The sequence below is a fragment of the Oryza brachyantha genome, chromosome 8 (genome assembly GCF_000231095.2).
Source record: "Oryza brachyantha chromosome 8, ObraRS2, whole genome shotgun sequence".
NCBI lineage: Eukaryota > Viridiplantae > Streptophyta > Magnoliopsida > Poales > Poaceae > Oryza > Oryza brachyantha.
The window spans coordinates 7,376,398-7,490,078 of record NC_023170.2 but is presented as its reverse complement, the minus strand read 5'-3'; the positions used below and the strand labels follow the sequence as shown (position 1 = coordinate 7,490,078).

The following is a 113,681-nucleotide window of genomic DNA, read 5'->3' as shown; positions in this document are numbered from 1 at the left end:
TGTGACATGCAAAAATTTTCATTTCACCAACTAAATACCCCCATAGTTTATGTCGAAAACGGATTGGAATTTTTTCACAGTACGGATCTGTTTTTAAAAAGGAAATCAATCGGTCCGAATTTTTTTCGGAAATATTCAGAAACGGTATCGGAATCAAATTTTTTTTTGAAAGCGGTAACGAATACAATAAGAGTATTATCCACCGAAATAAGGAATCAGTCTGAAACTTTCCGAAAAATTTTTTGGAACTCCAACAACAGCTTCATATCAAATTTGGCTCAATGGCCCAACCGACCTAAACTAAAGTCCCTCCAGCTAATCCTAGCACCGTATCACTCGTGACTTAGCCTGCACTGTATCACTCGTGACTCAGCCTTAGTGTGGCACCCTAGGCTACGTGGGTTCACAAGGAAACCCGCATAGACTAAGGGTAACATTATTACCCTTAATCATAGTACCATGGAATAATACCCCACAGAATAATAGTGGAAAATAGATGATACAAAGCTTTATTGCAACATTGATGATGGTCTCATACATCCTACCATCATGAACAAGCCCCAAACTAGTAGTCTCATAGAATACATATGTCTAAAGCAGAAGCAAGGTATCAGCGGTGACAAGCGAGAAGCACATGCCATAAATGACAGGACAACTAATATAAACCCACGCATCATGCTTGGGAACTAGGCCTGAAACCATGTGAAGTCGGACTCCAACTGCTCCTCACAGTAGTCTACAACCGAGGGGTCGAGGTACTCATCCTCTAACTCTATACAGATAAATAAGCAAGGGTGAGTACTAATGTACTTAGTAAGCCGATAACAAATTATGACATACAGGCTAAAATTCAAGGTAGGGACATGGTCATTTTCGCAAAGAGTTGTTGAAACAGTTTATTTAATAAATACTAGTGAGTTGGGTTTGAAAAACAAGTAATAACCCATAGCAGTATATAGATGAAGTATAACTTTCGTGCCATCTTAGCACACCACATTCTTAATCCACCACTATTCCACACTTGGCCATCTCAGCCAAAACCTCCATTTATACCAACACCTCAAGTCACACGGACTCATACATCATCCCCAAGAATAATTAAACCAAAGATTTTCCTTAAAAATCAAAATAGGGTTTTATAAAAACTACGCTATGAGAAACACCTCACATCCGCCCATAACTGTGGGCACGGATGTTTAAACAGTTTGTCACTCTGTAGAGGTTGCACGCTTTACCCACGCGCCATGAACATCACCCTTTACCCACACATGTGGATCAGACACGGTGGACAAAAGAAACATCCACTACAAGGTCTTTCCATAACTAAACCATAGGCATCCTTGGTCACACAACTAGACCAATCTCTGAAATCAAGTATCCGACAAGTCTTATGCCCTCGTCTACGCAGGCCATGCCGTATAGCGCTGACCGTATCCCAACGGCCCAGGCCAGATTCCCATCTCAGGAGAATGCCTTAGTCTCCCTATGCCAGCGTGCCTCAACTACCAACCTGCTAGACACCTATGTTTTAGCTACTTACTCAACCAGGGGCATCCCATACTACCCGTGTGGTTGCACTGTTTTATGTTTGGATGAATTTCCCAAAGAAATCGGTCTGTAGGATTATGCGTAGTCAAGCCACTCTGGCACTAACTCCCATATTTTCAATTTAAAAAGAAAATAAACAACACCTTCTCTTTATTTTAAAACCACCACAACATATTCCTTCGTTTGAACATAAATACAATAAATATTTAAACCATAAATGATTAATCATAAAACAATATAATCACGACTTATAGGATGTCTACATGGTGATATGGGCACCGAACAATTATAAGTGGGTTCAGGGACGATGGCCTAAATATATAAATAAGTGCAAGTGTGCAACTAATAGGAAGGTCCAACGTTTCAGCACGGACCATGGCCAAACAATTAAAAAACACGGTGTAACCTTTTTTTTTGAGAGAATACAGTACAACGCAGATGCTCACAACGCACGCACACTCTCCCCTAAGAACGCACGCACGCAAACCCTACCCCTATGAGCATCTCCGAAGCCTGATCAGCGGGGATGGTGCCTACCCCTGAAAGCACAAAGTCGTTAGAAAATCCTGGAAAATTCACTCCAAAGCATGCAACTTTGCAAGCAAAATAATTAATTCAAAAATATAGGAGAAAATATGATCAAAAGAGGCTTGCCTAGTTCGGGAGCAGCAGTCAAAGCGTCGAACCCTAGCTAAAGTCCTCTGTCGGTCTCAGACTCTACACGTGGGAAAACAAAATAATACATAAACTTCAGATGAAGGGAAGATAAATCATGAAATGAGAAATAAATAGGTTGAGGAGAATGTTAGAAAGTTTTTGGAACTGGAACAGAGTGAATCGTAATTATGATTTGGGAGATATGTATTTTTAAAGTTTGGATGTATTTTGGGTGGCGGCTAGATTTATTCAAAATTGAGAACATGATATTCCAGGAAATATTCCTGATGAGTGGGGCCGGACTATTGACTGGAAAGAGGGGAAACAACGTGGGTTCCACATGGGCCCACCTCCTTTACTATTGCCTTTTTCTCTTCTCTTTTTTTCTCTTTCCTTCCCGATGCTCTCTCGTCTTCCTCTCTACTCTTTCTCTCTTCTTTGTCCTTTATTTTTCGAGAGGGAGGCCGTGAGGAGGGGTGGCGGGCGCCATGCATGCATGCACTCACGGTGACAGCGCCTCGGCTAGGAGCGACGCCGGCGACGGTTCCACTATGGAGGAGAGGAGACCAAGGCCGAGGAGGAGGCTTACCATTCGTGACCGGTCGGCACCACGACCATGTCAGCTCGGAGTGACGAAAGAGATGGAACCACGCCGCCAGAGTGGTGATGGCAACTATGAGTTTCGGGGCCGTTGCGGCCACCGTCGCTCTCTGCTCGCCGCCTCCTCAGCTCAACTTTTGGCTTTTCAGACGAAGTGATGGCCCAGGCAGCGTTTGCAACAAGCGTGCATCGACGAAAAATGTGGGACACAGCGAAGGCACTGACTTTGCGTCCCCAGCAATGCAATCTCGGGTTGCAGCGATGCAGCGCAATGCTGCTGCTACTGATGGTCAACGCAGAACGAGTAAAATGTTTGGAAAGGAAGCACGGGGGTAATAGGATGAGAGAAAAACTCAGTCATGCGGGGTGATGTAGGCTACTATGAAGTTAGGAGGGTGTGAGCTTAATTCAATGAAGGAGATGAACGTTGGATGAATGAAGCCAACGGTTAAAGACAAAGGTTAAGACACAAGGAATAAAAATGATGATTCTAAATGGCTTGGATGCTAAGATTGTTATCAGATTTTTGGGGTGATGATTTGGACAGAGAGAACGAGAATAAACGTGAAACACCTAATTAAACAACAAAAAAGAAATTCTCCTAAAATAAAATAGGAACCTAATAAATAAATAAAAACGTGGGTGTTACACTTAGGCCGGACTGGAGATGGAGGCGGCTGCCGCCCGTGCTTGCATGCGGAGGTGTTGCTAGCACCTGCTGCCACCGCTGTCCAGAGCGCTTGTCGGCGTCGCCACGCCCTTCCAACCCTGTCGCCCCGTCCCATCCCCGCCTCCCCCTGCCAGCTTAGACGTAGGGTAGATCATGTGCCTCACTGCCTGACGTTGTCTCCAACCACCAACGCCGAGAGCCCCGGCGTTGTCTCCAGCTCCCTCTAGCCGCCGGTCCCTAACACCATCTGCTCTGCCTCGCCGGCTCATCACCAGTCGTGCCTTGCCGCCCCTAGGCTGGCCCTGCCTTGTTACTAGCGCCCATGACACCGGTCGCCATCCTCTACTACTTCATCTTCATCACAGTAAAGCAGTAATACTCAATATTTATTTGTTTCTGTTATGGAGCTCTAATTAATTTCATTTTTATGTTGTGGAATGTGAAGCTCGAACATTGAATTGTTTTTTATTATGTTGTAGATGGATTCATCACATGCAAGCAGTAGTAGTGCAAGTGTGTGCAGTGCGATTGCTTTGGCTATCGGAGCATCACTAGCAACTCTTCAACTGGATGGACCTGCTGCAGGACATGTTGTAATGGCACCAAGAGTTGATGTCAATCTGACACAAGATACTAGTGCCGATCCATATATCCCTCCTGTAAAGAAAGCAAAGAAGTGCAGTTCTCAAGTTTGGAACCACTTTGACAAGTACGAGAAAAAGACAGTGAAAGATGATGGAATGGAGAGTATAGAGCTTTGGGCTAAGTGTAAGAAGTGCAGCTATAAATCTCGCCGTGAGGACAATTGGGGCAATAGATCAAGCAGGGTGCCTCCCCACTTTTTCACACCTGCCTAAGGAATGACATATGTCTTTCTCGCCTCTTGTAATGTCATACAAGAAATGTATGGTTTTTTGACGTATTTAGTATGACAACAGGATATAATGTCACTATATCATTCATTTTATGACATTATGTAATAAGCATTTCAATTTAATGACAATAAAAAATCATATCACAACAAATATCATATAGGTATTGCAATGTCGGCCTGTGACGATATTTGCTTATGTCATAAAGCCTATTTTGTAATGTTTGACAAAGGTTGTGTGCCACAAAATACTTAATGAATTATTGTTATTTTTTATCCATGTTGGCATCACTATTGCAACGTCAGAAGTTGTTTTTTTTCTTTTATTTATTTTAGGCCCACTTCGTTAACACCTACAATGTTCAATCACATGAGAAATCAATGGGACGACATCCACCACAAAGTGGATCAAAAAATTAGTTAGAACAAAAAATATGATATTTTCTGGATCAAAAAATTAAATGATAATTTAAATCTAGAATTTATACGAAAGGTTAAAAGAATTAATAGGTGAAGTAAATATGAAAAAAATATTTTTCGAAAGTCAATTATGGTTGGATTTATTTTTTGTAAATAACCAGAAATTTATAAAATGATAATATGATATAATATTTATAAAATTCATATGCCACGATCCAGAAAAATATTAATTAACAATTATTTTGTTTAGAATAAGTTTAAAATACAAAAGCAATGATAGGTTTAAATTTATGGAAAATTTTCAACATGAAAATAGTCAATATAAAATTTTATTAAATACTTTGTGTGCTCTTTTTCTAGGAATTATTTGAGCATGTGAAGTATTCTTAATAAATAAAACATCATTCTAGTGTTTAAATTAAATCTAAAATGTTTAAAAACTCTCCCATTTCTTTGGGCCATTTTCAGCCCAACATTTCTCTCCCTCTCCCCTCTTTCGGCCTGGTCAATAGAGCCCAACTCCCCTCCATTCTCCTTGGTTTCAGCCCAAAGGAAGTCCATTTCTACTCCCTCTCTTGTTTTCCTTTTTAGTTATTGCACTATTATATGAATAACACATAAAAATTATTATCTTATATATATCATTTTATTTTTCATATATAATAGACTACGTATAAGTTGTTTATTATAAGTTTCAATAATTTTGGAGTTGATTTACTATTTTGTATATGTTAATTGAATTTCTACAAGATTATGGAAATTATTCAAAATTGAACTACAAGTGCATCTAATAGAATACCAAAAATTACAGAAAAATAATATTTAGGCTCATATGTGTCACGCCTAGAAATTCCTCACACGAATTTCTGAACTTAATTGTGTATTAAATCCCTGTTCAGGACCAGCCAGGGTACACAAGAAGACAATGTTGATTACATAACCATCGTTCTTAGAAACAACTGAAAATTACACTTATTCTAGCGGAAATGCAGCGGAAAAAAAAGGTAGGCTAGCTCCAGCGGGTACGGCTCCAGTCCACAGGCAAAGCTTCGACGGCGAATCAGCTCACTCCTGAGAGGCACCTCCATCGGACTCAACTTCTAGCTCTGGGGTGGGAAAGTTAAGCAAGGCTAAGTACAAACCACCGTACTCAACAAGTAACACAGACAAGGGGGAGATAAATGATTCATAGGGATTAACAAGGACAGACTAAGGTTAGTTGCAATAAAGCGGTAGTTAAACGAATAACAGAGATTAAAAAGAAAAAAAGGGAATTAAATACAGTAAAGCATAAGTAAATAACAGTTGTAAAATACCACAACACTGTCCAACGTCACACCACGTTGCAACAGGCCCAACCACTACTCAACGTTACGTCACGTTGCAGTAGTCCCGAGTGAAAACCAGTTTACTCAAGTTATTAAAGGTTCACTAATCACAGTGAAGCTGGGAGTTCCCGTAACCATGGACACGGCTATTCAAATAGTTTATACTCTGATCAGAGGTGTACTACTGTACCCACAAGACACGACTCCACTACACTTGAACGTGCGCCGACATACCACCATGGTATACCGGAAAGGAGACCGGAAAGGAGACCGTGATAGGACCCGTCACTAACCCTCCCTATTTAATTACACCACACTTCAGGTTTCACCCCCTCCTTTACACCAAGTTGGGCAGTCCCCTCTTGTGCGTTGGTAGATCCGGAAGCAGCAGAGGCTTTCGTTACACCACGATTGTCCGTCCATACTCTATCACGCCTACCCTTGCCTTGGTATGTCAAATAGTTCGGAGCCATGCTTCAAATCCCACCTTACCCATTTCGGCATGTGGTTAGCACTTAATTACTTTCAGGGTTTCCCGTGAACCGGTCCTTAACTGCCATGGGTGCGACTCTCAAAACCATGCACCCACGGCCCACCATTATCAATATTTTAGTTGACATTAACCCGAACCGGGTAATCGGGTAATGAATCATTATTACAACTATTCAGAGCTAAGCATGATTACATGTGATCCCATGAGCTACTTGTTCTAAGCACGGCTAAGCATTAACCTAGGCCTAACTCTAATCAATTTACCCCTGGTCCAGCAGTGAATAAAGTCGGATAAACAACGGCATAATAATAAGGTTTACCCGAAGAAAATAAATACAGTAAATACTTTAATTAAAACAATACATACTTGAATTAATAAAGCGGGGAATTTGCAATAATGGATTCAATATGATCAAGGATGAGTATCACTTGCCTTGCTCTGGCCCCTGGGGAACTTCGGCGACGATCTCGAAGTAAACCGGCTCTTCGGCGGGGTCCGAATCTAAGCGACAAAGCACAAAAATAAATAAAACAGGCACAAACTCTACTGAAACAGCAAAAGAAACTATTTTTAATGGATTCTTGACAATTTTATGAATTTAATGAAATTTGAATGGACCTAAACGGAGACTAGATGAATTACTTATGAATTTTAGAAGTTTTCTGGGTTTTTTTTAGCTAAACAGAAAAGTCCTAAATCAATTATTGAGCAATTAATGGGGCTGCTGACGTCAGCGAGGAGAGAGGAGGCTGACGGCTGATAGGTGGGGACCACCTGTCGGTGAGAGAGAGGGGGAGGGAGTGACTGACACGCGGGTCCGGGGAGGAGAGAGAGGGGAGGTGAGCGCGGTGGCGACTGACGAGTGGGACCCGCTCGTCAGCGAGAGGGGGGGGGGCAGAGAGGGAAGCGGGGAACGGCTCGGGCGGACGGCGACAGCCAGCGGCAGGAGCTGCGGGCGGCGCGGCGACGGCGCGACGGCGACGACCGTCGTCCGGTGACAGCGCGTGGCGCGGGACCGAGCGTGGCGCACGGCGACGACGGCACGGCGGCACGGCGACGGCGGGCGGGCGCGGGAAGCGGCCACGCACGGGCGCAGGTGGCGGCGGCTAGACGACGGCGTCGCGAAGGCGACGACGACCGCAGCGGCCGGTGGCGAGGACGAGCTCTGCACCCGTCCGGCGACGGCGTGCGGCTCGGCGACGGTCGGCCGGGAAGGGGGAGAGAGAGCGGAGGATGATGGAGACGCTCACCGGCGGCGGCGAACGCGTGGGCGGGTCGGCGAGAGCGTGGCGACGCGGGTAGGAGCGGAAGATCGGCGGTGGCGACGGAGATCGGCGAACGATGGCAAAGAGACGAGGCGCTGCGGCGACCGGGCGGAGAGGGAACGCGTGGCGCTGGGGATGTCCAACGGCGACGACGGGGGCGGCAATCCGACGGCGACAGCGGCGCGGAGGCGGTGACGCAGCTGGACGACGACGACCGGCGGCTGGCGGCGAGATTGAACGGTGGCGGCGAACGGCGACAGCGCGGCGGCGACTCGGGCGGAGACGGAAAGTGGGCGACGGCGCGCGGCAGCTCAGGATTTAAAGGGCGGCGGCGCTGGCTAGGGCGGGCGGAGGTTGGAGGCCGAGTCGGGCACGACGCAGTCTCAGCGGCGGCGGTTGCGGCGGCGGCGCGGAGTCGAACTCGGCGCGGCGCAGTGCGGGCGCGGGCGCGGGCGCTGGCGGGGAGACGGTCATTGACAGGTGGGCCCCACCTGTCAATGGCGCGAGGGAGGAGGGAGGCGGCGCGGACTCGCGGGCGCGGGCGAGGCAGCGAGCTGGGCCGAGCGGCGGCCCAGGCGGGGCGCGTGCGGGGCGGGGGAGAGCGGCCGGTCGGCTGGGCCGGCCGAGGGGGAGTGGGCCGGCTCGGCTGGGCCGGCCCGGGGAGGGAGAGAAAGAAGAAGAAAAAGGGAAAAAGAAAAGGGAGGGAGGAAAATTGGACTTCGGCCCAATTTGAGAAGGAAGGGAAAAAGAAAGGAAAAAGGAGAGAAAAAGAAAAACCCCACTTTTGCCGAGTTTTAAATTAATTTGTTTGGTCAAATTTTATACTTCTGTAATTTGAATTTAAATCCAGTTAGGCGATTTACGAGCCTCGATTTAAATAAATTAATTCCTTTTAGAGGGATTCTTCATGAGTTAATTAAGCCAATTGTTAATTACAAATTTCTTTTTACGATTTTAGGCTTAGGACGAAACTCCGGGTGTGACAATATGTTACATTATAGCCCATGTCCTTGAGATAGATGAAAAAATGATTTGTCTTGGAAGTACAATTCAATTTTTTATCCCCTAATAAACACATAATAATTGTAATACTATGTATATTTGGTCAGAAAATTATGCAAAATAACATGACAACATATTTTTGGTTATAAGCTTACCATAAAAAATTTAAATGCTTTTAATAAAGTGGAACCATACATTATTCATAAATAGATACATTTGTCTTCACTAATAAGAAGCAACATGAGAGATGTATCAATTTGTGAACAATGTATGATCCGATTTCATTAAAACCATTTATGTTTTTTGTGGCAAGCTCGTGGACCAAAAATATGGTGTCATGCCAGTTTGCATAATTTTCTGACCAAAAATAGATATTACTGTAATTACTATATGGTAATTTAGGGACCAAATTTTGAATTGTCCTTATAAGACAATTTAATTTTTCAGCTATCTCTAGGATGTAGGCTAGAATGGAACACATAAGCCTAAATATATTTTTTTGCAATTTTTTTATCTTATAAGATGCACACGTAGTTCAATTTTAAATTAATTTGGATAATCATATAGAAATTCATTTAATGTACAGAAATTCATATGATGTATAGAAAATTGCATAAAAATAATATGTATGATCACATGTTCCATTATAGCCCATGTCCTAGAGAAAGATGGAAAATAAAATTATATTATATGGACAATTTAATTTTCTATCCCCAAATTACCACATAACAATTACAATGACACATAAATTTGGTCTGAAAATTCTACAAACCGATATGACAACAAATTTTTGGTCAATAAGTTTTCCATAAAAAACTTAGTTGGTTTAATAAAGTGGGACCATATCTTGTTCACAAATTGATACATCTTTATAGTTTTTTGTAACTCAAAACAAATATACATTTTGTGAACAATGTTACAAACCGCTTTGTCGGATGAAGAAATAACCGAAATAAAAGTTATAAATCTTGATGAGTTATACAACTTTGATGTTGATGACCTTTTCAGTTGAAATCATTTAGTATTTGAAAATGTTGTTTGAAATTGTTATAATTTGAAATTCAAATTCAAATTATTGAAACAGAGTCATATAGCAAAATGACCAAAACAAAAGTTGTAGATATTGATGATTTATACAACTTTGTTGTCGATGACTTTTTCAGTTGAAATCATTTAGTATTTAAAAATGCTTTTTAAACTTGTCATAATTTGAAATTCAAATTTTATATAGTTCAGTCAAACTCGGATGGAGAAATGACCAAAAGAAAAATGGTAGATCTAAATGAGTTCTACAACTTTGTTTTTTAAAACATTTTCATACAAGTTGATTTAGCTCCATAAAAATCGATTCAAAATTTTCAATAAAAATTTTCCCTACTCACCACTTCAAAATTTTTATCTTTTCTCTCCTCTCAGACTAACCCCAGATATTCCCCCCTTCTCCTCACTCTCTGTTCCTCTCTCACTCTTTCTCTCCTCTCCCTCTTTTTCTCTTCCTCTCTCGGTGCAGGGGCGGGTCACGGCGTCCGGCAGCGCAGGCGCCGGGTCACGGCATCCAGTGGCGCCTCCGTCCCTGTTCGCTGTCGCCTCCCTCATCGTTGTCACGGACCTATGGCGCTGACACTGAGCAGGAGCCTGGGGGCATCGTCGGTGGCGGCGCTGCAACCGAGCCCGTCACAGGTGCTCCTTAGAAGCCTGGAATGTGGAACGTGGCCATGTTCCGCGTTCCGGGAATTCCGTTCCGGAACCGGGAACAGGAACGGCCGCGAACGACATCCCGAGAACATATGGAACGTGATCCGACGCTGTCGGGAACATGGAGATGGTTCGAAGAAGATTCAAGATCAGTTCGTAGACATCGGACGGATTTTAGTGGTTTGTATCTAAGGGACCAAATAAAATTCATATGGCTTAAAAAACAACAACAAAAAAGCGCGAGCAGGATTCAAACACACAACCAAGCAGTACTATAGTCTAAAGATGACACCGTAATACCGCAAGGGAACATCGTTCCGAAACAACGTTTCGAAAAATCGTTCCGGTCACACTTGGAACGTGTTCCATCTGTGTTAGGAACATACGGAATAGGTATACCTCGTACCATGATTTCAGAAAATGATGTTCCACGTTCTCGTTCCGCGTTCTCAATGTTCCAGGAACATGGCTTCTAAGAGGTGCTCCCGCTGCGGGGCGCGGTCACGGCCGCGGCGCGGGGAAAGGGAGCGGCAGCCGCGAGAGGGGTGAGATGGGAGGCCAGGAGGGGCAGCGGGAAGGGGAAGGGGAGGATGGTCAGGGTCAGGTGCGACGCTGCCATCACTGAGAAGCCCATCGGGGAGGAGGAAGCGGCCGACGAGCAGTTTGAGTACTAGGCTGAGGTGGGCTGACGAACTAATATCGAAATATGGATTGGGATAACCGTGTGAGGGGTCTTCTTCTGTGAAATACCAGTTTTTGATTGAGTTTGTTTTTAGGGGGAATTTGTGTTTAGATAACTGAAGCTGACATAGACATGAGCTTCTATTGCAATCTGATTGCTGTTTGAGGAATTTGTAGCTCGAGGATTGTATTGGATGTTCATGCAATGTGTCTCCTTGTCTTGCAGGTCAGCCGATTGCTGGATTTGATTGTCACAGCCTGTACAGCCACAAGGACGTTTTTCTCCGTGAACTTGTGAGGTGAGTTTCTACTCAAGAAAGTCACTGTGGGAATGGCGGATTCTGTTCTATTTATAAGTCGATGAATTGGTTTCTAGGTTTGGGTTGTCTCATATCATGGAGGTTGTTGATGCGTACCTGTTCCTGTTAGTTGCTCTGTATGAGTTAGTGTCTCAGTAATTATGAAATTACTATTACCTGTTGTCAGTATTATGTAGTTTTCACTGCATTAGGTCTAGCTCTTCCTGTGGACAATGCTTTTTATGTCTTGTTATTTTGCTACATTACCATGTCATTTGTTTATGGTTTCTATTCTACATACTATTAAAATGGCAATAATGTAGAGATTTTTCTTTTGCAACTTATAGAAGCCCGTTGTCCATATTGATGGCATTTCTTGTGTATGTGAATGGTGAAATCTACTTCCTGTTTGCTGATCCAAAATTTTGTTTGCCTGCCCATATATGGCTGTGGTAAATTCTCTAAGATCATCTAATAAATATTTTTGGGGAAATAACTCTGCTTCAGGAAGAAGCTAAATCAGTTGGACAGCTCCGGAGCAAAAGGTTAGCAAATTTGCCTGGCTGTTGCTGTGAAGGTGATGAGAGATTGCTTGTTGCAGAGTACATGTCCAATGACACACTAGCGAAGCATCTTTTTCATTGTAAGTAGCATTTCCTGTTGCATGCCTTATAACTTTTATGCTGATGTTATCACATTTATAATTTTTCTGTTCATGGTTGCATTTTCTGCATCATATATAGATAGGATATCTAGAGCAGAAACTGAGAGTAAATTGTGTAGGCGGAAGACCACTACTGCAAAGACTCAATGCACTCTGTATTTGAGCTTTCTCTTTGGGCCTCTAAGTTCACCAATGCATCTGAACTGGGGAGATTCATTCACATTATTTTTTCCAAAATTGAAACTGCATCTCCTGCCATATATTTCTCTGTCTTACAAAATTAATGATTTAATACCAGCAGTCCTAAGATTGATGTAATATTTTCGAACTTATTATTTTATGGTTTCACAGGGGAGTCGCAAGCAATGAAATGGCCCATTTAAGCATGCTTTGTACCATGATCTTAATGCCTACAGAGTTCTCTTTGATGACGTGAGTATCATATAGATTGTTCTTGCCTACAGAGTTCATCTTTGTGTTTTGAAACATTTGTACCTTGTTTGCACGACGCAGGACTGCCCTAGGCTTTCATGTTTTGGCCTCATGAAGCCATGCTTCGGGCCGCCTACTGTAATTAGGTTGAATCTAAGATGAACTATTGTTTGAATTCTTTGTATTCTAATTGCATCTATTATTAGTTGAATCTAAGATGGTATCTGTTATTAGGTTTGAATTGGTGTATGAGAAATTGGATTGAATTCTGTGGGCTCAAATTTAATTTGCCTGTTTAGTGGGCTTTTGTCACGCCCAGAAATTCCTCACACGAATTTCTGAACTTAATTGTATATTAAACTCCCTGTCCAGGACCAGCCAGGGTACACAAAAAGACAATGTTGATTACATAACCATCGTTCTTAGAAACAACTGAAAATAACACTTATTCTAACGAAAATGCAGCGGAAAGAAAAGTAGGCTAGCTCCAGCGGGTACGGCTCCAGTCCACAGGCAAAGCTTCGACGGCAGACCAGCTCACTCCTGAGAGTCACCTCCATCGGACTCAACTTCTAGCTCTGGAAGGGGAAAAAGTTGGGCAAGGCTAAGTACAAACCATCGTACTCAACAAGTAACACGGAAAAGAGGGCAATAAATGATGCATAGGGATCATCAAGGACAGGCTAGGGTTAATTGCAATAAAGCAGCAGTTAAACAAATAACAGAGACTAAAATGAATAAAGCTAATTGAATCAATTAAAGGATAAGTAAATAACAGTTGTAAAATACCACAACACTGTCCAACGTTACAACATGTTGCAACAGGCCCAACCACTACTCAACGTTACGTCACGTTGCAGTAGTCCCGAGTGAAAACCAGTTTACTCAAGTTATTAAAGGTTCACTAATCACAGTGAAGCTGGGAGTTCGCCCGTAACCGTGGGCACGGCTATTCAAATAGTTTATACTCTGATCAGAGGTGTACTACTGTACCTACAAGACACGACTCCACTACACTTGAACGTGCGCCGACATACCACCATGGTATACCGGAAAGGAGACCGTGATAGGACCCGTCACTAACCCTCCCTATTTAATTGCACCGCACTTCAGGTTTCACCCCCTCCTTTACACCAAGTCGGGCAGTCCCCTCTTGTGCCTTGGTAGATTCGGAAGCAGCAGAGGCTTTCGTTACACCACGATTGCCCGTCCATACTCCATCACGCCTACCCTTGCCTTGGTACGTCAAATAGTTCGGAGCCATGCTTCAAATCCCACCTTACCCATTTCGGTATGTGGTTAGCACTTAATTACTTCCAGGGTTTCCCGTGAACCGGTCCTTAACTGCCATGGGTGCGACTCTCAAAACCATGCACCCACGGCCCACCATTATCAATATTTTAGTTGACATTAACCCGAACCGGGTAATAAATCATTATTACAACTATTCAGAGCTAAGCATGATTACATGTAATCCCATGAGCTACTTGTTCTAAGCACGGCTAAGCATTAACCTAGGCCTAACTCTAATCAAGTTACCGTTGGTCTAGCAATGAATAAAGTTGGATAATCAACAGCATAATAATAAGGATTACCTGAAGAAAATAAATATAGTAAATACTTTAATTAAAACAATGCGTATTTGAATAAAGAAAGCGGGGAATTTGCAATAATGGGTTCAATATGAACAAAGATGAGTGCCACTTGCCTTGCTCTGGCCACTGGGGAACTTCGGCGACGATCTCGAAGTAAACCGGCTCTTCGGCGAGGTCCGAATCTAAGCGACAAAGCAAAAAATAAATAAAACAGGCACAAACTCTACTGAAACAGCAAAAGAAAGTATTTTTAATGGATTCTTGACAATTTTATGAATTTAATGAAATTTGAATGGACCTAAACGGAGACTAGATGAATTACTTATGAATTTTAGAAGTTTTCTGGGTTTTTTAACTAAACAGAAAAGTCCTAAATTAATTATTGCGCAATTAATGGGGTTGCTGACGTCAGCGGAGGAGAGAGAGGCTGACAGCTGACAGGTGGGGTCCACCTGTCGGTGGGAGTGGAGGAGAAAGGGACACTGGCGGGTGGGCCCGAGATGGAGAGAGAGGAGAGAGGGAGGGGCGGTCGGCTGACGAGTGGGGCCCGCTCGTCAGCGGCCTAGCACATAGGAGCGGGGAGGGAGTTCGGCCGGGAGAGAGAGAGGGGCGGCAGCGCTCGGGCGCGGCGGACAGCATCCGGCGACGAGCGGCGCGAACCGGCGGGCGGCGGCGAACGGCGACCACCCGACGGGCGGCGACACGGGGGTCGGCGGCGACGCTAGGAGCGCGACGTCGAAGAGGGAGGAAAGTGGCGGATCGGGGAGGACGACGTCGACGGCGCGACAGTAGGGCGGCGGCGCTCCGGCGACGACGGGTTTGCGTCGGTGACAGCGAGGCAGGGGCAACGGCGAGCGGAGGGGTGGCGGCGAAGTCCAAGGCGCGCAGGCGCGTGGTGGTGATGGCGTCCCTGGCGACGGCCCACGGATAGGAAAAAGAGAGAGAGGGAGTAGGGGAGAGCTTACCGACGACGACGGAAGGCGGCCGCAAGTCAGCGAGGACCCGGGGCAGGTGATGACGGCCGGTGGCGCGGTCGATCGGCGATGGCGGCGGAGATTGCTCGGCGGCGGTGAGAAGGTCGGGCGCGGTGACGGGAAGGAGGGAGAGGCGCGAGGGCGCTCGGGTGCCCACAGGCGGTGACGGAAGCTGGCGGAAGGTCGGCGAGGTCGAGACGACGGTGGCGACGCGGATACGCGGCAACGTCTGACGGCCGACGGCGAGATCGGCGGCGGACGGCGACGCGGCGGCGGCGGGAGCTTCGGGCGGAGAGGGAAAAGTGGGCGACGGCGTGGCGGCAGCGGGGATTTATAGCGCGGGGAGGCCGGCTAGGGCGGGGCGGCAGGTGGAGACCGAGTCGGGCGCGGCAAGGACTCGGTGATGGCGGTTACGGCGCGGCGGTTGCGACGCGGCAGCGGCGTGGCGCGGGCTCGGACTCGGCCGGCACGGGCGCGGTCGCTGACAGGTGGGCCCCGCCTGTCAGCGGCGCAAGGGCGCAGGGAGGTGGCGGCGGACTTCGCGGGCGAGCGTGAGCGCGCTGGGCCGAGCTGCGGCCCAGGGGGGAAAAGGAGGCGCGCGCGGGCGAGGCTGGCTCGGCTGGGCCGGCCTGGAGGAAGAGATGGGTCGGCTCGGCTGGGCCGTCCCGGGAAGGGGGAGAGGAAAAAGAAAAAGGAAAAAGAAAAGGAAGGGGAGGAAAATTGGACTTCGGCCCAATTTGAGAAAGAAGGAAAAAAGAAAGGAAAAAGGAGGGAAAAAAAGGAAAACCCCACTTTTACCGAATTGTAAATTAATTTGTTTGGCCAAATTTTATACTTCTACAATTTGAGTTTAAATCCAGTTAGTCGATTTGCGAACCTTGATTTAATTAAATTAATTCCTTTTAGAGGGATTCTTCCTGAGTTAATTAAGCCAATTGTTATTTACGGATTTCTTTTACAAACTTAGGCTTGGGACAAAACTCCGGGTGTGATAGCTTTGACCTGATAGTTGGTTGACAAAATGAGTCTGTTTTGAATAGGCCTAGTTCTAAAATGGGCCTAGTTCCGAAATGGGCCAATTCTAAAAAAATAATGGGCCGCTATTAAATAATTAATGGGCCATCAAAGAAATAATGGACTGTTAAAAAATGGGCCGTATAAAAAATTGCTGACATTAGCTGCCACATCATCACACATGTGTCAATGACCACGTCACCTGCCTTGGCCGTCATGTCAGCTTTCCATCCTATGTGGCATTTGTCCATGTGGCAAGGTCTAGGATTTTATGACAAGAAATCAATGTCACAAATCTCTTTGACATTCAAATTTATTATCATACACTTGTGGCACAAAACCATATAGATGTCACATAACGAATTTGTGACAGTGGTTTTTTGATGTTATGATTTTCGTCAACTAGATGTCACAAAGTTTATATTGTGACATAAATTCTATGTATTATGACATAAGTATAACGTCAGAAAACCACACATCTCTTATAGTGTGTAGTTGCGTGAAACAGAGCATGTCAAACACCATGTGTTCCTTGCACGATGCATGTGTGAAATTAAATGTACTAGGTAGGGGACTTTAGGAGCCTTGGCTCAACTCTCCATGGCCCCTTTTACCATAACTCAAGGGTGCACCATGTTGGCGGGTGTCGGGCATCGGGATACCTTGACGGTCACTTGCTCCTCAAGGGAAGGAGTCGGGCAGGCCGACCTCCCCAAAGGGGCACACGCCTAGGTCCTGAGAAGGCCTGCTTGCTCCTTCATGAAGGGGTCGGGGAGGGCTGACCCCTCCCAAGGAGGTGAGCCTATAACCTAAGGTGCCACGAGACACTAGTGAGGGATCCTTAGTTCCCATCGCATCAACAATATTAGTCCCAAATCAATTATACCTTTTCATTGACCAATTCCTCACATCCTTTTGATCTTCAACATCACATCTTGCACTCTTCAAATGATTGATGCGGATCATCCATAACTTCATATGTCCTTGCATGGTTCATCGATACAATGCCTTTTCTCGCCTATCACCACTAGATTGATCTATGGGTACGAAGCTCTTTGATTGCGCTTCGCCATCGCATAGTCCATCGTAGCTGAGCATTACTTGCCCTTCAATGTCTTGCCATATAAGCCATTTCATTTTGTCGGTGATATAGGCCCGAGGGTAATTGTCACGCCTTGAAATTTACACTAATTTCTGAACAATATTATGCATTAAATCTCGGTCCAGGAATCAGCCCGAGTACACACTATGACAAATAGAATACACGGTTCCATGTCTTAAAAACATATAAAAGCTAATAGTCTAACGAATATGCAGCGGAAAAGAAATAGACTCCAACTATCTAATCTTGATCACGCGAAGACAGCTCCACACCACAGGCATTCTTGACGGCAGACGAACCTCACCCCTATGAGTTACCTCCTTCTAACTCATACCCTGGCTTTGGTGGGGAAAATTAAGAAGAGCTGAGTACCAACCATGGTACTCAACAAGTAGCACCCAAGAGGGAAAAAATAAATGAATGCAATTGATAACAAGGAGAGGCTAGGGTTACTTTGCATAAAGCGACATATATTTAGCAAAAAAAGTAATTTAATATTGACTGAAAGAAACGTAAAGTAAATATTTGAATCATCCACCGTTCAACATTACACCACGTTGCGATAGATCCAAACCATCAACTGAACCACACCAGTTCCAAATTAATCAAGTTACTAAAGGTGAGACTAATCCCACTGAGTCTAACAGTTCACCCCATAATCGTGGGCACGGCTATTCGAATAATTTTATTCCGATAAGAGGTGTATAATTTTACCCACAAGACATGGCTTCACACACGTTACTGTGCACCGACATATCACCACAATACCTCGGAATGGAAACCATGATAGAACCTTTCACCTAATCCTCTCTATCCAATCGTATCACACTACAAGTTTCACCCCCACCTTTATAGTAAGGCAGGCAACCCCCCGTGCCTAAGTAAATCTGGAAGCAGTATAGGCCGTCGCAGGACCCATCCATACTCCATCACGCTCACCCTTGCATGGATACATCGGATTGAGACAAGCTAAGCTACGAGTCCCACCGTTGCCCACTCTGGCCTGTGGTTAGTATGTGTAATACTACCAGGGATTCTCGAGAACCACTTATTAATTGCCATGGGTGTGACTCTCAAAACAATGCACCCACAACCCACCATTAAGCAATATTTTAGTTGCCATTAACCTTCACTGGGCAATTAATCATGGTCATCAACTATTATTGTCTAATATTAATTAAATGAAGACCCATGAGCTAGCTGAACTAAGCATGACTAAGCATTTCCTAGGCCTAATTCTAAATAAGTTACCCTTGGTATAACAAGAATAATTAAGGGTAATCGATGGATAACAACAAGTAATTGCCTAGTAAATAAAGTAAAATATGCATGTTTGAATATAAAACAGGGTATTAAAAATGTAGGATCAATATGTTTAAGGTCGGGGTGCCACTTGCCTTGTTCTAAACCTTGCGGGATCTCTGCAACGACTTTGAAGTACATTGGCGCATCAACAGGTTCGGAATCTCTGCGACAAACAAAGAAAACAAGCAAAATAGGCTATAACACTACTGAAACAGAGAAAGGAACTATTTTTAATGGATTCCTAGTGTTTTTTTTTGGATTTAATGAAATTTGAATGGACTAAAACGGAGACTAGATGAATTTTAGAAGTTTTCTAGGATTTTTTTTAACTAAACAGAAATTTCCTAAATGATTTATTATGCAATTAATAGAGATGATGACGTCAAAGGAGGGAGGGGCGCCGACAGGTGGGCCCCCATTGTCAATGGGGAAACACGCTGATAGGCGAGCCCCTTCAGTGGCCCCCAATCTCAAGGAAAGCATAGAGATGGGGAGGCCGGCTCGGTTCGGCCGAACCGACCGGCGCAACGGTGACAATCGGTGAGTAGCAGCGGCAATGACATGACCCTAACGGTGATGGCGAACGCGCATGGCAGGTGGCTATGATGCGAGTGCACTGGCTGCAGCCACGGTGGCGGCCCAACACGGCATGGAGCACGATGATGCACGACAGGCAGCAACGCTAGGCGACGGCCCTATGCGATGACGCGGCGACGATTGGTGAGAGGCGGTGGCTCTAGAGCGGCGCCACGGCGCGACACGGAGTGAGGCGACGGTGGCGCAACTACGGAGTTGCAGAAGAGGAAGGGGAGCGTGGCTCACTGGCGGCGACAGCGACGGTTTGGTGCGGGAGAGAGCGAGAGGAAGAGCGAAGGGGAGGGACAACGGTGGTGGTGAGGTATAAATAGTGGATGGGAGGCCACGGTCGGCGTGGACGCAGAGGAGGCAGTGCTCGGCGATTGCAGCAGCCGTTGGCGTGGGTGGCGCGAGCGCGGAGGAGACGGGGCAGTGGTGGCACGGACGCGGCGGCGACGCGGTCCGGCAGGGAATGCAGAGGCAACCATTGTGGTGCGACCAGAGAAGGCGGGCGGAGGTTGAAGACGGGGCTGGCAGGTGGGCCCTACCTGGCGGCCTCACCGGGAAGGAGAGAAAGGCGGCCTGGACTCTGGGGCTAGTGGGCCTCGCCACGGGCCGACCTAACAAGGAGAGAAAGGGAGGAAGTAGTGGCGGTTGGGCCGCGGCGGGCGACGGCCCACACGGGAGGGGAGAGGGAGAGGTGGGTCGGCGCGTGAGGGAGAGGAAGGAGAGAGTGGGCTGTCGGTCCAATGGTGAAAGAAGGAAAAGGAAAGAAATAGAGAGAGGAAAAAGGAAAAGAAGAAAAAGAGTTACCTCCATTATTTGTTAATTTTTAATAATTTATTTAGGCACCTTTATACACTAAAATTCCACTTTAAATCCTGTTAATAATTTGGATGGCTTTTTGGGATATTTTAAAATATTCTGATAAGCTTTAATTTAATTAAATTAATTCGGGGTTTTGCTCTTGAATTAATTAGAAAAAAATGTTTTTGGTGATTTATTTAATTGATTTGGTTAGGGTAAAACTCAGGATGTGACATTAAAGTTGTATGAAGGGAACATGATACATTTCAAGCCTTGACCTACAATCCTTGCTGCATGGAAGGAGCTGCCCTTGGCCACGTGGAGCGCCCCAAGGGGTGTCAGGCCTGGGACCAAAGAGGCAGCCACCTTCTCGTACCACGGTCGGGCTGCCAGACCCCTCATGCACTAGAGGACACATGGCGCGGGAGTCACCCAGTGCGTGACGCCCTGCCACCACATTGAATGAGGCATGTCTAAGGCATGGTAAGTCATTCGATGGGACCGACGAATGTGACGGCAGACCGGAGGCTGTCAAAGCACGTAGGCACCTGCCCCTGGATGGTGGTCCGTGTCAGCCCTGTCTCGTCGACCATTAATGGGAGGCTTTTTTTGCTCCATCTTCGAGGCTCATCACATCATCGTCGCCGCTCCATGGAGGCGACGTAACCAAGAGTCTTCGACATTAAATGACAAAGTGACGTGGACCTCTTCGCCCATGTTGCAATGGGACGTGGCCCACTCCGCAAAAGGGCGTGTGCTGTTGCCGCACGTACATAGATTTGATGGATATTAAATGCCCGTAAAAGATTGTTTTTTCCTTAAAAGATGGGTCTAGGTGCCTGTAGAAGCCCCTTACAGTATAAAAGGAGGCTCTTGCCTAAGGAAAGAGAGGGAGCTCTCTCTGAGAGACAACCAACAGACAATGTGCTTAGCCACTAAGCCTAGCTAGGGTGTAATTTCTTGTGCCCCAAGCAAGCACACATAGGAGTAGGGTATTACGCTTCTCAGCGGCCCAAACCTGTATACTTTGTTTGTGTCTTTGTTGCACCCGAGGGGCCCAACCCCCTCCATCTCCTGACTCTCAAGCTCTCACCCACACCCTCAGTCCAAACCAACAAACAGGGGCCCTGTGGCTTCCCGCTAGTGGAGTTTACCCTCCGACACATTCTTCCATCTTTGGTAGCTTTGCTCAGCCATCATCAATGATTTTGATCTTATAGCTTCTCTTCTTCATCAACATGTCCATCAATATATTTATCTTATTGCCGGAACTCGACCTAGTCAGTCCAACTCATGAAAATAGCTAGTCCCAACATATGTTATCATTAATAACCAGAACCTCACATAACACAAGGTTGAGGGATTTGATCTTTCGGTTCTTTGTGTGCCAGAACATTATGTACTCTGTTGGATTTTACTTTTGCAGGAACTTGATAATTTTTCGATCTTTTCGGAGTGTGTGCTCGAGGACACACATCATCCATGCACGGGAATTCGATCAGCATCACTCGCAAGCAAAGTTTCCTGGGTAGCTGCTCATGAACCATAGTTGCTGAGTACATTTTGTGTGTTCTCGAACTTCTGGTGTGTTTTACTAGTAGCTACTCTGAGTGGCAACTCATCATTTACCACTCTTATATTTGGTCTTACACATTTGCCAAGAGAGAGAAGATTTCCTAACTATATGCCACTTTTGCACATCTGGCATGACAACTACGATTGATACTGTGAAACATGATCATGAAATGTCCTTTTTGCCCTGCCTTGCACTCAACTCTCAGCCATTCCTCTCCTGATATACTTGTTGGTTGCTGTTGAAGGCGAAGCAACTCCCTCAATGCCTCTATTTTTCTTTGTGAACTTAACAAGTTAATTAAGTGCTTATTTTGTTTTGGGTTTGGAACTAACTAGTTCATATAGCTCAATGTGTCCAGATGTATATGTCCTGAGTATAATAGTTCATCAGTTTGTTCCCGATTCGTGAGCTCATATATGTTTTGTTGTTCTTGATTCAATTGTTTTCTCTTTTTACTTCCATTGGCGAATGGGCATTTTCATCAATCATACTCAATTACTATGAATTGATGTTCTAATCTTCATTGCTTAATCACCATTTGATCTCCAGCGAATCAAGAAAGGATGGAGCAGCCATGGAATCATGCTGCAAAAAAGACATCTGGTGACATTGTTTCAAGTAGGCTAGCTTAGTTGGCATGCCACATTGGCAAGAGTGGCAAATAGTTAGAAAATCCCCTCTTTCCCATGGTAAATATATAGGAGCAAATATAAGAGTGGCAAATGAAGAGTAGCCACTTATAAGAGTGGCAAATAGTTAAATAGTCCCTCTCCAGTACTGCCTCCTAATCACTGCTAACAATCATTGTTGATTGTCGACCAACCTTCAAACGCTAAAATTGAACTTCCTGTTGGAAGTCTTCAGATTTCATCGATTTTTTAGACGAAGAAAACTTTATTGACCTTAATCAATTACATCAGGGTGATACAACTAAATTGAGAGCACTCCTATGCAAATATCTCTAAATGTAATTGACATCAATGACATTTGGGTGACCAAATTTTGTCGATGGTCACCTATTTAAGATCGACCCCGAGGTTGAACGCATGCGGAATATCTTTGAAGGTAAGAAACTTCATAAAATTTTGTCACATATATGGCAAACTCATCGATGGCTCCATAGTAATATGTACTAATCACTTGCCAGTGGTTAAGAATTCATGCACAAAACTATTAATTGCACACAATATTATTTCTGGCAATCAAACCCATCAGTTAAATTAATTATTTCATCACTTGCAGGGTACAATATAGGGGCACATCAGATAGAGTTGGTTACCCAAAGAAACTAAACAAATATCTAGACAATAAAGCACAGCTCGCTAATTTAGCTAAAACGACACATGACATGACTAACATATACTCCTATATATATACTACGTACGTACATACATATCTCAGCTAGTTCACCACCCGGCAGTTGCGGCGGACCTCGCCGGTGGTGCCGGCTCCCGGCGCCAGCCTCCCCATCCGTAGCATGGACGACGCGAAGTCGTCGAAGAAGAGCGACGCGTCGAATGCGTAGGCGGCGACGAGGCCGGCCACGTCCTCATCCGCCCTGGCCGCCGCGGATGGTCCGGCCGAGGCCAGCGCCTGGTCGGACGGCAGCAGGCCCTCGCCGGAGAGCAGGTTGACGTAGTACTGGTTGTCGAATGTGGCCGGCGTAGCCAGGTCCAGGTGCGCCAGCGCCGACCCGGCGGACACCGCGCACAGCTGCTGCAGCGACTGGAGGAACGCCATGTCGCCCTGAGGAGTGCCGCCGCCGGCCGAGACGCCGACGCCGGCGAGGCGAGCGCTGAACGTCGTGCATCGTGCCTTCCCGATGGTGTGCGCGCCTTCATTGTGCATGGGATATATGCATGAATGCGAGCTATCGGACCAGGTGCGAAATTTAACAACTTATTCCCTCCATTTTTTTTATTTTACGCATTTAATTTTATGTTTTATTTGACCATTCATTTTATTTAAAAAATTAATAATAATTAATTATTTTATTCTAATACGATTTATTGTAAACGATCTTTAAAAATAATTTATAATTTTATATATTTAAATAAAATTTAAAAGTCAATGGTGTCAAATAAAAAACATACTAACGCATCCATGATTACCGGATAGAGCGACCATGTCTTTGGTGGAGAGGCCAACGTTCCTGAACTTCTGCACGAGGGTGGCGACGCCGGACGTTGGCGCCGGGAGGTTGGTGTTGGCGCCCTGCAGGCTCGCCGTGCGGCTGTCCTTCCGGCCGACCTCCACCTGCCACCTCGGCCCGCCGGACTGCTCATCGATCGAGGACAAGCAACACCATCACCATGCAGTTACGATTTTCTTTTGGTTTACTTACGTTCACGTGTGCAATTAATGATGCCATTCTATAAGAGCTGGCCAGAGTACTAGCTTACTGCCACGACGGAGTCGCGGGCGGCGATCGCGAGGACGTCGGCGCAGGAGACGGTCTCAGGGCACGCCTTCTCCAGCTCGGCTTTGATGTCGTCGATGACCTCGAATCCCCTAAGCGAGTTGGCGTTCGGCCCCGCCGTCTTCTCGCCGACAAAGAACGGGTTGTCGTCCAGGAGCACGGAGCCGTCACAACCCTACCAAAATATACGCACACCAGCCGCTACATCAATCGCGCCGCGCCATGACGATACCTTCACACACGTACGTAGAAAGCGAGCATTACATTGACGAAGCAGTCGTGGAAGTGGAGGCGGAGGAGCGACGCCGCCATGCGGGGGTCAGCGGCGACGGCACGCTCGACGGCGGCGCGGACGATCTCCTCGGCGAGGGGGCAGGCCGACCGGTACGCGTCGCCGCCAAGCGACACGCCGGCGCCTGCACTAGCACCGGCACCGGCTCCGCCGTATCCGATGCTGACGGCGGCGCCGGCGGCGCCGGTGACGCAGGACTTGTTGACCTGCGCCGCGGCGGAGGCAGCAGCTGCGCCGCAGGCAAGAGCAAGCTGCAGGGCGGAGTACAGGGCCACTACAGTGGCGAGCTTGTCCATGGCTGGGAGGACAGAGGTCAAGAGCTAGCCTGATTGGGAGAGATGCATTGCCGGTGGGTGATGCTTATATAGGCCGGGCATCAGGAGGGTGGTTCGATGTATCGGTACAGTGGGTACCGAAATTTTGAAATTATTTTGGACGAAATTTTTAAACAAAATTTAATTTTAAATTAAAAAACAATCGAATTTTTTGAAAATGGGAGATGACAAAATCCAGATTTAACATTCCATCAACAGCCTAAATCAGTGGTAACCACAAATAAAATTTTGATTCATAAAGTCCATTAACAAATAAGAAAATATAGACAACAATAAGGATTTTTTATCATCCTTGAGAAATACATCAGATACTGAAAATTTTAGCATAAGTTTTGATACCTTAAGGTACTAAACTTTTACACTAAAAAGTGTCATACTTGAGGTATTTTTCAAAAATAATAAAAAAAACTTTAACAATAATATATACCGGAATTTTTTGGCCAAGGACCCTGGCTATCGGGATTCCTGACAAACCCGAAATTTCCAAAATTTTAGAAATTTCGGTCAACACTGTCTACTACTCCGTCCCAAGAAAATGATTTCTGAGTTTTCTAGGTCGAACGTTTGACTATTCGTCTTATTTAAAAAATTTATTAAAAAATTAAAAAAAATTAGTCACGCGTAAAGTACTATTCATGTTTTATCATATAATAATAAAAAAATATTAATCATAAAAAAATCAAATAAGACGAATAGTTAAAAATTCTATCAAATACTCAAAAATTCGTTTATTTGGGACGGAGGTCGCGGAAGATGGAGATCGAGAGACCGAGTCGGCGATGCTCGCTCGCTCATGGCTGATGGCCGCGAGTAGGTATTGTACGTACCTGGGGAAGGTGTGCAGGCTTCCGGCGTGACTGTCAGAGAGAGTACGTTTTGCGTGAACCGTTCCATGCATAGCAGCACATTCCAGTACACTCTGCGTTGGACGTATATATGGAAGACTTGTTCTAATTGGTTGGACCGGACAGAATTAATCGAAATTGTTCTGAAATGATTCTTCAGAAAAATATATACTGCACGAGAAAATTAAATGTGATAAGCATCAAACTCTTTTTGCAAAATATCATATCGAAAATCTGTTTACACAATGAAAGGAAATAGAAAAAAAATAGGTTATGACTAGCACTAATATATATATTTGTCACAGGGGATTTTGTGTGTTTTGATTCCTCCTAGACTGTAAAATTTGAATCAAGATACATCCCATAAGTTTCTAAAATGTGAATCAGATTGTTACAAATAGTAATTTGTAAAATTAAATAATTCTAGTAAGAAGCTTTTCAATTTTTTTGAATATCCTTTTACATGCAATTTGAGCGGTGAGAAATGTATCATGTATGATAATTAAGTTAGCCACACTTTCACAATCAACTAGCCTATAATGTCGTGCATTCGTGCAACTCTAACCTTCCTATAATATAAAATGTGCAATGTGATATGTAAACGTGGCAGTCCATCTCTTCTCACTTCTTGTGAAAACATTGGCCAGAAAAAAAAAATGTATGAGTGACCTTGTGCTACTAACAATAAATGGCTTAAGATTTATCTCAGGCTATACATCTGTATAAGCAGCTATCTTAAACTGTGCTTGTTGTTAAATGAGCATGTTATCTTTCCCATATTTTGCATTGGCCTACGCATATATATTTTGTTGGTTTTTAAGGAATTATTTTATTCTATTTTAAATTAATGTAGGAAACATTGAGCTTATCAAAAAGTGTTTAGTTAACTATCTTCAAAATTCATGCGACAAACACCCTCAAAGGAAGGAATATTCTAATTATATGGTTTTTGACATTTCAATAGTTCTAGATCATAGGCTAGATGAAAGGGTGGCGGTCGGTAATTAAGATTAGTGTTTGATCTTCCTCCCTCCAAGATTGCACGTGCCGTTGCACTCCTATTCTTCGATATCACATGACCACCAATGTCTATCTCGTTGTTGTCCTAATATATTATATATAAACTAACTCATTCTCACATAAGCACACCGCCAGTGTAAATATTTATTTTGAATGTTTTGAAGATTTCCATAAATCTTTAATAAAGTCTAAGGACTTATTTGCAAAATAGTTTTATTAAAGGGGCAGGTCATAAAATTATATGCACACACAACCTTATTTATTTGTTTCTAGAAACCTCTTTTTTTTACCTTTATCTTTTTTTCCTTTCATCCTTCTTACAGTACCTTCATCTCTCGATATCTCATGAAAGATTTTACCAACCATATGATCCAATGGTCAAGATTAATTCAACCTTTTTTTATCTCCTAATGTATCTAACAAAATTTATCAGATAACGTGGCACATTGTCGTTAGATTTTGGAAAGAGCTTTCACTTACGTGGATATGCCATGAGGGTAACTTTAGTGTTTAGTTCTCTAGATTTGCTAGGGATGATAAGTCAGCCACTAACACCGTAACTCAATATTGCTCTAATGTATACAATCTTATAGTTCATACTAAGATAGGTCCTACAGATTATAAAAATATTTGATAGATAGACTTTAGTATAGCAGTAACATTAACTCTCTAAAAAAGTACTTAGCACCATATACTTTCAAATTCTAAGCTAGCACCTTTGGTCCAATGTATAGCATCTCTCATGTTTCTTTCTCTCTCTTCTTGGCACCCTCTTAGCATGCACATTAAATATGCCCTAAAGGTGCAAAAGTTTATATGGAGCGAAGTGGATGGATGTGACAGTGGTTTTATAAAACTACTGCCACATGTTGCCCAGAACTTACTACTGCCTCCGTCCAAAAATATAAATATTTCTAATTTGTTTAGCAATTAAGGTTAAAAAAAGCCTATAGTGCTCCTTATAAATAAGGAGTGAATGAGTGTGGAAAGATAGCACGAGATAAAATAAGAATAATTAAGAATGTGAAGTGATTGATGCGACAAGTACCATAAATAGTGTTAGAAATGTTTATATTATACAAGATTTAAATATTAGAAATATTTATATTTTATAATGGAGGGAGTACATATTATAGAGAAAGATACAACATTTTGTCAGAGGGCCAACATAACTAAAAATTATAGATTTAATAACCAGATAAAAAAATGGAGATCGAAGAACTTCCTTCATCCTACACATAAGTAGAATTTTTTTGATTTTTTTTTTAATTTTGAAAGCAAAGATCTCTGCTCGGTAAGATGCTTTAAAAATCTTTCTATTTCTTTGCATTCAAATTTGACAGCAAGCAATAAATATAATCTCTAAGAAACCTCTGCTTTTAAACCGTAGTCTTGTGAGAACTTTGAAAAAAAAGAAACGGCTTCTAGCCAACAAGAACTGTTCGATCAAAAGGATAGCTAGGACTCTTCGTGGTACACAATGGATGCCGACTCTGTCAACCCCAAACCCTAACCCTCATTCTACTCCGTTTCCTTCGTTCTCTCTGGTGAAACATATAACGGCGACAACGCAAAGCGAAACCCCATGATATCGTCCCCATGCGCGGCGAGCTAAAGTTACGTTTCCAAGCTCTAGTTCTCTTCCATGAACCATAGTGGAGCGACAAGCCAAGACAAGCCTCGGCCCCGCTTGGTAACTTGATGTTGAATGGAGCCGTCAAAAAAAAAACTTGATGTTGAATAGGACCAGCCATTTTGAAGCCACATCAATATCCATCATCTGATCAACCATTTTACCTCGATACACTTATCCAACAACTTTATGGAATATTACTTCTCTGACCATCCTATCCAACTTTACCCACAAACCACTGGTAGGCTTGGACGTTCAGTCTTTGGTTCGGTCTCGGTCTTCGGTCTCTAAAGAGAAAATTCTGTCTTCTAAAACTCGAGCCCAATTGGTCTTGAAGAAAACGCAAGACCGAGAAATTCGGTCTCGGGCCTGACCGAAGTGCCCGAAATTTCGGTTACCCGGAGGCCGGCGAAAGGAGGGGAGGCGGCGGAATTCGGTCTGTTCGGGCATTTCAATTACCCGAGACCTGTACCCGAAAACCGGACCGATTTTTTCAGTCTTTCACCTCCACCCGAGATCAAGACCGAATTTCTCAATCTCGGCCTTGATCTATTCCGTTTGATCTCTCGGTCTCGGTCTTTTTGTGCCCAGGCCTAACCACTGGCCATCCTACCATCTTCACCCACAAACCAAAAACATAAATAAAAAAAAAAACCCAAGTGGCCATCTCCAATCCATGAATGTGCAATCAACCAAACACATCCTAAATTATTGCATTGACCCTCCACAACTTTACCACAAACATGATATAAAAAAACATCTGACGTCAACGATGAGATTTCTTTCCTACGGGCTTCTCTGACATAACTTCATGTACAGTTTTACCACAAACTTGTCACTCAACTGCACATGCATGCAGTTAAGCGAGAGGATGTGTTTCATAGTGGCAGGTACTGCTTGGTTTTATATCAGTAAACATTTGTCGAAAATAACATCTAACAAGCTAGAGAACTGAGACAAATTAACCAACCATAATTGTGAACCCTCAAACGGGTGAGCATATCCGGACCCAAGCAATAGTGCAAAACATTATAATTACAATCGAGCGTCAAAACGATGTTATGCACAGTGTCTTCTGTAAGCACCGGCCTTATTGAGATATGTACAGTTAGAGCACAACTCATCACATGAGTTTTACATTGGATAAACAGAACCAAGTTGCCGTATTCTGGTTGCAGAAAGGGCCATAGAATGATAGCTACCAGGGTCCAAAGTTTATTGGTGCCGTGTGAGATGCTGTAGAACGCAGAGGGGGAGCCCAACTGCTCGTCTTCTCAATCTCGATCAGAATAAATGCTACTTGAAACTGCAAGAATTTAGAGGGAGTCAAAATAATATAAGCAACCGTTCTAGAGTTGTGACTTGCCATTTTTGTTTCGAAAGGCAGAAATACTAAAGACCAAATTAGGTACAGTTGGATGAAAGGACTGGCTTTGGAATTTTATAGTTCCGCAGCTTAAGACCCAACTCAGTTTGTAGTTCAAGTTATTCTTGGATGAAAGGACTGGCTTTGGAATTTTATAGTTCCGCAGCTTAAGAGCCAACTCAGTTTGTAGTTCAAGTTATTCTTGTAAGATTAAGTTACTAAAAAGATGAAGGTATGGTCCAAAACATCTAGGAATAACTCAGAAATGCATCACTTGGTTAACATCTGTGTTCAAAATCATGAATAGCGTCCTCTGCAGTTGGACTATTTGTCTATCAAAACAAGTGTAGCACAACATGCGCATGTATTAGCTAAGAATTGCATGGAATCCTCCATGCAATACTAACTAGGTAAACAAAATAAAATGAAAAAAATTCAGTCGATTAACGCTAGCAAGTTATATTTCCAATTTTCAATGCATTGATAGCTTTATTTTTAAAATTGATAATTTATTTAGTCTTAACTCTTAAGATTAATACCCCCTCTGTTCCTTTTTGCCTGTCGCTGAGGATTCAAAAAGATACATTTGATCATCGCCTTCTCTAATCATATCTTCACAAAAAAATATTAAGAATATAAGCTCATGGGAGTATTCCTTTTATGATAAATCTATTATTGATATATTGACATATCAAATCCTACTGATATTTTAGCATATATTAGTGAGTCAAGATTCCAACGTCTGCCTGCTTGCATTCTAGGGTATTTGAGAACAGCAGGAGCAGGAGTAAATCTTACTACAACAAAACAATAAGGTGCTTTGGCCCTACCCAATATGGATAAATAAATATGTTTTTTTGTTCAGCTACCTTTTAATATGAAACAGAGGTAATACTGACAAATTGCCCCCACTTTCTTTACTAACTTAGTTTTTTAGTTCAGCTAATTGGTGTGCGGAAGCAAATGTATAATGATGCAATAACAATAAAAAATTGGTGGCCCATTCTAGATAATATCCCAGTCTCAGGGAATTTGTCCCTTCCTAACAGTAAAGTAAACTGGTTGGTAAACTTAATACCCCTAGAAAATTAATAGATATATTTAATGTACTATTCTAGCTGGTGACGAAGTACTTTGATAGGGTACAAGGTACTGTAAAGTTTATGTGGACACAATAATTAGTTTGATGGACAATGCAAATCTAACAACTTTAGAGTGGAAAAGGTTCAAGCAACAGTAATTTAGATCAACTACTTCAGTTGTAATCAAAATAATGAAATCCCTAGTGAGACAGATCAAGATTAGAATAGTGTGTACATACCTACTTGATTCCCCTGAATTGAATTTTAAACATTATCTTTCAGTAAACCAAATTGTTGTAGAGCTGGCTTAACGTTGTCAGGACCATATCCCTCAACTGAAGTGATTCCTGGTTTATCGAAGGATACAACATCCTGTAATGAATAACTTCTGGCAGCATGAACTTGGTTAGGAACAGCATTGAATGAGCCTTTGAGTATAATGGTCTTGTGCATGCCCCCTAGTAGTCCATCATAATCACTATCACCACTTTCACCAACAACCACTGTCATATTTGACAGCTCTACCCCCCATCTTATATATAAGTACCTAAAAAGGAGCAAGCATACATTCGGAAAGGCTTTAGATTGTTATGTCTAAAGATATATGGAAGCTGAAATAAAGTTGATATATGATACTGCACAAAACATTAAGCTGAAACCTCTAAAAAGGAAAAGGATATACATACAAAAAAAAATCTTACAAACTCTTTAAAAACCTGATGGCGCAAACTATGGTTGAATCTTGATTTTCAATAACTTCAATTGACTACTCTCTATATTTCATATTATAAGTCACTTTGGGTTTATCCTAAGTCAAACATAATCAAGTTTGATCAAGTTTATAAAAAATATATTAACATCCACAACAACAAATTAGTTTTATTAAATCTACAATTGGATATATTAATATCCACTACAACAAATTAGTTTCATTAAATCTACAATTGGATATATTTTTATATTATATTTATGTGTCAAAAATGTTGATATCTTTTTCTATAAACTTAGTCAAACTTGAAGCGGTTTGACTTAGAGCAAACCCAAAATGACTTAAAGTGACTTCTAATATGAATGGGAGGGAGTAGATTTTGTTTATAAGAGTTTAGCAAGAACTTCATTAGTACGAATAGCATTATTCCTCTAAAAAAAGTGATGAAATATGAAAAAGGTCAATTGCTCTAAAAAATAGACACTGACTTAATGGTGAGTGGTGACAGTACAAAACGATTATTTTTTTGCCTTTGTGCCTTCTGTTTTGTTTATGTGGATCCCACACTTGTTCTTTCTACTGACAGTCTCACTGTGTCCCAAAATGTATTATCACCCTGGAAACTATCCAGTCGAGATTCTTAAATTTGCACCAGTCATGTATGTCAACTATTAAATTGACTACATGAAAACAGATGCTTTTGGAAATGTCTAGTAAAATAACTTTCTTACATGTTTTTCTATTATTTTTAGTTTTTTACAGAACTGTAGTCAAAGTCTCTAATTGGGGAACATGAAAATCGATAATGACTTACATGTTGGGACGGAGTACAAAAAATATGGTCTTACAAGAGCAAACTAAAAAATCAAAATGTGACAGACTACCACCAAGTTTTTTTCGATAATCTTTAGACTACGGATAATATAAAAGATTATTTACAACGTAGTAGAGCAATTATTTTTAGAAGCTGGTCATGATGAAACAGTATCATTTATTTTTATTTCATTTTCATACCTATATATAGGTCATTTTAAACAATGCCAGGTTGCCAAAGTATTACCATGCCTTCTAATCTCTATTTTCTCCATTCTAAAATAGATGTAATTTTAGAATGCATGCAGTCAAACCTCAAAAATCTTTATTCGCTACTATACTCAGAAACATTAAATTCGATTTTGAAAACATAATTAGTACTCCATTCTAAAATGTAAGCATTTTTAGAAAAAGAATCTAATCAATTCAAAATTCAAAAAATGACCACTAAAGTGACTAAAAGAGAATGTTTTAACATCTCCTTAGTCTATGGTAAACAACCTAGAAATGCTTATATTTTGGAATGGAGATAGTAGATATGTCGTGCAAAAACATTCATGTAGTTATGCATTTAAGTTGTAGGAATTTATGATCAGAAAAGAAAATGATCAAACTTGTGCACCAGAAACTGAGGAAGTACATGATGTTAAGAGTCATAAAAAATACATGAAAATATATGTTATCAAAAGTTTATACTATTTGTTACCTTGCGAAAAGAAAATTAATACCACCTATGAATGCGGATAAGTACCAATAAATCCAGATAAGCACCAAAAACTTTATATTATTTTTTTGACTGCTTATTATAGGATAACTTTCGTTTGGTGGATAACTGAGTATAATATTTTCCTCGAATGAGGAACATGGCAACATGCGCATGAAAGGGAAAAACAAAGAGCAGTTGTACATAGAAAGTTGACCTTAGAGCCTGTGATCGTGATGATAAAACAGGAATAACATTCAACTTGCTACCATCATGACTGTACAAGACATGACAGCGCAGTGCTTGAATTCTCATTGTCTTCCTAAGATCTTTCATAGGAGGTACCTGAAACAGATAAAAATAAGAAAACAGCAGGTGTTGTAGAGAATATCCCAGTAAATCAGAGAACTTGGTGAGTGCCTAACAGGACTAAAAGAAACATACAGCCTCAGTATTCTTCACTCTAAATGAGACACAGTAAGTGGATGAACATTCTTCATCTTCCACAAGCACCACTTGTCCACTCTCATTGTTCTTTTCTGCTGCCCAACGAATTAGTGTTTTTCTTAAACCTTCTCCACCCCAACGGTACTCAATTTGAGAGTGATAATCAAGATCAATCATAAATGGAAGCTCTGCAGGGCTAAGCATGTCTTCTGAACTTGAGGATGGGTAGCAAAGATCGCTACCACTGTTGCATATGAAGGCATCAAAATCAGTAGCCTGTATGCCCCCAGATGTTAACAGCGAATGTATCTCTGATATTGCTCGAGATGTTGACAAAACAAAACCAACAGCACCAGATAATTTCTCGTTGCTCAAAGCCTCAAAAATATTTTTGATAATCTCAACCAGGTTAGCATCTTGCACAGAATCTACAGAGATAACTACAATGTGTTTCCTTCTCCGCAATGATGGCCATTTATTGCCTGTGGTAGCCTCAATGTTCTCAACAGACTCTGTCTTTCTGCTGCCACTAACACCCCTTGACAACTTTTGTACAGCATCCTCAAGGTTTCGTCTTACACTATTTTCCTTTGTGCTTGATTTGTCACTGTCCAAGGAAAGCTTCAAGTTAAGTGATATATCATGAACATCCCTCAGGGAATCTTCAGGTGAGTAAGCTTCGGAAACTTCAGTGGCATCATCACTCTTTTGCCAACGGGGATGTCTTGGCTTGAGTGCACCAACCCGTGACAAATAGTTTTTGCAATGTTCAGGCCAAGAAAATTGATGAATATTTTTCAGACCATTCTGGCGGCACTGTGCCCACATCTGCTTATCAGAAACAAGCTTATAGAGTGCCTCAGCTATTTCATTTTGATTGTGGGGATCAACAAGGATACCATTGTCAAGAACCTGAACAAAAAACCAAAGCCAGAATAAGAGAAATATGTTTTGACACCAACAACTGGAGTAACTAGTTTCAGCAAAAAAGTAAAATAAGTATTCAGCCGAAGTACCCGATGTATATCAACAGGCCCACCATTCTGAGTAGCCACCATTGGTAGACCATAAGCAGCAGCCTGCCAACCAATAATGTATGCAAAGATTGCATAAGCATGTCAATCCAGATATAAAGTTGAGGAACCAAAGGAATCGTTGCAGCAGTAAATAACCTCAATCAAGGTGAGTCCAAATGGTTCGATAAAAGCACAATTGATAAACACCCCCTGAAATTGATAATATTGAAATAACAATTAGTTAAAACATGAAGTTGTGATTAAGCCAGGCATAATAAAGAAGTTTAGAAACAAAACAATCAGTTCAATTTGAACTACAAAGGAGGGTATATTAGGGACAGAGGGAGTAACTATCAATGCTGGTATGGTTCGTCATACATCCTATTGTCACAAATACAGCTTACCTCAAGAATAATGTCAGAATCCACCAGAATACTTGTTGCATAAATCATACGAAACATTTCAACATGTGAAGATATAAGATTTGACTACCTTTGTTCTTGCTGCTAAACGATAAATATCTGGAACCTCAGATTGTTTATGGTGCTTGGGGTATGCCACTTGGCCATATAGATCATACTTGTCAATTAACTTGAGTATGGATGTTAGAACAGCTGAATTTGTGCTTGACATCTCATCAATAACATCACGATTACCCATGATAAGTGTCTGCATAAAAAAGATTACTATCAACGATGAAAACAGGAATCACCTAGAGAGGAGGATATAAAATACTATAGTGAGTGGATATCACCTAGAAAGGATATAAAAGCTTTGTTACTAACTAGGCCATTGGATAACAGAAAAAAACAAGAATCAGGCAACTAGGAAAACCACATTGGACCAGCTCACGCACAAGGTTTGCTAAATTTCTCAATTCACGATGTTCCCCAAATGCTTTGACCAGTGTAGTGATATTTTTCTTGGGATCTGGTCGAGCGAGAGCGAGAATCATGGGCTTGCGAGGGTTGGAGAAGAAGCGCATTATCTGAAATTATTTCAAACAGAATAGTAAGAAAATATAGCAAGGGATCTCAGTGGCACATCAGAGAAATTATTCCTAGCTATCCTATTAGAGGGTATGAAGGAACCACGCACATCAGCCCAAATAGGTGGATCTGGTGAACCTGAGCCATCTTCATTAGCTTCCTCGCCATCCAGATCAACATCATGAGGCACTATATGGCTAAACTCCATACCAGGAGGAATTGCCTAACAATTTAATAAAACAGTAAACATCAAATATGTTGTTGACAAAATGTAGTGCACTCTAACTGAAACGAGTTGATGCAGATCCACTTACAGCCATACGAGGCATATAGCGACCATAGCAGCTCACACCACGTTTTATCCTTGCTCTAAGTTTCCTTGCCATAGTTAAATCAAAACCATCATATAATCCCCATTGTTGTTCTATCTCTTGTCTAGTGCTTGTAATTATGATTTCAGACGCATCAAGACAGAGTTCCTCAGCCTCAATTCGACGTGTTATCTTGTATATTGTATTTATTTCATCCCTGGTTTGACGCCCTTGCTTTAATAGTTGCTCCAACTTGTCTCTGCCAAGAGAATGACCTGTGAATACCATTGGAACATTCAGTGCCCCAGATAACAAAGCAGCAGAGTCGCCTGCATCGGCATAGTGTCCATGGATAACAACAGGCCATACTGGCTGACCACTGCCAACTTGTTCTCCAAGAACTTTGGACATCTGCATGATATGGACCAGTGCGCCGTCAACAAATTCCTGAATGTGGGGCCAGAGATGTTCTTTAGGGATATATTTATCTCTTGGTCCAAAAGGTATCCTGACAATATAAGCACCACTGCTTTCGCCCATATCATGCCCAAAGTTCTCTGAATTTCTTGGACTCAACATCTCTGTAGGTTCCCCATAACTCCAATCAACATCAGGTGCAGAAATTTGCCTTGTCAGAAGATCCACTCTATATACTCCAGGCGTTGAACCTAATGCCCTAGCAAGTTCTACAACATATTTGACCTACAGAATATGGGAACAAATTAGTAAAACTCGAGCAGTGTTGGAATATACTCCAACCTGAAGGTAGCAATCAGACAAAACAATAATCATATCAAGCAGATGAAAATAAAATCAGGCACAAACATCAAGATGACATGAAGGTATAGATATCAAAAAACAGGAGGCTTGTTTAAACACCTGGCCACCTGTATCTGAATCACGACCAAGCTCCATATTTTCACCACGTATAAGACCATGAATGCTGCAAAAAAATGCAATGGTCAAATGAAAGGGAAAAAAGCTTTTCTATCCAAATAATGACTGTGTAAGAAGAGAACATAAAAAATCAACTGGTTTGTAAGCTATAGCTATAAAATCTAGCAACATCACAAAATAATACTACCTTGTTCTACAGATCCAAAATGTTAACTCCCACAATAGAACCATTTTTACCTTACCTTTTCTAATCATATTGTTAAAAATATTGATGTAACAATTTTATTTCCATGTGAAGAACTGAAAGGCTTTTACATACACTAGTAAAAATTTTACAATATTGACTGCACAATGAGTTCTAGGATAACAGGCAGCAGAGAACTAGATTATCATTGATCTTCCTCAGACTACCATGCAATATAACCGCTAGCAACGGCATCTCAAATGACAAAACCATATGTTGCTACTGATCTCAAATAAATATACAACAAATACTTGACATAGAGAGGTGGCGCGGGGGACCAAAAATGTGATGCCTTCAGAACTCATAATCCAAACCAGGTCAACCACAAATGGTATATACCAGCGTATATCCATTACGAAAAAATGATTTCAAAGATGTGTATATCTCACAATCACCATCCACCAACCAACTCCACTTTTCAAGTAGTAGAGCTAATCAAGCATTTATTCAAACCATAACTCCCACCGAAGATACTAAAATAAAGCTATGTATCTCATGATAATAGTGTACTCAAGTTTGGAATATGCAACTGTCTAAAAATACCGATATAAGAGGGAATAAAAGCAAGGATGATTGGAGTAGTTGTGAGGGCACATGAAATGCATAAACCAAAAAAAGAGGCAAGCAAAGCAAACCGGAACAGAAGTACAATTTTCAAACTTCATGAGGCCTAACGAGTTTCATGTATTTTGCATGCATAAGTACAGGGCATTCTTTAAATCCTCATTCACAAAACCTATTCAAAAGAAATGGTATATGTATCTGCATACTAGTTTTTTTTTACTAGTTTCTTACAGAAAAGTGTGAAAGAAGCATTAATTCACCTAAAAAGGCATTTATCCTGCAATTAAATACATGTAAGCCTTAGATCGCTCCACTCATAATGGACCAGTATCTACCATGCATGGGTATACCTGTGCTCTGCAAATATGAAAAAAAACTGCATACAAATGTGTATTGACGATCAGTGTGGTCCATAATTCATATGGCTTTAGGTCAGGCACAACCTCGTTCTGTTACTCATATGTTTGGTAATTGGTTATGTGGTTTTAGAAGGATATAAAGTCACTTATCTTGCTAGGGGCTGCGTCAACCTGTTGGTCATTATGGTTATGCAGGAATGAGATAGTGTTTGATAAAAAGATAATTTTCTCTCCTTTACAGGTTATTTTCAGGATTATTCATTGGCTCCGTACATGGGCTATCCTCCAGAAGCCTGTCACGGAATATAGTGTTTATGGTGTCTCAGCAATTGGAGCTGATGGTCACAGAGTTTTTTACCCAGGACTATGGGTGGCAATCTAGATTGAGGATTTCTTCTTAGCTAGAAGTTGCTCTTTTTTATTACTTGGTTACGCTTATGTCTAGTTTTGGCTGTGTGCATCTTACTTATGCAGAGGTCAGAAGTGGTCTTCGAGTAATTGTATTACCTTGATATAATCATCTGAGGTCAATAAAAGCTTCCTTTATCTAAAAAATAATGTACTGCCAAGTACTAAAACTTTTTAGAAGGGGCTGAGAGGAATGCTAGAGCACAATTTGGCCAAGTTGGATTTTGGACACACTAGGCTGTATGATACAACATTGTTATTTTAAAGTCAGATGTTGTTATCGTTTTCAGTACAGACAAAACTCTATGCATGCATACATTGCAACTAAATTCTAAGAGGAATCTGGGTCTATGACATTATATGTACAGGGTGCAGGAAGGCATTCTGCCAAAATTATTATCATACTATTTAAGACTATCGTAATTGGTAAAAGGAATTTTCTCGTCATAAAATTGATTGCTAACGTGGCAAATACAAGAGGGGCGACGAACTAAATGGATTAACACAGTTTTGCAGTTAAGCTGCTCCATATGTTTCATATTATAAGTCACTTTTGTTTTTTTTTTCTCCTAAGTCAAACTTCTTCAAGTTTGACAAAATTTATAGAAAAATGCACTAACATATACAACACCAAATTAGTTTCATTAAATCCACAATTGAATATATTTTGTTAGTATATTCACTTCGTGTTACAAATGCTGATATATTTTTGTACAAACTTCGCATCAAGCTTGAAGAGGTTTGACTTGGACTTAAGTATGAAACGGAGAGAGTATTATCTATGAAATGACGAACAAAAACAAAGCTTGGCAAAAGAACAACTATAACACTAAATAATCCATGGTTACACATAATAGAATATATGAACACTACAGCCAATTGACTGATAGGCAGATTCTATGTTCATTCCAAGCAAAGTATGACACATCCTTGAATATGGAAGAGAACAAGTAGACAGAGATCAAAATATCATCTCCATAGCAGAACATTTAGCAGCATACCTTATCAGAACAATGTACAGCTTTTTATCCTTGTGCTGACTTGCCCATGCCTCAATAGCATCTGTTGAACCTATCCTAGGCATTCTCCCCCTTGTGCTCTCATCATGAATAGATGATGATTCATTGATGTTTTCTCCCTTTTCACCCTCAGATAGGTCTTCAGACATATCAGCAGCAGCATATCTACGCGCCTTCTCACGCTCAAGTCGCTGTTTAGCTAAACGGGAAGCTTCTTCACCTTCAATCTGTATTAAACAAATTAAAAATCAGGATTAATAAAATAGATGCTAAAATTTTGTCATGTCTTAATGTAACAGAAAAATTAAACACTTACACCTGGGGAATAAAGAATCAAGTATAATAATAACGTTTTTGCAATTATCTTCTTTGCTCACAACTCAAGTACATCATCGGGTCTAGTTGCTTTAAACTTGTCCAGAAATTTGATAAAATATGGATTCAGACACAGGTCTAGACAGTTTAGTGTGGAACCACAATTGGAGATAGCAACGTTATCAGTAACATATCTGACAGAGTGATTTAGATGGGTCATGGACCCATTTTTTGAACAATGAAAGTAACAAATAGTCCCATCCTTTACAAAGAAAGGTCACTTTCCCATGTGTCCTGGTGAACTTCAACCATCTTAATATTGTCGGTGTCAAAACTGCACAAAAGTTAATTTAACATTTTTCATTGAAATTTTGTTGATAATATTATTCCACGAAGTATCAACAGTTCCAAATGTTCACTAAAAAATTCCTATAACCTTGAGGGAGTATTACAGCTCCAGACATATAACATAACATTCTTACACAATACTGACTGGTTTAAGCATCAAGAGTTACATTAGAAGACCCAGTAATTAGATCATTAATTAACTAGGAGTACTTGACAATTGCAATTCTAGTCAGCAGGTAGTACTCTAGTATGAGCAGGACATGAAACCATCTATTTGGATGAGAACCACTATGTATAAATTAGAGAAAGGCAATCACATGAATATACTGTCATTCACAACTAATATATTTTTATTATTTGATGTATACAATATACAAACAATTGATGCAGCTAAAACTACTTCCTTCAACATGAAAGTCTAAGAACTCAAGATACACAATGGAGTTCAACTTCTGTACATGTGCAGTGTACCTGACTGATCCTTCAAATAGGCAAATGAGTTTTATGGCACAAGAGAATACCTCCAAATACACCAAAAGTTAGACTTCCTAGCCAACTACTAAAGGAATCAGCAAAAAGAGCACAGAGCAGGCACTTGAGACAAAATGTGGATTATAAGTATATGGTAATCCACAACACCACCAGAAAAGAAAAGTCAAATGCAGCACAAGTAGCATTAAGTATTCTCCGCATGCAACAAATGCAAGCATGGTAACAACCCACCACCAGGCCAACATAGCAAATGAGCAACTAGCACTATATTTTACCCCATGTCACGAGGGCCTGAGAGCTGACACTCCCCAGTCCTCACCAGTCAAACCAAAGTCACTATAAAATATAAACTGTCAAAACGTTTACTATCTACAAATGCACAGTTTTATAAAGGGGAAGTGACGACCAAATCAAAGCTATCATCAACTTTGGGTTCAACGGGAACACGCAAATACCTGCTTCTTCTTCCTGGCAAGGTTCCAGATCCTCCACGACATATTCTCCAGCCGCGTGTTCCGCTCCTGCGGGCTCCTCATGGCCGCCGTCTAAGCAGACAAAAGTACAGAAACACATCACCAGAGGTCACTCCCGAAAGCTCCGGGACAGATTAGCGGAAACCACGGAGCGGCGATGGGCTCCGCGCGGAGACTAGTGAGGGACGCGAACGCGCTTACGCGGACCCAGGTCTTGTAGAGGTCGGTCTCGTCGAATCCGGAGATGACCTCCTCGACGAAGTAGCGCGCGGGGCTGAACCGGCCCCGTTCCCGGAGCATCAGCGACGACTTGTCCCGCTTCTCCGCGGCGGCCGCCCCATCTCCACCGGCCCCTGCCCCGGCCCCCGCCGCAGCGGAGATTTCCTGTGCAGCGCCGCCCGCGTCGAGGATCGCCTCCAGGTAGCTGTTGATCCAGTCGTTCCCCGCCATCGCCCCCGCCCGACCGAGGGCGCGCCGGTGCTCGTGAGGGGCGGCGAGGCGACTACGCGAGGAGGAGGAGGAAGAGGGGGAGGGGAAATGGGTGGGGGATTTGGATGGGGAGAGGGTTCCCGGAGCTACGCCTCGCTGCTCTCTGGTGATGGTGGTGGTGGTGGTACTGACGAGACGAGACGATGTTGTAGGTGACGGTTCATTCGTGGCTGTACTTTTATCGGTTTAAGGAAGGAAAGGAAACGGGATTGCGCGTACAGTAGCGTAGCGCCACTGTGACGGAGGGAGGGGGTAAAAGCGTCCCCGTTTTCACGCACTTTGGCCGTGCTTTCGCCACGTTGCGGTGGGGGGGCATCAGAGTCTCGGAGGCTCGGAGTAGCTGTTTCAACTTTCAACCAGCTCCGGGGTGGCATCTGGTGTCAACGTCGCGTGTCGTGGGTAGAGACGACGACCGGTACATACCCAACGGGTTTTGATACTATACCTGTACCCGTTTGAACTAAATTCATTGGCTAAAATACCTATATCCGCTTGTGGGTAGAAAATTATCTCATAACCACGCTCGCACGGGTGATGGTATTCATACCTGTTTCATGTATTATAATTGTGCACAGCAATAAGATATGTGTCGTAGTTAATGCGTTCATTACAATTTAGAAATTTAGAATTCAAAAACATATAAAGCTACGAGATAAAATCACTTGGCCGTACATTCAGCCATATGGTAAAATTAGCGAACAAGCAATATGGCCCCATTGCAAAATCAATAAGTATAAGATGATCATTTAAATAGTGCAAAACCCATTAAGGCATTACCGAGCTCCAGGCAATAACAATGCAGGTATTTTGAACCCACTGGTTAACAGGTTCGAGTATCAAGAGAACGTATCCGCACCCGTCATACCTGCTAGAGAAGGTTTTGTCCGTTACCATACCCGTGGGTACGACATTTGGAACATACCCGCCTCCTAATAGAGTATAAAACCCAACGTGTTTCACGTCACGGGGCTCGTTGCCATCTTTAGCCGTGGATGACTGCGTGGCTTGATTTTTTATTATTATTCCTCCGTTTGATTTTTTCCTAGAAAAGTAAACCGTGTTTAAGTTTAGCCATATTTGTAGTAAAACATATCAGCATCTATAATTACAACATCCCAAATTAGTTTCACTAAATATTTAATAAAATTATTTATATAGTACATATTTTGTGCTAAAATATTGTTATCTCATTAAATATTAGATAAACTTTATTTTCAATATTGCTATATTATTTTTCTATAAATTTTGTCAAACGTAAATTAGTTTAACATTTACCAACATCAAACATCATAGAATATAAAACAAAGAATGTTTGGATGTTTAGTGTGATGGTGGGAACAACAAATAAGGCTAATGGCTTTTGTGTGACCTTATACAGCATTCAACGATTCAATTATGAATTGCGAGGTAAGAGCAAATCCAGCAGCTAATGCATATGTGATCCTCTATATGGTCATTTGGATGACCATTTAAAAAATATTCCTCATACATATCACCTTGTACTCCAAGAGATCATTTATAATACATCGTATTTTACAACCACCTACTCTCTTGTTGATATTGCTCTCTCCTCTTGTGATTAGATGTTGAAATATGCTCTCTCATCTTGTGATTAGATGTTGAAATATGGATGGAGGAGAGAACTTCCGAATTTTGATGACCTCACTCCAATTTTCATGACCATCTATTTTTGTATGATGGGATGCATGATCTATTAGGGTCTATTTTTCTCTTCATATCATCTATTTTCAATATAGATGATAGGATGCATGAGCTATTGGGTTTGCTCTGAGAACAAAGGCAGACATCCTCTTCTGATGGCAAGGTATTGGATGATTTCAACCAGCGATCATGGCTTGTGGGAATAGGGGACATGTGACATGTATGTCGACGATTGGGGAATGAAAGGGGAACTATAGGAGACAACTACCCTATGATAATGAGTGTCGATGACAAAGTCGTGCATGAGTGACGGTTGCGGAATGCGGAATGAGGGAGAAAAAAAGCGTGGGATATGATGATAGGGATAGGGGTGTGCTACGAGATGGGCCATGGGGGAGCCGATGAATCAAGCGATGGGAGACCGACGTACTGTGCGACACATCATTCTAGAGTAGCACCTTCTATTTTGTCTATTGGTGTTATAAAACTAGCTCTGAAATCATCATCAAACGTGGAAGCACAAATAGAAGTTTCAAAAACTAACGATGATATCGAGACATGATATTTATTAACGAGGTTCAGACATAGCCTAATCTCCCGTAGCATTGATTACGAGAGCATGTCCGTAGTCTACCATATTTATGTTGTATTAAGGTATTCATGACGATGTGATATTTATTAACGAGGTTCGGAGGTAGCCTAATTTATGAGAGCTTGTCTCTGGTCTACCATATTTACGTTGTATTAAGGTATTCATGACCATAGACCAGCTAGGTCGGCCAGCCATACCCACATTGCAGTTACAAGAGAGGTATCTCTCTATCTAAGACAGTAGGATAGAGTTCGACTTTTATACGATCTTAATGTCTATTACAACTCCAACTCCTAATGTATCAAATTTGTACACATATTCGACACAAATTCTAACATCAAATGGCCAAAAAGAGATGTATAGAAAGATATTTTTAAATCTGATCAAGTTTATAGGAAAAATATATCAATATTTTTAACACAAAATAAACATACTATAAAATATATTTGATTTTGTATTTAATTAAACTAATTTGGTGTCATAAATATGAATACATTTTTAATTGATCAAATTGGAATAAATTTAACTCAGGACGTACCGAAAATAATGATACGAATCACAGGGAGTAATAGAGTAATAGTCATAGTTGATTTTCTATTTGTGTAACCTCTATTTCAGTGTTTGATGTCACCGTGCAATTATAGTGACGGAGTAATGCATTTTTATCGATTATCACCTCCGTCCTCAAGAGATGCATGCATTTGTAGTTCTGTCAAAGTATTATATCTTTAAACTAAATTTATAAAAAAAAAGATATTTAATTTATTTATTGAGCAACATTAGATTCGTTGAGAAATTTATCTTTATAGTCTAATCATTTGATGTGGCATTCCCTCCGTTTCACAATGTAAGACTTTTAGTCCTACTCAGTGGCGAAACCAGGCCTGGGAGAATTAGAGCTTAAGCCCTAGGCCTACGTCCAAAACATCATTAGAATTATATAAAATTATCATTTAAACTTTAAAAATTACTAAGACCATATTAGTTCAGCTCTAGGTTTCAGTATTTTTTGGTTCCGTCTTTGATCTTACATAGATTTATATATAGAATGCTAATGAATCTAAACATATATACAAATTATATACATTTAGCAATGGATTAATCTAGACAAGACTAGAAAGTCGTACAATATGAAACGGAGGTAGTACTACTTTTCTCTATAAATTTGTTTAAATATAAAATAATTTAAATTAGGATAAAACAAGGAACATTTATATTTGTAGACGATGAAGGTGCTCTGCAATCTTGGACACTTTAAAGTACCATTATTATCCTTTTTTAAGGGACAATGGACTGTCACTCTTGCTTTAACGTGTGGCAAGTGCCTCGTTAGTCAAGCAAGAAAGATTCCTAGGATTATGCTCTTTGGATGCTAAAATATGACGTTTGCTAGGACTATTGTCTAAAATATGACGTTTCACGAATGAAGTACTCACCCCAAGAGCAATTAATTGCACAAAATTCTCTCCAAAGTTACCCCTATTTAGCTTTATCTTCTTTCAAACATAACCTCTTCGCAGCGTTTTAATTTAGGATCATGATTTGTTAAACTCCGGCCAAATCCTACAGAACCAATCATGTTCTGCTATATCACCGTCTACCTTATGCGAAACAAGATGGTTATTAGTACTGTATAAATAGGTAAGTATTACATTATTACTTAAAATAAATTTATTAATAAATTTCCTAAAGAACCTTTTTATTTACGAAATACTGTAAACACATGCCATGACAAATGGGAATTAGCAAGCCAAAAATGTCTGCCGGTGCATGGAGACGTGACGTTCGTAGGTATCGTGGAACAGATACGTTTAATTTAGGGTGAATAGCTAAATTGACTAAAGATTTAATTTGGTCCTTTATATTCGATCTATCCATTTTACTCTATCAAGGCTTTATTTTAGTCCAAATTCAACCGTAGAACCACTTATAAAACACATGGTTGAACTTAATGGGGTGATTTGTGAATAAAACTTTTATAAATGTATTTTGGCGATCTGAAAGTCAAGACTGAAAAATAAACTTTAGTGAACAAAGCTCAAAATTAACTTAAAATTTAAAGTTAGAAATTCAAATTTTGGCTTATAAGCATAAGCAAAACTGAAAAGATGGGTGAATAATATCTTTCATGATAACTGACTCTTATATCCCTCATTCACGTATGAAAGAAAAGTGAAAAATAATAATATGCCTCACTATTTCTGCAATGAAACAACCCCATATATACCTAACTTCTTATCCAACATACATCCAATAACTATACGATGACTTTTTTGGCTAAAATTTATGTATAATGGTTATTTGTACCGGTAATGCTTAGTAATTTATATAAAACTGAAAAATAACCATTTCCTTCTAAGGCATGCAGTAAAACTCAAACCCTCATGTCATCATGTGCACTTGTTGAAATAATGGGAAGGACATATACAGTTCTATTTATTTATCTTTTCCTCTCCTATTAATGTATGAAATTGCAAGCTAAGGGTAAAAGAGATATTTTCTAATACAAATATTGAGTGTGAATAAGTCGTATGACATGCCATGTAGGTCCAAGGACGATTTTAAGCCAAAGCAAATATTTAGTGGAACATACCAAATTGAGCATTTGGTGAAACTTAAACGACTAGTTGGGTATTCACCCTTTAATTTACTATATATCCTCTAATTTTAAGTGATCAATATGTAAACCTCATATGGTAGGGATTGTTTGGTTACCATACTCAATTTATCTAAGGTTATTATAATATTATAGCTAACCTATGTAAGGTTTGGGTAACTAAGTAAAACTATACTAGATATAACATGAGGTAAGTTTATCCCACTTTATTGTGTCCTATTGAAATACATATAAAAGATAATCTTTTCGTAAGTACGACACAAACCAAACACATATCTAACTGGATTAAATTTGGCCAACATTTAGTTTGGGCAAATTATAAGTGCCAACCAAACAACTTGTTAGGCCATGAACAATGCTCCACTATGACGAGTGGTCTAAAGCAACCTCATATTAGATTTGAGCCAAGGTGGAAGAGAGAGGGAGGAAAAGGCGTGTCTTGTACAAAGCTCTGCATACCTTCCGCATGGCACGATGGTCTCGGTTCATCTCGGCTGATAACAGGGGATGATGCAAGCTTGAAGTCGTGTGTTGGTGATGTCGTCTCTCCACAATGGACCCTGCCCACCCTACCCTTCTCCTTCCCCATAGTCGGATCTGCCTCCATCTTATCATGCTCTATCTTGAAGCCATGTGTTTGCTAGAGAGCTCACGGCGGTGCCCTTCTACATCTTGAAGCCATGTGTTGATTAGATATGCACATCCCATCACCGGAGCTACCTTGATTTATCGGGGAAAGAGAAGAATCATGGCTCGTGCTGGTGAGTGGAGCTCATCCCGCACACGTGGCAACCTTCGTGATGATGACGAGGGAGCCGCGGATCCCATCGGCGAGGTGGAGGAGGTGGACCGATGACTGCCGCTATGTTGATCCATGTGGACACAAGCTCCACTGACACCCGTAACGTCGATTCGCACCGCCTGAGCCTCATCAACCACTGCAAAGTCGATCAGCGCAGACCAACCACTGCAAAGTCGATCAGCGCAGACCGAGCCATGCCGACCGCCACAGCGTCGATCCGCCCTCCTGACCACCGCATTTATGCTGTTGATTTGTGTGAATGGAGAACCGGAGGAAGGAGAAGAGTTGCGGCTCCTATTGGCTCCGATCTGTTCCGACTGTTTGGTTGGGTGTGTGTACTATGTAGATTTTAATGTAAAAATTAAGCTTGTATAAAGATAAAATTAATATGAGGGTTAAAATAAAAGAAAAATAACTGACCTGAAAAGCCATGGGCAGTACTCATGAGATCACCCTACGTAATGGCAGATTCTTTCTACACAAATGGTCTAAAGCTTATGTGGCAGCTATTGATACTTCAAACCACTTAACGAGACCATTTGTATTTTTTATGGCCTTTAACCGGAGGCTCTGTTCTTTTAACATGAATTTTTCTCATATTTTTTCTTGACTTTTATGCTTATATTTTTTTAACTATTCAACGGTGTATTATTTTTAAAAAAGTTTATATAGAAATTTATCATCTTATCTTTTCAAAATAAATTTTTAACTTAACAGTAGCTAGTTTCATCATTTACACCATTAAATAACTATCAAACAATTAAATAATCTTTGAACTTTCATCTGAAAGCTAAAAAATAATGCATGGGTAACATGTTTCACCAATGTAACGACATCCGCAACCGTCCTAGCTAGTTGCTAGCTTGGAGATGCCCATGTCAGGAATAAAACCACCAAGAGTCCAAATAGCTATTTCTATACATAGAGAGAAATCGCTAGAAAAATAACTAGAAAAAGATAGGAAGACCAACGGTTAGCGTATCGTCGAGTGTGCGAGATGAGTGAGGAGAGAGTCACGGGCTTCATTTTTTTTCTCTTTTCTCAGCCTAGGATATCTAGCTATTCAGACATTATTCGTGTTGATTCCTTGGGAGCTGGAATGTTCTAGACGAGCTGATCGATCGACAGGTGTTAGCGTTTGCTGGCCAGAAGCAATCATTTTATTCTCCTAAAGGAATCTTGCCGCTGCAAACTTGCAACGTGTCATCTCAACCATTACGAGAATCTTGATAAAGAAATTTGTACTCCGTGCTCGTTGAATTGTTCCCGCGGTTGCACCAGTACCGTATTATGGAGCATGGCTACATGGGTACCTGACGTGTCCTTCTGTATTGCGTGATCTTTTCATTTTTAATTGGTGCCAGCTTAAGCATAGGTATGGGCGATTGTTTAGTTTGTTTAACAAAAAAAAAAAGTTAAATGGTGCATTTTATTTATGAACATATTTTTTATATACGTGTTATTAACGATCTAAAAGCTAATGCTGAACAATAAACTACAATAAAAAACACTAAAATTAACTTTAAATTTAAAGTTACAGAAATTAATTTTAGCTTATAAGCATAAACAAAACTAAATATGGGGCTGGTAATCATTTTATCAAACTTGAATTAAAAAATACATAAAAGCCGCCATTCGAAGTAATTATATAAATGTTACTTGTATACTCTTTTGAAATACTTACACTCATTTAGTTAAGTTATACTCCGAAGACAGTAAAATCTAAAGAAAACATCAAATATATAAAAAAGAACAGAATTAGCGTGCCCCAAGAGCATGACGTCTAAAGGTCCTCAATTATATTACTCTGATACTCTCTGTCCTTCAATTGGTTTGCTGATAAGTGTGGCCTAATCCGTCTGTGAGTGCCTTAATAGTGAAACGCGATCCATGTAGAGATAGAAGAGCACCACCCGCCGCTTGCGTCTCAATCGACAACGGTGTAGAGATGATAGCAGTCAGCAGATCATCCAACGTACTAAACGCCTAATCTATTCAGGTTTTGAATAAATTCATGTGTGACGACAAAATGTCCTCGAAACTCCTCTCGTCGCCTTCACCACACAAGCATACAATACAAACAATACAAGTATAAATACAAAGGTGGATCATCGATATATTACAAACAGAAAATAATTTATTAATATAATTTTGACATACATGGCTTTACAAAGGCCAAAATAAAAACAATCTACGGTAAAACAAATCCAAAAATCAAATCTAAATTTAAAATTAGAACAAAAAATAAAATTTCAGCTTATATTTATAAATGTAAGGTGAAGTGAAACCATGACAAGCGCCTAAGCTGCTAGTCCCCATAAGAGTACAAATAACCAATAAAAATATATAAAAATAATTAATAAACGTAACTGAAGTGACAATAAGTGAACCTCACCTCGCTTTGTGTGGGCCCATACATGAGAACTTTGGCACCAAAAGATTTGTCCCTGTCATCATCGTGACAAAACTGCCACGCTGACGTGTCGACGTGTTATCGAATGGGTTTGCCTTCCAAGATGTTGCCCACCGGCTGGTGAATTGAGATGGAGCCGGTGATGGTCTCTATGGACTTGTGTGCACGAGTTCTGGACTTGTCTCTCTTTGTTTGGTTTTGTTTTGTATCTTATCAAGGGAGTTCCAAAGGTTAAACCAGTTTTGGTAGTACTAAATTTCGATACCGTATAAATTTAAACTTGCCCTTGCCACATTTTGCGGGATCGCATTACATTGCTCAGCAATGACAAAGAAGCACACTAGCATATGGCGAGTGGCAATGGCAAATCTCTAATCATTGTTTCCACTGCAACATACTATATTATAGCATGGTATCTAGAGTCATCCATCTTAAAATTATTTAAATTAATAATTGATGTTCATCCACACCCCTATCTTTTGGCTTTTTAAGCCAAAATTAGATTTTTAATCTTAAATTTAGAGTTAGATATTGAAGTTTTTTTTATTGTATTTTATTTTCAAGGATTGACTTTTAGATCGCTATGAACACATATATAAACTTTTATTCATAAATTATTTTTCATTTGCAAATATGTCATTTGACATTTTCTTTTAAAAGCAAAAAAAATGTCACAACACTATTCACCCCATGAATTATTACTGCATGATTGCGGAGGATACAAATCATTTAGTCATTAGTACGGTTCAGTGAGTTTTTAAAGTGCTATTTCTGTAGAAATTTTAAATATTAATTTATAGAACCCCTTTTTCTAAATCCATTATCAACTTTATAATAATTAATTTATTCATTTGTACTGATTAGAGGAAAATTAGAATGAAAGATAAACTACAATAAAGAGAATTGCAATAGTATAATAATGTAATTTAATTGATTATATATACAAATTTACATTTCAATGAACTTTGAAGTCTTTTCTAAGAAATGAAACCATTCTAGTCATTAGTACAGTTCAGTGAGTTTTTAAAAGGTGCTATTTATGTAGAAATTTTTAAATATTAATTTTTAGAATGCTTTTTCTAAATCCATTATCAACTTTATGATAATTAACTTATTCATTTGTAGTACATAGAGACATGAAATTGAAAGTTGATTTCGGCTGAAAAATTAGAAGGAAAGATAAACTACAATAAAGAAAAACTACAATAGTATAATATTGTGATGTAATTGATGATATATATAAATTTACATTTTTTAGTGAACTTTGAGGTAGCCTTTTACCTTTTCTATCCTGAAATAGAACAAAGAATGTCTTGGGGGAAAATAGACCGAAGATTATTGGTTTCTTAAGGGATATGTCCGTGTGTGTAATTACGAAGACTTAGGACTCGAACCTTGATGGCCACAATTACCAAAAGTGCTTTCCAAATAGAATAAAATTACGATACAATTGCTCTATTGATCCTACTATAAAGTCTAACTAATACAATGGCCCTATATTTTCACTTTGTTCATGGGACCCTCGTTTTCAAAAACGAACAAGCCGTATGACCTTATTTTGTTAACTTTTGTTGACAGTGTTAATATAGCTAAAAATGACACTTTTCCCTAGCTTATTTGACCCTACTTTATTATGTTAATTGAGGCATGATTTGTTCATTTGTTACGTACACAAAATTAAAATGTCTGAAATATATGTGATACCTTACAGAAAAAAATGAATTATTTAAAATATATTTGATAGGTTATACACAAATTTGAATTATTAAAATACAACCCAAAATTTGAGCACATGAAATATATCTCAAATATAATTCAAATTTCTCTATAACGTATCACATATATTTCAAATAATTCAATTTTATGCACATATTTACGAATGAACCAATTCTACCCAAATTCACGTAATAAACTAGGGTCAAATGAGCAAGGGCATTAGTGGCATTTTTTTTTGCTATGTTAACACTGTGAGCAAGGATTAAAGGAATATGGTCAAACAACTTGTTTATTTTTAAGAACGGGGTCAAATAACTAAACTGAAAAAAAGTAGGACCATTTTATTTGCTACGCTTCAAGACATGGTCAATGAAGCAATTGCTCCTAAAATTATAGGTAAATTGTACTTTGGATCAGTAAAATGGACCATATTTTGCTTTATAGCGAAGTGGAGTAATATGTTCAGCACATACTTTAGTATTACACTAGAGTGATTAAAATAAATTTTACTTTCACAGTTATATATCATAGAATTTTCTGGTACTGTCTAAATTTATATGGAATCTGAACACATGTACCAACATACACACAATAATATATGGATAAATTTACATAATGTTAGAAAGTCTTATAATATAAAACATATAGAGTAGTTCACACTAGAAAACATCATCAAACAGCTATAAATTTCATTAAAAAAATCCACACAATCAGAATAAGATGCTGTGAAATATATTCACGAAGTCCAATAAGAAATTTCGAACTTCTCAATTGACCTAGTCAAATGAACATGAATAATGAGGGGCAGACCCCTAACGCTTCGAAAGGCCAAGCCGTCTGACGGACATAAAACGCACATGGCTGTCTGTGGGAGTTGCCTACGGCTACTTCGTCTTTTTCATATTATAATATATTTTTTAGATTCATCTATATTGTTTATATATATATATATATTCATTAATATATATATGAATCTAACAAATGCTAAAATAAGACTTGTATTATCAAACCGAGTTAGCAGTTAAGGGCTATAAAAGCCAATAAAAATCTATAAAAGGTAGATTTTATGACTTATACGTACACTACCTCTCTCCCAAAGTATAATAAACCTTGAATATTTAAAATCCATCTTAAAATATAACAATTTCTACGCATAACGAGGGTGATTGTTTTGCTTTTTCATGAAAAAGTCAAACGACATATTTATAAATAAAAAATAATGTGTATAAAACTTTTATATATGTATTTTTATCGATCTAAAAGTCAATGCTGTAAAATAAACCACGATGAAAAACCTCTAAAATCAAACCCTAAATTTAATATTGTAAATTTAAATTTTATCTTATAAACACAGGTAGAAGTGAAAAGGCGAGGATAGCATTCTCTTATCAATATATCGCAAGATTCCATCATTAAAGATTTCTACCAAATTCCCTTCTTCCTAAGTTCTAATTCCATCAACTTTCTTAATGCATGCATCCATGTTTAAAAATTCTTATATTCTAGATAGAGGGAGTAGTACATTTATTTTAGTATTCTCTAGCTACATATAAAATATTATTATATCACGCATTTTCAAAATGATATTTTTCAGATTATTCATACTGGTATGATCCACTATCTGGATTTCTTTCTGGCCAGAAAACAACTGATTGAATCTCTATATAAATTGTCAAAGAATTAGTGCATGTGCCGGTAAAAAATAGTTTACATGCGTCCTATTAACACAAGAATTTTGAATGCTATGAGTATCATCAATAACATAAAATTAACTAGTTGTTTATCAGAGTTCATATATTATAAATCTTTTAAGCCTAATTAATCCATGATTAGCCATACGTGCTACAATAACTTACATGTGTTAATGATAAATTAATTAGGCTCAAAAAATTCGTCTCGTGGTTTTCCTTCCAACGTCCGGTCAAACATGACGCCCAAAAATTTTCTTTTCCCAACTAAACACCTCCTAGATATACTACTACCCATCGCCACAATGACACTGGTGACTATTCATTAGTGTGGCATCAAGAGTGGTTGTTGATATGATTGGACTCCAATACCACTGGTGTACATCAGTACATTACCATGGCATGTGCGAGAGTCGGGAAACCAGTAGCTTGAGGCCTTGTGCGGTAGTTGGGGATTCAATCCCCATGAGGAATGTCCAGCATTTATGAATTTACACAATGAAATCCTTTGGCACATTTCAGCTCAAAACATCAGAATGTTACTAATAATTAACCATTACTAATTTCATCTTGGCAGTATTACAAGTGGGCATAAAACATGAAATACTAATAAAAGTATCCAGCATTGTCTCAGGAAATTATTACAAGATCTGAACAGTCATCCAATTGAGCTAGGATCTGTTACCGCGAGTATGAGGCAGCTACTACGTACAGCCAGCCATCGACGATGGGGGTAGATGAGAAAACATCAACATCGGCCCAGCCTCAGCAGTCTCCCCTGTGCCTTAACCAAACGAGACAGATTAACATAAGTTAAACAGCCTAGTCCTGAGGCAAAAAGATTGCACGAGAGTGCCTGTTCTATCATATTATCAGCATATATACATTTGTGTATATGACGAAATCCCGATGAACATGATATTTAATGACGACATACATAAATAGATAGCTTAACTATTCTATTGTTTGAACGGTATTTCAGTGTAATCATACTCTTTTAACTTAATGGTGTTATTTAAGCTAACCCAATATATACTAAGTATTCTGTCAAACTCAACTGCTTTCTCTAAGCTGATGGTTGTGGTAGTAACTGTCAAACTCAACTGCTTCCTCTAAGCTGATTTCAGTAAAGACCACAGCCTGTATATGCACATCAAAATGATTACCGTAAAAATAAGAAAAATATGCAATAGAAAGAAGGATTGCATGAAAATATGCAAGACACCGCCATCTGCTCCAAACAGGAAGACAGCTCTGAAATATTACCCTGAACAAACGACAGGTTTTTTTTTTGCATGCCATGATAGTATGAAGGATCACAGTGGTGTTCGAGATAGCTGAGATAGAAGGATTGCAGGATTATCTGATTTTTGGGATAGCTATTTGAGCATATAAAGGAATGATTTAACTACTGCAAAGTTGAAAGTTTGCTCTAAAAATACCAGATGAGGAACTTTTATATAGAAAACTTTTGCACAAACTGCAGTTTTTAGGAGCTACATGCCAGAAATCATGATGGCCTCCATGGTCTACTGAGATGCTGCGAGACTGTTCTGCAGCTTTACCTTAAGTTTTCTTATCAGTAGTTAGCACAAATTTAATGAATCTATATATGGATTGTGTAAACAGGTAATAAGGATAGCACTAACTAATAAGGCCAGATCCACTAAGTTCAACTTGTATGTGTTATTGTGAATATTAAATTCAGAGTTCAACAATAAACATAAGACAGTAAGAGGTGTTCCTTTGACAAAAATCAAACAATTAAAGGAAGAAGGCAATAATACTATAGCATCCTGAGGGCCAACGGCCTAATAGTAGCAAACAAATTAATGGTATTGCAAATATCAGGCAGAAGATGTATATGGGGAAGCTAGTAGCGATAGATATGTATAGTTCATCCTACACATCAAGAAATTTGAAACTAAATACTTTGATAGCAAACTTTCTATAAAGAATAGCAGAAAAATTCTATTCTCACATGGAAGCATTGTGAAGATACCGTTCTTTAGGACCATGATAAGTTAACAATACTAACCAGTAGAGGATCTGCTATTTACTTAGTACATATACTGTAGGTCGTAAGTTAAGCTTCTCATGGACTGGACCACCAGAATAGATACCGTTTTCAGTTTTTTTTTACAAAGCGACAAAATCATGATACTTTGGACCACAAAGTTACAGAGCTATGTTTCAACCAGTGTATGCTTCCTACAAGCAAAACCTTATTGAGATTCCTTATCTAGTTGGAATGCAACAACCTCTTTGTTAAAACTACAACAAGTAAAGACAGGGCTTAATTACACGAGCTTCAAAGAAAATGGAATCGATGGTTCTGATACATGGAGAGGAAGATGATGATAATGAGCATCACTGTGGATGCATGTATACATGTATAGCTGCTGGAAGAAAAATAAAGGTGATGCCCTCTGCCCAGATGGATGCATGCATGCCCTTTTCTGAACTGCATCTTCACGAGACATCCTTGAGCATATTTGCAACTTTAATCTTTCTAGCTTATCTCTAGAGTCAACAACTAACAGCAAGCATCGTCGTCGTCGTTTCAGTTTGCTTCTCAACACTACCAAAGAAGAGGAGGGAGGAGGAAGAAGAAGCATCCTCGCCGCCGCCCCCACACCACGCGTTTCAGCCGCCCCCTCGCCGACGAGCCCGGCATGGCGTGGAGATGCATGGAACCCTAACCCTAGAACACTGGAGATGGGAGAGGAGAGAACTTACCGTCGAGGAGGGGAGAGCCGCCGTCTAGCTCCCATCGCCTCTCCTCTTCTCTCGCGTCGCCTCTCCCCTTCTCACGTCGTAACTCGCAATACAGGATTTTTTCCACGTCTCTGGTGGGGATGATTTCTTCCCGGGCCGAGACAGTGGAAAAGTGCCGGGATGGGCCAGGGTATTCCCACTAGGCTTAACCGACATAGTTTTTAAGGTGTCACCTTGTCGTCACCATGGCGTCTAAGCGAGATCCGGGGCTGGGTGTCTCGTGCGCCTTGCTAGGATGCGGTAAGGCGTCCGCTTTAGCTGATTTGGCGTCGCCATGGCCTGGTGTGGTGTCGTTGGACGCCTAGGCGCGCGAAACAGATGCCATAACGGGCGTGGGTCAGTGATTGGCGGGAAATCGCAGCTCCCAGCGCACGCGCGAAGCAAAATGGAGGGATGGCGGGAAGGAGAAGAAAGAGCGGGCTGGACTAGCACGGGCTATCAGAAACAGAGAGCAGGAGAGCAGCGCACCACGCACCTGCATCGTCGGCACACCAGCGGCGGCGGTGGTGGCCCACCGCGCACCTGCAGAGGCGGCGGCACACCTCCATCTAGCCTCTCCGCCCCTTCTTCCCCGGTGGATATTAAGGCTAGGAAGTGGACCATTGAGTGAGGAGAGAGTTCAGATTTACTCTTTTGCTAATTATGATGTGCACTAGCACAACTTATTCATCTTTTAGGGTCTAACCTTAATCATGGACTGTATTTTGTTATGGACTATCTTCATTCATGTCACTAGGACCTTAACTTTAGGGACTGCTGTGATATAATGAATTTTATATAAGCTTCTTGTGTGCTGAAAGCTGAATATGCTTGAATTGATTGTCTAACAGCTTATTGTTTCATGCATGTATAGCTTGCTTCAGAGAAAAGAAAAGATATCAGATTTTGCACAAGGTATTGTCATATATCTCATGTTTAGAATTAAGTTGATTGTGTTTCTATACATTTATTATGGTACTTAAAGCAAGTATTTTTTTATGCAAGGGAATTGCTTGTTACATGGGGCAGGAGCATTCGGAAAGGAGAGGAACACTCAAGAATCGACAACACAAAGGTACCTATAAGTCTATAACTATAAATCTCTCTATAACTGTCTATATCTACATATTTTGCTGCCAATTCAGCCATAGGATGTGTGGTAAGGCGTCGCCTCGCCGCGCGCCATAAGCGCCTAGGCAGCTGGAGGGTGGTTAAACGCCACGCCTCGCCTTACCGCCTTAAAAACTATGTTAACCGAACACACATTTTCTTGTGGGCTGGTATTAATCCGCGGGGGTGGAAACCACGGGGATTTCGGCCCGACCCTGGCCATTCCTAGCCCAACCGAACAAGGCCTGAATGGGAGATAAGTTGGAGGACTCTCCCCTGTGCCTAGGGCACAATTCTCTTCTTGTGTCAAAGTGCCCAAGCCAAGGGACTACTTTTGCATTACATTGAAGGTACCTCTTTTAAGGAAAAAAAAGTCTAGATTTTCAACCTACATACAACATTAGTATTATTTATCGGGAATAGATTCGGAAACAGCAAGCCAGTAATGAAAACAGTACCAGAAATAACGGTATATCAGAAATGGAATCATTCAATCGAAAACATGCCAGTAATGGTTGGATGACTCCAAAACAGTAATTCCTTTAGGAAAATGAACTACATGCATATTAAATTGACGTAAGTTAGAGAATTCAATGATATTTAAGCGATAGGTCCATAAACCACGATAAAACGAGATATGCAAATAGAATAGTACGCAATATAGGACAGTACATAAGAGACACTAGACAATACTAGTTAATTGCATTGTATGGTAGACGGTTCATAGCCACATATGGCCAGCCATTCAGTCCCTCAATTCTCATCATTCCATCAATCATAGTTGACCAGTTGAGTTTTAGGGTTAAGCATGAGCCTTGCAAAAAACAATATTTTTTCATATTCGTAAACGGTAATTACAGGAATAATACCATTTACCGACAAAACGGTCGGTAAATAGCAAAAACATTTCCAATACAATTTCCGTATTATTTACCATTTCTGTTTATCGTTTTCGTTTATTTTGGTCAGTAAATTTGGGAAACAATAGACGGTAGATCAGAAATTTCCGTGACCACTTTCACTCCTATCTTCTGGGATTAGTAACCCTAGCCTTTGCTAGGTGGACAGAGAAGAAACTCCTGTTGACTAATCCTAATATGATTAGGATTCGGTCCATCTCAACCCCGATAGATAAATGCCTTATTTTGCCACTGCATACTTGCAATCTCTCGTTTCACTTACAAGACAGTTACACCTACATGTCTGTTAAACGAGTGGCAGAATGGATGAGCACACATTGGCCAATTTTATGAACACTAAAATAAACCAAAACAAATAACTACAAAATTAAAATTTTAACTAGTTAATTTCATAGAAACCATCTCAACCGACCACTGAAGGATCTGCACCTATTTTTCAATCTACCAGGTGCCTGCCATTGGCAACATTGTATGATAAACTATTGCTGAAAGGTTTTTTTCCCCTTAGTATATATAGATTTACACAAAAAAATGGATTATTTTGAGAACTTAAAAGACCAGGAAATGACTTAGTTTTCCAACCTGACTCATGTGCATCTCATCAAGAGAAATCAATACTCACAGAGTAGTGTACAACGCTGTTCTGCAGCATGACAGCACCCCTATTTCCCAAGGAAGGTCTTAGGTCTTTTATTAATGGATTGTTAAGTACCCTACCTATTAATTAGGATTGTTCTTATTTCGTGTTTTTGTCTAATCTTATATAGAACTGTTAGGAAAACCCTTCTTGTATGAGACGTGGACATCAACAAGGCCTTTTAGTATTTTCATTTTTTAAGTATACTAATTGTTATCCAAGGTTCCAAAACTAGGATAATATTCATAGACACAATACCCAACCATAATAACCCAGATATGAATGATTATAAATGTACAGTCCAAAACTTTGATCGTAATATTGGACCCTGAAGCCTAAACACCATTATTTAAAGTATTAATAGAATAATCAACATTCTATTTAGTATTTAAGTTAATGCCCAGCCTACCTTGAAAACAAATGAAGCTGGTCAGTGCATGAGTATGAACAGTATCTGCAGCATCTTTGAGGAGTTCATCACCTCATCTATCTGCTGAATGAAAAAAATAACTAAAAGAATTTCAACTGAAATAAATAAACAAAAAGAAGGGCCGGTCTGTTAAGAAAGAAAATCAGCAAATTGAACTTACATCCAGGTATTTATGGAGTAAACTATTCAGCCATCATTCTATATTCATTTTCTTCATCATAACATCAGACCTTATAATTTCATCATGTTCCAGACTTCCAGTCACCTGCAAACAATTTTCACAAGCAATTCCACTTCAACTTCTGGATGTATAACATATATGAGAACTTGGACCTGGAAATGCATCCTGAAACTAAAGATATGGGGGAAAAGAAAAAGGAAGAAATAAACAATTCACTACACAAGCCATACACAATGTCATTCTGTCAGCGGCTTCGTCTTTTGGGATCAGAGGAGCGGAGGAAGTAGTTGTGGAATGTGGAAGGTCAAGGGTGAGAGCACTTTAGCCCTGGTGCTGTGATGCACAGAGGGAACAAGAGGTATTGGGCTTTCTGCTTTTTCTCTTACTAGCTGAATGCCCATGCTTTGCAATGGATAAAAGAAAATATTAATATTGCCTAAAATAAACAAAAATATATTTTCCATTAAATGTGTTATACATCTTTTTTATAGGGAATATTCACCTTAATTTGATTTTATATCTAGCTACCTATTTATATTTGATTGTTTCTTAATATTAATAAGTTTAATGGAAAATTTGTAACTTTATAATGGGGGTAGGTGGGGTGGCAGATTCACTGCCACCACCACAGCATTCTTTTAAAGGAGTATAGATTAAGTCCATATATATTTGCCATATCCTTTATATAAGAGAGGCCCTAACATATAGCTAACATCTCCTAAGATAACTCTAGGTACCTTCTAATATCTCCTAATAAATCTCAACTAACAAAAAGAGTATAACCAGAAATTCTAGCAAATACTAGCAGATACTAATCTGATGGTGCCAGTGGCTATAGTGCTAGCCACACATGACAATATCAGCCTACTAGTAAATTACATGTGGCTGATGTTAAACAAGAAGACATGGGCGGTAAGATGATCAGACAAAACATGCATCACAGATGTAACATGACCAGTCAGCAATTTGGAAATTAAGCATAACATAAAAAGTATTATAATTTGAATATACCTTGTTAGTCCTGTCATGACAGCTACTATGGCATGTGCAAACAGACTGAAAATTGCTCTATGCTTCCTCCACCAAATTTAGACGAAGTTGAGTTCTCAATAGCATCAAATATTTACCAATCATCAGTTGGCCAGTCATAGCAATTTAAGTAGAATGCTAGCTTCGGGATCAGATCGTTCATAATGATGCTTAATTTCATGTATCCAAGTTTAGAAGTTTCTGAAGAAACTGAAGGTATAGCTATCTTATCTTCTCAAAAGGCTTGCTTGCTTCAGTGGAATGGCACATAACCAACTGCAAGAGAAAGTTTCAGTTCTAGTTAGGATCAAAAGGCATTTGTTGTCATGTGGGGAAATATCCCATATGGGCGCAGGGTACAGCCGCAGGCACCCAGGAAGGATTAGTTGTTAGGAATATTTATTTTATCTTTTATCTAGATTGAGTTATCTATTCAGGAGATTAGTTTGTTAGGGGTTGTTAGGAAGGAGAGTTTGCAGTAGGATAGATCTATTTAATGGGCTGTAATACGATCAGGAAAGATTAAGGAAATAATTAATAAAATCTCTCTTCTTCAACGTCTGTCCTTTCTCAGTTTCTTCCTCCCTCCTGCGTGTCCTCTTACTCTCTCGCATGTTCTTCTCTTTCGTCTGATCAATCTACCACCATACCACGTCAACGATGACAACGGAGGCTGCGGCCTCCGCCCTTCCACCCATACAATCTACGGTCATTGCCAGGCCGTGGCATTTGTCCAACTGTCTGTAGCACTACTGGAATAATGATTGCCCTTTCTTGGGCATAGAATGAAGCACAATGACTATATGTTAATCAGATTAGAAATAAAAAAACAAAGAACTAATTTTCAATGACTGGTAAGCCCAGTACTAATTATATATTAATTTTCAACCAAAAAATAAAGGACATGTAAAAATATGTACTTTAACTTTGAATAATTGATTTTTTTTGGGAAAAAGGAGCTGATCCTGAGTTGATTTTACTCTCATATTAGTAAGTAACTATATGATCACCATCGATATAGTCCTTACATTATATATTATCACAGAAGGCCATATGCTTATGTGGACTGCACTTTACCACAGTATAACTGAACATAATTAACAAAAATAAAACTGGACAGAAAATAAAATTAAGATGCATACCTTCTGCAGTTCTGCTGTAGACCATCAACACAAGAGTTGGTTAGTTGGTCTAAATTTATCTAGCAATTTCCTGAACTTCATTTTTAACTGTTATTTCACCTGTAAGCATTGCACTAATTGTGTCATTAGGTTGGTAACCATGTGCCTTCATGACAGAGAGCAGACTCAAGCACTCAGCAACACTGCCCTTCTGTAACAAACCATCAATCAGAATTTTCCAAACAATTTCATCATGATTGTATTCCTTCAGTAATAAATCACCAAAAACTTCCTTAGCAGCTTGAAAATTTCCTCCTTCACAAAGAGAAGAAATAATAACTCTATAAGATTCTAAATGTGGGAATTGACCACCTTTCTTCATTGAATCAAGCAATGTCAAAGCTTCTGTTAGCATTTTTAATCTGCAGCAGCAGTCTATTATTGACGTATATACATCCTCACTAGGGATCAAGTTAGCACCCTGCATCCCCATAAACAAATATTTTGCTTCCTCCAGTCTGTCAACTCGGCATAGACATCTAATGAAGCAGCTGTAAATATTGACATCTAGGGGCAAATGACGCTGAGTGATCTCCTCCAAAAGTCCCTGGAGATCTTTCAAACCAGCTATTTTCCATAAATCAACAGAGTTCTCAGAGATGTTATCACAGGAATTTTTCTTTACCACAAGTTTAAGAAGAACTGTGTAGGACTCCTCATTTGGTTTGCACCCTTTACCAACCATTTGTTCAAAAGTTGAAAATGCTTGACTGATTAATCCTAGATTTGCATACCCTCTAATCAAAGTGTTATACGTGATTATGTTAGGGAAAATACCACGATCAACCATTTGAACCATGATGGATTCAGCATCTGCCATTCTCCCTTCTTCACAATAGGTGCGAATAAATACTGTGTAGGTTACAACGTCAGGATTGATACCTTTTTCAATCATCTTGTCAAATAATTTCTTTGGACCTTCTGATCCTAACTCCCTGACTAATTTGTCAATTATAATGGTATACGGCACAGCAGTTGCCTCTACTCCTTTCTCGATCATATCTTCCAACAACAGCATTGCTTGAGATAAATTCTTTTGCCTACATAATCCATCAATAAGTGAACTGTATGTGTGGTCATCTGGCACAAACCCTTCCGAGATCATTTTCTGCATCAATTCATCAGCAGCATCAATCTTTCCTGCCTTGCACAATCCCTTTATCAAGCTAGTGTAAACAACCTCATTCACCTGAACCCCTTTCTGGACAAGAGACCCAAAAAACAACTGGGCCTCCTCAACCTTCTCACGCTTGCAGAGAGCATCAATTAACACCGAGCAAGTCCAGTTGTTGGGAATCAGCCCACTTGTCTCCAACAAATGAAGAAGCCTAAAAGCGCATTGCAGGTGACCCTCATTACACTGCCCCTGAATTAAAGCTGTGTATGTTACAACATTGGGCTCCAAACCAGCCTCAACCATCCGACTAAACAGCACCATGGCCCTTTCCACCTTCCCTGATTTGCAGAACCCATGTATCAGCTCAGTGTATGTCCGCACGTTTGGAGAACACCTGTCGCTATCCATGCCCTCAAAGACCTTGAGTGCATGCTCCACGTCTCCAGCATTGCAGTAGCCATCAATCAGCGCATTGTAGACAGCAATATTAGGTTCAAAACCGTCAGCCATTGCCTTTTCTAGAAGCACCTCTGCCTCCCCGGTTCTTCCAGCCTCACACAGCCCGTGCACCATCGTGGCGTACACATGTGTGTCCGGAGCACAGCCGTCCGCCTGCATTCCTACAAACACTGCCATAGCCTCACGAACCATCCTGGCGCCAAACAGCCCATGGAGCAGTGCCGTGTACGTGAACGCTGTCCGCGCACATCCCCGGAGCGGCATTAGCACGAACACCCGGCAGGCGTGCGTGAGCAGGCCAGCGCGGCAATACCCAAGAACGAAAGAGGTATACGCGTACGAGTCCGGCGCGAGGCCCGCCTGGAGGAGTGATGCGAGATGGCGCTTCGCGGCGGGGATGTCGCCGGCGAGGCAGTAGGCGTTGACGAGGGTGGTGTACGTGCGGAGGTCGCGGGTGGGCATGCGGGACGCGAGGGACTCCATGTCCGGGAGCATGCTGTGGCGCGCGAGCGCGACGAGGAGGGCGTTGAGGCCGCGGAGCGGGGGGAGAGGCGCGGAGGGGGACAGGATGCTGTGGGAGAGGCGGCGCAGGTCGGCGGGCGAGGAAGCGGCGGCAGAGATGGCCGCGAGGAGGCGGGCCAGCGGCAGCCGGATGGGAGGGGGCATGGCGCGCCACGAGCTACCATGCGGTGGGATTGCGGGTGGCGGCCCCGCGCCGTCGCCGCCTTGCTACGCCGTCGCCGGATCTAGCCCCTGCCGCGCCGTCGCCGCCTTGCTACTCCGTCGCCGGCCTACCGCGCGACCCGCGCCGCCGCGCCCCCCGCCTGCCGGCACGCCGCCCGCCCGCCGCGGCGCCGCCTGGCCCGCCTCCCCGGCTCCCCGCAGTCCAGCACCTACGCCGCCGCCGCACGGAGTGAAGAGTGAGACCAGAGAGAGAGAGGGGCAGAGACCGTGAGGGGGCGAGGAAAAATATGTTAGGGTTTTAGCTTTTTTTTTTTCATTTATATACGAGGGGTGAGATGGGCTGGGCTTCTTAAAAGTTACTCCCCTAAGTCTAATTTGCCTCACTGCGCCTGCGGGTAATATGCTTTCCCCGCCCCCCCTCGTCCGGAACCAAGGCCCGGCGCCGACTCCCCGCAGGGTACAAAACCAGCCCCGTCCCCGTCCCCGTAGCAGTGGGTCCCTGACAGGTCCTCGGTCCCACGAGGAAAATTGCCAGATGGGAGATGGAAAGAAATGGGTCGGTGCTAGGGCAGCTTTGCCAGATCCGTCCGATTCTGTGGGCTGATAAAATTTCATTATTGAATAAACATATCATACTGGAACAATAATCCCTTCCCAATCTAATTAATGTTAATTCTCTCTGGTCTCATGAAGCCATATCACATTAATTATTTTTAGCCTTAGGATAATACATCAAGGGTGTAAATTGCATCTCTTCACATCACTAATGCTAATTCTCTCTTCTTTCATGAAGCCACCTCACCTCAATTGTTTTTAGCCTTAGAATGATACATCAAGGGTGAAAAATTGCATCTCTTCACATCACTCAATTGGTTTTTAGCCTTTGGATAATTCGTCAAGAGTGTAAATTGTATCTTTTCACTCAAAAGTCACACCATACAACCCAATCGATCATTTATAACTTAAGCATAATTGAACAACATATGAAAAAAATCTTATAGTAGGTAAGAAAAAAAATTTAGAACTTATATCTACCATATTATCACATAGTTCTTGTCACGCCCAGAAATTTACACCAAATTTCTGAACAATAGCATATATTAAATCTCGGTACAGGAATCAGCCCGAGTACACACCATGACAAATTAATACACAGTTCCACGACTTAAAAACAAATGAAAACAATTATCTATCGAAATGCAGCGGAAAAAGAAAAACAAGACTAGACCATCTAATCTTCAGCTTCAGCTGGCGATGACGGCTCCACACCACAGGCATTCTTGACGGCGGACTGAACCTCACTTCAACCTTTGGAACAACCTTCTGACTCAGGCTCTAGCACTTGCTCTGGTGGGGGAAAAATTAAGCAAGGCTGAGTACAAACCACCGTACTCAACAAGTAACACCCAAGAGAGGGAGAATAATGAATGCAATAGGGTATCAAAGATAGGCTAAGGTTAAATTGCGCAAAGCTGCAGTAATTTAGCAAAATAGTAAATAGAATAGACTGAAATAAAAGTAAAGTAAATATTTAAAATAATCATCCACTGTTCAACGTTACACCACATTGCAACAGGCCCAAACCGCTGTCGAACGTTACACCACGTAGCGACAGGGTCAACCCTCTATCCAACGTTAAACCACGTTGCGACAGACCCAAACCACTGCCAACGTTACACCACGTTACGCAGGGTCAAACCAGTTCCAAGATTAATCAGGTTATTAATGGTTCAACTAATCCCAGTGAATCTGTCAGTTCGCCCAATAACCGCGGGCACGGCTATTCGAATAGTTTTACTGTGCAGAGGTGTACAACTTTACCCACAAGACATGGCTCCTAAGCATGTTACCATGCCCCAACGTATCACCACGATACCTCAGTACGGAAACCATGATAAGACCTTTGACCTAACCCTCCCTAGACAATCGCACCGCATTTCAGGTTTCACCCCCTCCTTTACACCAAGTCGGGCAGTCTCCTCTTGTGCCTTGGTGAATCCGGAAGCAGCAGAGGCTTTCGTTACACCACGATTGCCCGTCCATACTCCATCACGCTCACCCTTGCATTGGTACGTCGAATAGGGACAAGCTAGATTACGAGTCTCACCGTTGCCCATTCTGGCTTGTGGTTAGTATGTGTAAGACTTTCAGGGTTTCTTGAGAACCGTTCTTAATTGCCATGGGCACGACTCTCAAAACCATGCACCCACAGCCCACCATAAGCAATATTTTAGTTGTATTAATCCTCAATGGGATATTAATAATGATTACAACCATTAAAGGTCTATTAAAGTGTAACGGTAATTAAATAATAATTGGTGAGCTAGTTGAACTAAGCATGGCTAAGCATTGCCTAACCCTAAGTCTAGTCAAATTAACCCTGGGATGACAATAATAATAAATGGGGATCAACGGGTATAAAGGTAAATGCCCAATAGATAAATAAAGTAAATACATTTGAATCCAATGCATGTTTGAATGTAAAAGCGGGGGATTTTATAATCATAGGTTCAATATGATCAAAGATGGGTGCCACTTGCCTTGCTTAAACCCACGAGGAACTTCGGCGACGACTTCGAGAACGAACGGCGCTGCGACGGGGTCAAAACCTACGACGAACAAGGCAAAACAAGAAAAACAGGCTATAAACTACTGAAACAGAGAAAGAAACTGTTTTTAATGGATTCTTGGTATTTTTCTGGATTTAATGAAACTTGAATGGACCTAAACGGAGACTAGATGAATTACTTATAAATTTTAGAAGTTTTCTGGGTTTTTAACTAAACAGAAAAGTCCTAAATCAATTATTGCGCAATTAATAGGGCTGCTGACGTCAGCGGAGGAGAGAGGGGCTGACGGCTGACAGGTGGGGGCCACCTGTCGGTGGGAGAAGGAGAGGATGAGGGGCTGACAGGTGGGCCCGAGAGGGGGAGAGAGAGGAGAGAGGGGACCAGCCGGCTGACGGGTGGGCCCCGGCTGGCAGAGAGAGAAAACAGAGAGGGAAAGGGGACGACGCACTCGGCTTCGGCTGGAGCGGAGGAGGGAGAGGGCGGTCGGGTGGCGGCGGACGGAGGGCGGCGACAAGCGGGCGGCGCGGCGGACGGCGACTGGTAGGCGGCGAAGGAGATCGACGGCGGCGACGGAGAAGGTGGTGCGGGCGAAGGGACGGCGACGAGAACGGCGACGATGAGTCGGCGTGGAGGAGGCGGAGACGGCGACGGGGTTGCGCGGCTCGGAGCGGCGACGAGCGGCGGGGCGCACTCGCGGTGGCACGAAGAAACAGAGGAAGGGAGGAGAGCGGGCTCACCGGGGTGGCGCGGCGCCGACGGCCGATGCGACGAGATCGATCGGCGCCGGCGACGGTGGCGCGGCGGCGCTGCGGAGCGGCGTCGGCGGCGCGAGGGAGAGGGGGATTTATAGGTGGCGGCTACCGCGCGTAGGGCGGGTAGGCGGCGACGGCGCATCGCGGTGACGGCGGCAACGGCCGGGCGGCGCGCGCACGGAGGAAGAGGAGGGGGATGCAGCGGGGCGGCGGTGCGGGAAAGCGGGGGCGGTAAAACGACGGCGTGACGGCGACGACGTCGGGTGGCGACCCGGCGGCGGCGGTGCGTGGCTCCTGGCGCTTGCCGACGGCACGGGGAGGTCGGCAGCGGCAGCGAAGAGGAAAGAAAGAGGGAGAGAGGAGAGGAGAGCTCACCAGCGGCGATGGAAGGCGGCAGCACGTCGGCGAGGAGGAGGAACGGGCGATGGCGAACGGAGCGGGGCGGCGACGTCGCGAGCGTGGACGGTGACGCGCGGACGACGAAGTCGGGCACGACAGCGAAAAGGGCGACGGAGGAAGCTTCGAGCGGAGAGGGGGAAAGTGGCGGCGGGGCAGAGGCACGGGGATTTTATAGAGTGGCGGCGCCGGCTAGGGCGGGATGGCTGGTGGAGACCGAGTCGGACACGCGGGTGCGGTGGCGAGGCCGTTACGGCGGCGGCGGCTAGGGCGGGATGGCCGGTGGAGACCGAGTCGGACACGCGGGCGCGGTGGCGAGGCCGTTGCGGCGGCGGCGGCGGTTGCGACATGGCGGCGGCACGACGCGGGCTCGGATTCGGCCGACGCGGCGCGGCCCGGGTGCAGTCACTGACAGGTGGGCCCCACCTATCAGTGGCGCGAGGGAGGAGGCGGCAGACTTCGGCGGCGCGGCGCGGGCGAGCTGGCAAGTTGGGCCGACGGCCCAGGTGGAGGGGAGGCGCGCGCGGGAAGAGGAGGTCGGTCGGCTGGGCCGGCCGAGCGGGAAGATGGGCCGGCTCGGCTGGGCCGGCCCTGGAAGGAGGAGAGGAAAAAGGAAAAGGAAAAAGAAAAGGAAGGGGAGGAAAATTGGACTTCGGCCCAATTTGAGAAGGAAGGGAAAAAGAAAGGAAAAAGGAGGGAAAAAGGAAAGCCCCACTTTTGCCGAATTTTAAATTAATTTGTTTGGCCAAATTTTATACTTCTGCAATTTGAGTTTAAATCCAGTTAATCGATTTGCGAACCTCGATTTAATTAAATTCATTCCTTTAGAGGGATTTTTCCTGAGTTAATTAAGCCAATTGTTATTTACGAATTTCTTTTACATATTTAGGCTTGGGATAAACTCAGGGCGTGACAGTTCTCGCGCAGGAACGCGCGGGCGCGGGGTATCCATCTAGTTATAATAAAGTTAGTGCCACATGGACTGACAGAAAATACTATCGTGTATTTTGTAGAATTATAGAACTATTTATTTAACACTAATTTTATCAGAACTATAAGTTTGAAGACTAGTACAACAAAACTATAAATTTTATATTAGAGTTATTATAAAAATAGAGGTTTTAGACTTTAAATTTCTAGCATTACTTTTATATGGCCGCTATAAATTTTGCAGTTCTGTGATTGGATTGGTCTGAACACGTAGTCTTGTGATATTATAACTTAAATATATAGTTTCATGATAATTTTGGTGATAATTCTATAGTTTTGTTGTATAGTGGCCTAAATCAACGATTATACTTTGGTTTAGTTTTGCAAAATTCATTAGAAAAATAGCCCCGCATAACACAAAGCGATGGCATAGCAGAAAGGCGAGAAGTCATGAAAGCTACCTATCCGTGAAGAAAATATACATCGTGGTTTCCAAACTAACTCATAGATTGAAATAAATCACTTGTATATATACCTACGGTCACTATTGTGAAACACAAATCTAGCTGCACAACTTTCAAAAGTTAAATCAATGTACTTAAAAAGATACTTAAAAAGGTGTCTTGTGGTGGTCGTCAGTACATCATGCCTAGCTCTGGTGACCACGATGTTAGTTGTGCCAACTCCTCGTCACTCCATTGTGCTCTGTTAGAAAAACTATCACTCATATTAGTAATTAGTAATGTATCCGTGCTAACGCTATGGTGTCAACTATATCAATTGTTAAATTTTATTTCATATAAAAACAATCAGGTTTAAAATCGATCCAAGTTACATATTAAATATTATAATCATAAAGTGTAAATAGTATGATATACATGTTGAACCTTGTACCATCAAATACAACATTTTTATATGTAAACAAAATATATACATATAAAAAAATAATATAGCATACATGATTATAAGGGATACTGGAGGAAGCATATGACCAGTGGGAGATGATTTATGATTGATTGCAATATACATTAGGAACAAACATAAGATTCACCACATGCTGCATTTGTGGGATTTTTGAGCAACAAACCTTACGACTTGCTGGAACAAAGAAGTTGTAACGAAGTGACATCTGATGCATTACTTTTGATGAATCAGGTATACCTTTAGGCAGCACAGAGTCACTACATCAATTCCAAAAAAGAAATAAGATAAGAGTATTTGACCAAGTTGCATCTAAGATGGCAGCAGGTCACAAGTGTGACAATATGATAACAAGTCTTTTTAATATTCTTACTTGATATGCTTTACTAAAAAAAAGTTAGCTGCACTGAATAACTTGAGTGTTTGACCGAGCAATGCATGTACAGAAGTGTGTAGTGCCTCAACAAACAACTGAACAAGTATGATAAGTTTATATAAGAGTTGATATCATAAGTTTGAACAAGTATGATAAGTTTATATAAGAGCTGATATCATAAGTTTGATACAGATGAAAACCCATAAAGTTAAAGCAGCTTCAACGACCAAAGTTTCTGCAGGCTCATTTACCTATTTATCTTCCGAAATAACTCCTATACATATATGTCTTGTGCAAGACCAATTGTAGTTATGGCTAGAAACAGGCGCACCATCATGCTAATCAAGAGTGTAAATTCAAGATGAACAAACATGCAGAGAAAAACTCAGTCTGTAATAAAGAAGTCGGATGATTCAAAAGGGTGGTATTAACAATGTTGGTTGAGAAGATCGCAGCAACATCATATTAGCTTTAGTTGCAGTTGCAGGTAGCAGCGCAAATGTTACAGACAAATCAACAGGCTACAACGATGACGTAGAAGTCGATCTCAAGTACCTCTCCTTGCTGTCACCAGATTGAACACCTCGTCATTGAGCGGGGGAGGAGATTGAGACGGGACGTGAAGGTGTAGCTGCGACAGCGGCGCGATCCAAGGCAGCACGACGGTGGGGATCGGCGGCAACTCGAGAGGAGAGGCGATGGGGAATGCTGGGGTAGGGTGGAGAATGCGGACGGAGGCAGCGACGGCTGGCGGGGGCCAAGGCGGCAACGTAGGCGGCGTTCGGTGTGGGCGATGGAGGCATTACGCGGTGACGAAGGTGGTGGGTCTAGAGGAGAATAGATGGGAGGATGTGGGGCTGGAGGAGATTGAGGAGATCTAAGACGGATCTAAGTCGTTCGTTCGATGCAGATGATTCTATCCGTCGGATTTGTCACATGAGTCATAAGTCTTTTGTGTTGGTGCACTATAAGATAGACTATAATAGTATAGATGCATCATTTAGAACAACTCTAGCAAATAGACAGCATACTACTCTAGATAGTAAGTTGGATGATTGCGATGCAAATCAGACCCATCATGGCTGTCACGCCCAGAAATTCCTCACACGAATTTCTGAACTTAATTGTGTATTAAATCCCTGTCCAGGACCAGCCAGGGTACACAAAAAGACAATGTTGATTACATAACCATCGTTCTTAGAAACAACTGAAAATTACACTTATTCTAGCGGAAATGCAGCGGAAAGAAAAACAAAGGGGTAGACTAGCTCCAGCGGGTACGGCTCCAGTCCACAGGCAACACTTCGACGGCGGAACAGCTCACTCCTGAGAGGCACCTCCATCGGACTCTGCTTCTAGCTCTGGGTTGGGAAAGTTAAGCAAGGCTGAGTACAAACCACCGTACTCAACAAGTAACACGGACAAGGGGAAAACGAATGATGCATAGGGATTAGCAAGGACAGGCTCGGGTTAGTTGCGATAAAGCAGCAATTTAAATAAATAACAGAGACTGAAAGAAATAAAGGTAATTAAATACAGTGAAGCATAAATAGGTAAACAGTTGTAAAATACCACAACACTGTCCAACGTTACACCACGTTGCGACAGGCCCAACCACTACTCAACGTTACACCACGTTGCAGTAGTCCCAAGTGATACCAGATTTTACTCAAGTTATTAGGGTTCACTAATCACAGTGAAGCTGGGAGTTCGCCCGTAACCGTGGGCACGGCTATTCGAATAGTTTATACTCTGATCAGAGGTGTACTACTGTACCCACAAGACACGACTCCACTACACTTGAACGTGCGCCGACATACCACCACGGCATACCGGAAAGGAGACCGTGATAGGACCCGTTACACAACCCTCCCTATTTAATCGTACCACACTTCAGGTTTCACCCCCTCCTTTACACCAAGTCGGGCAGTCCCCTCTTGTGCCTCAGTAGATCCGGAAGCAGGAGAAGCTTTCGTTACACCACGATTGCCCGTCCATACTCCATCACGCCTACCCTTGCCTGGGTACGTCAAATAGTTCGAAGTCATGCTTCAAATCCCACCTTACCCATTTCGGCATGTGGTTAGCACTTATTTACTTCCAGGGTTTCCCGTGAACCGGTCCTTAATCGCCATGGGTGCGACTCTCAAAACCATGCACCCACAGCCCACCATTATCAATATTTTAGTTGACATTAACCCGAACCGGGTAGTGAATCATTATCTCGGCTATTCAGAACTAAGCATAATTATATGTGATCCCATGAGCTATTTGTTCTAAGCATGGCTAAGCATTAACCTAGGCCTGACTCTAATCAAGTTACCCCTGGTCCAGCAATGAACAAAGTTGGATAAACAACGGCATAATAATAAGGTTTACCCGAAAATAGCATAAAGTAAGTACTTTAATTAAAACAATGCATATTTGAAATAATAAAGCGGGGAATTTGCAATAATGGGTTCCATATGTTCAAGGATGAGTGTCACTTGCCTTGCTCTGGCCCTTGGGGAACTTCGGCGACGATCTCGAAGTAAACCGGCTCTTCGGCGGGGTCCGAATCTAAGCGACAAAGCACAAAAATAAATAAAACAGGCACAAACTCTACTGAAACAGCAAAAGAAACTATTTTTAATGGATTCTTGATATTTTTATGAATTTAATGAAATTTGAATGGACCTAAACGGAGACTAGATGAATTACTTATGAATTTTAGAAGTTTTCTGGGTTTTTTAACTAAACAGAAAAGTCCTAAATCAATTATTGCGCAATTAATGGGGCTGCTGACGTCAGCGAGGAGAGAGGGTACTGACGGCTGACAGGTGGGGACCACCTGTCGGTGAGAGAGAGAGGGAAACAGAGACTGACACGCGGGACCCACGGGAGGAGAGAGGAGGCGGGCGCGAGGAGCGACTGACGGGTGGGACCCACTCGTCAGCGAGAGGGAACAGAGAGCTGGGGACCGAACGCGCGGCTCGGCGGACGGCAGCGACCGGCAGGAGCGGCGGGCGACGCGGCGGCGGCGGCGCACGGCGACGGCGACGCGACGGCGACGACCAGCGAGCGGCGACGGCGCGACGGCGACGACGACCGGGGCGGCGACGCACGGGCGCAACCCGGCAGAACAGCGGCGACGGCGACTGGCGAGCGGCGGCAGCGAGGCACACGTGGGCGCAAGAGACGGCGGCCAGACGTCGGCGACGCGGAGGCGACGACGACCGCGGTGACCGACGGGAGCGGCGGGCTTCGGCCTCGTCCGGCGACGGCACGCGACTCGGCGGCGGTCGGCCGGAAAGGGGGAGAAAGAGGGGAGGTGGGTGCGGAGGCTCACCGGCGGCGGTGAGGGTGCGGACGGGTCGGCGAGACCGAGGCGAAGGTGGCGACGCGGGCGGGTGCGGGAGATCGGTGGTGGTGGTGGAGATCGATCGGCGGCAGCGACGGGCGAGACGCGGCGGCGGCCGGGCGACGAGGGAACGCGCGGCGCCGAGGAGGCTCCCTGGTGACGGCGAGGGCGGCAACAAGTCGGCGACAGAGGGACGGAGGTGGTGACGCAACAGAGCGGCGACGACCGGCGACGGGCGACGAGATTGCGCGGTGGCGGCGAACGGCGGCAGCGCGGCGGCGACTCGAGCGACGATGGAAAGCGAGCGACGGCGCGGCGGCGGAGGGGATTTATAGGGTGGCGGCGACCGGCTAGGGCGGGCGGAGGTTGGAGACCGAGTCGGCGACGATGCGGTCTCGGCGGCGGCGGATGCGGCGGCGGTGGTTGCGGCGCGGCGGCGGAGTTCGGCTCGGACGCGGCGCGGCGCGGGCGCGGGCGCGAAACAGTCACTGACGGGTGGGCCCCACCTGTCAGTGGCGCGGGAGAGAGGAGGGAGGCGACGCGGACTCGCGGCGCGGGCGAGCGGCTAGCTGGGCCGAGCGGCGGCCCAGGCGGAGCGCGCGGTGGCGGGCGGAGGGAGGCCGGTCGGCTGGGCCGGCCGAGGAGGAGGATGGGCCGGCTCGGCTGGGCCGGCCCGGGAAGGAAAAGAAAAAGAGAAAGAAAAAGGAAAAAGAGAGAGGGAGGAAAATTGGACTTCGGCCCAATTTGAGAAGGAAGGGAAAAAGAAAGGAAAAAGGAGAGAAAAAGGAAAACCCCACTTTTGCCGAGTTTTAAATTAATTTGTTTGGCCGAATTTTATACTTCTGCAATTTGAATTTAAATCCTGTTAGTCGATTTGCGAGCCTCGATTTAAGTGAATTAATCCTTTTAGAGGGATTTTTCCTGAGTTAATTAAGCCAATTGTTATTTACGGATTCCTTTTTACGATTTAGGCTTAGGACGAAACTCCGGGTGTGACAATGGCTAATTCACAAAACCCTAATTTGGTTCATAGTACTATTGCTATGTACCCTTACAAGTCTATATTCCCATTGTGGGTTAGACTATGCTTTTCATCGGTCCGACCGAAGCGTTGAATACCCGGTCAGATGGATCTTTTCACTGGTCAGACTAGGCATACAATGGTTGATCACACTGGGGCAATGGCTCCTTTTCAGAATCTTAATGCGATGACCAATAGCAGTGGTTTTAATAATTATCGTTGCAAGCTTGCCGATAATACCATCTCTTCCCCCATACTGTGTTGCCTACTCCTACAGTTGTCATTTGCATCACCATTGCCATATTGAAATGTTAGGCCATATAGCTCATGGATCTGCTCTTGCATTCCTATATTGTTATTTGAATTACCTTGAAGCCCCTGAAGTTTCATCTCCACATTTCGCATCGTCGGCCTGTCATCTCCCTTAACTCTCAAACAAATTGCTGCTATTGCTACTATTTGTTGTACCTCGTCTTCCCCCTCTTCAATGACTTGACCATCTAGTATGTCACAAACTTCATCTTGATTCAAAAGCATGGTGAAGTGTGCAACTAGACCAATACCTTCCGGTGAAATGTACACGCTAGGCTTCTTTCTAGTTAGTAGTTCAACCAGCATGACACCATAGCTGTAGACATCGCTTTTATTTGTTAATCGTCATGTATAGTAATACTCAGGAGCCATATACCCAAGAGTGCCTTGTATACCAGTTGCTACTCCTGATTGATCAACTGCAATTCCTCTAGATGCGCCGAAGTCTGATACTTTTTGTCACACCCTGAGTTTACCCAAGCCAAAAATTAATTAAATAATGTATTAAAAATAATTTGTTAATTAAAGTTCAGGAGAAAAGCAGTGTATAAATTAATTTAACTAATTGGAAGCTTTTCGGAATGTTCTAAAATGTCCCGAAAGCATTTTAAATAATTAACATGATTTATATTTGAGTTGCAGTCAATAAAATTTTGCTCAATTAAACTTAATAAAAATCAGCAAAATTGGAGGGAATTTCTTTTTTTCCCTTGTTCCTTTTTCTTTCCTTTTCCCCTTCTTTCTTTTTCCCTTTTCTTTTTCTCTTTTCCTTTCTTTTCCTCCGTGGCCGAACCCCTCCTCTCCCCCTTTGCGCCGTCGTCCTCTGCCTCTCTCCGCTGCCCCATCGATCTGTCACCGCGTCGCCTCTCACGCCGGCGCGTCGCCGCACCCCTTGCCGCCTCACTTCGCCTCTGCTTGTGCCGCTCTCCGCCCATGCGCGTGGTCCACCACCACGCCGCACGTTGCCGACGTCGACGTTGTTGCCGGATCGCGCCACCGCTTCGCCCACGCACGCCCACTCGCCCGCGCAATGCGCGCCGCCTCCTGCCACCCGCGGCCCGCACCGGTGCAACGGCCGACGCCATTTTTCCCGCGCCGGCCCCTGCCGAATCCGTCGCTCGGTGCAACCACCCCTCCTCTTTCTCTAGCGCCGCTAACCACCTCCCCACCCTAGCCGGTGCCGCACCCTATAAACCCCCTCTCCTTGCGTGCCGCCGCCACCTCTTTCTGCAAGCACCGCCGCCGCCTCCATCAGGCATCTCTCCCGCCGGCCGGACACCGCCCGCCGCTCGATCTCCTTCGTGCGACGCCCCCATCGATCTCGCATCGTCGTCGCCGTGCCCGTCGCGCGGCCCTCGGGTCGCCGCTGCTCTGCGTCGTCGTCACTGTCGTGCCATCCCCGGTGAGCTCCCGCTCTCCTCTCCCTTGCTCCTCCTTTTCTTCTCCATCCCAGTTGCCACCGCGAGCGCGTGTGTGTCGTCGTCGTTCCGCCGCCGGTCACCGCTCGGCGTTGCCGCCGCACTGCACGATGTCACGCCGACACCGCCGCCACTCCTCGGCCGCCGTTGCCCCAGCTTCTCTCTCTCTTCATCCTCCTCTGCCTCCCCGCGCATGCGCTGCACTGCCAAGTCGTCCGCCTCGCGCCGCCTCCCAATTGCGCGTGCCGCACCGTCGGGCCAACGGCTATCGCCGTCGCTCGGCTGCCGCAGCCGCTAGCGCGCCGACGCCGTCACGTTCGCGCTGCCCTTCCCTAGCCGCCACTCCTCTCGCATCGTGCCGCTGCGCTTCGCCGCTGCCCTTCCCTGGCCGTCGCCGCCGCCGGTGGCTGTTGTTGTTGCCGGTCGCCGTCGTCCACCGCCGTCGCCTTGCACCACCGCCCTTCGTCTTGCACCGCTCCCCGTCGCCGCCGGTAGTCGCCGCTGGTCGCCGACTGCCACCACTCGCCGGAGCTCGTCGTCGCCACTCCCCGGCCGCCGTCTGACGTCACTCAGCTGCTCCCTTCCTCTGCCTCGGCCAAGCCGAGCTCACTCCGTCCCCTCCCCTGTTTCCTCCCTATGACCGGTGGGGCCCACCCGCCGGTCACCACCTCTCACCGGACCGTGGGGCCGGGTTGTCAGCCCCTCACCCTCACCTCTGGATAGTGGGCCCACGTGTCATCCCCTCTCATCTCCTCTCTCTATGACTGCCGAGTGGGCCCTCTGTCAGCCCACTCTCTCCCCTCACTTGTCTCACTGCCCAGTAGGCCCCACTTGTCAGCGCACCCCATCTCTCTCATGTGCTGACATCATCTCCTCCAATAATTGCGTAATAAATCAATAAGGTTTTCTGTTTAGTTTAAAAACACAGTAAACTTCTAAAATTCATAGCTAATTCATCTAGTCTCCGTTTAGGTCCATTCAAGTTTTATTAAATCAAGAAAAATACCAAGAATCCATTAAAAATAGTTTCTTTCTCTGTTTCAGTAGTTTTATAGCCTGTTTTGCTTGTTTTGCTTTGTTTGTCGTAGGTTTTGACCCCGTCGAAGCGTCGATCGTTCTCGAAGACGTCGCCGAAGTTCCTCGTGGGTTCAAGCAAGGCAAGTGGCACCCTTCTTTGATCATATTGACCCGTTGTTTATAAAATTCCCGCTTTTACATTCAAACATGCATTGTATTCAAATGTATTTACTTTATTTATCTATTGGGCAATTACCAATATACCCATTGATTCCCATTTATTATTATTGTTATCCTAGGGTTAATTTGACTAGAATTAGGGTTAGTCAATGCTTAGCCATGCTTAGTTCAACTAGCTCACCAATTATTTAATTATTGATTAAACTTTGATAGACCTTTAATGGTTGTAATCATTATTAATCTCCCGATGTGGATTAATGTAACTAAAATATTGCTTATGCTGGGCTGTGGGTGCATGGTTTTGAGAGTCGTGCCTATAGCAATTAAGGACCGGTTCTTGGGAAATCCTGAAAGTCTTACACGTACTAACCACAAGCCAGAGTGGGCAACGGTGAGACTTGTAGTCTAGCTTGTCCCTATTCGACATACCCAGGCAAGGGTGGGCGTGATGCAGTATGGATGAGAATCGTGGTGTAACGATGGTCCTATGCTGCTTCCAGATTTACCTAGGCACAAGAGGGGGCTGCCCGACTTGGTGTAAAGGAGGGGGCGAAACCTGAAGTGTGGTGCGATTGTCTAGGGAGGGTTAGGTAAAAGGTCTTATCATGGTTTTCGTACTGAGGTATCGTGATGATACGTTGGGGCATGGTAACATGCTTGGGAGTCATGTCTTGTGGGTAAAGTTGTACACTTCTACAGAGTAAAACTATTCGAATAGCCGTGCCCGCGGTTACTGGGCGAACTGACAGATTCACTGGGATTAGTTGAACCACTTTAATAACTTGATGAATCTTGGAATTGGTTTGACCCTGCGCAATGGGGTGTAACATTGCCAGTGGTTCGGGTCTGTCGCAACATGGTGTAACGTTGGACAGAGGGTTGACCCTGTTGCAGTGTGATGTAACGCTGGACGGTGGTTTGGGCCTATTGCAACATGGTGGTTTGGGCCTGTTGACAATGGTTATTTTCAAGTACTTTAATTTACTTTTCGTTTAAGTCTATTTTATCTAATGTTTTGCTAAATTGCTGTAGCTTTTGTGCAATTTAACCTTAGCCTATCCTTGGTACCCTGTTACATTCGTTATTCTTTCTCTCTTGGGCGTTACTTGTTAAGTACGGTGGTTTGTACTCAGCCTTACTTAATTTTTTCCCACCAGATAAGTGCCAGAGCAAGTGCCAGAGCTTCAGTCAGAAGGTTGTTCCCAAGGTTGAAGTGAGGTTCAGTCCGCCGTCGAGAATACCTGTGGTGTGGAGCCGTCATCACCAGCTGAAGCTGAAGATTAGATGGTTTAGTTTGTTTTCCTTTTCCGCTGCATTTCGATAGATAATTGTTTTTATTTGTTTTTAAGTCGTGGAACTGTGTAGTAATTTGTCATAGTGTATACTCGGGCTGATTCCTGGACCGAGATTTAATAAATGCTATTGTTCAGAAATTTGGTGTAAATTTTTGGGTGTGACACTTTTGCTGTTAATCGATCATCAAGTAGTATATTGCTAGTCTTAGATATCTCTATGTATGACTGATGTTGAAGCAGCTGAATGAAGATAGGCTAGTGAACTTGCAACTTCAAAGGCAATTCGCCATCGATCTTTCCAGGGCAGTGACTGTTGGGGTCCCCTAACATGAAGGTGGTCATAAAGCGTTCCATTTGGAATAAACTCATAAACTAGTAATGGAACCTCTGTTTCGAGGCAACATCCGAAGAGCTTCACCATATTTCTGTGGTTGATTTGTGAAAGGATGGCAACTTCGTTGATGAAATCATCAATCTCCTTCTAGATGACAACTCTTGACTTCTTAATAGCAACAACATGTTGGTCTGATAAAATACCTTTGTACACCATACCATGTCCTCCACCACCCAATATGCGAGCCTCATCAAACTTATTTGTTGCCTTCTCAAGTTCTTCCAGATTAAAAATCATTCTTTCTGCTATATCCTTGTCTACCAGTTGCTGGAGCAGCAGGCCACGGTTCTGCTTGAAGAAATACTCCCTCACTTTCTTGACTTCCCTAGCTCTTAGTCTTCTGGCTGCATAAATGGAAGCAAGAACAAGAAGCAAAAGTCACACACCAATGCCAACTCCCATAGAAAGAAGTACACCTGCACGCATGCTTGAATGTGTTACTAATTAATTAATCCCATCAAGTTCTCAACTTGCGGGGTGATAGCTAGTTTGGCTTTTTCATGAATAAAACTGTTATATACGTACTCCTACCATCCTACTAATCTAAAACAAGTCTGAAAAATAAGTTTCGGTGAAAAAAAAAACTCTAAAATCAATTCTAAATTTTGGCTTATAAATATAAGTAGAAGCGAAAAGATATAGATGTTGAAGTTGATAGTCATCGTGCAAAATTAAAGAATATGAGATTTGTATGAAATTTTACCAGCCGCGAAACGCATTCGAGGGGCCATGCAGCCGTTCGGCAAGTACGGGTTGCCGTTGTAGCCGTCATTGCACCGGCAGACATAGCCGTAGGCGCTGCTCATGGAGTTGACGCACTCGCTGTTCTTGCCGATGCAGCCGTAGTCAGCTCGCTTCGCCGCGTCGGCGCAGGACGACATGCCGATGAGCGTGTTTATAGCATAATTTGGCTAGTAGGAAGATGTCATTTGAGGAAGCCAAATTATTTGACCTGTCTTAACAGCTGCAAATGTGTAGGAATTTGATACACTTTGGACTTTGATGTGAGCTGAGAATGCAGCAGTGAGGTGCAGTGATGAAAGATACAATAGTGCTTGGCAGGCTGTTGTCCTGAGGATGGTGAAAAGATGTGCGTGGAAGCAGCCACCCCAATATTTTGCAGAGGCATGCATAGCTGCAAAGGAAAGTAAAGATAGTTTTTGGTAGCTGATTGAAGAGACAAATTTTCTGTTGATTTATTTGCTGTAACTTCCATTTACCAATTTCGCGTGTGAAACCTCTATATGTGTTAGGAGAAAGAACTCTGTGAAGGGAAACAATATGAACATAGTCATCCTTTTTCTTGTTTTCTTCCATGCATTTGCCATTGTCTTTTCCTAATCATTAGTTGTTTGCCGTTACTCGGTCGATCCGGGGCACGGTTCATATCTTTGCCGTTTTGCGCTGAAAAACGGTCGGGTCTTCTCCACGAAAAAGAGGAATTTCTTTGGTGCTTTGCTCGGAAAGCACTCGTTCGTCGGCACGAAAGAACGGCGATCATCGTGTTGCCGCGCAGATCGATTTTGCGCGCAACACATTTGGCGACTCCACTGGGGACGAAAAGTTTCGGCCCTGCCCTTCGGCCGAAATTAATCGATCTACAGTGTGGAATGGCTGGAGAAGAAGGTGATGACCTGGTTGATCCGATTGAATTAAGTGATCTGACAGATGAGGATCGGCGTGAATTAGAACGCGAGCTTGAGGAGGAAAAGGTTGAAAAGATGAAACAGAAACTCGCCTGTTACCAAAAAACCAGAAGCGGTGCCATTAAAAAGGTAAAATCTGTGGTAACTAAACCTACATGCTCTGATGAACTTGCTAGTTTAATAGATGTTTCAGTAGCCAGTAAATTTGGTGCGGATATGACACACATGGCACGTACTGTTACTGAGACAGTGCGCAATGATCTAGTTGGTTTTAAGGAGCAGTTCAGTAAAGATATGCAAAATAGCTTACCACGTCAGGTGCGATCTTTATTATTGCAAATTAATGATGAACACAAGGAGAAACAGACGATGCCTAATAATAATGGTAATTCAGTTTCACTGCCAAGTTTGGGTACTGCATCGGCTGGTGCTTTGTCTACTTCTTTATTGCCACCTGTTTATCCAACTAGCCGAAATATCAATGGTGTTTCGGCTAGTGGTTCTGCACCTAGTGCTACTAATTCCATGATTCCAGTTGCCAGTTCACAAAATTATAGCACTAGTACTCCGAGTGTTGGATATTTCAATTATAATTTTCCACAACCATATTATCGGACAGCCTCATACAACACTCCAACTTTATCGTCATCAAGTACTGGGTTTCCTTATGGGCCGGTACCAGATGAGTATGTTAGTGTGGCTCCACAGTACCTGTCGCCAGTAGCACCCACACTGCCTAGTTTGCCACAACACTTATGTAGTGCCTGCAGCTCATAATAATTTTGCACAACCCAACGAGAATTTTAAAGATCAGCTTGCTAATATGCTTAGGGAGTTTGGGTTTGAACCTAAAGGTAGAGCGCGCGCGTATCAAAAACCATATCCTGAGTATTTTGACTTGGCACCATACCCTAGAGGTTTTAGAATTCCTGATTTTGTTAAATTCACAGGAGAGGATAGCATGTCTACTCTTGAGCATGTAGGACATTTTTTGGCACAATGCAGTGAAGTAGGGCAATCTGATGTTTATAAAGTAAAGTTGTTTCCTTTGTCTCTATCTGGTAATGCATTCACATGGTTTACATCATTAGCTCCTAATTCTATTTTTACATGGGCCCAATTAGAACAGAGATTTCATGAGTATTTTTATAGTGGTGAAACTGAACTCAGGCTTTCAGATTTGGCTTTGGTTAAACAAAAACAAAGTGAGTCTGTATCAGAATATATCAAGAGACTTAGAGATGTGAAAAATAGATGTTTTAGTTTAACCATAGCTGAGAAGGATTTGGCTGATCTTGCCTTTTCTGGCTTGCTTGTTCATCTTAGAGACAGACTAGAGAGTCAAGAGTTTTCAGATGTTAATCAAGTTTTGCAAAAGGCTTTAGCGCAGGAGAGTCGTGCTAAGGATGCTAGACAATATAGCCGGTTTAAAGACAATAAGAATAGGGACAGTGGAAAGCATGTGGTCAATTTGATAGAAAATAGTGATAATGATGATCCGGCTACTGATGATGACATGGATGTATGTGTGGCCGAATGGGTAAAATCATCTAAATCCGAGCCTTTTGTTTGTCCTGCTTTGAAACCCACGCCTGCTAAAAAAGCGGAAATTAAATACACTTTTGATGTTAGTAAGTGTGATAAAATTTTTGATATGCTGTTGCAAGGCAAACAAATTAGGTTGAGAGAAGGACATGTAATTCCATCGCCTGAGGACTTGAGAAGAAAGGCTTATTGTAAGTGGCACAATGTTTACTCTCATGCTACTAATGACTGTAACGTGTTTCGTCGACAGGTACAATCGGCGATCAATGATGGCCGATTGGTTTTCAAGGAAGGAGGGAAAATAAAGCTTGACAATGACCTGTTCCCAGTTAATATGATTGATTTTGATGACAAGAAGGTGCTTATTCGGTCTCATCAGACCGAATCCACTAAGGGAAAGAATGTCATTGTTGATGATAGTGCTCCTCGAAGGATGATAAAGCCCAAGAACCCAGAGGTGGGAGTGTGGAAAGTCAATGAGGGTAGGAAACATTCCCCAGAGCGGAAGCTAGCGTATCAGCGGATGATGGACAGATATGCTACTCAAAGGACCAGTAATGTGTTTTCCCGGTTAGGGGGTGTTAAGCGACTAAGGTCTCCTCCTAGACATGATTTTGATGGCTATGGACAGCGTCCAGTTTACCCTCCTATGCATGAATTTGGTGGTTACAATGTGTGGCGTGGGGGGCCATATATTCCACTGCCGAGTTTTCTGATGGATTCTATGCATGAGGGTTACCCGCCATATCCAGCATGGCACTTTGACTCATGGATCCCATACCAGCTAGTGATGTCGTGGCAATTGGAGTGGTATGCACCAGGACCAGTGTTCAGAGGTGAAACATGGGAACGCATGGCTCCATTTAATCGTGAAGAAAGACCAACCGAGGCTATTGTGATAGGTGATGGCACCCAGGCAAGAAACTCTCGCATATGTGAAGAGAAGGAAAAGAAGGTGAGTGCAGTTAAAAGAAAAAAGATATGGGTGCCAGTTGAAGCTAATAAAGATAATAAATGTGCAGTTGAGCCTAAGGTTAGTTCGAGCGGTGTTGTCTTAAGCCGTTCGATAGCGGAAGTGGATGGGATAGGATTTGTTCGATAGCGGAAGTCTGATAATTCAGCCTGTATTGCTTTGACAGACATGCCGGTTGATTGGCAACACGGCGACATGCGATGTTTAACATGAAGGGATTTGTCGGATTATGATTATGTAAGTATCGGTAAAGATGGTTTTATACCGATACAGGCTCAGCCGGCTGGTGTAGCACGGCTTAATAATTTATCATTGTAAATTATGAATACAAAAAATAATATTGAATGGTTGCAGAAGCGCACAGCATAGTATCGTTCCGAAAAGAACGATATGCATGAAACCATTGAGGAATTTGATGACATGCAGAAGCTTGGCCAGGGGTTCTCATCGGCAGATCCATTAAAGGAGGTCGACATCGGGGATGGGAGCGTTCCCTGACCCACGTTTATCAACGACAACATGACGGTCGATCAGAAAAGCAAGGTATGTGAGTTACTTAGAGAATTTGTCGATTGTTTTGCTTGGAATTACAATGAAATGCCCGGTTTGAGTAGAGATTTAGTTGAGCATAGGTTACCTATTAAACCTGGGTTTAGGCCGTATAAGCAAGCTCCTAGGCGTTTTAATTCTAACATGTACAACCGCATCAAAGAGGAAGTTGATCGGTTGTTGAAAGCTGGGTCTATTCGGCCTCATAGGTATGCAGAGTGGATTTCTAATATTGTGCCTGTTGAGAAGAAAAATACTAGTAAAATTAGAGTGTGTATAGATTTTAGGGATTTAAATAAAGCCACTCCGAAGAATGAATATCCCATGCCTATAGCTGATATGTTAATAAATGATGCCTCAGGAAATAGGGTAATTAGTTTTTTAGATGGAAATGCGGGATATAATCAGATTTTTATGGCCGAAAAGGATACGTCTAAAACTGCTTTTTGTTGCCCGGGTTTCATTGGTTTATTTGAGTGGGTGGTTATGACCTTTGGATTGAAAAATGCCGAGGCTACATATCAACTTGCTATGAATTTAATTTTTTATGATTTGCTAGGTAATAGTTATGGTGTTTTCGGTAAAAAAAAAAATAGGTTGTATCAGTTATACCGAAAACAGGGGGTAATGTGTTTATAGCATAATTTGGCTAGTAGGAAGATGTCATTTGAGGAAGCCAAATTATTTGACCTGTCTTAACAGCTGCAAATGTGTAGGAATTTGATACACTTTGGACTTTGATGTGAGCTGAGAATGCAGCAGTGAGGTGCAGTGATGAAAGATACAATAGTGCTTGGCAGGCTGTTGTCTTACGGATGGTGAAAAGATGTGCGTGGAAGCAGCCACCCCAATATTTTGCAGAGGCATGCATAGCTGCAAAGGAAAGTAAAGATAGTTTTTGGTAGCTGATTGAAGAGACAAATTTTCTGTTGATTTATTTGCTGTAACTTCCATTTACCAATTTCGCGTGTGAAACCTCTATATGTGTTAGGAGAAAGAACTCTGTGAAGGGAAACAATATGAACACAGTCATCCTTTTTCTTGTTTTCTTCCATGCATTTGCCATTGTCTTTTCCTAATCATTAGTTGTTTGCCGTTACTCGGTCGATGCGGGGCACGGTTCATATCTTTGCCGTTTTGCGCTGAAAAACGGTCGGCTCCTCCACGAAAAAGACGAATTTCTTTGGTGCTTTGCTCGGAAAGCACTCGTTCTTCAGCACGAAAGAACGGCGATCATCCCGTTGCCGCGCAGATCGATTTTGCGCGCAACAGAGCGCCCAGTCCAGGATGGCCGGGATCACCAGCCCGTCGGTGCGGCCGGAGGCAAAGAGCGACGTCTTGACGGCGGCCACGTTCTGCCTGTCGCTCCACCAGTCCTCCTCCACTGCCAGAATCCTCGCTCCGGGCGCTACCCACAGCGGCGGTGGCTGGGCCTGCGCGGCGGCGGCCGTAGAGTTCCGGTCGAGCCAAGAGAGTCGGACGTGGAAGGACACGAGGCCCGTGGGGATGGGCGCCTGGCAGCAACCGTCACCGTCGCACAGTCCGTGCCGGAGCCCCTGCGGGCGGCTCATCCGCGGCGGGGCAGGACGGCGCGCAGGAGCCAAACGTGGCGCCGCCGCGCTGGTACTGCTTTGTCGGCGGCGTCGTCCGCGCGGCTGCCTGGAAGCCGCAGCCGACGACGACGAGGCCGTTCCTCGCGGCGGAGAGAACGTAGGGCCGGAGGTTGGAAGGGAGGACGGTGACCTCCACCTCCTCCTCGGCGCTGGCGTTGCCGGCGGCGAACAACCAGACCGCGCCACGGACGCGCACCGTGCTGTTCCGGACGGACATCTCCAGCACCTCCGGGCCGTTGCTCTGGAGGAAGAGCTTGGGCGGCTGGTACGTGCGGTCGCAGGTGACCCTGAAGCCTCGCCGGTGGCAGCCGTAGCTGGTGCCGAACGGGTAGGGGACATCCACGCCGCCGCACATTCTTTCGCAGCGGCGCCCCAAGGGGATCTTTGCCGCCGACACCGTCGCCGCGGCCGCCAGCTGCATCAAAAGCAGTGCGAAGACGAAGCCACGCATCGTGAAATGGCAGTTGGAAATGTGCAATTGTTGGGCAGTATATATGCACGCGTTCGCTCTCGCCGGCGAAGAGCCACCATTGACAACACTGGCTTGCTGGGCGCCATTGACAATGCTCAGCTTCTTCGTTTCCGTTCAAAGTCAATTTTCAATTAATTCGTGCCTTTCCGTGACAGATCAACAATCACAAGCATGACAACTTGACCAGAATAATTTTTTTACATACTATACAACATTTGTCTTCGTATACTTGGTTGCGTTCTTTAGTTACATAAAAATAAAAGATAATCTATTTTTTGTAATTACTATTTTATGATATAAACAATTAGTAAGGATTTTTTAGGTTACTTTTAGTTTCTTTAGACCGTTGATTTGGCTTGGATCTAACGGTTGATATGCATATTACCTCATGAGAGGTAAAACCTCATTATAAAGAAATACAAATACATTTTGCATGCCATTAAAACATCATTTTGAATTTGCATGGGAACATGATATATACATACTCTGATTTATAATTTAAACATTCACATGCAATAAACATATTTGTGAAAAAAATCTTATATATCATTTTTCAAAAACATATTTACAAACCAGCATAACATATTTAAAAACTAGCATAAAAATCTTATATATCTGATAAAATTTTAAATTTGGCATCAAAAGAAAATTTATAAAATGCTAAAACTAATGCTTTCTAATTTAAAAACTACACTTGAAATGTTGAAGAACTTCATATATTTGAATCATATCTATTCAAATCATGCATGCTACGAATTTGATAATTTAAATTGACATGCACAACTTAACAACTTAATGATAGACTAAATATGACTAAATTTCAGCCATGTGAGATTATTTTTGGAAAGGACATTCCACGTGTGTTGGTCTTTCCAATTATTAATTAAGGCGGATTTTTATTACACCAATATCATTAATAATCTATGGTCTAGATTTGTTGAAGCTCTTACCTTCGTGGATGTAAGATGGAGCATGCACCTTAAAAGAACTCAAACAATAAAATTAACTTTAGTGATTCGAAAAGTGTACAAGCAAAAACCAAGAAATAATAATATGGGTAAAAACAACACAACCCTTATACAGAACCTGGTAAGATACTCCCTCCATTCAAATATATAAGAATTCTAAAGTTTATGGCTTCTCATGATACCCCTCAACTGTCTTCTTATTCCAACGATCACTAATTTAACAGAGAGCATATTAGTTATTTCTGGTTATCCTTAATTTTTTCTAAATAGAAAATATCCCTTATATATTTGGACAGAGTAAATAAGAAGGTTTGAGATGAGAAGTGGGAGTACGGCCACGTTTGTACGTAGGATAAGTAACCGACACGTAAAACGTTAACAACGGATTAGTATATGATTAATCAATTATTAACTATAAAAAACTTATAAAATAGATTGATATGCTTTTAAATAAATTTTTCTATATATTTTTTTAAAAATACATAGTTAGCAGTTTAAAAAGCGTATGCGTAAAAAACGAAACATGGCCTACGTCTGAAACTCTGAATGCAAAAAAGAAAAAAACGATTCGATGCCAATGCAGTGAACGTCTTTCTAAAGTAGCTAAGCAGTAACAAGCTTGACCTGCTAATGGTATCTTCTTTTGATTAATTCAGAGAGAGAGAGATTGCAGGACCATGTCAGAGTAGTGCCGTGCCGTGCCGCCATCAACACGTACCGCTAACCTTACGTGTACCTAGGGGCGGCAAAACAGGTTTTCAAGTTCATGACTTGGGATCTGCTCGTACGAGTTCGGTTCGGATCGATTTATACGCGGAGTTTTAGGGTGCGTTTTGTTGTCTATCCCTCTAAACTGGTTATGTCTTCCATCTAGACTGAATTTGGTTGGATCGAGGAGGGACACGTGTTTGGTTATTTACATTGGTTAAGCCTTAGCTAATGTGAGATTTCATTTGGGTTCTTGTACGAGAGACGTTATTTCTAAGAGATGTTTGTTTGGGTGTATGAACCATATGTACGAGTGAATTAAACTAAGCTAGTCTTTTAGCTCGGGTATTTGATGAGTTAACTTGTAAGCGGGGTCGGCCCTAGTGAGGGACAAACGGTGCGGCTGTTCTGGCCCCTAAATCGCAGGTCCTCACCTTCAATTTTTTTTAATAACATGTAGTACAATATTTTATATATATAAATATTGTTTCCAAATATAATTTAAATGTCTATGATAATAATTTTTATATATAGTGTATATATATATATTGATTATTATTATATAGTACGATGAGAGAAGCTATATGTTTAGTTTGACACCGGGTCTAAAAATTTAGGACCGGCCTTTCTTGTAAGCTGCTCGTTTAGCTCGTTAGTGAAAATTCATTAATTGTACTTTTACATATTTAGGACATACTATCTCTGTTTCATATTATAAAACTTTCTAGCCTTATCTAAATTTATCAATTGATGAATATATATAATTTATATATTTCTAGATTCATTAGCATCTATATGAATCTAAGCAAATCTAGAAAGTCTTACATTATAAAACGGAGGGAGTGTTAATTAGTATTTAATCTTATAATCACATCCAAACTATCATGTTTAGTGAGTTATTGGTTAATTAGTGTCTATTCTTATGTCAATATACGATAAAATAATAAATTTATAAATTATAGAGATGAATTAAATGAGATAACAGGTCTAACGAGCTTATAGAGGCGAACCAACTGATGACAAGTCTATACATAACAAGTTGGCTCATTATCCACCAGTACGAATACCTCTTTATTTTCCACGCATAACGTGTCCAAGTTGGGCTTCATGACCAAACACCTTGAAGAATTTTGGACAGTTACCAGCTTGACTTTTTAAAAAATGCAGACGGATCTTTTTCATAAATAAAACATTTATATACATATTATTAGCGATGCAGTAGACAAGACTGTAAAATAAATTTTGGTAAAAAACCGTAAAATCAACTCCAAAATTAAAATTGAAAATTTAAATTTTGGCTTATAAGCATAAGAAAAAGTGAAAAGATAGTGTGGGCGAAGAACTGCTAGTAGATATGGACCTGGAGGTTCCGATGCTCATTTGTCAGGTCACTGCCATCAGTGGCGGAACCAAGAATAAAAAATAGATGGGACGAACTCGATAATAACAAACTAACGTAATACATACTATAATACTATAATCATATATTTTTTTAAAGGAAATAATACTATAATCATATCACCATACACTAAGATATATGCATATAGATAGCAGAGGACCTATCAATTTACTAAAAATAATTTATTTTGGTAGTTAAGTAGTCAAATATCTTTCAAAATTGGACAATATATGAGAATACATATCTCAAATAAATTACTTTGCATTTTTACGGACCATAGAAGGGCTTCGGCAAATCTATTCTTTGATCATCCATGGTTTGAAACATTTTTTAACATTTTTAAAATCAAGTCATTGGGCGTCGGGGCCACCATACCGTCGGGGTTCTACTCTACTCCCTCCGTCCCACAATAAACGAACTTTCGGTTTCCGTGTCAACGTTTGACCATCTGTTTTATTTAATTTTTTAAGAAATTAAAAAAATAGTTAAACGTTAAGTATTATTCATAATTTATCATCAAATAAAAATAAAAATATTAATTTCAAACATTATAGGTAAAAAGTGAAAAATTGATTTGTTTTTGAGACGAAGGGAGTGCAAGCGGGCTGCAAGATCGTCCCTCAATCACTCAAGAGAAAACGAGAAGACGTAGAGATCAGCTAATCAGGAGAGGCTGAAACGAGGCGAGAGGAGTTAGCTTGTCCAATGTGTCACGGCGTCGGTATTCGGCCATGAATACGGTTCGTTTCATAATCATGATATCCTTGTGTTGTGGCTCACGTGCGGAGTGAACTGTGACCGTGCGATGCCGTGCCTGTTCGTCCTCCGTACCAGATCCTCATGCATCCTAGGCTAGTGGGCTATGTGCGGTGGACTGGGCCTGGTAGTCTGCCAGCAGGAGAATGGGATAGAAAAAGTCCACATAGGTTTATAAACTTGAAGCCGAGTTTGTTTTTATCACATAGTCGCAATACCAGAAATATGTACCTCTAAACTCACAGAATCGGTTCACATGGCAGTATTGACTTGTTTTTTTGACCGGTTTTACTGACGTAGCGTTTGGTGGGTCCCACATGTCATATTTTTTTATTTTTTACTCTCTCCTCTCTCTCTCTTCCTCCTCCTCCCTGTTTCTCCGACGCCCTACTGGCGGGGGTGGGGGCGTGTCACGTCCAGAAATTCCTCACACGAATTTCTGAACTTAATTGTGTATTAAAATCCCTGTCCAGGACCAACCAGGGTAAAAAAAGACAATGTTGATTACATAACCGTCGTTCTTAGAAACAACTAAAAATAACACTTATTCTAACGTAAATGTAGTGGAAAGAGAAGTAGACTAGCTCCAGCAGTTACGGCTCCAGTCCACAGGCAAAGCTTCGACAGTAGACCGGCTCATTCCTGAGAGCCTCCTCCATCAGCTTCCACTTCTAACTCTGGAGGGGGAAATTGGGCAAGGCTGAGTACAAACCACCATACTCAACAAACCATACTCAACAAGTCGCACGGAAAAGAGGGTAGTAAATGATGCATAAGGATCATCGAGGGCAGGCTAAGGTTAGTTGCAATAAAGCAGCAATTAAATAAATAACAGAGATTAAATTGCATAAAGGTAATCAAATAAATTAAAGAATAAGTAAATAACAGTTGTAAAATACCACAACACTGTCCAACGTTACACCACGTTGCGACAGGCCCATCCATTACTCAACGTTACACCACGTTGCAGTAGTCCCAAGCGAAAGCCAGTTTACCCAGGTCATTAAAGGTTCAACTAATCACAGTGAAGCTGGCAGCTCGCCCTTAACCGTGGGCACGGCTATTCGAATGGATTATACTCTGATCAGAGGTGTACTACTGTACCCACAAGACATAGTCCCACTACACTTGAACGTGCGCCGACATACCACCATGGCATACCGGAAAGGGAACTATGATAGGACCCGTCGCATAACCTTTCCTATTCAATCGCACCACACTTTAGGTTTCGCCCCCTCCTTTAAACCTAGTCGGGCAGCCCCCTCTTGTGCCTAGGTGAATCCGGAAGCAGCATAGGCCATCGTTACACCACGGCTCCCATCCATACTCCATCACGCTCACCCTTACCTGGGTACGTCGAGTAGTTCGCAATTACACTCCAAATCCCACCGTTGCCCATTCTGGCTTGTGGTTAACACGGAAATAACTTACAGGGTTTCCTGCGAACCGGTCCTTAATTGTCATGGGCACGACTCTCAAAACCAAGCATCCACGACCCACCATTAGCAATATTTTAGTTGGCATTAACCCGAACTGGGTAATGAATCATTATTACAGCTATTGAGAGCTAATCATGATTATTAAATGATCCCATAAGCTACTTGATCTAAGCACGGCTAAGCATTAACCTAGGCCTAACTCTAGTCAAGTTACCCCTGGTCTAGCATGAATAAAGTTGGATAAACAACGACATAATAATATGGATTACCCGAAAAATAAATACTGTAAATACTTTAATTAAAACAATGCATATTTAAATAAACAAAGCGGGGTACTTGCAATAATAGGTTCAATATGATCAAAGATGAGTGCCACTTGCCTTGCTCTGGCCCCTGGGGAACTTCAGCGACGATCTCGAAATAAACTGGCGCTTCGGCGGGGTCCGAATCTAAGCGACAAAGCACAAAAATAAATAAAACAGATACAAACTCTACTGAAACAGTAAACGAAAGTATTTTTGATGGATTCTTGACAATTTTATGAATTTAATGAAATTTGAATGGGCCTAAACGGAGACTAGATGAATTAGATATGAATTTTAGAAGTTTTCTTGGTTTTTTAGTTGGCGCCGGCTGACGGCTGGGGCCGCACGGCAGAGCGAGAGGGGCGGGGAAAAGGAGCGGCCGACAGATGGGGCCCGCTTGTCGGTGGCCCCGGAGCAGAGAGGAGGGGGAGAAGACCTCAGCCGCGGAAAGACGGCACGGCTCGGCGGCGGCGACAACGTGAGTGAGCGGGGCGGCGACGGTGCGACCGGTGGCGACGACAAACACGGCGGCCGTTCCAAGAGGAGGGAAACGGAGGATGGCGCCGGCTCGGGGAGGAGGCGGCGACGACGTGCCGGGCTCGTCGGCGCTTCAGTCGGGTTCCCAATTCTTCTTGCAGCTTTTGCCAAAACTTTGAGGTAAACTGAATTCCTCGGTCAGAAATAATCTTTTTAGGCACTCCATGTAGACATATGATCCTAGCCAAGTAAATCTCGGCCAGTCTCTTCCCTGAATAGGTGGTGTGAACTGGTATGAAATGGGCGACCTTCGTCAATCGATCCACGATCACCCAAATCGAGTCGTGACCGGCAGCGGTCCTCGGTAAACCAGTGATGAAATCCATCCCGATTTCGTCCCATTTCCATTCTGGAATCTGAAGAGGTTGCAACAGTCCTGCTGGCCTTTGGTGTTCTGCTTTGACTCGTTGACAGACATCGCACAAGGTGACATATTCTGCAAAATCTCTGAAAAATCTCGAGCTTTACCAACTCGCATATTTTTCTTCAGTTCAGCTATTTCTGGGTCATTTGCTTGGGATTGGCGAACTTGATTCACCAAAGTTGGTTGCGCCTCTAGGGCTGCCACAAAACCTTCTTCGACTAAACCCAAATTTAGTCATTCAAACTCCTGCTGTAACTGCTCACAAACTTCCGTTGATACCGCAACATTGCAGTAACTCTTCCAGCTTAAAGCGTCTGCAACTACATTTGCTTTACCCGGGTGATAATGGATACTTAAATCATAATCCTTATCAATTCCAACCATCTTCGCTGGCGGAGGTTCAAATCCGGCTGTGTAAAGATATACTTTAAGCTCTTATGGTCCGTATACACTTCACACTTGTTACCAATTAGATAGTGTCGCCATATTTTCAGGGCATGCACTACGGCTGCTTATTCCAAATCATGAGTCGGGTAGTTACCTTCATGCGGTCTCAACTAACGAGAGGCACAAGCAACCACCTTTACTTCTTACATCAGCACACATCCAAGCCTTGACCTGGAGGCATCACAGTAAACTTGGAAATCTTTCGCCTGATCCGGCGAAATCAGCACTGGGACTGACACCAATCTCTACTTAAGTTCCTCAAAACACTTGGTGCACTCGGCAGACCACTTGAACTTCTCTTCCTTTTTCAATAGCTGCATCATTGGCTTGGCTATCTTTGAGAAATTCTTAATGAACCGGCGGTAATACACCGCAAGTCCTAAGAAATTTCTGATTTGTGAGACCGTCTTTGGTGGGGTCCACTTTGTTACCGACTCCACATTACTGGGGTCCACTGCTACTCTTTGAGCGTTGATCACGTGAACTAGTAACTTCACTTCATGAAGCCAGAAATTACACTTACTGAACTTGGCATACAACTGATGCTCTCTTAGCTTCCCTAGCACAATCCTCAAATGTTGCTCGTGCTCTTCTTGTGACTTAGAGTAGATAAGAATGTCATCGATGAAGACCACCACAAACTTATCCAAGTATTCCATAAACACTTTATTCATGAGATTCATGAAGAATGCTTGGGCATTAGTAAGTCCAAACGACATGACTGTACATTCATACAGGCCGTAGCGAGTAGTAAATGCCGTCTTGGGAATATCTTCTTCTCGAATTCTCAACTGGTGATACCCTGATCTCAAATCGATCTTGGAGAAGTCTTTGGCTCCTTTCAACTGATCAAACAAATCATCAATCCGTGGCAGAGGATACTTATTCTTGATGGTGACGTCGTTCAAAGCACGATAGTCCACACATATTCTCTTAGTTTTGTCCTTCTTCTCAACAAAAATAACCAGGGCACCCCAAGGCGAGGTACTCGGTCGGATGTAACCTTTCTGAAGCTGTTCATCCACTTGCTTCTTCACTTCTACCATCTCATTGGTTGCCATTCTATAGGGTCTCTTATAGATTGGTGCAGTTCCAGGTACCAAGTCGATACGGAACTCAATCTCTCTTTCAGGTGGCATCGTCATGAGATCATCTGGAAAAACCTCCGGATACTCACAAACCACTGGTATGTCTTCCAACTTCTTCGGATCTTTAACTACTTCTGTTGGTTGCTCTTCCACCTCCATCTGGTTCAGACTTGTGCTGATCTTTACAGACTCTAGTGACTAATAAGTCACGACTTCACCTTCCATATTGACCAAGGTGATTGTGCGCTTGGCACAATCAATCACTCCCTGGTGCTTGGTAAGCCAGTCCATTCCCAAAATGACATCTAGGTATTTAGACTCAAGAAGGATAAGATTGGCTAGAAATTGTGCTCTTTCAATCTCTATGGGCACGTTAGGACTATAGCTGACCGAGGTCATGCTATTTCCTGGGGTACTAACCTGCATTGGGTTTTTAAGTTCTTCCTTTCTTAACCCATGCAATCCCACAAATTTCTTTGAAACAAAGGAATGTGTAGCACCAGAATCAAAAAGAACTATAGCAAGTACGGAGTTGACAAAGAACGTACCCAGTATTACTTCTGGCGCGGTCTGTGCTTCTTCTGCAGTGACGTGGTTGACTCGAGCTTGCACAAACCTCTGCCCGCTGCGCTTCGGCTTTGGGCACTTGTCGGCGAAGTGACCTGGGTCGCCATAGTTGTAGCACACCCTAGGGTTAGAACCTGTATCCTTCCTAGCTGGAGGAGACTGAGCTATTGGTGAATGTGCATTCTGCTGCCGAGGAGCTGGTGCTGGGAGAGCACGTTGAGGTGGAGCACGCTGGGACGTGCCACTGTTGTGGAAGTTGTTGGGGTTGTAGGGACGGTGTTGGCGGACAATAAAGGTCGATTGTCCGTGCTGCTGACTTGGAGGGTGAGGGCCAGTGTGGAACCGGGGCTTCTGCGGGTGCGGCTGGTTGGACCTAAACTGAAAGGCCTTCCTCTTTCTGTCCATCTAGAGGTGTTGGTCCTCCTGACGATGGCCTTGTCGACTAGCTTCTCGAAATCGACGTAGTCGCCTGAAAGTAACTGTTTCTTTAACTCATCCTCTAAACCTCCGAGAAACATCTCCTGTCTTTCGGCATCAGTGCGGACATCCTCAGGGGCATATCGCGCTAGGCGATTGAATTCATGCAGGTACTCTATCACCGTCTTTGTACCTTGTTGCAAAGCGCGAAACTCACGCTTCTTCTGCCTGACTATTCCGTCAGGAATGTGCGCTTTGCGGAAGTTGAGACAGAACTCCGCCCAAGTGACTTCCGTGGTAGCAGTGTGAGTAACCAGGAAATTATCCCACCAAGCAGAGGCGGGACCCATCAGCTGATGTGTAGCAAAGGAGACCTTCTCCTAGTCAGTGCACTGCAGTAGATTGAGCTTCTTCTCAATGGCATGGAGCCAATCATTTGCCTCCATGGGGTTGGTGGTGCTCGAGAAGGTTGGGGGATGAACGCAGAGGAACTCCGGCAACTTTGACTGCACAGGGGATGGTCCATGTTGCTGTTGGTTGTTCTGGTGCTGGTTCACAAGCTATTGTAGCACCTATTGGTGCTGTTGTTGTTGCTGCTACATTTGCTGCATCATGAGAGTGAGCATCTGTGTCTGACTAGCGAGGATCTGAGCGAGTGATGGGTTCTCTGGTGAAGGAGGTGGAGGTGGTGCATCGGTGCTGGAGTTGTCGGTGTCGCGGTTGCCGTTGCGGGTATTCACCATCTGCAGGAGCGGGAGGGAACAGAAAGAGAAAGAAGAAAAAAGAAACAGCTAACAAAATAGGGGCTTTATTTATTTTATGAACTGTAATTGTCTTGCTTAAGAAACACGCTTAAAAACCACACAACTCCTGGCGGTACAACCATAACCCCACTACTGCTATGGTTCACCACTAGCCCCAAGCGAAGAAAACCTAACACACCAAATCTAACACAGAACGACTAAAGAATGAAACTAAGACGACGTCTAGTGCGCGGAGGGAGAGCGACGGTCGACGGCAGGGGACGGATCTTCTTCCTCGTCTTCGGAACGGCTCCTAGAGTTGTTGGGGAGACCGTCTTCATCTTCACCAGAGGCGGACTCACAGCTGCTAGAGACTATGACGGTGCCATTGCGGTTTCTTGCAGTGTTGAAGGGGGAGACACCTTCCTCGGGCACTGGGGTTGGGGAGGTTGGTATCATCTACATCAGTGGACTTGGTTCATCCGGGGCACCAGGGTAAGACTGAACTCTTGGTGGCCCGCGAGTTCGCTTCCTTCTTGTGAGGCGAATCCTCGCACCACCGGGCTCTAGGAGTCCCTTGAGTCTGGCATTTTCCTTCTTCAAACGGTCGATCTCATCCTGCAGACGGACGATTTGAGTGAGCTTGGCGTCATTCAAGGCCTTGGACGCTTCATGGAGGTCGTGATGCATCTGGTTGAGGCCTTGCAGCACCGTGTACATCCTACCGAAGGTAGGGTCTTGCTCACTCCGGGCAGACCGAAACCTACTGACCATGGAATTGGGTCCACGACCAGGGTGATATCGGTAAGCCGAATGCCGAAACGTCAGGTCATGCCTAGCCCGGAGCGTTGTCATCAGACTGTAAGCGGCCTCCTGGTAGACATGCTCATGTGATCCTCCGGCTCCTTCTGCTTCCATGTTAGGAAGGTAACCGGGAATTCCGTGTAGCTCCAACCTGACACGGTGGGTAAACTCGCTTTCGAGAGGGTGGATCGTGGTGTATTCTGGTTCATAGGGGTATCCTACCGTGAAGGACACTCTTGCCAACTCTGCCACGAATCGAGCCATTCCATTTCCACGGTGGAACAAAGGGTGGTTAGCGATCTAAAGAACAACAAGGATTTAGAATCAATGGATGCAAAATTTTATTTCAAGATAAATAAATCATAAAAGAAAGAAAGTAAATAAAGTTTTACCCGTAAATCAATTTACTCACGCTTTTCAACCAGAGAGATTTAGCTTTTAAATAATTCACGCCTTTAAAAAGCTCTAACCCATTTTCAAAGCAACTCTAACTTTCACAAACTATGCACAAACATGAAAAACAGAGGGCTCTTAGGGTTTCCATTGGGCTGATCCTACGGTCAAAGGTGGCTCTGATACCAACTTGTCACGTCCAGAAATTCCTCACACGAATTTCTGAACTTAATTGTGTATTAAAATCCCTATCCATAGTCCCACTACACTTGAACGTGCGCCGACATACCACCATGGCATACCGGAAAGGGAACTATGATAGGACCCGTCGCATAACCATCCCTATTCAATCGCACCACACTTCAGGTTTCGCCCCCTACTTTAAACCAAGTCGGGCAGCCCCCTCTTATACCTAGGTGAATCCAGAAGCAGCATAGGCCATCGTTACACCATGACTCCCATCCATACTCCATCACGCTCACCCTTGCCTGGGTACGTCGAGTAGTTCGTAATTACACTGCAAATCCGACCGTTGCCCATTCTGGCTTTTGGTTAGCACGAAAATAACTTCCATGGTTTCCTGCGAACCGGTCCTTAATTGTCATGGGTGCGACTTTCAAAACCAAGCACCCATGACCCACCATTAGCAATATTTTAGTTGGCATTAGCCCGAACTGGGTAATGAGTCATTATTACGGCTATTCAGAGCTAATCATGATTATTAAATGATCCCATGAGCTACTTGATCTAAGCACGGCTAAGCATTAACCTAGGCCTAACTCTAGTCAAGTTATCCCTGGTCTAGCATGAATAAAGTTGGATAAACAACAACATAATAATAAGGATTACCCGAAAAATAAATACAGTAAATACTTTAATTAAAACAATGCATATTTGAATAAACAAAGCGGGGTATTTGCAATAATAGGTTCAATATGATCAAAGATGAGTGCCACTTGCCTTGCTCTGGCCCCTGGAAACTTCAGCGACGATCTCGAAATAAACTGGCGCTTCGGCGGGGTCCGAATCTAAGCGACAAAGCACAAAAATAAATAAAACAGACACAAACTCTACTGAAATAGTAAAAGAAAGTATTTTTAATGGATTCTTGACAATTTTATGAATTTAATGAAATTTGAATGGGCCTAAACATAGACTAGATGAATTAGATATGAATTTTAGAAGTTTTCTTGGTTTTTTAGCTAAACAGAAAAGTCCTAAATAAATTATTGCGCAATTAAATGGGGCTACTTGTCACGCCCAGAAATTTACACCAAATTTCTGAACAATAGCATGTATTAAATCTCGGTGCAGGCATCAGCCCGAGTACATACTATGACAAATTAATACACAGTTCCACGTCTTAAAAACAAATAAAAACAATTATCTATCGAAATGCAGCGGAAACAGGAAAACAAACTAAACCATCTAATCTTCAGCTTCAACTAGCGAAGACGGCTCCACACCACAGGCATTCTCGACGGCGGACTGAACCTCACTTCAACCCTCGGAACAACCTTCTTCTGACACAGGCTCTGGCACTTGCTCTGGTGGGGGAAAAAGTAAGCAAGGCTGAGTACAAACCACCGTACTCAACAAGTAACACCCAAGAGGGGGAGAATAATGAATGCAACAGGGTATCAAGGATAGGCTAAGGTTAACTTGCACAAAAGCTGCAGTAATTTACCAAAACAGTAAATAGAATAGACTGAAATAAAAGTAAAGTAAACATTTAAAATAAACACCCACTGTCCAACGTTACACCACGTTGCAACAGGCCCAGACCGCTGTCGAACGTTACACCACGTAGCGATAGGGTCAACCCTCTGTCCAACGTTAAACCACGTTACGACAGACCCAAACCACTGCCAACGTTACACCACATTGCGCAGGGTCAAACCAGTTCCAAGATTAATAAAATTATTAAAGAGGTTCAACTAATCCCAGTGAGTCTGTCAGTTCGCCCAATAACCGCGGGCACGGCTATTCGAATAGTTTTACTCTGCAGAGGTGTACAACTTTACCCACAAGACATGGCTGCCAAGCATGTTACCATGCCCCAACGTATCACCACGATACCTCAGTACGGAAACCATGATAAGACCTTTCACCTAACCCTCCCTAGACAATCGCACCACACTTCAGGTTTCACCCCCTCCTTTACACCAAGTCGGGCAGTCCCCTCTTGTGCCTTGGTAGATCCGGAAGCAGGAGAAGCTTTCGTTACACCACGATTGCCCGTCCATACTCCATCACGCCTACCCTTGCCTGGGTACGTCGAATAGGGACAAGCTAGATTACGAGTCTCACCGTTGCCCATTCTGGCTTGTGGTTAGTACGTGTAAGACCTTCAGGGTTTCCTGAGAACCGATCCTTAATTGCCATGGGTGCGACTCTCAAAACCATGCACCCACAGCCCACCATAAGCAATATTTTAGTTGTATTAATCCACATCGGGAGATTAATAATGATCAAAACCATTAAAGGTCTATCAAAGTTTAATCAATAATCAAATAAGAATTGGTGAGCTAGTTGAACTAAGCATGGCTAAGCATTGACTAACCCTAATTCTAGTCAAATTAACCCTGGGATGACAATAATAAATGGGAATCAACGGATATATAGGTAATTGCCCAATAGATAAATACAATAAATAGATTTGCATAAAACAATGCATGTTTGAATGTAAAAGCGGGGGATTTTATAATCATAGGTTCAATATGATCAAAGAAGGGTGCCACTTGCCTTGCTTAGACCCACGAGGAACTTCGGCGACGACTTCGGGAGCGAACGGCGCTGCGACGGGGTCAAAACCTACGACAAACAAGGCAAAACCAACAAAGCAGGCTATAAAACTACTGAAACAGGGAAAGAAACTATTTTTAATGGATTCTTGGCATTTTTCTGGATTTAATGAAACTTGAATGGACCTAAACGGAGACTAGATGAATTACTTATGAATTTTAGAAGGTTTCTGGGTTTTTTAGCTAAACAGAAAAGTCCTAAATCAATTATTGCGCAATTAATGGGGCTGCTGACGTCAGCGAGGAGAGAGGAGGCTGACGGCTGACAGGTGGGGACCACCTGTCAGTGGGAGAGAGGGGAAGTGGGCGGCTGACACGCGGGCCCGGGGAGGAGAGAGAGGAGGCGGCTGGCGGGGTGGCGACTGAAGGGTGGGACCCGTCGGTCGGCGACCGTGGAACAGAGCGGAGGGGAGCGGGGTCTGGCCGGGAGAGGGAGAGGGGCGGCGACGTCCGACGGCGGTGGACGGCGACCGGCGGAGGACGGCGCCCGGCGACGAGCGGCGCGAACCGGCGGGCGGCGGCGAACGGCGACGGTAGCCGGGAAGCGGGAACATCGGCGTGCGAGCAGCGGCGGCGGGAGCGGCGGAGACGGCGAGGGCCGAGGAGAAAGGGGAGGTGGCGATGGCGATGACCGGCGGCACGAGGGCGTCGACGTCGGCGACACCGACCGGCGACCGAAGGGCGACGACGGCGTCGGCGAGGAGGAGGCAGAGACCGCGGCGGGGTGGCGCGGCTCGGAGCGGCGGCGGAGCAGAGCGGAGGGAGAGGGTGGCTGAGCGGCGGCGGAGCGGAGCGGCCAAGTGGCAGCGATAGAGGAGAGGAGAGACGGCCTCGACGGCGGCGCGGGGGCAGCGACGGCCGGCGACGGCTCGACAGCAGAGCGGCGGTTGGTGGTCGGCGGAGGCGAAGGTGGTGGTGGGCGGAGGGAGCTTAGTGTCACGCCCAGAAATTCCTCACATGAATTTCTGAACTTAATTGTGTATTAAATCCTTGTCCAGGACCAGCCAGGGTACACAAAAAGACAATGTTGATTACATAACCATCGTTCTTAGAAACAACTGAAAATTACACTTATTCTAGCGGAAATGCAGCGGAAAGAAAAACAAAGGGGGTAGACTAGCTCCAGCGGGTACGGCTCCAGTCCACAGGCAACACTTTGACGGCGGAACAGCTCACTCCTGAGAGGCACCTCCATCGGACTCTGCTTCTAGCTCTGGGTTGGGAAAGTTAAGCAAGGCTGAGTACAAACCACCGTACTCAACAAGTAACACGGACAAGGGGGAGAAATAAATGATGCATAGGGATTAACAAGGACAGGCTCGGGTTAGTTGCGATAAAGCAGCAATTTAAATAAATAACAGAGATTGAAAGAAATAAAGGTAATTGAATACAGTAAAGCATAAATAAATAAACAGTTGTAAAACACCACAACACTGTCCAACGTTACACCACGTTGCAACAGGCCCAACCACTACTCAACGTTACACCACGTTGCAGTAGTCCCGAGAGATAACAGGTTTTACTCAAGTTATTAGGGTTCACTAATCACAGTGAAGCTGGGAGTTCGCCCGTAACCGTGGGCACGGCTATTCGAATAGTTTATACTCTGATCAGAGGTGTACTACTGTACCCACAAGACACGACTCCACTACACTTGAACGTGCGCCGACATACCACCACGGCATACCGGAAAGGAGACCGTGATAGGACCCGTTACACAACCCTCCCTATTTAATCGTACCACACTTCAGGTTTCACCCCCTCCTTTACACCAAGTCGGGCAGTCCCCTCTTGTGCCTTGGTAGATCCGGAAGCAGGAGAAGCTTTCGTTACACCACGATTGCCCGTCCATACTCCATCACGCCTACCCTTGCCTGGGTACGTCAAATAGTTTGAAGTCATGCTCCAAATCCCACCTTACCCATTTCGGCATGTGGTTAGCACTTAGTGACTTCCACGGTTTCCCGTGAACCGGTCCTTAATTACCATGGGTGCGACTCTCAAAACCATGCACCCATGGCCCACCATTATCAATATTTTAGTTGACATTAACCCAAACTGGGTAGTGAATCATTATCTCAGCTATTCAGAACTAAGCATAATTATATGTGATCCCATGAGCTATTTGTTCTAAGCATGGCTAAGCATTAACCTAGGCCTGACTCTCATCAAGTTACCCCTGGTCCAGCAATGAATAAGGTTGGATAAACAACGGCATGATAATAAGGTTTACCCGAAAATAACATAAAGTAAGTATTTTAATTAAAACAATGCACATTTGAAATAAATAAGCGGGGAATTTGCAATAATGGGTTCAATATGTTCAAGGATGAGTGTCACTTGCCTTGCTCTGGCCCTTGGGGAACTTCGGCGACGATCTCGAAGTAAACCGGCTCTTCGGCGGGGTCCGAATCTAAGCGACAAAGCACAAAAATAAATAAAACAGGCACAAACTCTACTGAAACAGTAAAAGAAACTATTTTTAATGGATTCTTGATAATTTTATGAATTTAATGAAATTTGAATGGACCTAAACGGAGACTAGATGAATTACTCATGAATTTTAGAAGTTTTCTGGGTTTTTTAACTAAACAGAAAAGTCCTAAATCAATTATTGCGCAATTAATGGGGCTGCTGACGTCAGCGAGGAGAGAGGTACTGACGGCTGACAGGTGGGGACCACCTGTCGGTGAGAGAGAGAGGGAGAGAGGCGCTGACAGCTGGGCCCGGGAGGAGAGAGAGGAGGCGGGCGCGGGGAGCGACTGACGAGTGGGTCCCACTCGTCAGCGAGAGAGGACAGAGAGGAGCGCGGCTCGGGCGGACGGCGGCGACCGGCGGGAGCGGCGGGCGACGCGGCGGCGGCGGCGCACGGCGACGGCGACGCGACGGCGACGACCGGCGAGCGGCGACGGCGCGACGGCGACGACGGCCACGGCGGCGACGCACGGGCGGCGGTGGAAGAACAGCGGCGACGGCGACTGGCAAGCGGCGACGACGCGGCACGCGCGGGCACAAGCGACGGCGGCCAGACGTCGGCGACGCGGAGGCGACGACGACCACGGTGGCCGACGGGAGCGGCGGGCTTCGGCCTCGTCCGGCGACGGCGCGCGACTCGTCGGCGGTCGGCCGGAGAGGGGGGAGAAAGAGGGGAGGAGGGTGCGGGGGCTCACCGGCGGCGGCGAGGGCGCGGACGGGTCGGCGAGACCGAGGCGAAGGTGGCGACGCGGGCGGGTGCGGGAGATCTGCGGCGGCGGCGGAGATCGAGTGGCGGCGGCGAGACGACGAGGCGCTGCGGCGACCGGGCGGAGAGGGAGCGCGTGGCGCTGGGGATGTCCACCGGCGACGACGGGGGCGGCAATCCGACGGCGACGGCGGCGCGGAGATGGTGACGCAGCGGGACGGCGATGACCAGCGGCTGGCGGCGAGATTGCACGGCGGCGGCGAACGGCGGCAGCGAGGCGGCGACTCGAGCGACGACGGAAAGCGAGCGACGGCGCGCGGCGGCTCGGGATTTATAGGGTGGCGGCACCGGCTAGGGCGGGCGGACGTTGGAGACCGAGTCGGCGACGACGCGGTCTCGGCGGCGGCCGTTGCGGCGCGGCGGCGACTCGGACTCGGCCGGCGCGGGCGCGGGCGAGCGGGCGGCCGAAACGGTCACTGACAGGTGGGCCCCACCTGTCAGTGGCGCGAGAGGGGAGGGAGCGGCGATGGACTTCGCGGCGCGGGCGACGGGCGAGCGGGCGAGCTGGGCCGGAGCCGCGGCCCAGGCGGGGGCGCGCGCGGCGGGCGGAGGAAGGCCGGCTCGGCTGGGCCGGCCGAGGAGGAGGATGGGCCGGCTCGGCTGGGCCGGCCCGGGAAGGAAAAGAAAAAGAAAAAGAAAAAGGAAAAAGAGAGAGGGAGGAAAATTGGACTTCGGCCCAATTTGAGAAGGAAGGGAAAAAGAAAGGAAAAAGGAGGGAAAAAGGAAAACCCCACTTTTGCCGAGTTTTAAATTAAGTTGTTTGGCCAAATTTTATACTTCTGCAATTTAAATTTAAATCCTGTTAGTCGATTTGCGAGCCTCGATTTAATTGAATTAATTCCTTTTAGAGGGATTTTTCCTGAGTTAATTAAGCCAATTGTTATTTACGGATTTCTTTTTACAATTTGGGCTTAGGACGAAACTCCGGGTGTGACACTTAGTGACAGCGTCGCGAGGGTGACGGTGATGGGATGCGGCATTCAGCCGGGGAGGTGGCGACGGCGCAGCAACGACGGCGTCGGCGACGACGTCGGGCGGCGACAGGCGGGCGGCGACGGCGACGACGGCGCGACGACGACGATCGGCGTCCGACGACAGCGCGTGGCGCGCGACCGAGCGCGGCGGTGCGGCGAATGGCGGGAACGAGCGGCGCCGGCGAGGCGGGGACAACGACAAGCGGAGGGGCGACGGCGACGCCCAAGGCACGCACGCGCACGGCGACGGTGGCGGCGACCTCGGCGGCATCCTGCGGAGAGGAAACGAGGGGAGGAGGGGAGCGGAGAGGCTCACCGGCGATGGGAACGACGGCGACCGAGTGGCGAGAGGATGCGCGGGCGCTGGAGATGCCCGCCGGCGACGACCCGGGCGGTAGCAAGTTGGCGACGGCGAGGCGGAGGTGACGACGCGGTTGGACGGCGACGACGGGCGGCAGAGGGCGCAATCGCACGTCGGCGGCGAACGGCGGGACACAGCGGCGGCTTAGTGGTGGAGGGGAAAACAGCGGCGACGCGGCGGCAGGGAGGGGATTTATAGTGTGGCGGCGCCGGGCGGCAGGGAGGGGATTTATAGTGTGGCGGCGCCGGCTAGGGCGGGACGGAGGTTGGAGACCGAGTCGGCGACGCGGCGAACTCGGCGGCGGTGGTTGCGGCGCGAGCGGAGGACTCGGGGCGGCGGCGGACTCGGCCGGCGCGGCGCGGCGCGGAGGCGGGGCGCTGACGAAACCTCGTCGCTGACAGGTGGGGCCCGCCTGTCAGTGGCGCAAGGGAGGCGAGGCGGACTTCGCGGCGGCGCGGGCGCGGACGCGCGAGCGGGCGAGCTGGGCCGAGGCGGCCCGGCCGGGAGGAGGCGCGCGCGGGCGCGGGGACGGAGCGGAAGGCCGGCTCGGCTGGGCCGGCCGGGCGGGGAAAGGTGGGCCGGCTCGGCTGGGCCGGCCCGGGAAGGAGGAGAGGAAAAAGAAAAAGGAAAAAGAAAACGAAGGGAGGAAAATTGGACTTCGGCCCAATTTGAGAAGGAAGGGAAAAAGAGAGGAAAAAGGAGGGAAAAAGGAAAACCCCACTTTTGCCGAGTTTTAAATTATTTTGTTTGGCCAAATTTTATACTTCTGCAATTTGAGTTTAAATCCAGTTAATTGATTTGGAACCACGATTTAATTAAATTAATTCCTTTTAGAGGGATTTTTCCTGAGTTAATTAAACCAATTGTTATTTACGAATTTCTTTTTACGATTTTAGGTTTAGGACAAAACTCCGGGCGTGACACTACTGACGTCAGCGGAGAGAGGAGGCGCCGACAGGTGGGTCCACCTGTCGGTGAGGGAGAGAGGGGAGGAGGGACTGACGCGTGGGGCCCGAGGAGATGAGAGAGGAGAGGATGTCGGCTCCGGCTGACGGCTGGGGCCGCACGGCAGAGGGAGAGGGGCGGGGAAAAGGAGCGGCCGACAGATGGTGCCCGCTTATCGGTGGCCCCGGAGCAGAGAGGAGCGGGCGGCGGGCAACGGCAACGGCACGGCTCGGCGGGGGCGACGACGCGGGCGAGCACGGCGCCGACGGTGCTACCGGCGGCGATGACAAAGATGGCGGCCGCGCCAAGTGGTGGGCAACGGAGGATGGTGCCGGCTCGGGGAGGAGGCGGCGACGACGTGCCGGGCCCGGCAGCGCTCCGGCGGCGGCGGGACCACCACGGCGACTGCGAGGCGACGTTGACGGCGGGCGGAGGGGCGACGGTGACGCCCAAGGCGCGCACGCGCGGGGCGGCGGCGACGGCCTCGGTGACGGCACGCGGAGAGGAGAAGGAGGGAGAGGAGGGACGACGACGGCCTACCGGTAGCGGGAACGGGTCCGGTGGGTCGGCGATGTCGCGGAACGCGACGTGACGGCCGACAGTGAGCGGGAGCGGTGGCAGCGCACGAGATCAATCGGTGGCGGCGGCGGCTCGGGTGGGTGAAGAAAAGGCGGAGGCGGCGTACGTGGAAGTGGGATTTATAGGGGGGCGGCGCGGCTAGGGCGGGGATGGCCGTTGGAGACCGAGTCGGCCACGACGCGGTCTCGGTGGCGGCCGTTGCGGTGGCGGTTGCAGCGGCGGCGCGGTGGCGCGCGGAGCTTGGCTCGGACGCGGCGGGGAGGCGGCGCAGACTTGCACGGCGCAGGCGCGGGCAAGGTGCGGGAGCGGGCGAGCTGGGCCGAGCGGCCCACGGGGAGGAGGAGGAGGGCGCTGGGCCGAGCGGCGGCGGAGGAGATGGGCCGGTCGGCTGGGCCGGCCCGGGTGTCACGTCCAGAAATTCCTCACACGAATTTCTGAACTTAATTGTGTTTTAAATCCCTGTCCAGGACCAGTCAGGGTACACAAAAAGACAATGTTGATTACATAACCATCGTTCTTAGAAACAACTGAAAATTACACTTATTCTAGCGGAAATGCAGCGGAAAGAAAAAGGTAGACTGGCTCCAGCGGGTACGGCTCCAGTCCACAGGCAAAGCTTCGACGGCAGATCAGCTCACTCCTGAGAGACACCTCCATCGGACTCGACTTCCAGCTCTGGTGGGGAAAGTTAAGCAAGGCTGAGTACAAACCACCGTACTCAACAAGTGACACAGACAAGAGAGCAATAAATGATGCATAGGGATTATCAAGGACAGGCTAGGGTTAGTTGCAGTAAAGCAGCAGTTAAATAAATAACAGAGATTAAAAAGAATACAGGTAATTGAAAACAGTAAAGGATAAGTAAATAACAGTTGTAAAATACCACAACACTGTCCAACGTTACACCACGTTGCAACAAGCCCAACCACTACTCAACGTTACACCACGTTGCAGTAGTCCCGAGTAAAAAAACAGTTTACTCAAGTTATTAAAGGTTCACTAATCACAGTGAAGCTGGGAGCTCGCCTGTAACCGTGGGCACGGCTATTCGAATAGATTATACTCTGATCAGAGGTGCACTACTGTACCCACAAGACACGACTCCACTACACTTGAACGTGCGCCGACATACCACCATGGTATACTGGAAAGGAGACCGTGATAGGACCCGTCTCATAACCCTCCCTATTTAATCGCACCACACTTCAGGTTTCACCTCCTTCTTTACACCAAGTCGGGCAGTCCCCTCTTGTGCCTTAGTAGATCCGGAAGCAGCAGAGGCTTTCGTTACACCACGATTGCCCGTCCATACTCCATCACGCCTACCCTTGCCTCGGTACGTCAAATAGTTCGAAGTCATGCTCCAAATCCCACCTTACCCATTTCGGCATGTGGTTAGCACTTAATTACTTCCAGGGTTTCCCGTGAACCAGTCCTTAATTGCCATGGGTGCGACTCTCAAAACCATGCACCCACAGCCCACCATTATCAATATTTTAGTTGACATTAACCCGAACCGGGTGATGAATCATTATCTCAGCTATTCAGAACTAAGCATGATTAAATGTGATCCCATGAGCTATTTGTTCTAAGCACGACTAAGCACTAACCTCGGCCTAACATTAATCTACGTAATAAAGTTGGATAATCAACGGCATAATAATAAGGTTTAGCCGAAGAAAATAAATACAGTAAATACTTTAATTAAAACAATGCATATTTGAATAAATAAAGCGGGGAATTTGCAATAATGGGTTCAATATGATCAAAGATGAGTGCCACTTGCCTTGCTCGGGCCCCTGGGGATCTTCGGCGACGATCTCGAAGTAAACCGGCTCTTCGGCGGGGTCCGAATCTAAGCGACCAAGCACAAAAATAAATAAAACAGGCACAAACTCTACTGAAACAGCAAAAGAAAGTATTTTTAATGGATTCTTGACAATTTTATGAATTTAATGAAATTTGAATGGACCTAAACGGGGACTAGATGAATTACTTATGAATTTTAGAAGTTTTCTGGGTTTTTTTAACTAAACAGAAAAGTCCTAAATCAATTATTGCGCAATTAATGGGGCTGCTGACGTCAGTGAGGAGAGAGGAGACGCTGACGGGTGGGGGCCACTTGTCGCTGGGAGAGAGGGGAGAGGAGAGGCTGACAAGCGGGCCCGGAGGAGGAGAGAGGGAGGAGGGGCGTGGGGCAACTGACGGGTGGGACCCGTCGGTCGGCGAGAGGGGAAACAGAGAGGGGAGCGGGGAGAGCGGCTTGGGTAGACGGCGGCAGCCGGCAGCGGCAGCGCCCGGCGACGGCGACGACGGCGCGACGGCGACGACCGACGTCCGGCGACGGCGCGCGGCGCACGACCGAGGCGGCGGCGCACGCGGCGCAACCGGGCAAAGCGGCGGCGACAGACTGGCGCGGCGACGACGACCAGGCGACGAGCGCGGGCACGCACGGGCGCGAGTGGCGGTGGCTTGACGACAGCGTCGCGAAGGCGACGACGACAACAGCGAGCGGCGGCGACAACGAGCTCCGCACACGTCCGGCGACGGCGTGCGGCTCGGTGGCGGTCGGCCGGGAAGGAAAAGAGAGAGGGGAGGAGGAAGGAGACGCTCACTGGCGGCGGCGACCGTGCGGGTGAGTCGGCGAGATCGAGGCGGAGGTGGTGACGTCCGACGGCGCGACGGCGACGACCGGGCGATGGGATCAGGGTGGCGGTGGTGAGGTCGGGCGCGGCGGTGCGACGAACGGCGAGAGGATGCGCGGGTGTTGGAGATGCCCACCGTTGACGGCGAAGGCGGCAGCAAGTCGGCGACGGCGAGGCGGAGGCGATGACGCGGTTGGACGGCGGCGAAGGGCGTCCGACAGCGAGATCGAACGGCGGCGGCGACGAGGCAGCGCGACGGCGGTTTGGGCGGAGAGGAAAAGTGGGTGGCGGCGCGGCGGCGGTGAGGATTTATAGTGCGGGGAGGCCGGCTAGGGCGGGGCGTAGGTTGGAGACCGAGTCGGGCGCGGCGAGGACTCGGTGGCGGCCGTTGTGGCGCGGCGGCGGACTCAGACTCGGCGCGGCGCGGCGCGGCGCGTTGGCGAGGACTCGGTCGCTGACAGGTGGGTCCCACCTGTCAGTGGCGCGAGGGAGGAGGGAGGCGGCGCGGACCTTGCGAGCGCGGCGCGAGCGAGCGAGCTGGGCCGAGGCGGCGGCCCAGGCGGAGGAGGCGCGCGCGCGAGGAGAAGGCCGGTCGGCTGGGCCGGCCGAGGGGAGATGGGCCGGCTCGGCTGGGCCGGCCCGGGAAGGAGGAGAGGAAAAAGGAAAAAGAAAAAGAAAAGGAAGGGAGAAAAATTGGACTTCGGCCCAATTTGAGAAGGGAAAAAGAAAGGAGAAAGGAGGGAAAAAGGAAAACCCCACTTTTGCCGAGTTTTAAATTAATTTGTTGGCCAAATTTTATACTTCTGCAATTTGAATTTGAATCCAGTTAGTCGATTTGCGAGCCTCGATTTAATTAAATTAGGTTCTTTTAGAGGGATTCTTCCTAAGTGAATTAAGCCAATTGTTATTTACGGATTTCTTTTTACGATTTTAGGCTTAGGACAAAACTACGGGTGTGACACCGGGAAGGAAAGAAAAAGGGAAAAGGAGGAGAAGGGAAAGAATGGAGGAAAAAGAGAAGGGGAGGAAAATTGGACTTCGGCCCAATTTGAGAGGAAAGTGAAAAAGAAAGAAAAAGTAGGGGAAAAAGGGAAGCACTACTTTTGCCGAATTTTAAATTAATTTGTTTGGCCAAATTTTATACTTCTTCAATTTAAGTTTAAATCCTGTTAATTGTTTTGAAACTTTGATTTAATTAAATTATTTTTTTTGGGATTTTTACATAGTTAATTAAGCCAATTATTATTTACGAATTTTTTTTACGAATTAAGGCTTAGGATTAAACTCCGGATGTGAGAGGGGGAGCGGCCGCAGGCACGGGCAAGCGGCATGCAGCGGTGGCGGATGCTCTGCTTCCGGCGACAGCCATGGCTCACCTCAGCTACGACGACGGCAACGACGAGTTGGGTTTTCTTAGATGACGCACAGTGCAAGGCAGGGCAGCCTGTGGGTGGATGGCAGCGAGGTTATCGGGTTGAGGAGGAGGCGATCGATTATTAATGGCGCCAATAATTGCTTGCGAAATTAGTAATGGTGAGGGCATGCCTTCACCTGCTCCGACCGCACCATCGCCGGCGACCACCGCAAGCAACCGCGGCCTCATCCCCACGCAGCATCGCCGGCGACCGCTGCAAGCAACCGCGGCGGCGGCGGCGGGATCGAGATCGATGTCCACGCGGTGCTGCGGTCAGGGGGAACCTCCTGTTCGTGCTCTTCGTGGCGGCCGTCCTGGCCTGCACGCTCCTCGCTGCGGTGCACAGCCCCGACGACCCGCTGCTCCACCCGTCGTCCCGTCGTCGCACCACCTCACGAGGTTCCTCACTTCGGCCACTTCCAAGTCCACCTTCCTCGCCGACGACTCCGTCCTCCGCATCGGGGAGGACTTCGCCGGCGGGTCCAAATCCTCTGATGCCGCCCTCGTCGCCGGGGAGCTGGCGGCGTCGCCGCCGAGGCCGTCCCGTTCATCAGGCTTGAGGACGTGGCGACCAAGGAGGAGTCTGGGGCCGGGGCGGGGGCGGGGGCGGAGTAGGCCGTCACCGTTGACACCGACGCCAGCGCTCGCTCGCGCCTGCACGCTGCACGCGCTCGCCACCGCCGCCCACGCTCGCCCGCGCCTGCTGCCGTTCTCCACCGCTGCAGGCTGCACGCGCTCGCCACCGCCGCCCGCGCCGGCCGCCACTCGCCCGCGCTTGCGGCCGCTCGCCCCCACTCCCGCCGGCAGGGCGCTGGAGAAACAGGGGAGTGAGGAAGGAGAGAGAGAGGAGAGGAGAGAATAAAAAATAAAAAAACATGACATGTGGGATGCACTGTCGCCACGTCAGCAAAACCGGTAAAAAAAGTAGGTCAATACTACCAAGGCACCTTTTATAAACGGATTCTATAAATTTAGAGCTACACATTTATATATTACGGATAAGTGATGAAAAAACAGACTCAGCTTGAAGTTTAAAGTTTAGAGACCATCCGGCATCCATCGCACATCACTATCTGTGCAGCCTAAAAGCCATTGAGTTGGTAGTAAGAACATTTACAATGGATTAGGATCACCTGCAGTGGCAACAAGTAATGCAAGTTAAGCTACTGCACATATTATCCACCGTCCATTTCTGTGATAAGTGGTCAGATCATAAGCTACAGTACCAAGGTAAAGTATATCATAGGACATGCTACAGTACCGAAATGAATTTTAGCCCTTAGATTTAAATCTAATGGTTGGCAGTGGACTGCTTAAGGTGCAGTCACACTACCGACTGCAGTCAGGAAGCAGTGCCTTTGCCTCAGCCCGTGTACGCGTTTATATAGCGAACTCGAAAGGCTCCAATAGTAGCATATACAACGTATTGTAGGATAGATTGATTCAGTCTCTGTTTCCTATATAACAAGGATCATATCTCTAACAAACCAATTAAGGCATGTACAAAGGGCTCTCATTGCTATCTCTATTACTGCATGTTCGTTGACGTGAAAAAGAGAGGATAGAAAAGAGAAAAGTGGTTGTTTCGTATGGAGTCAGCAAAAGATCGACTCTTGGCGCATAAAACGAGCAGACAACCAAAAAAATCTGCTTGGTACATGTGCTGACTCTAATCAGAGGCGCTGATCAGATGAAATGTGAACAGAGAATTAATTAGCCTGTAATTATGAAGAGTCAGCTTGAAAGAGCATCCTTTATATGAGTAGACGTGGCTTGAGATAGAGCGCATTATGGCCTCTACCATTGAACAGGCCCTTACACAACGTATGAGGTATGGACACAAATCTATCTCTACCAAATCTCTCTGGTAACATACGCATATCATTATCTAACCTCCTCCCTCAATCACAACTTTCTGAAATTAAGATTGTATTTAAAATTCTCACGCCGATGGACGTAAGAGCTACTGTAAAACCATCTGCCACTTAATTTCTTGTAGAAACATAATCCACATTTGGCAACTTCTTTGTAACTCTTTCTCAAACAAAATGATAATCAACTTTAATATGCTTAGTCCTTGCACGAAACATAGAGCTAAAGGAAAAATATTTTGCTCCCATATTATCACACTTGCCGAAGGAGGACTATCTAACCGTAACTAATACAATAACATTTGCACCGACATGAATTCAGTTGTTGCATTTGCTATCACTTTGTACTAATCTTTTGTGCTAGATATAGAGACTATTGCTTGTTTTCCAGCATTCCAAGAAACAAGATTGTTGCCCGGATAAAATGAAAAACCTCCTTTGATCTCCTATCATCAACATATTCTGTTGTAACGTCCCATTATTCGCACGTAAAAAAATATTTTAATTAAAAACCTTTGTCGACGATTGATGTTGGCAATAAACTTATAGGGTGGCTATTAGGCTTGGAACTTGATGGTTAGGATGAAGAAGAAGACGATTTACCTAGATTTAGGCTCTCGGCTAGGCGAGATAATACCTTACTCCTGCTCGACGATTGTATTACGTAGATGAATCTCCGTGCCCTCAATGGGGCACCCTGTTCCCCTTTATATAGCAGGGGGTGAGGTTACAGATATGGTAGAGTCCTGATCCAACAAGACTAAGATCTATCCCAATTTGGTTATGGCTCGAGTCTGGAATACACGACATGCAATTCGGTACCTACCAAACTCCTAGCCGACACCATATAGATACATACTCCTTCCTATTCGGTACCTATTGACCATACGTATTCATGTAGTCTACGGATACCCCTAGTATAGGTGTCCCACAACTTATTTTAAAAAATCTTGGTTTTTTGTTTGTATATTAGGTTTATGTGCCAATTTCTCAGACTTTGATCGTTTCAAAGAAACGATTAATCTATCCAATCCTGTACCGTTGACTTTCCAAAATTTGTGCAATTAAAATTCAATTTGGAAGATTTAATCGTATGGAGACTTTATTTATTCCAAACTTTGATCGTCTCATTAAATATTATTTACCTTATCTATTACCCCTTCGGAAAAATCTAGTTACTTCCGGACTTCGTTTATCTTGGTGCAAATTAATCATTCGTCCTATCTAATATTTTCCTAGCCAGTCGATTATTTCCCTCCATTTATTTTTATCTCTCTCATCTCCATCAGTTAAATATGTCTCTGTCATTATCACTGTGCGCTACACAGTGTTGATTTGCCCACACTCTTACACACTGAGTGCATACAGGCATAGTCATCATGCTGAAGTCCCTGAGTTGTTTCCTAGAGGGGGATGAATAGGCGCTGCTGAAATTTTTCTTTAAAGAAGCAGTGCTTAAATCCCATAACGTCTAGTTAGTGGGCCGGACCATCCGGTTGGCACTCTCGGGTGAAACCGAGAGTGCTGACCGGACCGTTCAATCATGAACAGTGGACTGTCTAGCCTTGAAAAGGATGGAGTCTGGAAATCCCCTTTTCAGGTGAAGTTCTTGGAAACGTGCAGTGAAGATTTACAGAAGAGAGTTAGACATAAATGAAACCAACAAAGATAAAGCAAAAGCATAGGAGACACGATGACTTTTTCTCAAAGTTCGGATCTTTCAATCCTACTCTGTGTTGAGTTGGTCCTAGGAGTCAGATCTCTTTCGATCCTATTTCTCACTTAGCCTTTTGCTACCAAGTCAATACGGGTCTCCAAATCAACACCCCTAGGTTGATTGATTCTTAACCGACCACCAAGATCAAGGTTAAGCAATCTCTTTCAACCCTAAGTTATTATTTGTTCTACCCCGCAACTTCCTAAAAGAGAGCAAGAGATATTCACTAACTCAAATTACCTATTTTCTTTTCGGAGGCACGGTCAAGGCTTCTCAAACTTCCCGGGTCAATCCACAATGAGATGGAAGCTACCGGGTGAGACCTAACCATATAGGAGAATCAACTCCATTCGAAATAAGCTCCAAGTGCCATCCTATATGCATCTATGAACTCCCAAAGATCACTCATGAACTCACCAACTAGAAACTCATCCCTAGACTCTAGATCCTCACAACAATCAATCTAGATGATCATGGAACTAGTTGGAGAGGGTAAATAGGTGCTAGAACAATCCTAGCTGAGCACTAGTTCAAACTGGAAGGCCAACCAACAGCTAGGGGGTAGGTAGCCTTATATAGTGTTGTCATACGTCATGTAACCATTGAAAAAAGTTGTCTGACCGACCAATCCGGCCAGCTAGCCAGACCGTCCGGCCAACACTTAGGGTTTGCTCAAGGATGGTGGCTGGACTAGGGATGCCAATTGTGCCCACGGGTATGGGTACCCGGCCCAACGGGCGTGGGTATGGGCACCATTTTTTATCCGTGGGCATGCCCGCCCACAACACGATTATCTAGTGGGTAGCAGCCGGATTTTAAATTTTACCCATGGTTAATTCGTACCCGACCCAAAAACTATATGGAGGATATTTAATAGACTTCTTCTGTTCTGGCCCAATTGGCCCATATAAAAAACCATATATGTACCTGTTGACGTCAAAATGTGATCCGATGACGTGTCACACACAAAGGCCTGGGAGTCGCTTCATAGAACGCTCCAGTGCAGGACCTAAATTGTTAGATTGCACGGGTGTGCCAGTCAGTTTGATCCTGCAACTAACAAGATATAAACAGTAAAACAAGCCGATAGGCTATCTAGCCAATAGGTAACTGAGAAACTACCTAATCGGATGCTGATGTAGCAGTATTAAGCCGATAGGCTGATTTATCGGCTGTTGAAAGCTTAGATCGACCGAGAATCCGATACATATAAACTTGGGTAGTTAAATAAAGAGTGAATCCTTTGCTACAATCGGCTAAAAACCAACTTGCATGTAATTCTCATAATCTGATGCAACATAAATAACTGCCGATCTAA

The 113,681-nt window shown here is 44.2% G+C and overlaps 3 protein-coding genes and 1 pseudogene across 7 annotated transcripts; all 4 read right to left on the bottom strand.

The window, feature by feature from the left end:
• Positions 1-22,773: 22,773 nt before the first annotated feature.
• Positions 22,774-24,588, bottom strand: LOC102721761 (peroxidase 40-like). The gene is made up of 4 exons (XM_040526594.1): positions 24,258-24,588; positions 23,977-24,168; positions 23,686-23,851; positions 22,774-23,409 (listed from the first exon to the last, which is right to left on the bottom strand). Exons 1-4 carry the CDS (start codon positions 24,579-24,581, stop codon positions 22,976-22,978), a joined length of 1,116 nt encoding a protein of 371 aa, XP_040382528.1. The 5' UTR covers positions 24,582-24,588; the 3' UTR covers positions 22,774-22,975.
• A 4,482-nt stretch (positions 24,589-29,070) lies between these two features.
• Positions 29,071-41,301, bottom strand: LOC102718101 (probable sucrose-phosphate synthase 4). Its single transcript, XM_006659224.3, has 14 exons — positions 40,875-41,301; positions 40,656-40,745; positions 39,028-39,272; positions 36,434-36,497; positions 35,558-36,256; positions 35,353-35,466; positions 35,111-35,242; positions 34,747-34,923; positions 34,411-34,464; positions 34,255-34,317; positions 33,236-34,150; positions 33,009-33,136; positions 30,806-31,113; positions 29,071-29,424 (listed from the first exon to the last, which is right to left on the bottom strand). Exons 1-13 carry the CDS (start codon positions 41,121-41,123, stop codon positions 30,831-30,833), a joined length of 3,213 nt encoding a protein of 1,070 aa, XP_006659287.1. The 5' UTR covers positions 41,124-41,301; the 3' UTR covers positions 29,071-29,424; positions 30,806-30,830.
• Positions 41,302-53,099: 11,798 nt separating this feature from the next.
• LOC102717819 (pentatricopeptide repeat-containing protein At5g65560-like) lies at positions 53,100-63,144 on the bottom strand. 5 transcript variants are annotated; one of them, XM_040526672.1, is made up of 6 exons: positions 60,859-63,144; positions 59,699-59,992; positions 58,667-58,771; positions 58,486-58,566; positions 53,711-53,792; positions 53,100-53,436 (listed from the first exon to the last, which is right to left on the bottom strand). In XM_040526672.1, exon 1 carries the CDS (start codon positions 63,137-63,139, stop codon positions 60,914-60,916), a length of 2,226 nt encoding a protein of 741 aa, XP_040382606.1. In that variant the 5' UTR covers positions 63,140-63,144; the 3' UTR covers positions 53,100-53,436; positions 53,711-53,792; positions 58,486-58,566; positions 58,667-58,771; positions 59,699-59,992; positions 60,859-60,913. The 5 variants fall into 5 exon arrangements, with proteins under 5 accessions (XP_040382606.1, XP_040382607.1, XP_040382604.1 ...); XM_040526673.1 differs by lacking the exon at positions 53,711-53,792 and having other exon boundaries at positions 58,486-58,586; XM_040526670.1 differs by lacking the exon at positions 53,711-53,792 and having other exon boundaries at positions 58,486-58,569.
• Positions 63,145-73,676: 10,532 nt separating this feature from the next.
• On the bottom strand, positions 73,677-78,960 carry LOC102721473 (annotated as a pseudogene).
• Positions 78,961-113,681: the final 34,721 nt, after the last annotated feature.

Coding starts and splice junctions, on each gene's coding strand:
- LOC102721761 (XM_040526594.1), bottom strand. CDS start 24,581: ATGGACAAGCTCGCCACTGTAGTGGCCCTGTACTCCGCCCTGCAGCTT. Junction 24,169..24,257: donor TCCACGACTGCTTCGTCAAT/GTAATGCTCGCT, acceptor ATATTTTGGTAG/GGTTGTGACGGCTCCGTGCT. Junction 23,852..23,976: donor CCCGCGACTCCGTCGTGGCA/GTAAGCTAGTAC, acceptor ATCGATGAGCAG/TCCGGCGGGCCGAGGTGGCA.
- LOC102717819 (XM_040526673.1), bottom strand. CDS start 63,139: ATGCCCCCTCCCATCCGGCTGCCGCTGGCCCGCCTCCTCGCGGCCATC.
- LOC102718101 (XM_006659224.3), bottom strand. CDS start 41,123: ATGGCGGGGAACGACTGGATCAACAGCTACCTGGAGGCGATCCTCGAC. Junction 40,746..40,874: donor TCTACAAGACCTGGGTCCGC/GTAAGCGCGTTC, acceptor TTGTCTGCTTAG/ACGGCGGCCATGAGGAGCCC. Junction 34,151..34,254: donor GGCCTGTTGATATACATCGG/GTACTTCGGCTG, acceptor TTTTTTGTTCAG/GTTCTTGACAATGGTATCCT.